The sequence below is a fragment of the Sabethes cyaneus genome, chromosome 3 (assembly GCF_943734655.1).
Source record: "Sabethes cyaneus chromosome 3, idSabCyanKW18_F2, whole genome shotgun sequence".
Lineage (NCBI taxonomy): Eukaryota > Metazoa > Arthropoda > Insecta > Diptera > Culicidae > Sabethes > Sabethes cyaneus.
The window spans coordinates 215,850,316-215,994,494 of record NC_071355.1 but is presented as its reverse complement, the minus strand read 5'-3'; the positions used below and the strand labels follow the sequence as shown (position 1 = coordinate 215,994,494).

Sequence of the window (144,179 nt, the reverse complement as noted above, 5' to 3'; positions counted from 1 at the left end):
TAAGTTAGAATTAAATAACAATACCAATATTACACTGTTCATCACTTTTAGCAAGAGCTTTTAATTATCTGACGCGTTAGTGGAGACTCTACCAAAAAGTATTGCTATGTTCTATAACAATAACAGAATAAATTTGTTTGATTCCAGACATTTTCGTGTCAAATGTATCAATGTTATGCCTTATTCTTTATGAACATTACGAATCTGCGTTTCTTATGAGAACAGTAAATTATCTCTTCATATCACACCTCTAAGCTCACGAAAATAGAGATTCAATTTTAATAATATTTTAAATGATCGAAAGTACATATTATATGTTTATGTCAAAAATGCATAAACCATAACCTGAACTAAAATTGCATGTGACTGGACTGATTGTAAAATCAGATTGAAAACAGCATATATGTGATGTCCTTGAACAATAGCTATTTACTATTGCAAATAGTTCAGCCAGAAGTTTTCAATGACTCAATGACTCAAGTCGACACCATAGCTGTATTCAACTTTCTCGGTAAACAAATGCACCAACAGGCTGTTGCATACGCGATGAGAAGCATAGGCTATAGACACAGAGATCCAGTGAGGCCGTTCACTCACCTCGGAATGCGCACAAAAACCATAAACACTGTTCATCCGGACTCGGGAGGCAATCACTCTCCCGCTACGGATTTGCCACTCAGTCGGAAAACTCAATTGAGAACAAAATTTTTGCGCCATCCTAGAGTAAAAGAGAAAAGGATGCTGTTGGGATGCTGATCATCCGTAATGATGGCGATGATGCTGCTGACGATGATGTCGCTGACGAGACGACATGCTGTGACTTTTCCGCAGAGCACTTGTTCCGCTTTCGTTGACCGATGCTGGCAGGTTCTCGCACAGCATTCCTTCGCAGCGGAGTATTGTCCTAGGCTCAGTCTGGCTCCAGACATCACCGTGGATGGTGGAGCTTTTTAACCGCGCTCGCAGTGAGACAAGTTGTACCCTGTGTTTAAAAGTCAGACTCTACTTGTGGGGGTGCGATTTGGCGCTCAGAAGTGTGTGCTGGTACGGAACTGTAAACAAAATTTCTGGGAAAGGATAGCCTTCTAGCGAGAAACCGGAAAGTGGCATGACGAATGTTTTTTGATGCCCGTTACCAGTTTTGTTTGTGTCGGCTTGTTCGGGGGATATTTTAAAGCTATTCCTTGAAGAGTGAAACGAACGTTGACGCCAAAGTTGGACAGTTATTGTTCGAGGCATTGACCAGTTGTGGAAAAACGAAGAGAAAATGCTCTTAGAGATTACGGCAATTAATCTATTCAACTGTTGTTTGGAAGCTGAATGAAACTCCAGTTAGTGTAGTTCATAATTTGAGCAATTTTCAACATTAAAAATTTATGACTCGAAAATTCACCAACGGTAATAAATTTAATTGTTTTAAGTGTCCCTCACATCGGAATAAATATCATTATCACAAGGGGTTTATACACTGGGCGGTACTACCTTCAACAACGAAATCCTTCGCACTTTCGCAGGCAGATAAGCGCAATTTTTCATACACTTGGGTGTTGAAAATTCGCTTCTCTATGCATATATTTTCATATAAATTGAGCTTGTAGTAATAAATATGCGCGTCTGGTGCCGGGATTACAGAGAGATAAAAATTGTCCTGGTATAATATGCAATATGCTTCGTATGGCAGCTCCATGCGAATATCAGCAAGATAACAATAATCATGGTACGATCATAATGCATGCTGAAGCGCTCGGAATGTACCATTTCGTGACATTACTGCCAAACCACATTCAGTAAAGGAGACAGCATTTGCCAAACGATAAAATTAAGTGTGAAAAAAATAAATTGAATCAAAACCATAACTTAAAGGATTTAAGCTTCTCCTTTGCCTTCTCGTGTTGAAAGTAAAAGCTTACGTTCTTAGTGTGAGTAAAGTGGCAGAAAGCGTGGGAGCATAATATCAAACTGAAAAGGCAGTGTATAATTGCTAAGTGAAACCGAATCCTTGAAACGAGATTTACGCTTGGTGACATTCGCGCACCGATTTGTAAAAGTAAAAGAGAACTCAGCCATTCACCAACGATAGTGCACAAGTCATAAACATACAACGAATAAAGGAACAAAACTCATAAAACGGTTCTTTCCATTTGAGTCGGCACACTTCTCGCAGTTACATTTGTTGATTTGTCTTCAGCAAACCGTAATCCGTGAGTGTGTTGCGGGTGTTTCGTTCTGGTCTATTCTAAGGATCGGGGGATTCCTTTCAATCGACACACGCTGCTTGTACCTACTTATGACATTGCCCACTCCGTCACGCGACCGTGACCCAGACCATCAACAAGGATTACGCGCGGTAATGCAGTGGACCGTATCTTGCGAGATTTTATGAGCACATTTTCGGATTTCTGAACAAAGGGCGCATAAGAGCGGCACTAAAACTCAGCGACAGCCCACCACAAAGAGTCCTGCCGGGCGGGGAGCAGCAGCGAAAAGCAACAACATTCGTGAATTCAGCACTGTGTTGTGTCATTCATCCACAATCGCGTCAAAGAGACTGCGGTACTTTGCTGCAACAAGGCGGGTCGTGGAGACGAGATCATGTAAGTGAATGTCGATGTTAATGGGGCGGGCTTTAGAGGTCCAAATGGAACCAGTGTATCACAAACACGTTTCGTTTGGGTTTAGTTCTATCAAATTGAAATAAAGGGATGCGATGGATTTCGAAGCAGGATTTTTATATCAACTTAATCTCTTTGTTTAAATTGTCATTAAAATGAGACATTTTTATTTTTGATTTTTTTATTAATATGGGAAGGTTTCCTCTTTCGCCAATAGCAGAGAAAAAATTATGCTTGGATAAATTCTTTTCGGTTTGTAAAGCGAAAAATTGATTTTTTCGAGGTTTTTCGAGCTACAAATTGATTTTTTCCAATTCTTCCATTACATCATTTGCATAGCCCAAGTAACAGTATGAGTTTTATTTTAGTCTTATGGTGGTCTTTCCGACTAAAATTTGTCATAAAAACCACAATAAAAGTGCAACAAAACTAAAATTGTTACTAGGGTAGTACAGCTTTGTAATACCTTTTTTTATTTTTCTATTACATTATTGACGTGCCTGAAACTTCGTTGTGAATCTACGAAAACGTAACGTAATTGTGCATAACTATTTATAACTAATTGTGCATAAAACGTAATTGTACATAACTATTTAGAAAAATGACAGATTTCAATTTGACGGTTCAATATTGGCTTTGGAATTGGTATTTAAGCTGTATTTGACGGAGAAATACAGAACACATAGCGAAACTTCCGCTTCTGGTTTTCCAAGGACTACTCGGTGTAGAAATTAACTTAGTGTGATAAAATGTGTAACTGTAAGAGTTCAGATTTTTTTAGTCTAGTAGTGCTCAAGTTTTTCCTTAGTTTACAGTATTTTTTAACTCTTTGCATTAAGCCCAAAAGAAGCATAGGTTTTGATTTTTATGCCAAAATACTTATCAGTAAGAACGCCAGGTAAGAATTAGTCCATTTTCTCTTTTTCGTTTTTCATGTCTAACGTTCTACTCAGATATTTTTTCAAGTCAGATATATTACTAAATTGACAAAAAGGATGAATTTCTCACAGAAAACTTTTGAGGTCAATCATTTTCATCTCCATCTCCATCTATCCTTTTTCTTCAAAAGTAAAAACGAGAATATTCAGGCAATTTAGACCATTAGGGTTGAAGCGTCTATAATAACAAAAAAATATTCAGGCAATAATTTTTCTCGAAAATTTTCTGAATTTTATTTAGGAAAGTTTATAATTTTCAAAGATAATAACTCTTGAACGCATGGTCAGAATGCTGTGATATCAATATCTAACTGTCAAGATGTTTGGAACACATTTTTCATATTGTCAATTCAAAATAAATTTGGTAAAGCTTGCTTCAGATGGTATTGGAACAAAAACAATTGCATGTATTTCGGTTATTTATTATTGAATCCAAGATCGTTTCTTACACAAATGTAGCATTTTCTTCATACTTTTAATAAAAATTACGGATAAAATTATTCATCACGGTTTCGAAGAAATTGTCGAACTTTTCCTATAATATGGTTCATTAGGCGGCACACACTTTCTTCGTCCATCGTTTTGGCTATCTTATTTCACCTGGTCTTCATCTGATTGATGTTTTTGACAACTGTTCCCTTTGCCTTGAGTCTTCTCTTCATGATTGCCTAGTATTTCTCAATAAGGCGGAACTGGGGTAATTGGGTGGGTTAAGGTCTTTCGGAACAAACTGGAGCCCTTTCTCTGCATACCATTCTTGAACGACTGGGCTGTAATGACAGCTTGCCAAATCTGGCCAAAAATAATGGGAGGGTGGTGGAATCGAATGAAAGGGCAAAATTCGTTTTAGGAGACACTCCTTTTGGTACAGTTCCGACGTCATTGTCTTATTTTGAGGCTTCTGAATCGTCGTCAATGTTACCTTATACAGTTTGATAACGCGCCATACGCAATTTCTGGGCAATTTCAGCTATTTAGCTAGCCTAGATGTAGACCACAATGTATTTTCCAAATAACATTCTATTTTGAAGGATAGGAAACTGAGAAAGACAAACACTGTCAGCAGTTCAGTAGTCATGTCCAGGGGCTGATAGATAAAAGAATCCTGCCATGGGGATAACTTTATGAGCTGAATGTGTTTTATATTCGCCCATCCAGGGTTGTTAATTTTTCCAAGCACTGCCCGTCGCATAGACAAATAATATGTCAAAATGGAAACAAAAACCTCGCAAAAAATGATATTGATTACTTAAACTTAAACTAAGTAAAAATATATTGAACAATTCTTGAACAGTCGGCGAAGTCGCAAAATAACGAAGATATACAGGATAGTGATGCACAGCAAACAGCATTTCCTCCGATCGGAACAAATATTAAAAATCGCTTCACGTGAACCTTAAAACTGAATTTATTACTTGAGAAGGCTTATGAATTCCTCCACTACTTCATATCGTTCCCCATCCAACTACACCTCGGCACCAACACCATTTGGACTTCCACGGTCCCTGCCAGCAACCACGTATTAATTCTTAATTCCAAACTAAAAGTTATGGTTGATTACGCCCTTGGCGAAGACCCGATTTGGTACACCCTCGTTTCTTAAATCAAGGTTTCTTCTAAGTTTATTATTTTTGACAAGATTTTAAACCACCAACCAGACTCTAAATCTGAACTAAATTCTGAACCAGATTTTTTCAGATTTTATTCCATATTTTGGAACATATTTGGACCAGATTTAGGGTCACATTTTTGATCAGATTTTGTTCCAAATTTTGTAACAAATTTTGAACCAGATTTGGACTAGATTTCTGAACCCGATATTAACCCACAGAACCAGATGAACCTGAACCAAATTCTGGATCTGGATGCTTATTAGGTCCACATTTTTTTTATCAGATTTCGGATCAGACTTGGATCAAATTTTGAACCAGGTTATAAACCAGATTTTGGACCACATTTTTTATTCAAATTTTGGGCCCGATTTTAGACTAGGAGCAGTTTTTTATCAGTTTTTAAGCTGCCAGATTTTGAACTAGATTCTGCACCTTGACCACATTTAGGACCTGGACTATCATCGTGGACCACATGTTCTATGAACCTTTGTTTCAGATTTTGGAATAGATTTGGGCTAGATTCTGGGACAAATTTTAAACCACATTTCTTCTCCTCTATTGGGTACTCTTACCACTGCGTCCATTATTTTGAACTATTGTGGTATGCCCCGTTTCATTATTTTACTGTACGCTTCAAGCTTACCTATCACTTATTGAGGAAGTGACAGGCTGGTAGCTGGAGCGAGACATGTGCCAATCAGGGATGACTAGGTTTATGAACCTAGTATCCTAAACGGCGACGCCGACCAGATCTCCCCTTTTTGAGATACTGCAGTCTGCGTACTATTTGTGCTCCACGATAGCAGAGTAAGTGTTCCGAGGTTAAATATCATCTTGTACGAAACTGAGATGAAGATGATATTTACTCGGATAATGTCCTGTCGCAAGACCGGTAAGCTTGCTGAGATCTCTCTTATTGAAACTTGGCAACTTTTGATTAACCTAGGGGTGGATACTCGACGTTATATATTCTTTTTATAGATTGTTTGAGCGAATGTACAGCCATTCTACTGGCCATAACTGTTCGGCCCTCCTTTTGTTTCAGCCCACCCTCCAGCACACAGTTAGAGATCAGGCAGAGTGAATCCCGACCCGTGAGTAGAGAGTTGGAGCCACATCTTCGTTTGTCGACTCACAACGTGTCGGCGTGTTGAGGATAGACGAGGATCAGGACTGAACCTCTGCTAGCGCATCGTTCGAGTCCTGCTCCTCCCATACTCTTCTCTCCGCCTCATTCGTTTCTTTGTTTTTCGGCAGAGAGAGCTTGCACGGTAAGAAATCGTCCACTGCATCAGTGACCGGCTTGATGCAGCAAGGGCAAATTGCTTTGGAGGGCGCCCTGGTACTCCACAGGTCCGTTGCGGCGAGAGAATTTATAGGACCCCCTCCACCATTCATCCCTCGGCACGGGTCGCGTCACACCTTGGATTAGAGGTTTATCCATTCAAATTTTTACATAATAGCCATGGAAAACAGCTATTACAACCATCTCCTTTAGGGGCTTTGGACCCTCTGCTTTGGTTCCTGGGAGTCAAGAGAACCGTCCTGCAGGCGGAGAGTTTACACTTCAGCCATCGCATGACTGCCCCCTTCTCTGTCCGCATACGACCCTAGTTTCCACCGGTGGTCCGATTTCCACTAAGGAACGTATCCCGGATGGTACCACGAGGAGGTCGAGATAGGAGTTGCTGAATAAGAGGCTGTGGAACCTCTCGGTGATTCTGGAGCGCAAACCACATTTACATCAGATCAAAATGAATTTATGATCAGATTTTGGAACAGATTTTGGATAAGATTTCAGACTCAAATTCTAAAATTGTAAGATTCTACAGATTCTGGATCTGCATCAGAATCTGGACCACATTTTTATAAAATCTGGACTAGATTTTAGATTATATTTTGGACAATATTTTTTTATCAGATTTTGGTGGCCCAGGAGAAAACCCGATTTGGTATCCCCTCGTATAATAATCAGAGTTCCTTTAAAGTTTATTATTTTTTTAAATTAGACTGTCATACATGATTTATACAACTCCGTACTCCAGTACTGCACTAAACTTGAGAGTACCTTACTGAGGTTCAGGTCGTTTTTGGCGCCCCCTGGAGTCGGCGCCCTTGGCGGGGGCCAGTCTAGCCAACTGCACGCTACGGCACTACCTACGTAAAGTCAATATTAGAATAATGCAGCATTGTATGTATTTAATCATGCACGAAAAAATAACTGAATCCGCACAAAACCAATTTCTATTAAATGGTGTCCACGGTAAAATGGCACACACACAAAATTAATTCGCAAATTTCAAGTTTTTATCCGATTGCTAAGTTTCAGGGCATCAAATGAAACAATTAAACTTAGTTTTAACGTCTTTATTTTATTAAATTTCGCTCCGAATCCGAATGCTCGTACTTTGGCCAAAACCCCCACCCTTGAGATTTTGCACAACCTCAAAATCGACATGTTTTGCATATTTACCTATACTTTCTTCATTTCTTCAACTGTTTGGACTATTTTAGGATGTTTCAGAAGATTTTGCTTCATAATAGTCCAGTATTTTTCAATTGGCCGGAGCACTGGTGTATCTGAGAGGTTATGATCTTTCGGCACGAAATCGACATTATTTGCCGTATGCCACACCAGCATGGCCTTTGCGTAATGCCATGAAGCCTAATCCTACCAGAAGATCGTACGCCAGTAGTGAGACTTCAGAAGAGGCAGAAGTCGCTTTTGGAGACATTCCTTCAAATCCATCGGTTCGTTCATGGTATCTGTAGTCACAAAATGCGTACTCCGCAGTCCACATGACCAAATTGCGTGCCAAATCAAGAGTTTCTTGCCAAACTTCGACATCTTCTATTTCCGGAGGTTCCTGAAACATCAAACTTATCCTTGGTAGTGAAATACTGGTTCCCCGGAATCTGGTTGTAGTCCGCTTTCACGTAGATCTTGTCGTCCAACGTCCATAACCCATTTTCGACGTACTTGTGCAGAATTTTTTCGCGAACGAGCTGTTCTTTCGACGCCATTTTTCAGATCTTTGCACACCTGATGAAGAGATTCACACAGTGTAAACAATGCACTTTGAATTTTCTCCATGCAAAATTTCGATTAATTTTACTCAACGGTTCAAAAGTTATTGCAATTTGAGAGTGTTGCAATTTTACCGTGGATACCCTTTAAAAGCCCTGCGTACATTAAGTTGAACACCATTTCCTCTTCTATCAAATGAAGCACGCTACAAAAATATGCAACGGTTTGATTTTGCAAAACGTATTTTTCTCAGTTAACTGCTTTTTTCATGTACGATAGAATTAGACACGAGTCGCATCTGTTTGTCTGTACTATTGTTGAGAAGCAAATCGAGAGTTATTAAAAAGCACGAAGAAAGACTTTACTTTAAGTTTTGTTACATTTTTACAAGCAGGTTTTCACCGGCAACCGGAGATATTCAGCAAACGTTGGTGTACAAAATCCCAATTTATGCAGAATTTGAAAAGGATTGCCTGTCATCACTGCGAGAAATATTGATAACGAAATGTGTTGATATGTTCTGGAGCGCCGCTAGCATGGTCAGCAATCGAAAAAATACTGGAACAAATGCATCAAAAATAGACAGACGTGCAGCAAATCAGTACTGTCAGTTAGAACCAAAGCAACTACCTACGGTGAATTCTAAGAGGGTTTCACTGAAGAGATGAAAGTCAAGTACCTGTGAAGCCAAACTTCTCCACAAGTACAGAAAGGTACAGAAGGATGGTAGAGCCAGTTTCTATTTTCGATACCGAGTCAATTGTTATATGCGACATGGTATCATCAATGGAAACGCCATATTCGCCTCGCCATGCTTAACTAGTTACAGCTCATGTACATGTGCAGGCTACAGGCCGCAGTCAGATATAACAAACCAGAATCACTCTTGTTAATACATTCACCAGCACAAATGGCAGCCTTTGTAATCAATGTATCAAAGGCATGCCCCATTTGTTCAACAATACATACAACTTATGAGGTTTTCCTCGGCTGGTACATTATAACGAACATTCAACAATCAACTTCTGTGGAAAATCAATGTCCTTTCATCTATTACTACCAGGAGAATTGGCTGTACATGCAATTATGAACGAATCAAAGCGATGCTTTTTATGACTTTTTGCCTTCCTTTCAATAAGTTCTTGTTGATGTTTCTCAATTGGCATTCCTCCTTTTTTTATACCCCTATAATAATAAAGCAGATGCATTTCGTACTTAAAAAGCAAAGTGTTGCGGTTGAAATACGACCTCATTGTTGGGTTAGCCGAACGTTTCGATAGCGCATTCTTTATTTATTTGCATTGATTTTATGTTCCATTTTTGGTAAAACATAATTCCAATAGATACGAATCCTTTCAGCAATCCGTGAATTTTAGTGGACGTATAAAAAGTGTTTTAAAAGTCAACAATACAGCAACATTTTATTTATCGGGAAGCTGATGAAATGATAAGTACCCTGTGTCCCAAAGCCAAATTAAAACTTTGCTATCAAATATATACAAAACGATATTCTAACGAAAGTTGAAATTTTACAATCATATTAAATCTTTATAAATGTCAAAAATAAGAACAAAATAGCTCAAACCAAATTTACCATTCATCAATCATCAGTCGATATTATTGATTGAACTAAATACAGAGATTTATTTTCTGCATTGACGTGCTTCTCATGCCAAGGGTTTCATGCCGCATGAGCCTGCTTCCCGACACTTGTGTTCCGAACCAAAAGTAAATGCTCGTAGTGCTAAATAAAGTGGATTATTCCCTGAATGGACCTACTTCTGATCGGCATGCAAATCATTCATTCCTGAAGCCGCATGGTTGGCATACGAATCGAATTGATTTGTATCACCGAAAAGGAAAGTGTAGTTTCCTACTTCTATTTGCCCCGACATCTGCTGTGAACAGTCGTACAATATATCAATGGCACGACTTTGACGAATGAATATTTTATCTGACAAGCAATTTAAAATGTTTTCAGCAGCCGATCCATGCCAGGAGGTTATCGATTTGGCAAATCATTAAAGTCACATTCACTGACAAGCGATTTTGGTAAACGGCAGGAAACTTGGGTTCCGATCTTGCAGCAGGGTGGCAATTTGATTGCTAATATTACGCATGAAGTTCGAGATTACTTTTGATTCACAGTAACTTTCTCTGCTTGTAAAGTTTGTTCAGAAAATAAAAGTTAAACTGAAACAAACTGGCCCTCGAGCAACATTATGTAGAACAGCTAGCTCGCTGCGCCAGCAGGAAACAACTTTGCCCTACGTGCATGCAGAGTAGCAACAATTTTTCCACGGTCCCAATTCCATTCATACACATTCCTGGTGAAACACCCTCCCGGTGATATCGCGCTGAGAGGAAGAACGAACCGGATTTCACCGCACTGGAGGAACGTGTGTACGAATTATGCAGTGGCAACAAGCTTGCCGCTAAGCCAAGCTTCCGCTCCCGAGATGTAGGTACAATTATGCGGCGGCTAGGAACAGCTAAAGTTACTAAACACGTGTTCGCTGTCACGCCGCGCCGGAGGGAATTCCCGTGCGCGCCTGAACTAAGCGCGAAAACCTAGCGACGACGCTCGCTCGCTCGCTCGCTGGTGGGTTTTAGAAAGGAATATATCAAGCAGAAACAGCTGTTTAACCCGTATCTACGGAGTGTAGCTTGCCGCTAACTATTATATCTGTCACTTTCATTCACTAGTACGAAAATTGCACGAGCTGAAATAGGGGAAAAATATGGAAAATGCTTCAATGGTTGCACCTCTTTTAGCGATGCAATACGTTCCATGCAGATGACTGAATTTCACCGCTTTTTTTCTCTTTTGTTTTACGTTGAACAACTAATGAATTACAGAAGAGTTACATTTTTGTGGATTCACAACCCCTGGCTCTGTACTGTATATTCCCTGAAAGGCTTTTCTATATCAATTTCTGCATGAACAGACTATTTTAAAATAATACTCATACATTTAATGTTTAATGGGATGCATTTAATAAAGACGTATTGATTATGAAAATAATAATTACTTATTACTTATACAAAATGCCAGGAACTCAACAATAATATGGAAAGTTATCGCTGAGTGTCTAAACGAAAACAAAAAACCATATATTAAGTTCGCATAGACATTATAAACTGCTTTGATGCTATGGGGGTTCTAAGATTTATACCAAAATGTGAAAGCCTAAATTACTGCCGCGAAGAATTGCCCAAGTCTTACACGTTTAACCAGCTGCAGACGACTGACTCGGCTCAGTAGACAGGTCTTTGAACGTGGTCGGAATCTAAATGATACTGATGATTACCGACACGATGACGTACCTACTCTTCTGAGTCTATTCTCATTTATCGCGACGATAGCACAATGTATCGTTATCGAAATGGTATATTGCGCGAGGCATGTTCCGATTTTGGAATAAGCGATATTCTACACCAAGAGCATTCAAACCCCATATCTCTCCTCTTCTCACAAGATAAAATATGATCAAAAACTACTTAATATGAAAACATAGAAAGAAAATATCTAACTTACTTACTTTACTTTACTTTAGTGGCAACGGTCCGTTACCGATCCTGCGCCGAACGAATTATAGTCCTCCAGTACCGTCGGTCCTGGGCTGCCGTTCTCCAATCCCCACGAACACCAGCTGAACGTGCATCGTCTTCGACAGCACACACCCACCGGGTGCGGGGTCTGCCTCGGAGTCTACGGCCTCTTCCTGGTTCTCTGCTGAAAATAGTTTTGGCTACTCTTTCGTCAGGCATTCTGGTCACGTGCTCAGCCCACCGCAGCCTACCACATTGCACTACCTTTACTATATCAGCATATTTGTAAACTTGGTACAGCTCAGGCTTGGCATACACTTTTCGCTTTAATTTTGCTCTTTTGATTACTGCTCCTCAACCAAGTAGAATTTCAGAAAGTGATGCATGGGGCATTTGTAGAGCTAGTAATTATCTATACTAATGCTGAAGAAAGTGAAGTTTTATCTTTTGTATTTACGGCGCTGTAGTCCAGCAATGCGATTAGTAGCAAAAAGAGCGCTCTTTTTACTACCAAGAGGGTAGCAGCCTCATAGCGCCATAAATACAAAACGCACAGTAATGCGGACTTCAGCAATATTGTAGATAATAACAAATTCTACAAACGCCCCATACATCACTTTTTCAAATTTTGCTTGGCTGAGATGCAGTAATCAAAAGAGCAAAATCGAAGCGAAAAGTGTATGCCAAGCCTGCTTGTGATTCATACGTCTGCGTCATGCTCCATTTTCCATTTTGCCACCAAGTATGAATCGCAGATTTTTACGCTCAAGAGCCCCAAGCACTCGTCGATCAGCTTCCTTTAGAATCCATGATTCATGCCTGTAAAAGGCCACCGGGAGGATTAGTGTTGTATAGAGCACCAGTTTTGTGCGAATTTGCAAACTACGGGACTTAGCTACGTGATCCGTAGAAAGCCCGATTCGCGGCTGCAATTCGTCGTTTCGCTTCGCGGCTTACATCGTCGTCACATGTCACGAGTGTAACCAGGTATATAAATTCCTCCACTACTTCATATCGTTCTCCATCTAACTCCACCTCGACACCAATACCACTTGGTCTCCCACTTTCCCTGCCAGCAATTACGTACTTCGTTTTGGCGGTGTTAATGGTAAACCCCAATTTCGCCAATTCCCTTTTAAAAGGCCTGAAGGCCACTACTCTATGGTTGATTCCGATGATATCGACGTCATCCGCAAAGCCAAATAGCATGTGAGATGTCGTGCCCAAGTAGCACATTTTAGGTCCATTCAGTTGAAGCAACCGGATTACGACTGAAATTAGCCATAATTCGGTTACTACAACTACATTGTAACAACCGTGCTAGTAGGGTGATGATTCCACGTTTGGTCTTCGTATTGCACCTTCCAAGGCGATGTCGAATAGCAGGTTATAGAGTGATTAGAGGCTAAGGTCTCACCCGCTATTCTAACGCATGATTTAGACCCATCCAGTGTCGCACGAATCAGCGTAACTAGTTTCGTCGGAAAACCATGTTCTAGCATTATCTGCCACAGCTCATTTCGTTTGACTGAATCGTACGCCGCCTTGAAATGTCTAACTTACACGCTTCAAAGCTATTTTTATTGACGAATTTGAATTTATTGTATTTATTTGGAGAAAAAAGCCGGCTTTGTCATACATTTAACTGGTATCTCCCAAGCGAACGAATACCTGAAGATAGCTCTTCCTAACGGAATTGGAAGTGAATTTATGGCGGAGGTAATCGCTACGCAAGTAGCATACTATAGGTCCATTTAGATTAAGCAACCGAATTACGACTGAAATTGGTCATATTCCGGTTACCACGACAACTCTATAACAACTGTGCTAGTAGGGTAAGATGGTACAACAGTTGGGGCTTCTACGTTTGGCATTAGGGGACTTAGTTTGGCGAGATCCCAACAACCTTCCTTGTTATACAAAAAGTTATCATCTTCTGAGACTGGACACGCTCTAACGGCATCGCAAACTACAACAGGTATTACTCGTGGACACAGTGCTGAATGGCTAAATTGATTCGCCGACGCTTTGGTCCATGATGAACTTCCGTGCATCGCAACGTGACCCAAGTAACAATTTCAGGCTGATCAAACGCTTTTAAGCTGATGATATTAATGCTTTGTCTGGGCGAAGGTTTCTTAATACAAATGTTAACCTTTGTTCAGCTCTTAAACATCTGAATCTGGTGAATTTATCAAGCTTTGGGCTTCTTAGTGGTTGCTTTTGAAGTTGCAATGAAGCTTCTCCGCGCTTCTGATTATCCGGTTTTGTAAAATACTGTCAATTCCAGTTTTGTGGAACAGTATTGTAATGCTTTTCTAGACACTAACATTTCTTCGACCTTAATGCAGATTTAATAAATCTATTTGAAATGAATCAGCCATTTCATCCGCCAAAAATCCAAATCAATCAACAGTTTAAACTTATGTAACTACTTGTGCATATAATCTGGTACTTGATTCATACTGAATAAAGTCATATTTTCGAAAATGATCTTACAAAAACATTTAATTTTCTTTAATGTCGTATTTCAAGTAATTTTATTCCTCTTTGGTCTTACCGATCCATATCTTTTCATTTAACTATGTGCGTACCGAACCATATACATCATCCAACAATGATCATACCGAATCATTTAATTCATCGATGGTCGTACTGAAACATGTATCATCAACAATGATTGAACTGAATCATTTAGCTCATCTATAGTCATACCAAACCATGTGCATTATTCAACAATGTTCATACGGAATAGGTTGGAGGATTGGCTGTTCAGTCTTTAAATGCAGTGGACGATATGTTTTATTTTACGCCAACGTTTCGATCTTTGGTTTAAATCTTCTTCAGGGCTTCTAGAATGCGTCTTTTATTAGTTAATGGTGACCTATCTTGTAATTTGTGTGTGACTTACAAAGTTTAAACTATCTTTGTCTAGTAACTTTTAGCCTATAATGTTGTCTGTATTTGGGTTTGGATATATAATGGTCTGGTAAATATTGTATAGTCATTCATATTAATGTAACTGATATTATTCGTAAGGAAGCATTTAATTCATCTATGGTCGTACCGAACCATACACGTGATGGTCGATGAATTAAATGATTGTACTAACATTTAATTCATCGATGGTCTTACGAAACCATATGCTTCATTAACAATGATCGTTCCGAATTATTTAACTCATCTATGGTCGTATCAAACCATATGCATCATTCAACATAACAATGATCGTACGGAATCATTTAATTCATCTATGGTCGTACCGAACCATAAATGTGATGGTCGATGAGTTAAATGATCGTACCGAATCATTTATTTCATCGACGAGCGTACCGAACCATAAATGTGATGGTCGATGAGTTAAATGATCGTACCGAATCATTTAGCTCAGCTATGGTCGTACCGAACCATATGCATCATTCAACAATGGTCGTACAGAATCATTTAGTTCATCGATAGTCGTAGCGAACCATATACTTCGCCAATAATGATCGTACCAAACCATTTCAGTTTATGACCATACAGGAATATTTTAGTTACCAAAGCTCGTACCGTATCATATCTTTTTATTTAGCTACGGTAGCATCGAACCGTTCGATTTTATTTTCGGAGTATGGACCAAGCTGTCTTGAAGCAGCAGCCACAACCACAAGCTTGGTGAATGTTATCGTCGTCCATGCCTGGAAAGCAATGCTATTACACGGATAATATATGGGAACATTTTAACTTGAAAGCTTCCGTTGATTTTTACTATGTAGCGGTTATAAAATAATCTTTTCAAGAAAGCCATACAATAGGACATCACACGAACCATTGCTCTTCAAGAGATGGCGCTTTTCTAGTGGTAGTAAAATCGAAATTTCTCACTTAACTATGTTTACCTACCTGAAAAACAATCACTAATCACATTTCATTTGTGGTACAGTTACTCTGTCAAAACAACTTCTAATTTGGTAAAAAATAAACTTTTCCTATACCTCTCCATAGCACCTTATTACCATTCTTCCGTGAAGCCGGTAAAGTGATTTTGAGCTCCCGTACGAGAGCCGGGAGCTGAATATGTTCGCGACATTTCAATTCGAAGAAATTAAATTTCGCAACATGAACGCGATAAATAATAACAATGTTTACCAACTATTTATCGATTCAGGGGTCAAACGTTATATTGCGATTAGCGTTAAACACAAAAGTAACTCAGATGTATGTAAGAGTAATGTTGTTGCGCTGAGTAAATTTATTTTCGCGCAAAATTTTGACGTTTGCAATATGTACAATATGCGTTACCAGGTAACAACATCTGTTGTATTTAACAGGGAAACATTGATGGTTTCAAGCATACTCTCACGCGTGGCGCATGATGAAACACATATAATTGTTGGCGTCATATGCACAATTAGCTAGTTCAGAAAAATTGCATTGACATGCTTTCACGCAACCGTAAAAGATGTAAGAAAGGAGACCTAAAGAAAATCTCCCATTGACAGTTAGGACCTATTCAAAAACCAGGCCAGTCAGTTGTTGACTTGATCGAGAAACTCGAAAATGCACAAAAACTGAAAAGACACGATCCAACATGAATTACGCACACGTAACATGGTCCCAAGATACCGGCTTTCTTGGGTGATTCTTTCGCGAAAAACAACCTGAAAAAAAGAATCTGCATAATTCTTGTTCGGTAGCCAGCGGAAAACAAAGTGGACTGTAAAAAATAACCGGCGGCAGAGGGAGGGGAGCTCTCGTTAGAGGCACCTTCACGCTGTTTTTGGCGGGTGATGTTTTATATTCACGCACGGGAACTATTTCTAGCATAACTTTTCAAAAGGACCTATCTAACACTGAGAGACTCTCTTTGGCATCCCTCTCTTTCGATTATTATGGCGACATCAACGAATTTTAACGAAAATTTTCTTAACGTCTAGCTAAATAGTGACGCTAGCAACCGATTCATGCAAAGCTGATGTTTTAAAGTGCATCTGTAACGTCGTGGTAGGCGAAAGAGAAAAGGCACACAGAGAATCTCTCATTGTTACTTAGGACCTTTTGAAAAGTTACGCGAGATTTCTTCTTATGACTAATAGGGGTGTAAGAACACACTGCACAATTAATCCGTTTTATATCATATGTATTCCTTATGTTTGACACTTAACATATTGGACTATCTACAATTATTTACATTACAGGTTTGAAATTCACACGACGGTTAACGGCTATCAAGCCGACTGACTTCAACCCGGTGCTGCACGGGCTATTCATAGATTCTCCCGAACAAAATCACATTGTCGGGAGGAAGAAAGCTATTCACAGGTTTGTTGCACTACCGTGAAAGCGTGCAATAGGCATCGATTAACCTACTGTCCCAATCGTGACAGTAAGTCCTTCGTGAGGGCGGGCGTCGTCCCAAAATAGGGACTATTCTGTCACGATCGTAATTGTGAAAGCCCAAATTACTGCCCCGAAGAACCGCCCAAGACTTACTCGTTTAATCAGCTAAACACGACGGTCTCGGCTCAGTAGTCACAGTGGAGAGGAATTCTCGATGCAGCAAGAACCACCCCGGTTCTATGCTGTTAGAAAAAGAAAAAGTCTTGCTTAAATCTAGCTTACAACGGGCACAAACACTTTCATTTCCTTGAGAATGAAGGAAATGTTGTTCAAATACAACTAAAAAAGAAATGGTCTTAAATGAATGCTTTGAGGTATATTCAGAAGTGACTTAAATTAAGTTCGAGTTGTTTGTTGACAATTTTATAAATATGATTCAAGCCATTTCAAGAGCTCAATACAAATTTTCTATTCTTTTTTAAAGAGTATGGTACGATAGCGATGTAATCAAATACCTTGCCATGGTCTATTCAGCGAGTAATATATAACTTCGAGGATTTTTTACTGGTCGTGCATCCCATAAAAAAGCTATTTGTAATTCCGTTTGGAGCCACTGAGCTTCCATTCTAGTTATATGTCAGTAATTTTCAAAATTATCATACTAGTGAATACCGAAGGGTCCCAGCATTTTTTGTAATTTTGTGCGCGGAATCATCCAGTGAAGTGCCGTTGCTAGTAGTTCTTTGCCAGTATCGAATAAAAACCAGGTCGTAATTGCATGAAATCAAAAAGCTGATGAATTTTTGTCATCAACAATTCCAGAGTGGATTGATGCCACCCTTAAAAAATCTTCCCAGTGAAATACTTCTTTTGCCGCTACGAGCTACGATGAAAGTAATACTACAATTTACCACACTCATTACTCAAAATACTACGTTGAGTATTACAATGAACGTTTCAATAATCCCTGCTATTTGTTCGGATGTATGTTCGGTCTGTACTCAGCAGGATCCAGAAATATCTCCGCCAGAGGCGTGGAAAATTAAATCCACTTTTCAACCGAACCGTGTTATTCTTTCGTCGAGCTTAATTACAGCTTTTCACAAACAGCAATTTGTATCGTTATATCTGGCACGTTTTTGCACTGATATGCTCTTACGTCAGTTTCACAAAATAGCGACAGTCTATAGGCTGCAAGAAAAACACCTTATTATGTCATCTTCACATTTTCTCATCTACCCCCTTCAGAGAAGAGTACACAGTTATATTTTCATTTCCTGATGTCATGCTTATGATCTTTCCGCAAATAAATTCTGTTGCATAACCCAAGGTTTCATGTATTATTCATTCATGACGTTCGAGTCGTTATCATACGTGCAGCTGTCAATATTGATTGTACATGTCGAATGAATCGATTGTAATCGAAATATTACCTCACAGTAGCAAGAAATGTTTCTCATTTTTTACTCAACTTCCTGCCCTGAGAATGAAGCTTTTTGTTTGCAACGGGCCCGATTGTTCACATTCTTTCGGGTGGAATAATTGAGTTAATGTCGGCGAAAAGCCTTTTCACCTCGCGAGGCGCACTCCTCCGGCAAGAAGATGTTTGGGAAAATTTTGTCACGACATATGCCGCACGGCATGGTTGAGGGCCAACGGAAGAACAGACAAAAAAATGAAGAATAATATGATTATAGCGCCATGCCCCAGCCAGGGGAATTTTCAACGTGAAATCACTGGGAAATTGATTTTGCTTTTCCTGCATGAGAATTTCGTTACGTTCGTTCGCCATATCCCAAGATAATCTTGTTTGCATTTTTCCGCCGGATTGATTTTCATTATACGAATAACGAGGTAACTTCTGGGAAAATTGGAAAATATATTGCAAATCACAAGCCGTAAGCAGCCAGCTCCGGCTGTTCGGCGAAGGCAACGGAATTACTGCGTAGGGTTTGGATTTGGATCGCGAAAGTAGGTACGGCGATGCTTCGAAGAATAATATCAATATTTGTGGATTAAGCTTTTCTGATTATTTGTCTAATATAATTTTGAGTTTGTCGCTGCTCGAACTTCGCGGAACAATGACTGTTTATTTCCTAAACCATTTCTACTTAACTTATTGATTTGATGTAACTGAACGACCCGGTTTTCTCGGCAGTACGGTATGGACACCTAATCTTGACGTAGGAATCGCGCCAATGCGATAAGAATTGCTCATCAGATTTTGGATTGACTATTCACTATAAAAATTGTTCAATTGCTGAAATGTACCCGGAAAAGTTCTGTTTTTAGTTGTTTCCCAGTGAAAGTTATTTGTACGCTGTCGAGTGAATTTAAGTAAGAGGCTCATTCTAGTCGTTCCGTAGTTCAATTGGCAATATTCAGCTTAAAGAGATCGATTTCGTAGATCTAGCAATAGCAAAAGTTTTACCTTGGCTTTGACTGAGTAAGTATAAGTGAAATTTACGTAATCATACCAAACCGAAAAAAAAATTCTGAAGCACAATTTCGTAATCTTCAATCCCTTCGAATTTGTTAGCCTATAATCTTGTATACGAGCTGCCAATATTAATTTGTAAGTCTTCTTCCAACTACACGAAAACTTTTTTTTTCGTTTGAACACCAAGCATGAAAACGCAACCCACGGCCTGTCGAACAGCCATCGAAGTATGATATTCATCTAAAAGCATTAAACTTGACGCCATGCACTGCAATCCAATTTTCCCCGTAATATGATCAAAACCTGATTTGCTTCTCCCAAAAATGTCAACTTTCCATCAATCCAGCGGCGCGCAGCGGCGACGGTGCTCATGAAAATTAGTTCAAACTTGTCCATCAAAAAATATCCTAGCTGTCCAATCATACACCCACGTGAGTGAGCGTTGCCGCCATTGCCAATCGAGCCAACCAAACCAGGAGCTCTTTGGCACGTTAACCGGAACTAACCATCCATTCAACCGAACTGCCGACCCCACTGGGCAGGACCACGCAAAAAAAAACCGACACGATGATGGAAAATGGTCACACGACGCAAAGCAGCAGCCGCAGCACAAGCGGCAGCAGAAAAAAGGAGCAGTCAGAACCGAACCGAAAAATGGTCACTGTCAATCATCACAACAGACGAACAATGCGCACTGGCACACGTACAAGTTGATGTTCGAACTGTACCAAACCAGCCACAGTCCAGTTAGGGGCTCTCTCGAGAACGAAACTTTTTTCCTATCCTTCTAAATTGTGAAATCACAAACCGGAAGGAAGGATATCTCACTTGCCAGTATGGCTGGATTGTGCAAACGACCGAGTATGTGTATGTTCGGGGAAAACGTGCGTGTATGTTCGCATTCAGATGAAAATATTTCCCGCCTGTGCGAATATGCCAAGACTGGCGGCTTACGTAATGTGGATTTGGGAGCTTGCCGTTCAGCCCCTTCTACATTCACCAATTTCCCGTGGGCTATGGTGAGTGATGTGCGTCTGCTGGCAGTAGTGTGGATGATGGTTATTAGCAGGCTTCCTGCTCTTTCTTTATTGTCGGCTTCGAACCATCAGGATAAGATTTATGAGAGAAAGCAGAAATTGATTATTGGGGGGGATTTCATTTCGTTAACAATCGCTAACTCATATTTGCGGCATTTTCCTTCCACTTTGGGAGCCCCATGCTCGGTTCAGGTTAAACGGAACGGGCTGAGCCTGCTGAGTTGTGGTTACTCTACCGTTTGGCTGCCATGAACGACGACGACGGTAGCTGAATGAGCAAAAAACATAGATCAAACGACGTAAATGTTTTGATAGTAGGCAGGACTTTAATCTAGCGCGCCCGGGGTTGTGTTTCTTCGGAGAAGAAACGGCGCTTTTTATTCGGTTTATTCTATCAACTTGTTTGCTTTTACTTTCTATTGACTGTCGCGAAGTAAATGTTTGTAATAACATAATTGTCAAACACCATTATCGGAATAATAAAGCAGCTCCCTTGTGTTGGCCTAAAGCTAATATTTTTGTTATCGAGTGAGTGGAAGTATTTTTATTTATTATTCTCATTGAACATTATTTTGATAACTTCAGTTAGTCTTGCCAAAGTTCAGCATTATGAATTTGTTTTGCTTCTGATTTTGTCTCGAAAACGAAACTTGGATTTCTGGGGAATACAAAGAAAAAGACAATGTGTAAACAATTGGCAGATCGCTGAATGTTAGCTTCGCATAGTTAATAAAATGTACGAAGATAAATCAAAATGGGTATTTAAACGGAACATGTCAATTGCTAAGGTCCAAGACATTTGTTTGAAAATGGATGACAACCGCACAGAAATTGTTTGTTGTATCATTCCCAATAATTTGGCAAGCTCCTCTTCCTTGCGTTTGAATTCATAAAGTTCCCGATCAGAAGGAACTAACAAAATTATAACAGGCTATGTTACAAATTAACTGTTTTGAACAACGGTTGTTATAATTAGTTATAATTAGTTATAGAGAAATGCACAGTTTGTATTTTAGGTGCCCAAATAATTCTCACGTTCCAGTGGAGAAGGGGTCTCGAACCAACATATAAACATTTGTTGCTTTTGAAAACCTCCATATAGGGTAAGAACCCCACAATTCGCCCCCACCCCAGAATTCGCCCTCCCATTGGTATTCCCGTGATTTAACTCAATATATAGTTGAAATATAAGTTGTTAGTTTAATTTATATTCATTTTAACTCAGTTTTCAGTTTTTTGAATAGAATTCGTTGTGTTGTTTTATGTATTTTAATGATTTAATGTGGTTTGAAAAATAGGTAATGTATTTAAGACGCGATTTTTCCATTTTCAAGAACGAGCACGAAAAATAAAATTGAGGAAAAGTAATGGAAAATCGTATCTGTTTGCACTTTTTTCGCATCAATTTGGTTATATCTGTTTCAAATTTCATAATTGTGCTTTTATTTTGATATTTTATCGCAATTCTGCTGAAAATAGAACATAAATGCACTGGGCGAAAACTGGGTATTGTAAATCATATGAGTTCCAAAATTCGCCCGGGTCGAATCTGTATATACTTAGCCCTCATCTATAAAATATATGCAAATATGCCACACATAAGCAAATGCAAGTCACAATCGATTAGTTTGTTCGCTGATTTATGTTTATCAAAATGGTGAGTAAAAGTATAGAATAAATAATATTTTGATGCAGAAAGCACATCATATCTTCATTTGAATTCATCTAACAAAAGAATTACCTGCTAAACATGGGCTAATGGGGTTTCTACCAAACGAACTGTTGAATTAGCAATAATCGACATCGAAATTGATAATAAGATTAAAACCGCACGAATTAATAAGACGCGCATAATATTCTCAAAAATCACATTTTCTTGTCATGAGAATAAATCTGACTATTGGAAAATCACACGAAAAATCCGTCTACTATTTTAAAGCATCTAAGCGCAATAAAATTGTTGTCATGAATAAAACTTTGAAAAGTATTTAATGTGCAATGCAGACAACAAAGAAATAATCGTGTTGATAAAATAGAATATTTCGATAATATCATGAAAATTCTAATAGCTTAGCATTACAAACCCGGTCTAACCAAAAATGCTAGTTAAGAATTCCAAGTTATGTCAAAAAATATCCTAGTTGAGTAGGTAAGATGGGTATGCTTACCAGTTACCAGGAATATTTAATACTGTAAACCGACATACCCATTTACAGACAGTGATTTACTAAACAATTTTTTTTCTTCATCTTTTTATTGACTATATTAAGCAGTTAAGCTTAGTTATTTCTTGGGGAAGAGGTTAGGTTGTGGACTCGAGTCTCACCTTCGATTAGTCAATATATATAGCCGAATATCAAGATTTTCCAGTTCAACTAATTTTTTATTGTTCACAGTAAACATTTACTCTTTCCCAAAAAATTACTAAACAATGATATAAGTAATCATTAAGTTTATTTAAACTATTAAAATAAACATTGTACCATTCTGTAGGCACTGAATTGTATTTATTCGCCCACATATCAATAGTGAAAATGAATTCAACAAAGGACCAGAAAAAGCACTATTCATTTTAAATATCTTTGACGAGTGTCAAAAGCCTTATTTTACTGCAATGAAAATAAACATTTAGTAAAAACCCACCTTCTCTGTGTTTTTTAGTTTTACTGAATCAGGTATCAGGAGGTGATGATGATCAGTTTATTTCAATTTAGATTAACATTTAACGAATTCCTGATACAAATTGATTGCCATATTAAGGACTGGATAGACATAATCTTAAAGTTCAATAATAGTAACAGCAATTCTAACAAAATAATTGAGGTTATTTGGGAAATTTGCAACAAATAACAAGTGGGCGAAATCTGGGTCACATGGGGGACGAATTTTGGATCGCTATGGGCGAAATGTGGTACTAGAGGTTCCTGCACAAAATTGGCTTTTTTGCTATCAAATTTCAATTTTCGCGATTCCTAATAGCCAAAATAGATAGAATATTAATATATAGTCCTACTTGTCTGAGTTCAGGGCTGATTTTATAATAATATGGCGATTTATTCATTTTACAGCATAAAAACCTGATAAAAGGGGCGAATTCTGGGGTCGTTACCCTACCAAATTTGGTTCCATTTGGTCGAATATTTCTCGAGCTATGCAGAAATTTGTGTTTTATTTGTGAGAGCCCCCTTCCCAGAGAAGGTAGGGATCTCGAACAAACATAGAACAAAATTCTGCCTCCAAAAACGCCACTTGCCAAATTTGGTTCCATTTGCTTGATTAGTTCTTGAATTTTGCAAAAAATTGTGTTTCATTTGTGTGGGAGCACCGCCCACTTAGCTTCGAGGTACGATGCTGGTCTAACAAGCCAGTCGTCGTATGTTCGAATTTTGTCTAGGCGGTACTTACTTGATAGAGTAAGTAGGATCGTTACACTGGCCCCGTAATTTTCCCGTAATGTACTCTAAACAGCCGCACCGTGGGATGAAACCCAAATCAAGGTGGACAAAAGTAATTACGCTAAAACCATTAGTCTTAAGTATATAGTATGTTCGGAGTAAATTTGTTATTTTAACTTCCGCATTTTTTGGTGTATATGACATTCGGGTGACCATCATAGTAAACGAGTGCAAAATATAAACTTTTAAACTTTTTTATGTCTTAAGTTAGCCGAATAAAATGTTCAGCAAAGTTAAAGAACATTAAGTTTTAACTAGCTTTGCTAAAGAAATTAAAGTTCTGTCTCTATGGTTGATTGGCTGGAGCTATTCAGAGTTTTTTGGTCGGGGTGGACCTAAACAATTCGTTTTTTCTTTATATCTTCTTTCGTGTTTATTTCTCACAAATCATGCCTTCTGAGCACTTGCACACGTATGGAAAACGCACATTTTATTTGAAGGAATCAAGTTGCTATCTCCTTCGATTCCGAAGCTACAGGCATTTTTTCTAAAAAAAAATATGTTTTTTTCAAATGTCAATAACGTAAAAACTGCTCAAAAGCAGCAAATCAAATTTTGTATAAATGTTAAGTAATATATTGGCCTCCGAAATTAATTGAGATCACATCGATCCAGGTCGGCCCTTGAGGTAAAAATTATCGGTTTACTTACCAAAATCACACTTTTTACGTATAAAGAATGGATTAAAAAACGAAAATAAGTCTATATACGTGATTATACGCGATATACGTGATTATGAATAATTAAAAGCGTTACGACTATATAAGTATTTATATACGATAAAATCCGATTAAGCGCGACTCGTTTCGTAATGATATACAATTTTGTACTTAAAATCCTATGTATATCAATTATTATCATTATATACGATAGAACATCAACTTGGGCCCACTTTATCAAGCTTTAGTTACGATTTCGCAACCTGTTATACCTCTCAACAATAATTTTCGTACATTGATATACGAGTTGGTGTTAGCTGGGCATGTTGTACAGGTTGGGCCACCACTGAAAATCCAAGAAATACGTATTGAATTTCTATATAGAGACATGTAAAGAATGAATTCCATGATAAATGACCCATATAACTACAAATCCCTTATTGTTAGTTACATTTTTGCGAAATTTTGGCAATCCTTGTAAAATCAGTATTACTTCAATCAACAAAATCATCAACAACAAAAATTAAGATTTTTATCGTATTAATCTTACTTTATTTCATCACATTTCACGTGACTGATATTCCCTAGCGAATATTACGTTTCTGAGTAAAAAATGAAGGTGGCCCAAACATGATTAGACAAGTTGCCCGATCAATAAGCGATGTTGCAGTATTTCACCTTACCCTACATACACAAATACTTTACCTTACTGAAGGGGATTTTTCTATAATCTCCGTGTGGAGCACAGCACACTTAATACATTTTCATTATTTATCTCGATAATTGCGTTTTATGAATCATTTCTTGAAGAAAAGTTCACTACGCCTGGTAAACTTTTTTTGTAAGATTTAATCATTGAATTCAGTACGCGTGTTTTGAATACACGATTGAAACTCACAATATTGTGAAAAGCTAGCTGTTACAGTAACAAGATTTACAATGTTTGTAAATAGATATCCGAGTTACTAACTGAAAAAATCATGATGGCCCGACTATAACAGTGGCCCACGCTATGACCGAAGGCACTTATTATTTGAATTTCATGCATCTCAGATTTCTCTTCACGGGATGTTAGTATTGGTCAAAACGATTAATTTAAAAAAGGTCTTAAAATATTCTATCTTGGGTTTTTTGAAAAATTCGATTTTTAGGTTTAAGACCCCTATCGTGCGCCTTCTAAATTTTTCTCAGATTTTCGAAAAAACTCATTTTTCACTGCATGTTACTGCAAGGGGGATTGATCAATCCGTACAAAACTTAGGGAAATTTAATATGGGGTTAGAATGAGCAATTAGATATACTAAATTTGGTTGAAATCGGAGGTGGTCGATTACAACGAGTAAGATCACTTGAGAGGGAATCACTTGAGAGGGATTCATAAACTTAAAAATCGAACTTTTCAAAAAACCCAAGGTAGAATATTTTAAAATCTTTTTTAAATTAATCGTTTTGACCAACACTAACAGCCTATGAAGAGAAATCTGAGGTGCATGAAAGTGAAATAATAAGTGCCTTCGGACATAGTATGTGGCCCAACGCTAACGACCTTACCCTGTAGATAATCATATCTCAGGAACCAATGCAGAAATCTCGTTGATTTTATCTCGTTCTGCCTGCGCAACATGAACGAAGGATTGCAAATTGATGCGGTGCATACACTAGTTACACACTTAAAAAAACAAGTTAAAAAACAATTGAACTGTCTGTTAAATGACTAATTAGAGTCATTAATAAGTTGATGTGACTAAATGTATCAGAAGTGTGCTACTTCGCCACGGACCTGAAAGCAGCGTGCGATCGTATGAATCACGGTGGCCTTCTTGCAAGAATTGAGAAGCTGGGAGTTTCCGCACCGCTCTACAAGTGGCTACATTTGCACTCATTACACGGTACACTGAGTATGCAAATCGGGAGCGAGTTTTACAGGGTGTTCAATAAGTTCGAATACACTTTAAAAATGCTTTGAAAAAATGAAAATAAAAGATATTCTTTTCTGAGTCAATTTTTATTAAACTAGTGGTTATTAGGAACCTTTACTTTACTACTTAATATTCGCTCTGCTTGGCCAGCATGTACGACCATACATAAAAGTCCAGGGGATTAAGATCCGGGGAGCTGGGATGCCACAAAGTCTTATCGAGAAAATCTGTCAAATTCTCCCGACACCACGCTTGGACGATATTCGCCGTGTGGGCCGGTGCGCCGAGCTTTTGAAAGACGTAATGATCTTTTCCGTAGAGGTCACGAAGTGCCGGGCCCACAACCTTCACCCGAACCTGGGTCGTATAGTACGCGGCGTTGATTTTACGTTTTTCTCAATAAACACCAGTGGAAGCTTCCCACGCTTGGATACGGCCCCCCAAACCATCACCAACGCGGCGCTCTTGAACCGCAGGAGCTTTATGTGGGACGAAGTGATGCTAGCCAACGTCGGCGCCCACAGCCGATCATTTTGGTCATTTTGCGGCTATTGCAAGATGAAGAGTTTCTCATCACAAGACACGAACTCCTGACCAGCGTGCCGCCAAAGTATCAGTTTTGCTCTGTCCAGCCGCTTCTTCGTTGTAGCCTCCGTTACCCCGTGAACCTTGCGTTTCTTGTCCGGCTTGCATCCCGGGTTCTTCGCCATGATGGTGTGGGCAGTCCCGATCGACACATCCAGGTCAACGTCAAGGTCGACGAACCCGCTCCCTCGCCAGCTTGATGGTTGCTGGCGTCCTCGCCGAACGCGGCCACCCGGATCTAGCACGCTCCTTGGCCGAGCCCGTCTCCCGGAACCGACGGATGGTGTTATAAATGAAATTCCACTTCACCCCGTGGGATTTCAACCGCCGAAATATGTCGCCGGGTCGCTCACCTAAACAAATAACAAATGACATCAAGTCGAAACCTTGCGCGTCAGTAAAGCTAAAGCTGACACCAATACCAATACACAGAATGCACATGATGCGCACTTACACAGCGATAAAAAGTTGTATTCGAACTTATTGAACACCCTGAACTCGCTCTGCAACATTTTGGCGTACCACAGGGGAGCAACCTTGGACCACGGCTCTTTGCCTCTTTTGTAAATCTGATCGCGGATCAACCTACCGACGCTGCAAAGTAGACGAATACTCCTTCAACGTATGATAATCTTCGACGTGTTAGCAGATCGCATTGACTGTCAAACTATTGTTGAGAAACTACGATTCAATGCACCGTCACGAGTAATGCGCCAATCTGAGTTCTTTCGACGATCGACTAACCGCACGGCTTACGGAAATAACAACCCACTGGAAGTTTGTTGTAGTCGTTTCAACGAAGTTTATTATTTGTTCGATTTTGGCATGCCAAGAAATATGTTTAGATTAACGATTAGCGGTTATTACCATTAAGTAATATGTCTGTGCGATGCTTTTAGTACAGTGGGATTTCGAATTTGGCATGGTTCGATTTTGGCGTGTCTTGTTTTTGGCAACAAAAGTATCCGTATATGGCAACACAAAATACTTTACTTTTAAAAATATGCTGCAATATCAGTCAGTTTCCGCATCCATGATTTAAATGACCAAAAAATGATGCCTTCAGTGTGTTCATTAAAAAAAGTTTGCGGGTTCGAACAATATTTTTATTGCCGTAGGACTACGTTTTACCGCAGGTTGCCAAAAACATATTTGCACCGAACGGATAGCTCCTGGCGGATTTTTTAAACATAAAATGGTTGCAATCGTTGCTTAATAATATGTCATTTTCTAACGCATTTACACACAATTTTTTCATATCAAAAAAGGGTCTCGATTTTGGCACGGTTTCGATTTTCGAAATCTGAATCTAAATTCTAAATCCTACTGTATATCGAAGATGAATGAATAAATTAAAATTAAATTAAATGAGCCGTGGATCTAATTAAAAGGTTTTAAAAAATTGCCCAACAAAAACAAAACGTCGAGCTGCAGACTTTGTCTCAAATTATGCCACGGAAAATTATTATTTACTTTTCCGTTACGGCTGAGAATGGTAAAAAAGGCTTAAGTATTACTTAAACACTAGCTCTGTTCACAGATATAGATTTGTTATTGCGAAAGTATATTTTGCTTAGAAATCCTTAAATGTCTTCCATAAACATAGCTTTCTCAGCTTTCATACACTGAAGAAAAACTTTTCGATTACCGAAATTGCAGCCAAGGTTGATCTTCGAGTGCTGCGTAATCTAACCCCAAATAACAATTTGGGTTTTATTATACTCTTATGATGGCATTTTGGACCAAAATTGGTCTTGAAAACCGCCATAAGAGTACAATAAAACTTACATTGTTGCTTGGGACACTAGATGGCATTGCTGAATTTACCAAAGTATTGCTAGTACAAAAGCCGCTTTCACAAACAACTTTGGTAGTTATATAGCCGACCGCAACCCATATAATGATGAAAAACTTTTGCAATGCTTGCGTAAAAAAATAGCGTTTAGCATTATGTAAATATTTTGAGACATTTAAGCAAATACTAGCTTCGATTGTCACAAATTACTTTTTTCATTACACTAACTTAGTAAAATGACTAAAATTAGTAGTTTTAATTTTTGTCCCGCAGTCCCATACGTTCAATGCACTGTGCATGGTTGAAAGATAAAATAAAGATAGAGAAGTAAAAGCGAAAATTCAAAACAAGATCTTAAAATAAAAAACAGATCGGAAAATCTAAAAGGTTAAAAAGATCACAGAATCAGATCTCAAACGATCAAAAATCTAAACGAAAAAATTTGAATTTAATTCGAAAAAATTAAGTAAAAAAATGCAAGACAAAATCGCAAGTTTTGAAAAAGAACGAATGTTTTAAAACGGATAGAAAAATTTAACAAAGATTGAGAGATTTTTAAAAAACCGAAAGATCCACAAAAGATCGAAAGGTATAAAGCTCTAAAGATCCACAATCCGTAAAATCGTAAAATCGTAAAATCGTCCGTTCTCCTGCTACCTGCTGCTGGTTGTCTGTTATTTTATGGTGACGATGTACAAATCTTTAAGGTAATTAAAACGGACTTCGACTGCATTGAACTGCAACGTCCAATGGGTTAATTTGAAGATCGGTGCTCTCACCGTAAAAATTTATTTATAGGGGAATGTCGTCGTGGTCGGGTCATCTTTTGGTCCACAAATCTCATTTCAAAAGAAACTTTGGAAACTGAACAAAGGTCTTATTAATAGTTCGTATTTAGACCTTTGTATTTAGACCTTTGTTAAATTTCCAAAGTTTTTTTTTTAAATGAGATTTGTGGACCAAAAGGTGGCCCAACCATGACGGCATTCCCCTATATATTAATTACCATAAGTCTTCAGCCAAGACAGTACAGGCATATCTTATCTTAAGGGGAAGGGGCAGAGGGACGTGGGTATGAATACATGTTCCACCATAACTCCGGAACGTATGGACGTTATCAAACGGCGTTTTTCAAACACATGTCTTTTGACATAAAAGAATTAGCGCAGTGCAGTTTACAAAAGAGGAAGACGGTTTTATACAAGGGGGGAGAAAGGTACAAATGGGTAACGGGGTACGCACTTGGAACGATAGCAGTAGGGGGGCAATTAACAAGGGGGAGGTTTAAAAACGTAAAAAATACTTTGTATCGATTTATATGGATTACAGAGAACAAGATTAGATTTAGATAGATTGTGTTCTTCAGCCACAGCCACAAAGGTTGTGTTTCTTGCATTATGAGAATTTTCATTGCAATAACAGATATATAAGTGACTGGGAGACAAAGGGGCCCGAGTAAGATCGGGTAATAAGCTAGTGAAATATAATTTCTGCTATCATTTTGAAATAGTGATTTTTCAATTCACGTGTTTCCTACGACGATTTTTGAATTATTACGAATCCTCAAGATCCTTCATTGCGAGTCTTCTTCCGAAATTGTTTTGTAATATCCGTCATCTTTATTGGCAAATTTATTTTCGTAAATTATAATACCTAGATACTATAATAGACATTTCATTTATTTTATGATTAATCACTCACACACAGTACTGCCGCTAAATAAATATAAAGGTACGAAGAGCTCATGAAGCGCTAAATATATGAAATCAAATACGCAATTAAAGATCAAAGAGCTCACCTATAGTATGGAGGAATAGTTTTTACCATTCCATTGACTGCCCCACAAATAAAGAAATGAATAAATTACAGAGCGATTAGAGTTGCTTGTCAGTAAAACAATCATTCATAGAATTGAAACAAAAGTTTTAAAATCAATACGTTTTTGTTTTACGAATAGCTCATTTTTCTTAATGTTCAAAAAGGACAAACGTTACTTGTTAGGCATTTCACCAAAAAAACTACATTACTTTCGAAGATTATCCGAAGTATTCGCCAACAGGCTGTATCAAGAAAAGTAAAAATGTGCTCTCGATAATTTTCAACCAACCGAGTCGGAACGTAAAGCGAATTGTCCTCTTGCAAAAATGCTTGAACATGGATGCCAAGAAGGTGTTTGCTCACAAGGCTGTCTCTGTGCCAATAAAATCATTATTACCCGAAGTCGTGCATCGTTGTGTTGGATACGTAGGTAGGAATATTTGGTTGAATTAAGTTGAGTTACCGAAATGTGTTGCATTTTCGCTACTTTCATAAAGTGTTTGTGTTTTTTTTTGTAATTAAAAATACACTCAAGTACTTTTTTTACACGGTTTGGTTTTTTAAGTATTAAGGACAGGGTAGCTTAGGTACCATTCATTTACTTCTCAATACATTTGAGAGTGGCTCGACATACCTCACGTAGATTGTAAATAGTTTCTTATAGTTTCACCGTTCTCGAGTAGGGGAGAGACGTCTACAGTGAGACACTTTTTTTCCAAAAATTTTAAAAATTTTTTGGTGATAGTTACCAACGAGGTCTTCAATCCATTTGAAAGGTATATCCTTCTAGTTGTCTGAAAACAAGTTTCAGCCCTTTTGGTTAAAAGATAAAATAGTTACAAACGCAAATGTGAAGGTGTCTTTTTGGCTCACTGTTCCCCAGTAGGTGGGAAGAGTGAGACAACGAGTATTGAATACTGAGACACATATTAGAATTAAACTTAAACCATATTTTTTGTTTACAAAGAATAGTTTAGAGGTCGTACTGCTTATTTTGTGCATAAAGGATACATTATTGTTGTGCATTATTGAAAATTCCGATTTTTCTCACAACTACATTTATATACATATAAAGGTCAAATCCTGGTTATCTGACCTTCAACTTATACGTTAGAACTCATTTACAATCAATATATATAGATTGAGTTACAATTCAACACAAAATTTTTTTTTTGAAAATTACCCACATCTGTTTGTCTCACTGTTCCCTATAGGAATGTTTTATGAGAAATAGTGAAATAGTGGTGTTAGCAAACAATTCGATTGTCTTATATTTTTTATTTTTATCTCTCATTCCTATGAGATGCCATGTAGTAAATTTAATTTGGATTAGTTATGCGATTTGCCGTTAAAAATCACCTGAAAATGATCGCAATAAAATTTACTTTGACCCCCCCAAAAACGACTTTTGTTGAAAAATATACTAAAAAATTAACAAATTTTTCTCAAACTGTATTATGTGATATAGATTCACAAACTTTACTTTGCAGGAAAATATCATGGATCTTGTATGTTTTATGGCGAAGCTATTCCCGATGTCTCACTGTTCCTGTTGTCTCACTGTTGACTACTCTCCCCTAATCGAAAAAAACTAACCGAGTAAAAAAAGACTTGAGTGTAGTTTAAAACATGATTATTGAAAATTAAAACTGTAAAAATTTTAAACAAGCTTTTTTGATTATACACTCCAATCTTCACCTGAGAAAGGCAATTAATCTTTGAATGATATTTAGTTATTTGCTTCGAAACGTCTGTTCTTTGATGCAGTGACTTCAGTGTAAGCCAACATAAAAATATTTTAGTCATAACTTCGTTGTATTAATCATCCTAGCTTCAAGGAAGAATATTGTTTTCTCTTTATCCAAACAAGAAAATTGTTAGCTCTTAAGTATTTTCAGCATTCCTGTTTAGTTTAGGTGATTGACCTGTCTCTACGGAAGCTAAAAGCAACGCTTGAAAATCCATCTTTTGCTTCTGAAAAATTTGAAATTCCTCCTACAAGGCAACTAACGGCGCGGCGCCATAGCCCACCCTCGTCGGTGTCGGTGGGTTCCACCTGCACACTGTTTTATTTACATCATCATCCCCAATATCGCCTGAGGCTGCCGGTTTCATTTCACATTCATTTGTCTGCCTGTCTAGCTCATCTTAACTTGGAACTCATACAATGCCGCCACATACCTACCTATACTAACAGGGCTGTATTGTGCTCTGAACGGAACATCGAACGAACGAACGAACGAACGTCGATGATGGGACAGGAATGTCGATGTTGTAACCCATTCCAGGCTGTAAGCATTGCATGTAAGAAGTGTTTATGTTATCCTTCGCTGAAGGTTGGAAATTTTACAAGGGAAAATATTTAAATTTAAGGCGGCCTTACTGTATCGGCCTGCGGGGATGGCATTTTTCCTGTTCGATGTTGGCAAGGATGGATATATCGATTCGAAGGAACGCGATGACTATGAATGTCGGTTTTATGACATTTTGAGAGTTGCATGTGTTTTGTAATGTGCGGTAATGCAGAAAAAGTATTTAATTAATGCAATAAAAATTTTGATGGTGACTTGGGGTTTTATGCAGTTTGTAGCAGGTCGGGTGGAGAAAACAACAGTAAATTATGCGTCTTGTCTCATAAATGGTTTATAAATATATTTGATCGTAATATTTGTAAATGTTCGTTTTTACTAACGAAAAATAAACATAAAAGATCAACAAATATTTTACTAGTAGGAGGAAGAAACAGAAGAGTTTCAGAAGTAAAATTTTCAAACTGGAAAACGCAACTGCCTCTACTGAGGGTATAATTCCAATTTTCAACAGTATCATATCCTATTGCCAGAGGAAAGCAAAGACTAGTGTAACCAAATAATCCTAATTATCAGAAGATTATGATAGAATTATCAACGGAAACAGTTTAAAATAGGAAAAACCTTAAAAGCCTATTTTCTGCTTTCATCTAAAATCTAATCCTGAAATCAATTCTGCATTCCGGAACTATACGGCTTAAATGTTGAAGCCGAGGAGAGCCACAGATGGAAAATAAGCCTTTAATAGTGATGTTGTTATAATCCACGAACAAGAAAGAAAGTAGGCAAATATAGCTAACATTCCACCGAACCAGCTTTAGCTGATGCTTATCTTCGTTACAGCACAATCAACATTCTAATTCTTTCCACACACACCGAAAAAAAAACACTCGCCCCCGAGGAAAAGGTCAATCAGTACTTATGTTTGAGCAGCATTCATTGTGGAAATAGAAAGGATACCCAAAGGCCATAAGCTCGTTTTAGGAAATTAGCAATAGCGCCTCCAGCCATCAACCCGACGACCCACCGCATCATCGGTCCAAACCGATAACATTCTTCCTTTGGATCTACCTGTGCTGTGCCGTAATACCGAAGGCAGCAGCAAAGCCAATTTCCCAGCAGCCAACATCCCGTGCTGACCGCGTCCTTATTAGCCATGCGAACGGTATAACATTCACGTGGGCAGTAGAACAATAAGCTTTCAGACACAATCGACTATGAATGCTTGTTCGATACCGGAACGGGGGAAAACTTTCTCCCCGGGGCTTTGGTGTTGTTCGAACTCCACTTTTATAGTTCTTTTGTTGGGTAGGTTTGCATGTGGAAATCCTTTAAAATTTTTAAAATTATATTGTTTCAGAAAATTGTACACGTCCTAAACATTGTTGCACCTAGTGACCTACCACTAGATTCGAAGGCTGCGTGCGTATTGGAACAAATTCGAACTGGAGCGGCAATGTACGATACGATAATGTGTTTACGTTGAGCGCTGCCTACGTGCATCGCTTAACGATGGCAATGCTAGACATCTACTGAAGCTGGGTGCTTTAAGCTCCTTAGTACTTTTTTTCTCCTGTAGTTTCAATCGGGAATTGCAGTCTGCTTAACCGGACTCACAGAGCGCTGTGTACGTAGTGCGGCTTATAGTTAGAGTAATCCGGTAGAAATTGTGCCATGTACAGGGTGAATGACTTTTTTTGGCTCCTAGTCGATGCAACGATAAGTTTACAACACTCCAGTGCTTGTAATTTTGAACGACGTGGCACGATCTGATCAAGAACACCCTGTGTGGTACCGGCTATGCTTGCCCGGAAGCACTAACTGCAATCGGCTATTGTTCCAGTGGATATAAGAATAGCCTGTGCTTAGCCTGCCATCCTCAGTATGCAGATCTGCAGATCTGGTGGACGATGTTTCGGTACACTGAAGGATAATTGATAATTTAGAAGCATCATTATGCGGTGGTTCTGATGAAACTGAGGCAGCAGGGTTTCCAATAATGATAGATCTGGTATATTGCAGTCTTTCATTTTGTAACTCGAATTATCTGGATGAATAAGCCTTTGATGAGACTTGCCCATATTGTTGATTTTCCTGTCTGTTGCTTGTTGCTGAGCTCAGTAGTGGGAAAAACACGTCATTTGAGATTGGGTTTCTCTCAACGGAGAATTTCAATATTCTATATTTGCCATGAGAAGTTGGCACAGAAAAATTAAAAGAAGGTTCCCCATGGGTGCCCTTTTGGTTTGTTTATAAAATTATGCATTATCAAATTAAGACAGCACATTTATCGTGAATGAAGATTTATATTATTCTTTAGTTTGCTATCTTCAAAAATGTGCATGCAAATATGTATAAGCTGGATATCGCAATATTACTGAAAAGTTGCAACCGATAGGATGCATCCATCCTCTACGTTGAAAGTTGAAATCATAAACTGTCCACTTAGCAAAAAACAAAAGCCCAACCGAATGTGGCTGCGGCCACAGCCGCATATGACGATCTCCGTAAATTAACAGAGCACCAAACTTTTCCACACGTTCGAGCGGTGGTGGAGAACCACCGGAATTATACGATATTGCTTTCCCGAGCGCCTAAAAAGGGGTCATAAATACTACTTCTAGCTGACAGAAACATAGTTCTCGTCGGGAAAATGCATTAACACACCGCCCGTCCGAAAGAAGGACAGAGTGAAGTGTTGCGTCACATTGGAAGCGGCCGGCTCAGCTCAGCACAGGTCCATTTTCGGCGGCAGCCAGAGACAGATAGCTCTCATCTTTTTCGATTGTCTATCTCTCCATCTAAACCACGCGGCCGGAGCAGACGGAGCCTGTCGTCAGCTTTTTCCTTTGAAGCTCTATTTATCATCTAATGTTACGACCTATCATACTGCACATTATGTGACGCTAAAAGTACAAATATGTTTCTGCGCGAACGCAGACTCTAGATAGCAGCAACCGAGAGGATTTTCCTCCGACCAGATTATTGCATTCCGCTGCCCGACCTGCTAACTAATATCGTGGTGTGCACATATGAATGTTGTCAAATATTTGCTGCCGAATGGTGCTGCTCTCTATGGAGTCGTCAATACATATGACGATGATGATGACGGTACGATGATGAGCCATAAATATATGTTTACTGGAAAAACTTGTACTACATATCTACAATCTACAATCTACACCCTGAGGAGGTGGCTTTTGTGTGACTGCTACTACAGATTGACGAAATAAAAAACAACACAGCTTGAAAGCATCTTGGTTGGTTACTGGTGACATTGTAAAATGGAATGTTATTTTTTTATATTCAATACATTGTTTTGTGCTTTTGTTGGTATCAAGAAATGCGATAAAGTGGAAATGTCGAATACTGTAAAACAAATTGCTAGATTTATAAACAACAAACTCTCTCGAAATGAAGAATCTTAATATTATAACCGCCTTATTCTATCTGCAACGAAAACCAGACCCCTGACAGTACGCCATATTTCCGTGGAAAGAATCACTGCTCGCTCCCTATACTCTTTGTACAAAGCAGGCAAGCAAAATCAGTATTTAAGACAGTTGTAATAGGCCATTGTTTCTATTGGCCTCTTGGGTTCCTTGCATAGGAATCGAGAGCGTCGTCTTTGAGGATTTCTGCAGAAGATTCAAACAGAATGCTTGTGGTACCAGGATTCATGCCCAATCCAAAAGTTCCAATAGAATCTAACAGTTGGGATTCCCTGGATACCTATAACTCGGTGAAGCAATCGTTTTTACTAAGAAATAGAATTTCTTTGATCTGTGGTTCATTGGACGGTGATCAACGTGCAAGTCCAAGTCCAAGTCGAAGTCCAAGTCCAAGTTCAAGTCCAAGTCCAAGTCCAAGTCCAAGTCCAAGTCCAAGTCCAAGTCCAAGTCCAAGTCCAAGTCCAAGTCCAAGTCCAAGTCCAAGTCCAAGTCCAAGTCCAAGTCCAAGTCCAAGTCCAAGTCCAAGTCCAAGTCCAAGTCCAAGTCCAAGTCCAAGTCCAAGTCCAAGTCCAAGTCCAAGTCCAAGTCCAAGTCCAAGTCCAAGTCCAAGTTCAAGTTCAAGTCCAAGTCCAAGTCCAAGTCCAAGTCCAAGTCCAAGTCCAAGTCCAAGTCCAAGTCCAAGTCCAAGTCCAAGTCCAAGTCCAAGTCCAAGTCCAAGTCCAAGTCCAAGTCCAAGTCCAAGTCCAAGTCCAAGTCCAAGTCCAAGTCCAAGTCCAAGTCCAAGTCCAAGTCCAAGTCCAAGTCCAAGTCCAAGTCCAAGTCCAAGTCCAAGTCCAAGTCCAAGTCCAAGTCCAAGTCCAAGTCCAAGTCCAAGTCCAAGTCCAAGTCCAAGTTCAAGTTCAAGTCCAAGTCCAAGTCCAAGTCCAAGTCCAAGTCCAAGTCCAAGTCCAAGTCCAAGTCCAAGTCCAAGTCCAAGTCCAAGTCCAAGTCCAAGTCCAAGTCCAAGTCCAAGTCCAAGTCCAAGTCCAAGTCCAAGTCCAAGTCCAAGTCCAAGTCCAAGTCCAAGTCCAAGTCCAAGTCCAAGTCCAAGTCCAAGTCCAAGTCCAAGTCCAAGTCCAAGTCCAAGTCCAAGTCCAAGTCCAAGTCCAAGTCCAAGTCCAAGTCCAAGTCCAAGTCCAAGTCCAAGTCCAAGTCCAAGTCCAAGTCCAAGTCCAAGTCCAAGTCCAAGTCCAAGTCCAAGTCCAAGTCCAAGTCCAAGTCCAAGTCCAAGGCCAAGTCCAAGTCCAAGTCCAAGTCCAAGTCCAAGGCCAAGTCCAAGTCCAAGGCCAAGTCCAAGTCCAAGGCCAAGTCCAAATCCAAGTCCAAGTCCAAGTCCAAGTCCAAGTCCAAGTCCAAGTCCAAGTCCAAGTCCAAGTCCAAGTCCAAGTCCAAGTCCAAGGCCAAGTCCAAGTCCAAGTCCAAGTCCAAGTCCAAGTCCAAGTCCAAGTCCAAGTCCAAGTCCAAGTCCAAGTCCAAGTCCAAGTCCAAGTCCAAGTCCAAGTCCAAGTCCAAGTCCAAGTCCAAGTCCAAGTCCAAGTCCAAGTCCAAGTCCAAGTCCAAGTCCAAGTCCAAGTCCAAGTCCAAGTCCAAGTCCAAGTCCAAGTCCAAGTCCAAGTCCAAGTCCAAGTTCAAGTCCAAGTCCAAGTCCAAGTCCAAGTCCAAGTCCAAGTCCAAGTCCAAGTCCAAGTCCAAGTCCAAGTCCAAGTCCAAGTCCAAGTCCAAGTCCAAGTCCAAGTCCAAGTCCAAGTCCAAGTCCAAGTCCAAGTCCAAGTCCAAGTCCAAGTCCAAGTCCAAGTCCAAGTCCAAGTCCAAGTCCAAGTCCAAGTCCAAGTCCAAGTCCAAGTCCAAGTCCAAGTCCAAGTCCAAGTCCAAGTCCAAGTCCAAGTCCAAGTCCAAGTCCAAGTCCAAGTCCAAGTCCAAGTCCAAGTCCAAGTCCAAGTTCAAGTCCAAGTCCAAGTCCAAATCCAAGTCCAAGTCCAAGTCCAAGTCCAAGTCCAAGTCCAAGTCCAAGTCCAAGTCCAAGTCCAAGTCCAAGTCCAAGTCCAAGTCCAAGTCCAAGTCCAAGTCCAAGTCCAAGTCCAAGTCCAAGTCCAAGTCCAAGTCCAAGTCCAAGTCCAAGTCCAAGTCCAAGTCCAAGTCCAAGTCCAAGGCCAAGTCCAAGTCCAAGTCCAAGTCCAAGGCCAAGTCCAAATCCAAGTCCAAGTCCAAGTCCAAGTCCAAGTCCAAATCCAAGTCCAAGTCCAAGTCCAAGTCCAAGTCCAAGTCCAAGTCCAAGTCCAAGTCCAAGTCCAAGTCCAAGTCCAAGGCCAAGTCCAAGTCCAAGTCCAAGTCCAAGTCCAAGGCCAAGTCCAAATCCAAGTCCAAGTCCAAGTCCAAGTCCAAGTCCAAGTCCAAGTCCAAATCCAAATCCAAGTCCAAGTCCAAGTCCAAGTCCAAGTCCAAGTGCAAGTCCAAGTTCTAGTCCTAGTCCTAGTCCAAGTCCTAGTCTAAGTCCAAGTCGAAGTTTAAGTCCAAGTCCAAGTCCAAGTCCAAGTCCAAGTCCTAGTCCTAGTACAAGTCCTAGTCCAAGTCCAAGTCCAAGTCCAAGTTCAAGTTGAAGTCCAAGTTCAAGTTGAAGTTCAAGTCCAAGCCCAAGCCCAAGTCCAAGTCCAAGTCCATATTTAAGTCCGAGTTCAAGTCCAAGTCCAAGTCCAAGTCCATATTTAAGTCCGAGTTCAAGTCCAAGTCCAAGTCCAAATTCTAGTCCATGTTTAAATCCGAGTCCAAGTCCAATGCATGCATGCTCCCAAGGTAACGAAGCGAATCGTTTCAATCTGTATAGTTGCCTGTCCGATATTCTCTGTGGGAGCAAATAGTCTCTAATCTCCAGTGTGTGAAAAAAATTGGTTCTGCTTGCAGTTGTGCGCTTCCTGTAGAACTTATTATAAAAGAAAACAGTATTTGGCATTATTCGAGGAGAGGCAGATTTCTCTTTATGATTAAGATGAGTTAAAACATTTCTGTTCCCAGCGCACGCAACAGCTTCAAAATACCACGACAAGTTATTGTTGATATATAATAAACAATAAAGATCGTGTATTACTTCCTTGTGGCTAGTGGTTTCTAAAGGAAAATTCCGTGGTCAATATAACTCGCTGTAAAACTCCGCTTAACTTCACCAAAGTTGATTTAAGCCAGTTTTGGAGCGGAACGGCGCTACTTCAGTTGAAACTAGAGCTTAGTTGCTTCCTTATTGAGTGACAATTTGCAATTAAAAGTGAAATTGTCGTTATTTGTATACTACTAAGGAGGCTTGCAAATTATAGGTGAAATGCGTATCTCTCACAGGTTAAATTAATAACTACTATATTTTAACCAGAAAAAAGTTTCGTCCTGTCATTTCTTTATGAAAGTGATCTACTGAGATAAACCCGAGATTACGCCGAAGACAGAGAAAATCCTAAATTATATTCGAGTAAGTACACAGAGAAATGCTTTCACAGTACTGCTCCATATTGGGCTTACTTTCCTTGAGTACGGAAAACTTGCAGCATGACAATGAACTGAGCGGACATTTTCGGAAATAATTAAATAAAGCAGCTATGTAATCGGAGCCTGCCTTATAAGACAACTAACAAGATTGTCGCAGTGTAGCGTTAGAATCTGGTAGTTAGTGCCCTTCTGGCATACAAAAACAGTAGCACTGGGATCGCAGCATCACCGAAGCATCACCATACTTTCATAACAGGGCCGGCAAGTATGCGATGCCGGTAGCATTGAAGTTATTTCAATTTGTGAAGCACTTCCGCAACGTCATCTGCTTCAATAGTAAAAAGGGTCAACCCAGTGCCAACCCGTACCGTAGGCACCTCCGGCAGTTACGGAGTCAGGCGAAGCGCATTCCTTCTAGAATATACTAATGAAATACTCAACAAACAAAGCACATTCACTGCCATTTTACCTACCCAAGTGTAAAGTATTTAACTTGTTTTGGCTGCTGCTTTTGTGCTTAGTATCTGAAAATCTCCAAAAGCTCTTTAAATTAGATCGGAGATTGCGTGCAGTGTTGCGAATGTAATTCGGACGTTCATGGTTTTATATCAAAGGTGAGCCAATTTAAAGCAATTTCGATTTCGTTGCATTTCGATTCATGTGATAGGCATGATGAAAGCAGACATTTTTCCGGCGATTGGGATAATTTAGTGCATAATTCCATTATGTTGGGGCTTGTTGTAGTGAATTTTGCTGTTGCATTTTCACGGTTCAGCTAGCACCGTATTCATTAGCGTTCTGTGTATAATTAGTCAAAAAAGTGCAATCAACATTGATTGCATCATAATTGGATTCGCCGTCGAAAGTCGAACGCAATTAGGTGTAATTCATCGAAAAACAAAGTTTTAATAGGTTTTGCAAAATTAAACTATCAAGCGAGAGGGCACCAGCGGGGGGTCAATAATGCTGACTTTCGCTAAATGTAGTTACTGGCATACTGGATATAAACAAAAGGTTTTACGCTTTCCACCTTTCAGCTGAATGTTTTGGCCTGAAAAACGTAGTAAGGGTACCATGGCGAAACTATTATTACTTATCACAAAAATACTGCCCAATTAGGTTGAAAACTCCGGACTTTCGAGTGCAGATGGATTTAAAATCAAGGTTGAAAATGGAATAGAAATTACCAGAATTTCAAGTTTTTGTTTGAAATTGGACTTGCATTAGGAATTTAATTAAACTTGGAATTTTATTTGAAATTAAAGTTGAAATTTCAAAATAAAGTTGAAGTTTGAAAATGTTCTTGCAGTTGAATTTTAAATTGGAATTGGACTAGACTTGCAATTGCATTTGTAATTAGACTTGAAAAGGAATTCGAATTGTACTTGAAATCAGAGTTTTAATTGGACTTTAAATTGAACCTAAAATTGTAATTAAATTAGGCTTGAAATTGGGCTTAAAATCGGGTATGCAATTGAACTAGACATTGGACATTAAATTAGACATGAATTTGGACTTATTTGAACTTGAAGTTCTACTTCAAACTGGACATGCACATGAAATAAAAAAAAGGTTTTACTTGAAATTAAAACTGTAATCTTTTCCAGTCCCGTTTTTTCACTTTTTGTTCCGTTTTTGCTCATTTTCTGTACTGCTTTTTTGCTTTTGTACTCGTTTTCGTTCCGTTTTTCGGTAAAACTCGTTTTCCTTTTTTTCTGTCTCGTATTTCCTGTTTCATTGATTCGATTTTCTTCGTTTCTTGGCTCATTTTATTATTTTATTCGTCTTGTTCTTCGGCTTGTTTTTCATCCGTTTTTTGCTACTTTCCTGCCCTTTATCGGTTTTGCTTTTTCTTTTTTTTTTTGTTTCCAGTATTCGTCTTTTTCTAACTTCTCGATTTTCGTTTTCATCTGATCAGTTTTTCCTCGTTTTGATGTCCCGTTTTACCGTCGTTTCTGACAAGTTTATTTTGGTTTTGGGTTTCTTTGTCCCTTTCCATTTTGGTTTTTATCTCCCGTTTTCGTCTTCTTCTCTTTCGTTTCGTGCAGATTGGTTATAAAGTTGATATTTACTTACGCTGATTATCATCTCGTCTGTTCTTAGTTTCCTTTTTTTGATACCCCGTTTTACCGTTTTTTCTGTTTTGCTTTTGGCTCCCATTTTCCTTTCCTCTTCGATTTTCGATTTTTATCTTCCGTTCCGTTTTTTATCTTACGTCTAGACAATGATAAGTCTTTTCCGTTTTTCCTGTTTTTTGTTCTTCTTCTTCTTTGGTTCTTCTTTTTCTGTCTCATTTCCCCGTTGTTTGTTCGTTCTTTCTCTTTTTGTTTTCCGTTTCCCTCGCTTTTTCCCGTTCCACTCGTTTCCTCTGTCGGGTCCCGTTTTTTAGTTATTCTTCTTTCACCTTTTGGTTTCTCGAGTATTCTGTTCTACCTTCCTAGATTCTAGATTCTAGATTTCTAGATTCCTTTTCATCTGCCAGCTATTTCTTCTTTCTCTGTCGCTTATTTTGCTGTCCCGTTTTGTTTTTCGCCCATTTCTTAAGTCCTGTTCCGTTTTTCGTTTTTTTCGGTTTTTCTTTTTTGTGGCCCGTTTTTCCTCTTTTCCGGTTTTGTTTTTTGTCATTTTTTGTTTTCGCTATTTAATACCTGTTCTATCCCGTTTATCGTTTTCAACTGTTCCATTCTTCCACTGAACATGTCCTGCTTTTCCTCCATTCTGTTTTCCTTTTCCATTTTATTCTCTTTTATCATCTTTTTTCATTGTTTTCTCACAATTTTCCTCTTTTCTGTCCCGTTTTGACTCTTTTTCTGCTCTCGTTTCACAATTATCCTGCTCCCGCTCCTTCTCCCTTTCTTCGATCTCATTGTTTCTTCTCTTTTTGTCTCGTTTTTTTAGTTTATTCTCATTTTATCTCTCGTTTTGTTTGCTTTCTTTCTTTGTTTTTTCATTTTTCATTTCTTCACCGTTTTTCATTTTTTTGTATAAAGTCGCCTCGTTTTCATTCTTTTACACTCACGTTTTCTTTTTTTCCACTTTTTTTCTCTTTTTGTGTCCCATTGGACATATCTCTGAATGAAAGGCAACATTCGGTCACGTCTGTCGTTCTGCCTTTTTTTCATGCCTGTCTTTCGGTTTTCATGCCATTTTTTCTCTTTTTCTCTCTCTTTCTTTTCTCTTTCACTATATGTTTTTTTCACTATACTGGTTTTCGCCACGTTTTTCTTCGTACTATTTTTCATTTTTTCTCCTTCTCCTTCCTTTTTCTATTTTTACTCTCCTTTCTGGATCCTTCCAACAGGAGACAGATCTACCTGTAGATCCGTCGGTAATCTGTCTATTCACAGACTGAGAAAATTTACTAACATATTCTTAAGGAACTGTATGCTCTACGTCTCCTTTCCTCGTTTTTTGTTCGTTTTTTATCCTCGTTTGATCCAAGTTTGGTTGTTTTTTGTGTCCAGTTTTATCGTCTTTTTAATTTTGTTTTTGGATCCCTTATTATTTTTCCTCTTTGGTTTTTCTTTTTTACCTCTCGTTTTCGTCTTTTTCTCTATTTTTTCTGTTTTCCTGTTTTTCTTTTCTGTCCCATTTCCCCATTTTTGGCTCTTTCTTCCTTGTTTTGTATTCTGTTTGCTGTATTTCTCCCGTTTTTCTCGTTTACTCTTCGGGTTACTTTTCTCTGATTTTCTTGTTTTTTGTCCACAATTTCTCCTTTCTCTCTCGCGTTTTTTTCTGTCCAATTTTTCGCTCTTATTCTGAACTCTGAGTCGGTCCTGTTTCCCGTCTTATTCCCGATTTTTCCGCTTTCGACCTATTTTCAGGCATAATTTTCCTCTCTTCCTGTCTCGTTTTATGTCCTTTCAGTCCCGTTTCAACTTTGTCCCGGTCCCGGTTTTCGCCTTTTGATTACTTTTAAATTCCGTTTTTGGTTCTCAACTCTACTTTACATCCTCTTCTTTATGTCCTGCTTTTCTTCATTTTCTGTCACGTATCGTCTTTCCTACCCTTCATTTTCTGTTCATATTTTCATGTCAGGTTTGATTTTTCTGTTGCGTTTTTGCTCTTTTTCTGTCTCGTTTGTTCTGGTTTTGACACGTTTTCCGACTTTTCCTGGGAGATTTTCACCATCAATTAACTTAAAATTGGACTTGAAATGAGATTTGGGACGATTCAAATATGACGTCCGCCAATTTTCTGCTTTTTTAGACCCCCCCTCCCCCCTCTGTCCGATTGTGTCACAAAACTCAACCTCCCCCCCCCCCCATTTGGACGTCACACAAACTCAAAATAAAAATGAAAAGCGTGTTGAAAGTAAAAAGTGGTTTATAAAAATAGCTTAACCTTTTAAGAGTTAATGTAAGATTAAAAAAAATATAGAAAATAACCATTAATAAAAAATAATAGCTGCGAACAAGGGCTCTAACACGATTCAATTGCAAATTGTTACAAATCAATGAAGAAATGAAGCTTTGGTTTCAATTGAAGTAGCACGGCTCCGCTTCAAAACAAGCTTCAATCTGCGTCGGCGAAGCAGGTTTCACTACATCGTGACGATAGCTTTTAGAGTTCATTGTACTTTTCTATCCAATATTTAGTAAAATGCTAGAAACTTTGATTGCAAATGAACTGAAATTGATGTGTATATTGATCCTTCAATGTAACGCGTAGTCTATCTAGTTAACATTGACAAATTGTGCCTGACTTTCATGTGCCGTCAGCTGGAACAATAAGTTCGAAAATCGAAATAAATCAATGAGTGATGAATGACTGAGAAACATATTTTTGCTGCCTTTTGATGAAAATGCAATTGTTTTCGACGGATGTCACATTTGCCTAGACCCCCTCCCCCCCCTTTGTCACAATCTGTCACAAAATTGACACCCCCCTCCCCCCATAAGCAATGGACGTCATTATTGAATGATCCCTTTGCCCTCGGACTTGAAATTATACTTGACGTTGCATTCAAAATCAAAGTTGAAATTAGACTTGAAAATGGACATGAAATTAGAATTTAAATTGGATATAAATACAGTTATGTTCCGATTTTGTCAGCTCCCGATTTTGTCTACCCCCGATTTTATAAGCGATTTTGTCAGCCTGTAAATTTTGTTTAACTTTTGTGCTTATAAACATGATTCATAAAAAACTTTCAGCCTGCTTGAGACTATTCTGATTCTGTGGGAAGAGTTTTTGAATAAAATGAGGCCTTCTTGCGAGTAATTCGGGGTCAAAATTAAGGTATTTTTATAGTAAAAGTTCTATAGTTCCCAAACAAGCAAAGATAGAGGTATACTATGTTCAGCAATGTTGTGTATTTTTACTTTTTGTACAACTTTGCAGAACAGAAAAAAATCATACAATAACTACAAAAATGGGTAAAATAGAAAAACTGATTTTAACGATTTTTCATTTATGAGAAATAGGATTCTATCTGACGTGATAGAAGGTTACTGTCTTCAGCGAAATTTCTTGTAATAATATGCTGTAAAACTTTGCAGAACACATCAATGTGTTATATTGAAACTGAAGAAAAATAAATTTTTTATTGCACTTTTAGGGAGAATAATCAAAATTTGAATTCCGCTGGACGATAGAACTTTTAATTTTAACAAACTCTTCCAAAGGTTCCATAAACCTAAAACCAAGTTTTTCCGCTTAAAGCTAATTCGCACCAAAAATGGTTCTGGACCAGTATGCTGTGCCCGGTTCATTGAGGTTTCGGTTGACCAATTGAGGGTTAAAATTTAATTTTTAGTAGAAGTCTTCGATATTGCAAGATCTTAACTCTTGAATTTGAAAAAAAATCGCGATTTTGTCAGTTTCCCTATTTTGTCAGCCCAAAATTAAACATGGGGCTGACAAAATCGGAACATTACTGTATATTGTATTACCTTTGGTCCCGGGTTTCGTGCGAAAATATTCTCTTTGAAATAGAAATGTGGACTATAATCGAAAAATAAATATTTTTGTAAGCCAACACCATATATTATTAAACAAAATTAACGGTCGTGTTTATCATCATTAGAAATAAATTGTATTTAAATTTTACTGATATTTGATATTATGTTTGGAAATTGGACTTGAAATTAGGCTGCAAGTTGGACTTGAACTCGGTGTTGAAATTGAGCATGAAATTAAAATTGAATTTGATTTTGAAAATGAAGTTGAAACTAAACTTGAAATTTAATTTATAACTGGACTTGAAACTGAAACTAGTGGCCAATTAAATAATAAACTGCGAACTTCTGCGTCACAGAAATTATTTCGTTTTGCATTAAATTTAACAGAGGAGGTAGGGCACGTGCCCTGGTATGGCCAAGCCTGGACACACCAGTGAATGTAGTGCTCGCAGACCAAACAAGTGAGCGCTAAAAGTTTAATTTCAGTTGTGGACATGTCTACAATTCGGATTTTGATTTACCTATCTTATTAAACGTTCTAATTTTAAACTGTAATCAAATCTTCTGGCTCTAAAAGAGCAAATAATGTGGAATAATGTGAGTAAATTATGAACAACAGTAATGTTAAATTTTATAGTTCATAGTGAATTAATAGAAACAAATTGGTTGTGTTTTTACTGATACGGTTCATTTAGCTCATTTATCCTTATTTAGTTGAACAAAGGTTGCCGGCGATTTAGCACTTGTAATTCAATTATTATAGATATAACTTAACCCTCTAATAGTAATTCAATGGACAAACCAGCTAACCTCAAAAGTCCGAGGCTACATTAGCGCGCAACATAAATTCGGAGCAAGCGAAATATTTTACCGGACTGGATTTTCTGCACTTACAACCATAAACCAAACATCCGCTTATATTTCGTACATACAGTCCGATTCCTAATCTCTCTGCATGAAAATTTATAACCCAATTATTGTTTTATTGGCCAGTCCAGTTCCCAACCTGTGCTCAGTGAAATATTTATTACTCAGCTTTTCCCGGAAAATATCACATCTATGACCATTATTTATCACAATCGATTTGTTTCCTAATGGCAAGTATGAGTTATCGATTGAATATTTCCTTTTTTGATCGACCTTAACTATAAAGGATTTGGCACACTGCATTTACATACACATTTTGCTAAGGTAGGCAGGAGTTAAAGTGCCAACCGATTGGGCTTTGTCGGTAACCGTAACACAAGCAATCCCATTTCGGCTGGTTCGGTTGGCTGGTTGGCAGCTCGGCATATCCTGTCGGATGAGCTACGAAACGAAAGTAGGTTAATTAATCAAATTGTTATCATGGGTCTGCCACCACAGCATGACGCACAATGGGATAGAGCGGAAGCATCGTGCAATTCACTATATTTGCTGCATCGTTTGAATTCAACCTAAGCTGAGAGATTTTTCCCAAAAGCTGAGCCAGCCTGTCCCACTGTGATGAGGTGACGATGAACTCTGTTCTGAACCATGTCTGTCTGGCTGCTGTATTGCCGGAGGCTTTAAGGTGATCACACATTCAAAATCTTGTTTTTCTTTTTCACGTACAGCCAGCCATTCAGATGCTGTCCCGATTTCACATTTTTGTTGCACGGAACAACCACACTAGGTGTGGGTATATTCAGTATTTATTTATGAAAGCGGCAAATTTGCACCGTAGACGCTTCCGTTCATTCAACTAATAATGTATTCTTTGCTAAACACATACATGGTCTGCTGATGTTGGCAAATTGATTTATGAATTATTCAGATATATATTTTCTCATTAAATGCATCAATCTAAACAGCTCTGTTTGTGTATACAAATGCACTAATTAAACCAAACAACCGGTTTGCATCACCAAATAAACTTTTGGTATAACAGTTTTTTCGTAATGGCGTGTAAAATTGCAACGTTTGGTAATATCCATCAACAGCATCTGGTACCGTTTTGTATCGTTATATGTAACAATATTACAGAACCGATTTTCCCTTCACCCCTCTTTACGCTGGCTGGCACAGAAAACACACCACACGAGACGAACCTTATCGAGCATCGTAGCTCGCAAGCAAGGTTGAAAGTTGACACGTAAAAATGGTCTCCTTCCTTCGCCTATGCCGGGTGGCGGTGCACACATCTAGTACATATTTGTCTGCGGGTTATCTGGATTGCTGGTGCATGCCGAGTCGGGCGCAAGCAGATTAAATTGAATGAAAAACGATTTAAAATGCATTTATAACCTTCCCCACCAATGCACCGCATCAACGAACCCGCAACGGAGTTCGGTCCGCTGCAGCCCGGGATTCGAGAGGACATCATTCCAGTTTCCAGCGTCTGGCATTCGGGAGAGCACATCGGAGAAACCTAGCATATCGTTCCAAATTGCGAATGCAACGGCAGCTGCCACCATGTACGAGTCCCCGCGTGCTCCTCAAGCCGGCAGGGATGAATATAAACAGCCACCGACCGTCAAGCCTCGTTCTTCGACTACACAGCACCGCGTGTCGGTGGGAACCTAGTCGGGTCCCATACCGGAACGCAGCTGCAGAGCCGGACGCACTGGCGGGCGAAGGCTCAACGGGAAATCCGACCAAAGCTGATGGCGGAATTTTCCCCCGTTCGTCTGTTGCACTCGGGATTATTTTATTATGATTTATTGAATTATGAGAGAGATTTTGCATATTGAAAATAAATTTACCGGCCTCGAATAGGCACCGTAAAATGCTGTAGGTTTGTCATTTGGCGGACTGGCTGGCTGGCAATCACCAGCAAATTGATTTTACAGTGAGATTGACGTGTTTGGAGCACTTGAACGATGAATCGATGAAGGGGCGGATCGTTTAAATCGAAATCGGATGCTGGTGAGACAAACATTGGAGCGTAATGTAATCAGTACAGAATTCGTACCGATGGAGAACGGTTGCCATCAATGCAATGGCTTGCATGCGACTCCTCAATGGGCTTAAACATGCATGCCGGAGAGATTAAATGTCGTTCAGACAACATACCATTTAATCTCCAATTAAAAGGTGAATAATTCACCTTTGTAAAGACCGATTTTTTAACCATTCCTACGCTATTTCATTTGACTATTGTATTATTAACATTGAGCTATGATACCTATAGCTGACTGGCAAAATGACTAGCGAAATTCAAAATGGTCTGATTATGCTCAAGATTTGTTCGCTACTTGCTCGTTGATGCCAATTCATAGAGATAGTCGATAAATTGAAGTCGGTATTCCACACCACAGCCAATGGTTCCATCTTCCACCGGCAATTTAATTGTGTCCAGCTTAAAAAAAGAGAAGAGTTGCAATTGCTTGGCATGTTCTCGCAAGGTGAACAAAGCCGCATTGGTTCCAGGTTTTTGGGAACTGACAAAAAACAGTTCAAATGCTTTATTTACGTTTACAGTCTAAAGTCGGATTAGGATGCCGAAGACCGAATGGAGATTATCCTCGAGCTGAACGAGAACGGCAATTGGATGCTACAGCCAGTCGTGGAAAAGTGTAACACCCAATCAACTTAAAACACGACACAGAGCATCAGTCAATAGTATCGAATTCGTCCAATCAACGCGAGCAACAGAAAACGCCCTTTTGTTGGTCATATGAGGACATGCACAATAACAAGGACTGTTGATTACCTACGTGACAAAAAATGCAACAATGTGGGTACCGAGACTGTTACTGTGCCTGCTTTCAATCATGTTCTTAACATATCGTCATACACTGCAACGAAGGAAAAGACGGCTATCGACGACACTGCTAGTCACCAGAACATCAGTTTGGTTCGCAAGTAGGACGTCAAACTCTAGATCAACAACATGCCCCCGTCACCCACAGTTGAACTCAGTCCGGTATTTCCAAATTTATTCAACGTTTCGGGTGTAGTTATATATGTACCTACATACATCGATTTTTTCTGTTTTCCATCTATTGAGTAGTTCATTTGTCTGCTACCTTACAGCGAGTAGTTTTTTGCCTGATAGGTATATTATATCTAATATACTTTCTGTAGATTCTACTCTTTCTTGCAAGAGTAAAACTTTACACTTTTTATTAACAAAAATAATTCATGTCAAGTTCTATACAATTTTCATACGCTTGAAAGTTGAAGCGAACCATCAACTCTGCTCAAAACCGCATAAAAATGAGAATCCAGCATAATTTTCACGTACCACACATAGATACAATCCGCTTAGAAACACACGTGAAAATTACCAAGTCAGATGAATAATATGCTTCGGTGTTATACGTAGACGTACAGATCTGCATCCGCCACGCAAATTTCCACATGTAGGCGGGACACCCAAAAGTAATCTTTAAATTTTTGTGTGTGTAGATTCTTAAAAATAAATCTTCCAGGTGATAATTAGGAATATCGAAAATTAAGGTTAGAGCCATCAGTTTAAGATAATTAATTTAACACCTTTCGCAACAGCTGCATCGAAGTGCAACCAAAGCACCTGAAAGTGTTTTGCATATTCACACTCACAAATCCTGATGCATCCCACCAGTGACAGGGTGCAGTGTGCAGTGGCAGTGGGACGACGCTAAAAGGTTTGGTGTCTTTCATTCAACCGTGTCGTTTAGGGCAATGGCAATGGCATGTGTCTGTATCATGGTTCGAAGTGCACTGAACCAGAGCCGAAAGCATAGTGCTTTTGGGTGAAACTTGGGCAAGGAATCTCCTATAGTACGTAGGATGTGCTTACCGTTTTACCAAATCGAGTTACGCTGTGATGGACTTTGAAATCGGCGAAATGGACGCCCAATTTGAGCCCGAAACTGCATTTGAGACTGTTAATGTTTTCGGAGCAGTCACGATACTGAATATAGAGACTTCTGAAATCAAATAGACATCAAATAAACGAATCCTCCATTGACACGCTGTTTAGTGAGAAGATAGTTTTATAATACTTCTTTGATTTTCTGGAACATATGGAACAATTTCGAGGTTCCTCTTTCCCCCATATTTGCTTCAAAAAATTGCGGTTACACCTTGCTTTGGATCAAAGATCATAAATGTTGTATTCGGCGACAGTAAATGGTGGCAAAGGTTGCGTAAGCAAATTACTAAATAAGATGACCATGCGTCTCCTCGAATGATATGAAGTCAATAACCATGCGTCAGCTTCTTTGCCTTGTGCCACTTAACTGTCGGTTGATTCAGTACTTCAAAAGCAACCATTTGATTTATCAAATATCATCAATTTTTTCCCCAAAAATAATCAGAAGAGTTGTGCTCCAGACGGGGTCGCACGGTTGGCGTAGAACTACATCAGACGAAAAAATCCATCTTTGAAGTTTGGAATACCTATTTTTAAGAAAATTTTTTCACGACTGACACCTGCATCTGCCAAATAAACGTAAATGGATGAAACATATAAACAAATGACAGAAAACTTATATTTGTCGCACTGAAGTCATGTGACAATTTAATGATACAAAACATTTTGAGATCACTTGATTATGAGACTTTTCCGATTCCAGGTTAAATGAAAATTTGAGGTTCCAATATACTACCTTGAGGCACTCTACTGGGAATACAGAAGGTGCGCGAGAGAGATTTATGTATGTAATTTGATGAATACATCACGGTCGTACGTATGAAGATATCCAATTTGGGAATCCGATCTGGTTACCTACTGCATTTGAGATTTTCAACTAGGAATTTTTTTAATTATCGTAGGGTAGGCCGCTGCAACATAAGAGATTGCGATTATTTTTATAAACCTTCACTTCCACATGGTCGAGTATGAAAATTTAAATACCCGAGCCCGACCCGTGTTACTATAGATAGTTTTTGTGGTCTTATTATTGACTAATGTTTTATGGCAGAGTCTCGAATTTTTCGATTAGTTTTTGAGTTACGCAAAAATTTCTGTTTTATTTGTATGAGAGTCCTTATCTGCCTACCACTGGGGTGAGAGGTCTCCAACCATCATAAAATAAATTCAAGACTCCAAAATCCCTCACATACTTACTTACTTGCTTACTTAATTACGTCTAACGTCTTACGACAAGGCCTGCGCAGGATAATTTGTCCATCTGTTTCGGCTCGTGGCAACTGATCTCCAGTTCCGCGGGGACGCAGTGCTCGCCAGATCTCGCTAGATCTCGCTCCACCAGGTCTTGCCACCTCGCTCGTTGTGCCCCTCTTCGTCTTATTCCTACCGGATTCGATGCGAAAACCATTTTTGCAGGATAGTTGTCCGGCATTCTAGCAACATGTCCTGCCCAACGTATCCATCCAGCTTTAACCACTTTCTGGATACTTGGTTCGCCGTACCGTACTAGCACAGTTGTTACAAACTAGTCGTGACAACCTGTTTATGACTATTTACAGTCATAAATAAGTTTCTGCAACCATAAGTGCGGAAAGTGTGCTGCTTGGGTAGAGACGCGCGAACTCGTGGTTCATTCTTTACCTCCATATACCGTTCTCTTGCACTCCGCCAAAGATGGTTCTTAGCACCCGCCGTTCAAAAACTCCAAGTGCTCGTAGGTCCTCTTCTAGCAGTGTCCATGTTTCATGCCCGTACAGGACAACCGGTCTAATTAGCGTTTTGTACAGTGTGCAGTTTGTACGGGGGCTCAGATTGTTCGACCGCAAGTGTTGGTGGAGTCCGTAGTAGGCCCGACTTCCGCTGATAATACGCCTTTTAATCTCACGGCCGGTATTGTTGTCCTCTGTTGCCAGTGAGCCAAGGTATACGAACTCGTCGACTACCTCGAACTCATCCCCGTCGATTACCACGGTACTGTTCAAGCGGGCCCTGTCGCGCTCGGTCCCGCCCGCCAGCATATATATTGTCTTAGACGTATTTATCTTCAATCCAATCTTCACTGCTTCGCGTTTCAGTCTGGTGTACTGATCTTCCAACGCCTCAAATGTTCTGCCGACAGCATCCACGTGGTCAGCAAAGCAGATAAATTAACTGGATTTATTGAAAATCGTACCCCGCATTTCGATCGCCGCTCGTCTTATAATACCTTTAAGCGCAATGTTGAATAGCAGGCAGGAAAGACCATCTCCTCGTCGAAGTCCCCTGCGAGATTCGAATGGATCCGACAATCCACCCGAGATTCTCACACAGCACTGGATCCCATCCATCGTAGCCATGATAAGTCTAGTAAGCTTATCCGAAAGCTTCGAAACAGCTTCTTCATCACGAAGAATAACCTACTATCAGGGCTGGTTTTCGTAAAATATTCAGACAGCAGTGGTAATGACCTAAAAAATCTACACAAAAGAGTTCGGCTATAACGCTGCTTCTGAATTTTTCTGAAGCTTCCGACACCGTTCCTCATCGAAAAATTTGCACGAACCAGATAACTCAGTTTAACTTTACCGTTTCTATTTTATTAAAGTGGGGCAGCGTTTGATGGGAAGAATGGTAGACTGGATGAAAATGTGTAACTTCTATCTGAGGCCAAAAATATATTGCGTAGGTCAATTGGTAAGTGGAACTCTAACCCACACTCTCTCGGTTGGCGCCCGAGTGTTTTGATATTTAAACTATCACCACATGACACCCTGTATTAGATAGTCTCACCGAAAGCCGGTTTCGTCCAAAATGTTCCATAGCTCTTAAAATCGCTGAATAGGTGATGCGTGGGGACTCAGAATTCGCGGCACTTCTGGAGGATCTGCCGCAGGGTGAAGATTTGGTCCGTTGTAGACCGACCCTCCATGAAGCCGGCCTGGTAACTTCCCACAAATCTATTGACTATTGGTGATAGTCGATGGAAGATGACTTGGGACAGCACTTTGCAGGCGGCATTCAGGATAGTGATCGCTCGGTAGTTCTCACAATCCAGCTTATCGCCTTTTTTGTAGATAGGACAGATAACCCCGTCTTTCCACTACTCCCGTCAGTCGTTCCATATCCCAAATCTTGACAATCAGTTGATGCAAGCAGCCGGTCAACTTGTCCGGGCCCATTTTATTAAGTTCCGCTCCAATGCCATCCTTTCCCGCTGATTTGTTGTTCTTCAGCCGCTGGATAGCTTCTTTAACTTCCCTTATTGATGGGAGTGGCACATCTTCGTTGCTTGCTACACCAATGTGGTCTCTTCCTCCGCTATCATGGTCTTCCGCATGTACGCCATTCAGGTGTTCATCGTAGTGCTGCCTCCACCTTTCGATCACCGTACGGACGTCAGTCAAGATACCTCCACCTTTATCTCGGCACATTTCGGCCCGCGGCACAAAGCCTTTGCGAGATTCGTTGAGTCTCTGATAGAACTTCCGTGTGTTGTGAAAGCGGTACAGCTGCTCCAGTTCTTCGCACTCCTTCTCCTCTTGGTGGCGTTTCTTCTCCTTGAAGAGTCGGGTTTGCTGTCTCCGCTTCAGTTTGTATCGCTCCATATTCGGACGGGTGGCTCTACGCAACATTTGTACCCGCGCTGCGTTCTTCTCAGCCAATATCTGCTAGCATTCTTCGTCAAACCATTCGTTACGTCGATTCGGTGCTTGATTAGTTTTCGAGATATGAAGAAATTTGTATCTCACTTGTATGAGAGCCCCCTCTCCTAAACAGGGGACGGGTCCTAATTCATCATAGAAAAAATTCTGGCCTCCGAAAATCCCCACATACCAAATTTGGTTCCATTTGCTTGTTTAGTTCTCAAGATAAGAGGAAATTTGTATCTCATTTGTATGGGACCCCCCCCCCTCTCTTAGAAGGGGGAGGGTGATGACACAGGGTCAAATTAGTCGTAATGCCTCGTGCATTTTGTAGTTCCGAATGCTTTCCGGTTTAAATCTTGTGGTAATTCCCAGAAAATGGTTTTTATTGCCGCTTATTTAGCATTTTGTAATGCGCAGGATTGGCCAAAGCAATTTGCGACCCGCGACATCATGGGGCGATTTCGTTTGGCCCGCACCATACCTATGCTTAGGCACCACTGATCTAGATTCACTATAACGGAGATAACGGGAATGTATGACTAAAATTCTTAAATTGTCTTCACTGCAATCTGGCATAATTGGGTTGCATATTCGCTTACTCCGCGCTGGGGGTTCAACTAGGGTACTGACATCTGTACACGAATATTGTTAGATTACTACTTACTTAGGTGGCTTGCCATCCTAATTGTTAGATTAAGGCCTACAGCAACTCCTGCCTCGGATAGAAGAGTGTTCGTGAGGTGTTCGCACCAACTGTAGTTTAGATGCACAAGTATTAGTTTCAGCTTTGCGTATGAAATGGGGAAGGCAAATGAGGAAGCGTCCAGCATTGCTCCAGCCATCCCAAGCCCCTACCTAGCGCCTCCACGTGGCCTTACCCGGTAATGCTCTATTGAGTAGCCAAGCTAGGAGGTGCGATAATGAGTGTTTTCCGGCTGCCTGATCTCAAAACTGCGAGTTTGGATGACGGCTGAGCCACACGACCTCGTTAGTAGGTAAGCTTAACATAAGGTATTTCGATTATTTGTTTCGTTTTAGCTCATAGAGCAAGCACCTCCTACTGTACAGTGAAAACTCGGGCCGAAGAAAGTTTGAATAATGCTCATGGATACCACAAGAAAAAAATAAATTAATAATGGAAGCACTCATGTAAACTCAAATGATGCAACTCTATTCCATTCGAAGAACTGCTGGTGAGACTGTTCTATTTTTGTCCATATATCTTCATATAATGTATATTTATACAACACATATTTTATTACATTGCCATATACCATCATTATCGTGAAGGGGAAGGAGCATCAGGGTATCGAATGAATCGAAGACCGGATGAGGGATGTGGTAACCAGCCCAAGTCATATAAGGTCGGAGAAGATTTTGACGCGCCCTTCTAGCACACAAATCATCACGCAAGATAAGTCTATGTCTATGAAGTCTATGTTGTAAGGACCCAGCAAACCACAAATCGTATAATAATGTGTGAAAATCATCTTAAATATCGCTAAACAAACTCAAAATCGTACATAAAGCTTAATAAAGCGCACCCTAGTTTATATTTATTCGTACAAAATGATAGTAACTGATTCACAAACGATTTTCGTCACAGAATTGTATAGCATTATGGAACTAATCATGTTGAGTCGGATTTCATCGTATATGAATGTGAATTGTTCTCATATAATTTGTAGTACGTATATCGCCTCCAAAACAGTACGCATATGCTGATTTCGTGCATCGAATGCGATTTTTCTAGATATATATCGGTACATATATCAAATTTGTTACTTTGATATACGTACGAAAATGTTTGCTGGGGAGTGTCTTATATTTCCGTGGACCACTCAACCCTTTTTGGTTCTTCACGAACAGCATTGACATGAAAATTGCTAGGTAGATAAATAGGATTCTGCAGTAATTCTACTTACATACAATGGGAAAACCCTGGAGGCGATGGTGGCTACCCCCATACATACACATACATACATACATGTAATAGTTTCAGCTTTATGTAAGGCATTTGGGGAGCGAGCTGCGATTTGGGATACGAAAACACAAGGTCCTGTCAGGAGCCAGGTTTTGGTTATAGACCAAATAAGGAGTAAGCTACCCAGCTAGCACCAACTCGTATATCAATTTACAAAAACTATTGTAAATATCTCCCAACAAACTCAAAATCGTAACTGAAGCTGGATAAAGTGGGATCAAGTTGATTTTCTGTCGTATATAATGATAATGACTGACATACATACATACCATTTCAGCACAAAATCGTAGAGTAGTACAGAGCGACTCACGCTTAATCGGATATTATCGTACATAAATACTTATATAGTCGTAACGCTCAAAGTTATTCGTAATCACGTATATCGCCTCCAAAATAGTACGGATATGCCAATTTTGCGCATGAAATACGATTTATTTAGCACGTATATCTGTACGTAATGCTGATTTTTACCTTTTTTATACATATGAAAATACTATCTGGGATCAAGACTATGGGTTACGTTCATGTTAACTGTAGTATGTGTGCATTGTTGTAAAAGGTAATGAAGCTTTTGTGCGTACTTGAAGATGGCCTCAACTAGGGTTTTGCTCATCCAATTATTACTCCAAACTATAAAAACTTATGTAAATAATTAAATTCAATAGATTTACACACCAATTTACGCACCAATTTCAAAACTCTAAACGGCTCTCGTCGATATTTCGGTAGTGTGCTACAAATTATATAACCAATCAAATCACGTGTTGAGATTCATTACGCAAAACACAAACATCAGACAAATGTTCGCCAGCTTTCTAAAATTTGCTAGAAAATAATTGTCTAGCAAGGACTCCTAGCGAACATGCCTTCTGCAGTTGTGTAAAAAATAAAAAGTGAAATGTGTCGTTAGACAGTTAATAGCAATATTCGACAGAATATTCAGGTGTGAAACAAAGCTAAAAATTTTACGAGTTCAGAGTGTTGATCACTGTATCAGAATAAAAATCCTTTTACTATTTCTATTTTACTGTTGGCTCGCTTGATAAACCAAAACTATTAGTTCCGGCCATTGGGATTGATAGCTTTCGTTTAATAGTTTCCGATATTCCACAATCGCTCCCGGTTACAAACCGATGCATTGCTCAGTAACGATCCCAGTTTGCCGACCAGTATTAATAGCTCCCGCGAGATCCCTGAATTTTACATCCACTCACCCGGTTGCATCCCACCGAGGGCTATGAATAATCAATGAATCTATTAGAAAGCACAATAAATCATGTTATTTTTCGTCGTCTTTTCCCATTCAATTGCAGAGAGCACTGTCATCGCTACTGGATACCACCGCTGGTGTCATCCCATGGTTGCATCGTTGGTTCCCACGGACGACAGTCGTCGGTGCATCAAAATAAAAAACAAGTGAACCAGAAACCAAAACAACCATTCTTTCCCACGACCGGGGAGGACAAACAGTCAGCAGTACAGCAAAAGCAAGCAAGTTGCGCTCCTGCCCACAGTGCAATGAAGGGTACTAATTTCGAAGAGTGGCACTCCCCGCGGGGAACTTGGAATTCGAGCAGAAAAACACCATAAACCGCTCATCTCGCAGCGACCACATCGGTTGTCCACAGGACTCACAGGAGCGACCTTTCCGGATGCTGAAGCACCGACGTGCGGTTATACAAGATGACTTGGTGCGCTATCAGTATAGAGAGAACATGCCAACAACAGAATCAAAGTTTGTTAGTTCTACGGCTTCTACGGGTGGGTTCCCTCGGGAGCTAGAAACCGAAACGAGCGAAACGAACGTCGGGTCGAAAAATATGGTTTCGCGCGGGAAAACGATGGCATAACATAATAGTCAAAAAGTGGTTCGACAAATAACCTTTCGCTTCTAGTCACGAACCGAGCCCTGCGATGAGGTGATACATGCGCGACAAGATGACAAGATGGAATGATTTTGGGAATGTGGAATGAACTTTGTGAAATAAATGTGTGTCACTTAGGGGCGTCCAGAAGGCACGTAGAAAGAAAATTAGTTTCGTTTCAGAACATCTCCGCCTTCGAGCTGCACCCCCAATGAATCTTGTTGCCAGTTTAAGTTCACCAGTCGAGCAGTGAATAAAAAATATACTACAGTCACGTACCGGGTGCTGTTCTCCGTACCCTAATCGAAACATCCAAAACATGAAAACTTAACAGTTCCTTAAATGTTTTTCTTTAGTTTGAATAAATTTCTTTGAATTGAATCTGTGTAGCAAGCAAGTGCAACGAAAATTAGGGATGAAAATTTTGAAGACAGCAGCTAACTGTTTACTCAACCGTAATTAATTTACCGTGCTTTGGGGAAACCCCTTCCCGGCAGAACAGAAAATAGACTGCAAAGAAAAGAGAATAAAAACGGCAGGAACTGGTGACACCGGGTACTTTCACGACAACGACGACGCCGACGACGAAAAAAGCGACACGTTTGTATCCGTTAGGTTCGTTTGGCGGCGAACGACAGAAAGTGCATTCGTTTGTCCTCGGTGCCCGTCATAGTGAAATTCAATTATTTACAAGTATGACTAGATAAAGGTAGAACAAGTAAACAGGACAATTGAAACGAAAATAAGAATAAATTTAGTCTGTTAGAGTCATTTTTGTTCTTACCATAATTTGATTTCGGCAGTGAAAATTCAATTTGAATCCGCAAGAGAGGTGTTTTCAGAAGGGCAAGAAGAGACATAGGAATGATTTGTGAGTTATAGCGCGAAGTGTATAATAGTGATGCAAATTGCTTAGAGTGGACGCGACGGGCCGCACCAAATCCGAAAAATGTCCGACATCAGCCGTAACGCCCAAGCTTACCTGAAGCACAACGGAAAAATCGAATCAGGCTCGATCGCGTCAAGTACGCTGAAGCGCAACAATAGCTATCATCAGCGATTAAAAAAATCGTATAGCGAGTGCGAATACGCGACCAGTAACAACAATGGCCAGCAATCAGCATCGGCCAGGGCAGGCACGGAGCCAGCGAAATGGAAATCCCTAACACCGGAGCCCCCGCAGTCAGGCGCGAAACTGGCAGCCACTGTGAAACCAGGCGCCTCCATTGCCACCTCGGCTGATGAGTTTAAACGTTTTCACATGCTCCGTAACAGTTACGGTGGTAAATCCAATCTAAATGTAAATAGCCTCAACGAGTCCTCAATAAAAGCGCAGGTTTTGCTTCATCAGCAAAAGCTCAAAGAGTACAGCCGACATGCTGCGGAGCAAAACAACGATAGCCACTCGACCTGTTCCTCCTCGCAATCGGACTACCAGCTTCCGCAGCATTCGCACAAGCACCACCATCGATACCATCATCACCAACATCCTCACCAGCATCTCCCGGCTCAACAACAGCATGCGCCAGTGTCAGCTACGGTGGCCGCTACGGCTACGCTTACCCGGCCCGGAAATAATGGCAGCTTCTCGATCTTGAAAAACAAGGATGCAAACGCCGGCAGTGCGAGTGTGAAGAACTCGCTCAAGCGTACCAGCGGCGGATTAAGCACCCTATCATTGTGCAGCTGTGATGCTGATACGGAGGTAAGTGCGGAACCAACCCGGTGCGTTGGAGGGGCATGAATGACGGGAAAAAAATCTCATTTCCCTTTTTTCGCATCTTTGCGGCTCAGTGCTTTGCAGTTGCGTGGCCGGGGTTTGCAGGCTTTCGGGATTTAGTGTTAGAACAAACCGGACAATATTGACTCTTGGGTTAGAATTTTTATTCGACTAACCATTAACCTCACCGACCCCAGGCAACACTTTGTAGCGATAAACAAATTCCTCTCGTAAAAAGTATCGTAACGTAATACGCCAATAAAGAACGGAGCACAAAAGATGTCTGAAGGACGACGCGATGCTGTAGATAATCCTATTTATGCTATAATTATCGGATAAATCTTTCCAATTAACCTATGTAATGGGTACCGCCGGCTAGCAGAGTAGCTCTCGATTGCAGCTTATCCAGTCCGTTGTCCTGAGTGTGGATCGAATCGAAGCGAAACTGCGGAATGAAAAATGAGACGCCCGCTTTAGTGTGCTAATCGACAGTTAATGCCTGTTTTGAGGGCATAAAGCACAGCAGCGCTCTCGAAGGTATTAATATCAACCCGCTCGGGGAGGGCTGATGGTTGACAGGTTTTGATTTCGTTTAATTTAATTTAATTTCAACATTTTACATTCGTAAGCCTCTGCTTTTGCTGGCAATAAATGTTAATCCGACGAGAAAAATAAGCTACTGATTCTTACTTTTTTTGCTATAAAATTTGAAATTTAGAGTACAAAATTACTAGAGTACTAGAGTACTGAATTTAGAGTACTAAGAATACTAGAGTACTACTATCTTTCATAAATAAATGTTTTTACATAGGGTTTATCTCTAATTCCCGTCGTAGTAAGTAAATTTTCATTACCTTCCGATCAGTGCACTTTGAATTCACTAAAAAGCGATTATTAAAGCATTTTATTTAAATTACCGTCCATCCATCCATCCATCCATCCATCCATCCATCCATCCATCCATCCATCCATCCATCCATCCATCCATCCATCCATCCATCCATCCATCCATCCATCCATCCATCCATCCATCCATCCATCCATCCATCCATCCATCCATCCATCCATCCATCCATCCATCCATCCATCCATCCATCCATCCATCCATCCATCCATCCATCCATCCATCCATCCATCCATCCATCCATCCATCCATCCATCCATCCATCCATCCATCCATCCATCCATCCATCCATCCATCCATCCATCCATCCATCCATCCATCCATCCATCCATCCATCCATCCATCCATCCATCCATCCATCCATCCATCCATCCATCCATCCATCCATCCATCCATCCATCCATCCATCCATCCATCCATCCATCCATCCATCCATCCATCCATCCATCCATCCATCCATCCATCCATCCATCCATCCATCCATCCATCCATCCATCCATCCATCCATCCATCCATCCATCCATCCATCCATCCATCCATCCATCCATCCATCCATCCATCCATCCATCCATCCATCCATCCATCCATCCATCCATCCATCCATCCATCCATCCATCCATCCATCCATCCATCCATCCATCCATCCATCCATCCATCCATCCATCCATCCATCCATCCATCCATCCATCCATCCATCCATCCATCCATCCATCCATCCATCCATCCATCCATCCATCCATCCATCCATCCATCCATCCATCCATCCATCCATCCATCCATCCATCCATCCATCCATCCATCCATCCATCCATCCATCCATCCATCCATCCATCCATCCATCCATCCATCCATCCATCCATCCATCCATCCATCCATCCATCCATCCATCCATCCATCCATCCATCCATCCATCCATCCATCCATCCATCCATCCATCCATCCATCCATCCATCCATCCATCCATCCATCCATCCATCCATCCATCCATCCATCCATCCATCCATCCATCCATCCATCCATCCATCCATCCATCCATCCATCCATCCATCCATCCATCCATCCATCCATCCATCCATCCATCCATCCATCCATCCATCCATCCATCCATCCATCCATCCATCCATCCATCCATCCATCCATCCATCCATCCATCCATCCATCCATCCATCCATCCATCCATCCATCCATCCATCCATCCATCCATCCATCCATCCATCCATCCATCCATCCATCCATCCATCCATCCATCCATCCATCCATCCATCCATCCATCCATCCATCCATCCATCCATCCATCCATCCATCCATCCATCCATCCATCCATCCATCCATCCATCCATCCATCCATCCATCCATCCATCCATCCATCCATCCATCCATCCATCCATCCATCCATCCATCCATCCATCCATCCATCCATCCATCCATCCATCCATCCATCCATCCATCCATCCATCCATCCATCCATCCATCCATCCATCCATCCATCCATCCATCCATCCATCCATCCATCCATCCATCCATCCATCCATCCATCCATCCATCCATCCATCCATCCATCCATCCATCCATCCATCCATCCATCCATCCATCCATCCATCCATCCATCCATCCATCCATCCATCCATCCATCCATCCATCCATCCATCCATCCATCCATCCATCCATCCATCCATCCATCCATCCATCCATCCATCCATCCATCCATCCATCCATCCATCCATCCATCCATCCATCCATCCATCCATCCATCCATCCATCCATCCATCCATCCATCCATCCATCCATCCATCCATCCATCCATCCATCCATCCATCCATCCATCCATCCATCCATCCATCCATCCATCCATCCATCCATCCATCCATCCATCCATCCATCCATCCATCCATCCATCCATCCATCCATCCATCCATCCATCCATCCATCCATCCATCCATCCATCCATCCATCCATCCATCCATCCATCCATCCATCCATCCATCCATCCATCCATCCATCCATCCATCCATCCATCCATCCATCCATCCATCCATCCATCCATCCATCCATCCATCCATCCATCCATCCATCCATCCATCCATCCATCCATCCATCCATCCATCCATCCATCCATCCATCCATCCATCCATCCATCCATCCATCCATCCATCCATCCATCCATCCATCCATCCATCCATCCATCCATCCATCCATCCATCCATCCATCCATCCATCCATCCATCCATCCATCCATCCATCCATCCATCCATCCATCCATCCATCCATCCATCCATCCATCCATCCATCCATCCATCCATCCATCCATCCATCCATCCATCCATCCATCCATCCATCCATCCATCCATCCATCCATCCATCCATCCATCCATCCATCCATCCATCCATCCATCCATCCATCCATCCATCCATCCATCCATCCATCCATCCATCCATCCATCCATCCATCCATCCATCCATCCATCCATCCATCCATCCATCCATCCATCCATCCATCCATCCATCCATCCATCCATCCATCCATCCATCCATCCATCCATCCATCCATCCATCCATCCATCCATCCATCCATCCATCCATCCATCCATCCATCCATCCATCCATCCATCCATCCATCCATCCATCCATCCATCCATCCATCCATCCATCCATCCATCCATCCATCCATCCATCCATCCATCCATCCATCCATCCATCCATCCATCCATCCATCCATCCATCCATCCATCCATCCATCCATCCATCCATCCATCCATCCATCCATCCATCCATCCATCCATCCATCCATCCATCCATCCATCCATCCATCCATCCATCCATCCATCCATCCATCCATCCATCCATCCATCCATCCATCCATCCATCCATCCATCCATCCATCCATCCATCCATCCATCCATCCATCCATCCATCCATCCATCCATCCATCCATCCATCCATCCATCCATCCATCCATCCATCCATCCATCCATCCATCCATCCATCCATCCATCCATCCATCCATCCATCCATCCATCCATCCATCCATCCATCCATCCATCCATCCATCCATCCATCCATCCATCCATCCATCCATCCATCCATCCATCCATCCATCCATCCATCCATCCATCCATCCATCCATCCATCCATCCATCCATCCATCCATCCATCCATCCATCCATCCATCCTTCACATTTGCCGGATACCTCAGGCAGAATGGATGTTAGAGAATCTGCCGTTAGCTCATGAGAGGTCCATTCAACTAACTTTCAAAACGTAGGTAATAGGTGAATCTGCTTACCTACGAACGGCCGATACACAAATTGGCGGCCTTCGACGTGTTCAAATGTTGGCCGGTGCTTTTGACGACGGTTCGCCGGCAACATTCGCGGCCTAAATCAACTACGAAAAGTCACAACAAATGATCTTTTATGATTATGCCAATGTTTTTATGGCAAGCTACATTATGTTAAACAGCCGTACACTAACTGACTTTATGCTAAACGATAATTGGCTCATGAGTGTACTCAAAGGAAAGCAAGGGTTTGGCCTAACGCCCATTATGCCCATTACCGTACATTATGCCTAACGTCCATTATGTCTAATGTCCGTACGCCTACCGTCGCGCACCCCTTGTTGGGGGGTTTAGGGAAAATGAGCAGTCATTAACTTTTCATTAGAAAGCCCGATTTCGGAAGCAGTTTTTTGGCCCAAAACAAGGTTCTGTGTTTAGAAATATATTCACTGTATTCTTCTTCCCAATCTGAACACATAGAATATATTAAAACCTGCTTTTAAAATTTACAGAATCAATGACGACTCATTTCTCCTTAAGGGGACATGAACGACTAAAACTTTTGAAAATTGCACAATTTTTTTATTTCAGATTTTGTTTCTGCAATCTTTTTCGCTTATTTTGATACTATTTTCATAATGATCCGACCACGGGAAGTGGCCGAAAAACGATCATACACATAAGCGTTCCAGTGCGGCGTGGAACAACCTTCACGGATTGAAATTACACAACGTATTGGAACAAATTTTTTTTTGTTTTGTTGGTAATAGCGAAGACTTTTATACCTTTTGAGCTTTGCAAATGAAACACAGCCAGATAAAAAAGAAAAAGAAGACAAAATTTGATTTCATACCTTTTGAGCTTTGCAAATGAAACACAGCCAGATAAAAAAGAAAAAGAAGACAAAATTTGATTTCAGTCATCTTTTCTCTTCTTTTTCGTTTTTCTCAAGCTGTATTTCGTTTAAGTACAGAGCTCAGAAATTATAAATGTCTTGGTCAAGCTACTACAAACAAAACAAACCAAAGTTTGTTCCAATACGTTGTGTAGTTTCTGAGAAAAAGGCACATAAAGTTTGAAAATCGTGGTATTTCAGGAGCGGCGTTGTATTCCGCCGAATTTGTTCCACGCCGCACTGGAACGCTTATGTGTATGATCGTTTTTCGGCCACTTCCCGTGGTCGGATCATCATGAAATTAGTATCAAAACAAGCGGAAAAGACTGTAGAATCAAAATCAGAAATAAAAAAAATGAATTTTTCAAACATTTTAATCGTATATGTCCCCTTAAGGTTAAATTATGGTCAGTTTTGCTCACTGTCACTGTCACTGAGATAATGTCATTACGACTTTTAGAAACAAAACGAGAAGAAGAATAGGAAATTGAAAGACTGTCGTTCTTTTATGTTAAGTTCCTAGCTCTCTTTGGACGCGTAATGACGCATAGAGTGTTATTACAGCTAAAGCTTGAGTCATTTAGTAACTGGCACATTGTTCATTTTACTGTGGCGCCCTGCAGTCGAATCTGGCATTTTTAGACAGCAGTAATTCTGAAATGCTTCCTCATCCAGTACTGAAAAGTTTGTCATGATTAATTTTGTTTCAAATAAGTTATACTTGATGGAAGCCGCGAACCAAAAATCAATTTTGGACACCCACTTCGAAAATTCAAACAGCGTTTTTCAACATTTCCGTGAGCGATATACCATCGATCGGCACCATCATATCAAGCATCGCAGTGAAATTAAGGATCAAAAGCTGCATTTAAAGGTGTTAGGTCTGTTTGATTATGATAATGCCAGGAAACTCAATGCCAGCCAAAGCATCGTCATATTTCTGATTTGCTTCTATGCTGCACAAATTTATCAGAAGCTCAAAGAAAATTAGGAACAAATATCAGGCACCAATAAATTTGTATTACTTTCAAACATGTCTGAACAATAGTAATTTAATTGGTAATAAAAGCAGTCTTTACAACCGTTCTATCAACATATTACTTTAGACACAAGTCGACAAGTTGTAAGCCACCGAAACTAAATAAAGCAGACCCGCAATCATATTAAAACGTTAGTAAATGCACACCGACATCCTCGTACCAAACAACACCTCAACCTGAGAGTCCCAAAATGACATTGATTTGGGGTAATTCATCTTTCCAGCCGTCCAGCCCATAATAGGCGTACTGGGTCATCCCCGGTACGCCCACACACCGGCACAACTTTACCCTTCGATCCATTCAACCATTCGAGTTCGTAACTCCAAGGGGAAAAATCCATCTCACCAGACATAACTTGAGCATACTGGCAATGCACGGTGACCACGACTAACACACCGCCGCGCCGTCGGAAAGCGTTTTTCCTTGCCCCGCATCTTCACCGCTGTTGGGCAATGGACTGTGAAAGACCGAAATTTGTACAATGAAACACCATTAAATATTTACGCAACCACTTCGGCTTCGGCCGTTAGCTTGCTATTTCCAGTCCAAAGACTCGGCCCGCTCGCTAGCTGCTTGTGTTGTTAGATACCTACTCGTTCAGTCGCTCGCTACACAGTATGCACAATCTCACGCCGTTTTTCTCGTTATTGTGTTTCTCAAATATTTGCAGATAATACCGAATCCATTAAGGCCATTATATCAGTACAGCTTGGATCGGAAGAATCCCCGCCAACACACCTATACGTGCGAACAAAACGCTCAGATCCTGCTGCGGCTCGAGAAGGATCGGCAGCGAAAGTACGGTTCCTCCGGAAAGCTGGTAAGTTGAATGCCACCGTTTTATGCATTTATTCTCCCCGCCATCGACCGGCAGTAGTGTCTGGTAGTCTGGTGGAAGCACAGCATAATACGGGTAATAGAGAGGGAGTCGGGGTGTGAATTATCGCAGCCGGTGATGGTGAACGAGTGGCCACTTCATCCGATACGTTCAAAAGGTTGAGGGAAAAAAAGTCAACTTTTAACGCCACAAGGACTTATGTGCCAGCAGTTTCCACTATATGTTAAGAGGAGCTTATTGAAATGCTGACAAATTTTCCGTCATTAAACTTTTTAAATGGCGATAAATTTTGAAATGACCTCCGTTTCCTTCCAGTACATGTAGTGCTTTTACAATATATGGAAGAGTTTATAAACACAGCGGTGATGAATAAATGAATATTTCATTATAAACATCCTCCGTATATAATTTTACCACCCGTTTTAATCTTCTTTAAACAAAAAAAAAGAGTTTTGTAAGGAATCCTGACGAGATGATTTTTTTTTGTTATTTTTCTTGAATCCATTGTAGATAAAATAGTTTCAAGAAACTTTGTTGAAGGTCGAAAATTTTTATCTCTTACATGAAAGAAGCTGTAGAACTAAATTGTTAGGTACCCCTTAAAAATATTTTTTAAGGCAGATATGTTCAATTACGTTTCGTACGCCTCTCTAGTGCTCTGAAAAATTGCCAATTTAATAAAATTATCTATTTTCGCAGTAGGCAATGCACTTTTTTTATTTAAAAGTAAGGCCATTACTAACTTACTTACTTATTCAGCCGAGAGCCGGGGTGGCTCTTGCCGTATCAAGAATTCCTCTCCATTGTACTCGGTCCTGGGCTACTCGTCGCCAATTCGTTGCGCGTCTCGACACACGCAAGTCGGCTTCAACCTGGCCGAGCCATCTAGCACGTTGAGCCCCTCTATTCCTGGTGCCGGTGGGGTTCTTGAAGAGAACGGATTCCACTACACAGTCGTCCGGCATCCTTGCGACGTGGCCGGCCCACCGTAGTCTCCCAACTTTCGCCAGGTGTACGATGAGAATCTCTCCAAGCAGTGCCTATAGCTCGTGATTCATACGCCTTCGCCACTCTCCGCTTTCCGTCTGCATTCCGCAAGTGCACGTATGTCTTCCGTAAGTAAAGTTACTGTCTCAAGTCCGTAGAGGACTACCGGTCTGATTAGCGTTTTGTACATCGTCAGCTTTGTGCGGCGGCGTATGCTCCTTGATCGAAACGTCTTGCGAAGGGAAAAGTAGGCTCGATTTCCAGCTTGAATGCGTCGTTGGATCTCCTTACTCGTATTATTGTCGGCGGTGACCAGAGATCCCAAATATACGAACTCATCAACCACTTCCAGTTCATCGCCGTCAATAGTCACTGTCCGTGGGACGCAAACGTTACTTTTCCGGGAGCCTCTTCCTACCATATATTTGGTTTTCAACGCATTAATTTGTAACCCTATCCTCCTAGCCTCCGTTTTTAGTCTGGCGTAGATTGCCTCCGCCGTCCCACGGTTTCTAGTAATAATGTCGAGGTCGTCTGCAAAGGCTAGAAGTTGGCTACTCTTGCTGAAGATCGTTCCCCTCGTTTCGATGCCCGCTCGCCGGATCACACCTTCAACAGCGATATTGAAAAACAAACAGGACAGTCCATCCCCTTGCCGTAACCCTCTGCGCGATTCAAAAGGGCTTGTGAGTGTCCCCGAAATGCGCACGTAGCACATCACTCGTTCCAGAGTAGCTTTGATCAGCCGCGTCAGTTTTTCAGGAAAACCGTACTCGTGCATTATCTGCCATAGCTGTTCGCGTTTAACGGTATCGTATGCTGCTCTGAAATCCACGAAAATATGATGCGTGGGCACGTTGTACTCTCGACATTTCTGAAGGATTTGTCGGAGAGTAAAAATTTGATCCGTAGTAGCACGGACCCCCATAAAGCCCGCCTGATACTGCTCTACGAATTCACTTGCTATTGGGGATAGACGACGCAACAAAATCTGGGATTGCACCTTGTAGGCGGCGTTGACCAGCGTGATGCCGCGGTAGTTACAGCAGTCTAGCCGGTCGCCCTTTTTGCAGATGGGACAGACTACCCGAGCAGGGTTTTAGAGCAAATTGAAAACAAAATTTGATATCTTGATGTAACGGATTTTGAATACTCGGTGTGATTTCATTTTGGTCGACTTAGCGGTTAAAATATCAAAATTGATTGCAAAAATTCCACGTCGAGAAATTAAATTGAATACTGCTTTTGCTATCAAAAATATCAAACGGAATACTAATCTTGCTGTTACACAATATTAATAGGAAAGCAGAATTAGTTATCATTTTACTATCATATCATCATCATTTTGCTATCATCATATAATTTGAACCAACCATTTTACTAGAAAAAAATTTAAGTGAGAATAGATTAATTTAAATATTGAAGGTTTATTTACATCATATATAGAATCTACCAACTCATATTCTTTCAATAAAAATGAAAGCAAAATGATAGCAAAGTCTGACATCATAAGTGCCATTTTGAGTTGGTAACAAAACATGTTTTCTATTTGATATCAACAGCAGAATATATAATAATTTTGATATACTTTTGTTGTCAATCCTTGCTCGGGTACGCCTTCCATCCACTCCTCCGGTAGTTTCTCTTCTTCCCAAATCCTCGAAATCAGCCAGTGAAGTGCCGTTGCTAGCGGTTCTTGGCCATTTTTTTTTAGTTCTGCCGGGAGTCGGTCCTTTCCGGCGGCTCTATTATTCTTCAGCAGAACGATTTCTCGTCGGATCTCTTCGAGATCGGGAACCGATACGCTGTTGTCGTTTGTAGGTACTTTGAGGTTAACTTCCATTGCGTCTCCTGCTGCTATATCGCCGTTGAGGAGTTCATCGAAGAACTGCTTCCACCTGTCGACCACCTCGCGCTCGTTTGTGATTAGATCCCCTCCCTCGTCCCTACACATGTCAGGATTTGGTGTGTGGGCCTTGCGAGTTTGATTCACCTTCTCGTAAAACTTGCGGGTATCATTAGTCCGGAATAGTTGTTCAGGCTCCTCACGATCTCTGTCCTCCTTCTGGCACTTTTTTCTCCTCAGGATCGTGGTCAACTCATTCCTCGCTCGTCGATACTTGGCCAAGTTCTCTCTCGTGGATATGCTCAGACAGTTTTCCCAAGCTCTTTTTTTCCTCACTATTCGGCAGTTCGCGGGTTGTCTAGTTGCCGAATGTTTAGCCGAGGAGGGCGACTTTGTCGCGAGGTATAAACAGTCGATAGTTTTGAGCGCACATGTACTGCTACTAGGTAGTGGCCCGAGTCAATATCCGCACTCCGTAGGGAGCGTACGTTGGTGATGTTCGAGAAAAACCGTCCCTCGATGAGAATATGGTCGATTTGGTTCGAGGTTCGTTGGTCAGGTGATCTCCAGGTGGCCTTGTGGATATCTTTGTGAGGAAAGAAGGTGCTTTTGATCACCAAGCCTCGGGAAGCCGCAAAGTTGATGCATCGCTGGCCGTTATCGTTCGTGTCGGTGTGCAGGCTGTGGGGCCCGATCACCGGTCTATACATTGCTTCCCTGCCAATTTGGGCGTTTATATCTCCGATGACGATCTTGATGTCCCGTGGTGAGCAGCTGTCGTACGTTGCCTCCAGCTGCGCATAGAATCCTTCCTTCTCGTCGTCGGGTCTACCTTCTGGTGGTCAATGCACGTTTATGATGGTGTAGTTGAAGAAACGGCCTTTTATCCTCAACACGCACATCCTCTTGTTGATCGCTTTCCAATCCATTACGCGATCCTGCATTTTGCCCAACACAACGAAGCCCGTTCCCAACTCGTTGGTCGCTCCACCATTCTGGAAAAATCGGGCTCTGCCGCCACGGATCCTCCACACCTTCTCGCCCTTGCGACAGATCTCCTGCAGTGCCACGATGCCAAACTTTCCGGGTTCTAACTGATCGAGCAGCACCCTGTCGCCACCAACGAAATTTAGCGATCTGCAGTTCCAAGTACCAAGTCTCCATTCAATGTCCTTATTTCGTCGCCTTGGTCCATGCCGAATATTCCGAGAAGATATTTCGTGACTCTTGTTGTAAGTTTTTTTTTGGTTTAGATAGGTAGCCGTACTAGGGCTTACGCTACCGAATCTCGTGATGGGGCTGCCATCTTGCAGTGTCGAGACACACTGTGCCTCCTCCCCTGTTGGTATACGACCTTAGTTTCCACCTGGGTTGGTTATCCGATCTCCGCTAAGGTTGCTCGTATTCCAGCTGGTACCACGTGGAGATAGGGGAAGGAGTTGCTAGATAAGAGGCTAGGGACCACAATGGGGTCTGTTTTACGCGTTATCCAACCATTTACCAGCCGTATACAATGTTACTATTTTGATAAACGTTGCGTATGTAGGTTGAATGTATATACATACATACATGAATATACATGAAGAATCGTATTATTATATACCTGGATACGTCCTACTATCGCTACAAAGAGACTTACGTAGACCTACGTCACCTATGCGGTCTTGTGCAGGCTACGAGAGTGACTGTGAAGGAATGGACGCACGGTCGCCATCTCCGGATCGGTACACGTCTTGACAGATTTGCGGAACAGTGCGATGACACAGCGCCCTTCAGCGTAATACCTTACGGTAGTTCCTGGAAAGTTCTTGACCAGGAAGCCGACACTTACACACGCACACGCACACGCACACGCACACACACACACACAAACGCGCGCGCGCCTGCACGCATACGCACATACACACACACGTGCACACATACGCACATACACACATACACGCACACACGTACGCATATACACACTCACGCACGTACACGCACACACGCACGCATATACACACTCACGCACGTACACGCATATACACACTCACGCACGTACACGCATATACACACTCACGCACGTACACACACATACGCACACACACACACGCACACACACACACACACACACGCACACACACACACACACACACATACACACACACACACACACATACACACACACACACACACACACACACACACACACACACACACACACACACACACACACACACACACACACACACACACACACACACACACACACACACACACACACACACACACACACACACACACACACACACACACACACACACACACACACACACACACACACACACACACACACACACACACACACACACACACACACACACACACACACACACACACACACACACACACACACACACACACACACACACACACACACACACACACACACACACACACACACACACACACACACACACACACACACACACACACACACACACACACACACACACACACACACACACACACACACACACACACACACACACACACACACACACACACACACACACACACACACACACACACACACACACACACACACACACACACACACACACACACACACACACACACACACACACACACACACACACACACACACACACACACACACACACACACACACACACACACACACACACACACACACACACACACACACACACACACACACACACACACACACACACACACACACACACACACACACACACACACACACACACACACACACACACACACACACACACACACACACACACACACACACACACACACACACACACACACACACACACACACACACACACACACACACACACACACACACACACACACACACACACACACACACACACACACACACACACACACACACACACACACACACACACACACACACACACACACACACACACACACACACACACACACACACACACACACACACACACACACACACACACACACAGTTGATAAACAAGTGTCAAAAAGAACTATTAATGTGCAGAGGACGTTAGCTAATTGATGATTTTAACTGTCATAATTTTGCCTCACTGTTCGTTTGTTAGTTGGAAGGCAATTATATTTCAAATCAACCCGTCACAATAAGTGGTGCTATAATATCAACTTGCTTGCGTCTATCGACCACAATAGATCTAACTAATCGAATATATAGATCTACCTAATGGTCGCAGTGGTTCAGGCTCCCATAAAAAATTATCAACTATTTGCAAGGAAATTGACGAATGTGAACCAGTAGTAAATAATAACCCAGATTATTAATTTATTTTTCCCGTTCAACCGTAAGTTGCGCGTGCAATGACAAATATTTTATGTTTTGAGCGAGATCCTTAAATCAGGTAATATTCGTTTCAAGCCTGCTTCAAGTTGACTAGTGCTACAAGTCACATAAAAATTTTCAATATGATGATATCGTCGTCACAAGAAGTGTGATTGTGGCCTGATGAAACTCTTAATCCAACTACAAACTCGATGGATAAAACTGATATACAGAGCATAGGCATAGACATTTAGGCATATGAATTGGCCTCTTAGGTTGAATAATTTTAAGTAATAAGTTACATCGTATTTAAAGGAATTGTATAAAGTCTCTGGTCTATGCTGATAAATCAACTGTAATTGAGATTTGCATATTTAGAATGCAACATGGATCGTAAAATAAATTGGTAGAATAACCAATTTACGAACCCAAATGATTCAAAGTTGTTCTAAGCCAATACGTTTTATTATTATTTATTTTTATACCCTCCTAAAATCATTTTGTACAATCCTATAACATATATATTTGCATTTAACCACATCATCGTAGTTATGGTTTCAAGGCAATTTATTCTGTGAATGCATACTTTGCTTAGAATAGAAAGTAGAAAGTAGCTTGCTTACCACTTGAACGAATCTGAAAGCCGACAACGTTCTAGCTTAAATAACGTAACGTACGTAGCAGCTGAACGGCTTTTGGCACCCGGAGGCTTTTCAACTTCGATCATCCTGCTACGGAGCCCTCATTGAGCCCTTTGAAGAAACCAGTGCAAATAGAACACATTCGTCTGCTCTGGAGTCCACATTCACCACATATAGGCTTGTGGAATGATTCCATTTCCTAATGAACGGATCCCACAGCCATCCAAATGCCAACACCTCCTCCCCTCTAAACCCCCCCCGGCAGCACTAACTGCAGCAAACCCACAATATACGCAATCTTGCTAGGCAATTACGGTAATTGATTTTGCACTATAACATTGCGCTTTATCTTGCTCTCTTCATTCCACTGCCCGAACACCTACACCGAATCATCTACACCCAACTGTAGAACTTCACCTCATCTACCAATGACTTAACAACACTGCTGCCATCAAATGGATTGCAAAAATCGAGCACAACATTACCCGTACCGACGACGACGGTGGCGACACAGGCAAACAATCCCGGGCCAACGTCAACGATTGCGGCGGTCGGACTTCTAGCCGGAAGTGGCAACAACGAGAGCAATTCTTCGTACGACTATTCCGGGGTTTATCCATCGGAGAACAACTACCATATTGAGGTAAGTGCTAGAGAACCTACCCAACCACCCCCCCTTCCTATATGCCCTTGTTCGCTTTGTAAATACGAATGCATGTCTAGGTACAGTTTGGATGGAAATAATTTTTCGAGGAAAAGGGTTAATTACATTGCTCGGTTGCGGCGTTGTGTTTGCCTGTTTGATTTTCGGAATGTGTTCGATCCGGTTGCGCACGGTGAGAGTAACAAACCGGATAAAATGGTGAAAATTGAGTTTTCGAAACTATGTCTCCTAGTGAAATGACACTTTATTGTGCAGTTTGCACAAGCAAACATAGAAAATATTTGAACGAACACGTTTCAAATAAGAAAACATTTACTTTTTACTAGTATGTTTATCCGTAAATCAATTGAATACGGCTTGGGGGTGTTACGACAAGCTACAGAATAGCTCCTTGTTACACAACAGAAACGACAACGGAAAATAGAACAAACCTCGGTTGTTAATTAATAGAGACACATTTTATTGGCGCTTGTTCCGGTGTACGCACTGGGTAATTATAAAACCAAACAAACGACCGCTCACACTCGAATCTGATTTTTTTTCGATTATCATGCGGGAAACCCAAAAATTCATTTTACAGTTTTGCATGCAAACCATCACGGTCACTTCCGGTCCAAGGAAGGAAGCAGGCCCAGGTCAACCGAAAACATTATGGCAATTTCCGTCGGCCTCGGTTCGGTATATTTCGTTTACACTAAAAGGAGAATTATGTATATTTATCTGCATGTACCTTTTTTGGTCTGATCCCAATTGAATTTTTAATTTACTGCAGGGCATGGCCGTTGATTTCAAGGCATTCAGATGCTTTATTCGAGATTGCAGGGGAAGGTCGTTTTGGGGTAGAATTCTAAAACTGAAACTGTTAATTTGTTTAAACTGTTTCCTCTTTAAATATAATGAATGTCCTTGCTGGATGAGATATGTATATTATTTTGCTTAATAAGCCGCAACTAGTCAATTTAAAAACATTCCATAAAACTATTGGGACGTTCCAAAGCAAATGAATGAAATTAGTAATTTCCGAACGATTTCTTTACGTTATAAATTTATCTTTTAACATGATACTTTTTGCATTAAGAGCATAGCCGGCACTTTAAGTGATACGAAACTATCAGCCAATAACGCCATCACATATTTACGATTGCAGCAATCACCAGTCTGAATTCCGTTGTTTGCGTTGTTTGCTCTCCATGTGATGATGTGGTGCGTAACTCAAATAGCTAATTAGCGTGTTACTATCTGCTGCTCTTTCCAGAACGAACCATCATTCGTGGAGGACATGATACCGCCGCCGCCACCGCCGTTGAATCGGCGGCCATCCTACGGCTACAGTTGCATCCCACAACCGTTGGCTAATGAATCCGCCGGTGGACTGGGCGGACATCAGCAGCAGCAGCAGCAGCACCAGCCACCGTTAGGGAACCTAGCGAACGACCTGACCTCCACGGTTGCCGGCAACAATGGCATCATTAATAATTATCCTTCAAATCAGCCGGACTTGTTTAATTTCGCATCAACAACCAATGTCGGAAACAACGGCAGCCAGGTTGGATCGCAAAGCCAGCATCCGACAAACGCTTGCGGGAACGGAGGCCATAGCTCAGCGCTCAAATCGACGTTGAAAAATAAATCATCGACCCGCACACTAACCGCTAATGCTGATGCCGCAGCCACTGGCAACGATGCTGGCAAAGTCAGAGCAAAGCTGAAAAAGAGTGGCTCAAACTTTGACATAATGAATAATGAAGCATTCAGCGATCCAGTCGACACGGACGGTGACCTAGTAGGGGGTGGAAATGGCACGATTTCTGGGAAACAATTTCCACCGTACTACTTCGATGATAACTATCTAAATCACGGCCTACATCAGCACTACTACTACCAGAATCCGGACGGCAGCTTCCCTGTCAGTAGTATAAAGAATGACACCGAGGGTCAACTGTACCTGTTTCATCACGAGCCAGCGTCCTACATTCCAAACTATGACACACTGAACCTCCCGTCCAAGTACAATACCATCGGTCCGGGCGGAGGAAATCCAGGAGGTGGCCACCTGATTGGAGGCGACTATATCGAAAACAGCAGATATCATCACGCCAGCTCGTGCAACCTAAATCAGTTTAGCACGGCGAAGAGTAATCTCATTAGCAGCCATCAGCACCACTTCTCGAACTCGATCAGTAATTTTAACTTCAATCCGTCGCAGTATTTCGGAACGGGCCTAGAACCGCCACCGGGGGCCACCATCATTGGCGGTCCCGGCGGTTTAGGTCTGATGGGAGGCGACGGGTTCACCTCAACCATCAGTCTCAACGGGGGAACGCCAAACAAGCAGCACGCTTGGAAGCACCGGCAGTGTCCCAGCCGAGGGTCCAGCAGCACCGGCTCCGGATCGTCAAGTAAGTGGATTAATTTGTTGTAACGTTTTGCTGGGAAGATTGGGGACCTTCCAGGAAATATATGTGGGTGTGCGTGTGTCCCCGTCCGGAAAGGGGTTGACATGGGGTAGTTCTATGTCACTGCTATCAAAACGCCCAATCGATGTCAACGATGATTGCCAGTTTGTGGCAAGTGAGCCAAAAGAGTGATGCAAGGTGATTTATCACTGGTGAATTATAATTTATTGAATGTGCAGCATGTCATACGTGCTTGATGAACTTCATTTTAGAAATGACTAATTTCACCCATGGTAGGATGTAATTCTGGTCCGTCTTTCCTAGCGCACTCTTTATGTTTGTTTTTCTGAATCTAATTTTGAAATATTGTTGTAATTTAGACGTGACTCTCACTGACAAAACAACCAAAAATTGTTACGTGCCATATTTTCCCTAAAGTTGCTTAATTAACAGGTTGCTTAAAATTTCAAGCTGCTTAATTAACAAGATGCCATTTTTTCAAAATTCAAAACAAATGATCAAAATTGAGTTGAATACGTTAAAACTATATGAACTATGAATATGAAGTAAATCAATTGCAACTATGATTTTTTTTGTGAATCACCCGTCAACAATGGTTTCAATCGATAATATTGATGTATTTTGGAAACACTGCTAGAAATAGAAATAGTATACCAATATGGTTCGATGCTAGAACAGATCATATGGCTGCTATGAACAATGTTTCAGTCAAAATCCTATTACGAATTCAATCAACCATTGTCTATCACCTCGATTCTACATTCTGATCAGAGTCGTTTCGATTAGAATACTTATTCTGAATTCCGATTGACATGTCTTTTAGCCAGGCTTGATTTCGCTCATCTCAACCACAAAGCGACAGAACACATCTGCTTCTCTCAACCGTTTGTTGGCCTCCGAATGATAGATGAATACTGTATTCTCTTACAATCACTCATCTTGCACAGAAAAAGCACAACTACTAGCAGATCAAATCTACTCTTCACACATTGCACAGTGGTCCAGAAACGAAAACTAAGTGGAAATTTACTTTTTCGGCTAAGCGATTCATAATAGCTGCCTGCAATGTTCAGCAAATTTCTTCAGCTCTAAAAGATAATTAATGTGAAATCAACAACTTAGTTCCAGTTTGGCTTGTAAATACATAACACATAATAACTTTTTGTAGATAAGATATAGAAAGATAATTTCCTCAACAAAGTTGTAGCTAATGATTATATAAGTAACTTTGCCAAAGACATAGTAGGCGTATTTTTTATGATTTCTATATCATTTATAGCGTTTTATATAAAGACTTTCAAAAATAACTTTTTCGCTAATTACTTCAAATTTAATGGTTTTATTGCATCATAGTGGTTTACAAAGTTTTTTCTCTTATCGAAAAACATATTTTTGTAGAACATTGTTTGTTGAAAACTCATACGCATAACGAGTTCAAACGTTTTTCCTGTGTTTTTTTAGTCTTTTTCGGTATAGAATATCTCAAAGGGGCAAACGGAAAAAATCAAACTTGGCCGTTTCTAAAAGCTTGAAATTTTATTTCAAACATATGAGAAAATAAAAAACTGGTTTTTTCTCTAACTAGAGTAATTTCAGTTTACTTATTCCATGTTTGACTATTTTTTACTACGCAGCATTTTCTAATATCTTTTTGACGGTTAGACGGTTAGAGCCAAGTCAATAGTACAAAAGATCTTTGTCGTACAATGACATAATTTCTTCTGATTGTCATGTAAAATGGTCGGTGTCAAATCATACCGGACCAAAATTTAAAAAAATAAGTTAATGACTGCAAACGATCAAGAATTTTCTTAGCTACATATTACTCTTATCAGATTAGGGTATTGTCGTTATCGTCGGGCCACTGTTATGGTCAGGCCATTACGATTTTACAGTTTTAGTAACTCATGATATCTATGCTACAACCATTGTAAAACTTCTTACTGTGATAGCTAACTTTTCCCAATATTATGAGTTTCAATCGTGTATTTAAAACACTCGTACTGAATTCAGTGATTAAACCTTACAAAAAAAGTTTTCCAGGCGCAATGAACTTTTCTTCAAGAAATGATTCATGAAATGCAATTATCGAGATAAATTTTAAAAATGTATAAAGTGTGTTGTGGTGCACACGAAGACTATAGAAAAATCCCCTCCAGTAAGGTGTTTGGGAAGGCTAAGGTGAAATACTAGAAAAGTGCTATTTGTAAAGGTCGGGCCACTTGAGTAGTCATGGTTGGGCCACCATAATTTTAAGCGCAGAAGCGCAATAATCGCTAGAGAATGTCAGTCACGTAAAATGTGATGAAATAAAGCAAAAATAGTACGATAAAAACCTAGATTTTTATTGTTTTTTTCATTGAAATTGTACACTTCGGAAAAGGCGATTGTAGCAATGTTGATTATACAAGATCGCCAAAATTTCGCAAAAATGCAATTAAAAATAGGGTATATGAGCCTATAAGAGTCGTTGTTCCCGGAATTCATTCTTTTCATATCTCTATATAGAATTTCAATACGTATGTCTTAGATTTTCTGCAGTGGCCCAACCTGTACAACATGGCCCGACAATGACAACATTTTTTGTCTTCTCGTAAATGCCTATAACTTTTTTATTTTTCAAGCAATTAGCCCAAAACTTTCCGGAAATGTACCTTATTCTTAGACTTTTGCAACGACGTATTTAGATTTCCAAAATTCCTTTTGAAACGAAAGTTATGGGCGAACGCCAAAACGTGGTCCAACCACGACGACACTCCCCTACATAATTCTTGATTTTGAAATAATAATAGCTATAACCCATATAGAGTAGCAAACTTTGAACGCGTTCGGTCTGACTTAACATTAAACTGAAGTTACTCGAGTTAGGGAGAAAACCAGTTTTTTATTTTCACATACCGTTCTGATTTAAACTTCGAACACTTAAGCTATTCTGAAACTTCCTTCAAAGAAAAATGTTCTAAAACATCTTTATTCTACTCCCATAAATGGTTTAATAGCATGACAATTTAATTATTTTCGTGTTAAAATTTTAAAAATGAGGATAAAATGTTAATTTACATTAAAAAACACTAAAAAACTTCGGTTCGATTTTGATTCAAACTTCGAACACTTTCATGGTCGACATTCAAAGCTCGAATATTTCAGTCTCAGACATCGAACACTTGTATTACTTTGAAAAGTATTAATGTTTATAGTGTCATTCAACTTAAATAAGTGAAATTTCATCCTTTTTCTAAACACTGTCTTTTAAAATCCACCTAACAGTATGATTTAAAATTTTCACATAATAATTAGTTTCAATTCGTATTTCTGTAGTCAATTGCTAATATTTTCAAACTCTATGTACCAAACCACATCTGAAGCAAGTTAACTTTGTACAGTTTTACAATGCAGATAATTCATTTTCCCGAAGGAAAATCCGGAAAAACCCGGATATTATTCATGGGTGTTCGAAGTTTGAATCACACCTAAAAACGTGATTCAAACTTCGAACACTTTTATTTATCTAATAACTTTGAAATAATGCATGAAATATTGTATTTTAACTATGCTTTAGTACATATGTATCTTGCACTTAGCTAATAATGGCGAAGTGGAAAGGTAAATGTTCTAAAATTGGTAAAACAATGCAAACGAAAAAACAGCTACTTTGCACGAAACGCTAAGAGTATGCGAACAAAGTTAAAATCTGACTTCTCACTTTTTTCCAGCGCACATAAGAAGGGCTCCATATAAAGTAGCGGCCAAAATTGCCGAATGTAAAATTTCACATTTTAGCGCATGCTTAAACGCGGTTTTGTAGTAAATTGTCTATATTTTTATGATTCGCGAATAAAATTTTGATAGAAAAAAAATATCATGTAGAAATTAGCCGTCAAAGTAGCCCATTTCAAAAGTTTGAAAAATAAGTCATTTTAAAAAAGTCAAAAAATTAAATAGTTATCGCGGATGTAAATATTATTGTTATATATCATTTTAAAGCTGATATCTTAGCCTATTAAAAAATGAAATGAAAACAAATTTAAACTCAATGAGGTGCACCATAAGCTACTTATAATAAAAATAAAATTCTCATAAATTTTAACCAAAAAAACAACTCTTGTCGCCTCTTGTCGCCGCAGTTTCTTACAGTGCGTCTGAAAGCTCGAAGTATGTTGTATCAAAACATGAATTAAAATTTTGCTATAATTTGACGTTTTCCGAAAAAAAAATAATTTCAAAATTGTCATATTTTTAGCAAGTCTTTAAAATTTTAAGTACTCTTTCAACAAATTTGATTATCTTTGTTACTAAATTTATTTAGCACCTGAAGAGAGTTTCAATGAGAAAATGGGAGAATCCCCGCGAGAAAAAAATTTTTTTTTTGGCAAGCAAATATTTGTATCGGAAACATTTGTTCATTTTTCCCCAAAGCACCCTAAATATCAGTTCTTATAAGTTTAAATCATTTCTAGAATCAATTTGAAACTAAAAAATAATTTTGGCCAAAAATCGCAATTTTCCGACTATTGTGCAGCGCCTGCTGATTTCTTACAAGGAGTCCTACAGTTCAATGTCATAAATTAGCGATACTAACGAGCATTTTATTCTGAAGTGTTCGAAGTTTGAGACTGTTCTAAGTTTGAATCAGAACGGTACGTTTGAAACAAAATTTCAAGCTTTCAGAAACGGCCAAGTTTGATTTTTTCCGTTTGCCCCTTTTTGAGATATTCCATTCTGAAAAAGACTATAAAACACAGGAAAAACGTTTGAACACGTTATACGTAGGAGTTTTCAACAAACAATGTTCTATAAAGATATATCTTTTGATAAGAGAAACAACTTTGTGAAACACTATGATGCAATAAAACCATTAAATTTGAAGTAATTAGCGAAAAGGTGATTTTTGAGAGGTCTTTATATAAAATGCCCTGTGAGATATAAACTATAAAAAATACGCCTACTATGTCTTTGGCAAAGTTACTTACATAATCTTTAGCTATAACTTTGTTGAAGAAATTATTCTTCTATCTCTTTTCAATAAAAAGTTATTATGTGTTATGTGTTTACAAGCTAAACTAGAACTTAGTCGTTGATTTCACATTAATTATGTTTTAGAGTTGAACAACTTTGCTGAAAATTGTAGGGAGCTATTTCGAACCACAAAAAACTTTTCACTTAATTTTCGCTGCTGGACTACTGTGCAATGACGGCGGCGGATTCTTCTTCTTTGGCTAGAGAGTTAGTGCAGGCTCTCTTGTACAGCCTACAAGCTCTTTTAACAGCCCTCTCCAGTCCGGCGTATCGTTGACGGGCAACTGTCTTGGTCGCTCTGGTTCGTGCTCGTTCAATGACGGCTTTCACTTCACTCCGCTCGTCGATCTTCCTCCATGTTTCATCCGAAATCCAGTCCCTCTGCCCACTGTGATACTTTGGCGAGGGTTTCGTCACTGATCGTGACGGTCGTGTTCATGATGTCGGTCCATCGTGGTAACTCCGAGGCTCGGGATTCAAGTTGTTCGACAAATGCATTTTCATCTCAGGATTCTCCAATCTACGTATGTTGTAACGGCATGTTGTAACGGCATGCAAATTTCTCAATCCGTTCCTGAACTCGTGCGACGCGTTGGAGTACATTAGCGTCAGCCATGTGATGGATGAATGCAAAATCGGTGCTACGATTGTTGCATACATTAAGAAAGCTCTTTTTCGGCTGATGCAGATGGGGCAATTCGGTTTTTTGATTATGGGGAAAGATCGATTCATCAAAGACCATGTTGTTATTACCACAAAACTCTGTAAACAGCTCCGGGTTATCGCTCATCTCTCCTAGGCCATGGCGTCCCATGACACATTCAAGGTCCACGTTGTAACATTCGGTCTTCACGTTGAAGAAGCCCATTAGGGTTTGAGTGTCCGCCTTGGGGATTTTCTCAACCACACTGGCTGGCTGCAATAACTCCCTTTCTCTCAGCCGCATCTGTTGACGCAAAGCACTGGATTGCAGCAAAGTTTCCTTCTAACTCATGTTCGAAACCTGGCCGAGTTTATCCTTTCGTATATCGGTTCTCACTTCATCAGGGTGCGTGTGTCCCTGAGCATAGTTGGAATCCAACTCCTCTCGAGTTGGAGTATCGTGTAGCATTTTCATTTCGTATGCCAGAGTAAATCTCAAGCTCCAGGTTGCAAGTTGGGCCAGCTTATCTTGCTGAGCAATGGACAATACTTCCATGTTTGTTCCCGATTTGTATGCATGTTTTCACTGATGTTGACAATAATTCTAAACGAGTTCTGTTTTCATTTACTGGAACTTGGTAAGTTTTCGGAAGCAGTAGGTTGTTAACATAAGGTCCCTATCTCTCTAAAATGGCTGCCATCTTAAAGTGGCTGGGAGCCGCTGTTACCTCACTGCGCATGACATTCAAGGTTGCAAACCCCTGCCGGCACAACGTGGAGGTAGGAATAGAACTTAGTGAACAGAGATGGTAGATTTGCACATGGTCACTTTTTGCCAGCCCCGAGGGCAGATCCAGCCGAAAGACCACGTCCTCTTACTCGTGATTTTTGATGAAGGTGACTACTTCCGGCAGACACTTCTTAGAATATATCTCCCCGTCCACCGCATACCCTGAAAGAAAGAACAGTGGTTTGGACATTTCCTTCTCGCTAATTATCAACCACAAAGCACCTTCTACGGAAACTTGGTGTGGGAGATAAATTTGACGTCATCGCTTACCTTCGTGGTGGGGACGTAAAGCATCTGGCCCCCAGGCAATCGTTGCCGTCCAGCGTCAAGTAGATCTCGGCATCCATTATGATCACAAAGTCGAATTTTGCCGGAGAGATGTTTTTCTCCAGCCCTTTTAGTCTTTCTTTCTGGATGATTGCCTGCTGCTCAGGCACCGACCGGTCTCGACTGACGCTTCCGCATAAAAATGTTCAGCATTCTAGGCAGTTACTTCTTGACCATTTGGAGCACCCTGTTCAGCTTCTGCTGAACTTTAGGGTTGCGCAGCACTGTTGGGCAGCTATACCCAGGCTACCGTTCGATGGTCTTGCCTTTTTCCAGAAGGTACAGGTTGTTGTAAATGCCGGATCAAGTATATCCGACGTGCACGAAGTGCTTACGATGTCCACCTTCTTCGCTCCGGAGTGGAGCTGGCAGTACAAACAAAGTATCGAGCGTAGTTTCTTGACTGTTTTCGCCATGGCTGCTGCAAAAAAAACTGATGACGCCGTCAATTTTTTCTGTACACAATGTGATTACTACGACTGGCACGGCATAGGTGGATTCATCACCAGGTGGCAGAGGAATCGCATGAAAAGTCTCTAAAATCAGTCCATTTTTTAAATGCATACGTTAACATGCAATGGTTAGTAGCATTTCTTCCTCATTCAAAACAAACAAAAGCTTGTTAACGATTTTAATACGTATAAGAGAATCCTATTGCCCGCCAAAATTTTCGCTTACCGCGTGATAGTGTCTGCCTGAGAGAGAGATGAGAGAGAGGATCCAGCTGGGATTGTTTTTGTGCACCGACCCTGTCAGCGCGAAACTGGTACGAACTGACACTGTAAACTGAGCTAGCTTGATTGAATAAAACAGAGGAAGGATTCCTCACAAACACGAGCATGCTGACTTGATTTAAATGGTACCAATTAAATTTTCTGCATCAACAATAAGAAGAAGAAGAAACAGAAAACAATCAATCTGTCACTGACCTGGTTTCTCTTTCTCTCAGATTTCTGCCAACCTCCAACCGTACGATGGAGCCAAATCGCAAAAACACGCTCATATACGTAAAATATACGTAAATTTTTAAGGGCAGTGTCTAAGCATATTTTAAAATATGGCGCATCGTTTTACACTAGTCGGGTGACTGTGAATCCACCTTCTAGGGTGACAGAAACTTTAAAAAAAAAACTTTCATCTTAAGAAAAATTGTAGAACAGTTTCCTAACCCTGCAACAGAATCCACCTTCAGCAACTGCTTTTCCCAAAATCCTAAGTCTCAAAGCCCTTCCCCGTCTGATGTATTTCATATCAAATAATCTACAACGAAAATTATCATTTCCGTCTTTCTCTTGCGGTTCAGTGTATAAAATGCGCTATATTCTTTTGAAAAAAAAAAATCTTTGAAGATATTACCCTTGAAAATTGTACGCAATAACTAATGAGCGTGTTTTTGCGATTTGGCCCCACTCTGCACCACTCTGGTTTAAACTGTTTAGAGTCAACCACACCACCAACCAAGACAACCACACTCAGGCTTGGCATACACTTTTCGCTTCGATTTTGCTCTTTTGATTGCTGCATCTCAGCATACATCACTTTCTGAAATTCTACTTTGTTGAGGAGCAGTAATCAAAAGAGCAAAATCAAAGCGAAAAGTGTATGCCAAGCCTGACCACACTGTCCTATTTTAGTAGCTGTTCAGGAATTTTCCATTCTGTATCAAGATCGACATTAACCACCTCCCAAGAACTTCTACATTGAATGCCAAATCTTAGCATAAACTCTTCATTTTTTGCATATATAGCAGAGAATAAACAAGAATTGACATATTTCAGGAGCTCTTTTAAAAGTCACCGTTTTTGTCAGCTTTTCTTCTTTGCAAAAGGCCAGTCCAAAATGTACACCTCATCTCCTCCTCTTCGTATGTCTAATCTAGTCACAATTTGAAATATCAAATATTTATAAATATGACAGGACACAGGAGAGTAAGTTCGAGAGACATCTCATAGAAGAGTAAAAGATGGAAAATTTCACAAAGATATGACATGTGCCTTGATGGATATCATGCAAATCAGAAGAAATTGAACAGTTATTGTCGGGAGTGATAGAGAGGATGTTCTAGATGTAGAGTATCGTAAATAAAGTTCTGTATAGTTAAAAGTTATATTCTGGTACGGCTATTGAGCTGTACGGTTCGCCAGATTTTTTTATTATATTCCCGCAGATAAAATATTTTCCTATATTACCTATTACTATAAGCAATAGTTTTGATAAATAAAACTTTAGAGTTACTTAAACTGAGAGTTCCAGTTGTTCCATACTAATCATTGTTTTTAGTTATGCATCGTGAACGTTTACATTATGTTGACATAAATTGCAGCTGTAAATTTAAGAGTCTCAATAAAAAGAAACTGCAGACATGGTTTGTAGTTATTTCCAAGAAATCAAACGGAAACCGAGCAAAGAAAGGGCTCTTTCTCTTTCGAATTCCCACGGACTCAAGGGAAGAAGAACGGAAGTTATTTTACTGTAAAGAAAAGCTATTTAAAAAAAATCAAAAGGATCAAAAGCGCCTTGCTCGTTCGGAGGGGCACTTCAATCAAATCGTCAATCGTTCTCTACGACTCAATCTACTTGATTGTCTACAATAACAGCCTTTAACATTCGTTGCCTTTATGCTGCAGTGCAAAGGAAAGAAGCAGAAGTCCAGTGGAGAGTTGTAATGTAATACGGTTAACTGGAACGGTACATTTCAATGGTACAACGCAAAATTTGTGACTCAGCCTGAATCTTCGGTTCGAATAGCCTAAAGTAAACAGTTCTGCATAATTAGATTTGAACAGTTTTAACCATATATTACCAGAACTGAAATTATTGTTTCAATTATCAAAGTATTTTTACTACTTAAATTGATTTATTCTCAAATTGAAATCCATTGTATTTCCAGCTGGGCTGTTTGTTTGCGTTTTCGGTGACTAAACAGTTTCGAACAAGTTTTTCAGACATAAGTGAAGCAGAAGCTCTATCCAACAACAGTTTATTCAGCTCCGGTCCTGTATTGTCTTTGTATACATCGCTTTGGTAGCGAAGCATCCTAAATGCTGGCACAGCATCTTATGTCTCTATCGAGAGCATACATATATTCTGCGTGATATATGACCTAAAGTGGTGGTAGCCATCAAGCCGTCTTCGTTTCAGGAGAATTTGAAAGGAAGAATAATTAGTTTTCCCTTTTGCATTAAGATTGGCCTCAACGTTTTTCCACAAACGTCTGTTTTGAATAACAAATCTAAGTTCTAGTTTGTCTTCTCGTTTGATTTGTGTATAGCACTGATAAAATACACTGAATGATAGTGCTGTTTTGCACGAAAGTGGTTTCACAATAGTAAACTTTTCTCCGTTGAATACGCTGATGAAATTGCTGCTCTGTGGATTGCACTAGCGACGACACAAACTTTTACCGAGTTCAATTACTGTAAACGTGATATTTTCTGGTTGTTATGAGGGTAGTTTGAAGTAAACCGCTTTTCAGGAGCTTCATTTTGTTGGTGATTTTACTTCCTCGAGTGCAGCGGTACCTAGTTATCTACTTTTGAAATGTAAAAATATGAAACTTCCTATTTATTAGCATTGTCAGTTAAAAAAATGTTGGACTATAATTTCTCGTACCATCGTACATATCAAATGTTGACAATTTTAAGGATACAGTTACGTGCCTTTAGCCTGTAACTCTTTCCGGATCAATATTAGCTGGAAGATTAGCACTCTTGTGAACTTTATTATCAATAAAAAATAACGTCCAAAGAGCCAGCAAAATAAAGGAAATTATAAAACAATATTAGTCCATAAATAACGCTTCCCTTGAGGCGCCACTGAAAATCACAAATTACGATCCCCCACTCAGAAAACTGTATACCCTCAGCATCGCCACTTCCCGTGGCGAGGGTGGTTTTATGTGCGTCCACAAGACCGCTGCCTGCCCAGGACTCTCCATCTGTGGGAAAAGCGAAACAAGCTCTGCATAATGCATCGAACGGTTGAGTGCATTGAGCGGGTCGATTCGTCTTAAATTCTTCGAGTTTCGCCACCGTCTCTGCCAGGGCAGAGATTTCAGTAACCATAAAGTATTGGTTGTTATTTTTGCGGTTATCCACGGGAAAATTGTTTCGTACGGTTGACAACCGTCCGGGTGTGCTCCGATAGAAAAGCGACGTTCGGTCCTGCTCAAATAGCTTCGAGGATTGGATTCACCGCCACCAATAATGGCATTTTTACCACCATTGAGCGCGCCAAATAGGGACGAGTCAAGCTGAAAACAGATTTACCTTGGGATTTCAGTCGACCGAACTTCGTTACCCGATTGAGTGTGGGCGGGTGTGGGTGTACAGTACAACAGCGACGAGGTTAGTGAAGAGACAAACTTTTCGAAATCTATTTTCTTCTTCACCCAGCATGAACTTCGTCGTCCAGCTGCTGGCGGAAAAACTTGCTTCCACTTCCACTTGCATAAAACCAGAAACTGTGCCAGTGCAGAAACTGTGTCTGCAGTCTGATAAATAATTTATTTCGGATTACCATTTCACCTTTTTGCCATGCAAACTGTGAGATATCTGGCAAACATATCGAATGTAATATAATTCATAGCTGAGTGTTTTTTTTTCCTTTGACATTTTATTTTTTTTTGACCTGCTAGCCGGTTGTTCTCAACCTTCTGATGGAGAGTATGCGCATATGACGGAAATAAAACATAATGTTTGAATACATAATTTTTCCTTCAGGATGGATTAGAATATGTCGCACTGTATGATATTTCCTAACCAGAGGCATGTTCCTTACCCTTTACAACCTGTTATAGGTAACAGTACAACTCCATGTCAAAGTTTTTGAAGAATTATTACAATTTTCAACAGTGTTATAAAATTCTAGAGGCATTCAACACTAATTATTTGCGTACGGGTTTCTTCGTTTGGAACTGATCTGTGTGCAAATTTAAATGTTCAATAAAGTTATTCGGTATGCTGAAGTACCCATTTTCTTTGAAGGTTGTTTTTCACTAAGATGCATATTTAATGAGTTATAAAAAAATGTTAAAATAACACATTTTCAATTGATTTTTTCTGAGATTCCTTTAGAGATCTCCTGATCTGAAGTACTATATTTTTATATACATAAAGTAAAGTACATTACCCTGAGGGTTGTCCGGTTTGAGCAAACTTGCCCGAAATTGAAAAAAAAATTTTTGGATATTGCAATTTTTTTTTATTTTTTTTATAACTTATTAAATATGCGTCCTAGCGACAAACAATCTTCAGCGAAAATGTGTATTTTGGCATACTGAATAACTTTGTAGAACACTTGAAAGCAAGAAAAAAATCGTGTGCAAAGTTATTGACCATAATTGATTTTTAAGTGCTCCTTTTTAACACATCATTATATTTCGCAACCGAAAAGAGATAGATAGTTACTGCATTCGGCAAAGTTGCTTATTTTAGTATGTTTTGCAACTTTTTGGAGAAAAAAATTATTTTTTTTAATTTAAAAAACCCAAAGTTTGTATCACCATTATAGGTGAATCCACGGTCACTAATAGTACAGAAAGATGCGTTATATTTTATTATTAAACTGCTCCGAAGATATCACCCTTGAAAAATTACGTATTTTTTACCCAATTTTTTTCGCATTTTTTCGAATCCGGACCACCGTGAATGCTTTCTCGTTCTAATGAACACACTGAGCATGAGCATCTCTCTCGGACTCCCTTTATTTTTTTTTCATGCCTAGCGGCAAGTTTTTGCGTGTGTATATTTAGCTATCAGCCACGGCCTCGCTCTCACTCGTTTTTGCAACCCGCGCGCTTGATACCGAACACTCACGAGCGCTCTTACCCGTGTGAGAAGCGAGGGCCTAAGATGAAGCAGAAGAAGAAAATGAAGTATACAAAATCTGCTATTCACGGTCGCAGACTTTTGACAGCTCACGAACTATTGGTTTCGTGAGCGGGCTGCGCAGAACGATGCTATGAGGCTGTACGCTCGCGAATGTGTCGGTAGCAGAATGTATGCATAGAGTAACAAACGGTGCCCACTCACACGCGAGCAAGTACGAGAAGCATTGCATCCAATGCTTCCTCTACTGACGCAAGTATACGACAAGCAACCGCTGATGCTGTGTGCCGACATTCTACTACCTGCAAACACGTGAGCGCACAGCCTCGTAGCGTCTTTCTGCACAACCCGCTCACGAATCAACATATGTTCGTGGATTTCAGAGCAGCATCCCAAGCAACAATGTAAGTTTTATTGTACTCTTATGACGGTTTTTATGACCAATTTTGGTCTTAAATACCATCATAAGAGTGTAATAAAACCGAAACTGTTTCTTGGGATACGATATAGTTGAACGCGAACAGTTACGGCAGATAATGCCCGAGTACGGTTTCCGGACAAACTGACGCAACTGATGTGCTACATGTGCGTTTTGAAGGCACTCTCGAGTATGTTTTTTTTTAATATCGCTATTGAAGGTGTAATCTGACGAGCGGGCATCGAAATGAGAGCAAGGATCTTCAGCGTTTTGAGGGCACTCTCGAGTATGTTTTTTTTAATATCGCTATTGAAAGTGTAATCTGACGAGCGGGCATCGAAATGAGAGCAAGGATCTTCAGCAAAAGTAGCCAGCCCCTAGTCTTCGCAGACGACCTCGACATCATTACTAGAAACCTTGGGACGGCGAAGATCATCTACGCTAGACTAAAAACGGAGGCTAGGAGTATTGGGTTACATATCAATGCGTCAAAAACCAAATATATGGAAGAAAAATCAGTGGGGTTGTGCACAAGACACGACCGCATAGGTGACGTAGGACCACGTAAGTCTCTTTGTAGCGATAGTAGGATGTATCCATGTATATAATACGATTCTTCATGCATACAAGCTACATCCGTAACGGTCATGAAAGTAGAAACATTGTATACATTCAATCCTCAACCGATTTTGGAGTTATATCCATAAATTGATTGAATAGATTTTATTAAAACGAAACCAAATCAGTAACTAAACCAAACAGTAAATAAATTTGTATGATATGTTTCTACGTTGAATAGTGCTTTTCCTCTGGTAATCGGTAGACGGTACGCGCGAGTTTTCAAAAAGTTGGAAATTTTGCGCAACTTTTCTGCGGCTTACAAAAGGACACGGATAAAGCATTTACAACCTGCAGACGGATTGGAATTCGCAGAAAATGTCGCCCGTGACCAGAAAACTTATTACCGTCATTGGTTGGTCGTCCGCAATGGCGAAAAATTAAACTTTTCCCTCGTTGACTGTGTTAATTATGGTATTAACTGGGCAAGAAAATAATAAACTCTTCAATCGTTGTGTGGCCCTTAAAAGAACCGATTGTTTGATTATTATAACTCCTGCTTGCAATAAACTTGCACTAACGCATTTACGTAATTCTCTGTTCGGTAAATTGGAGTACCGATAACCGCTAACCAGGCACGGCTTGTTGCAACGGACCAACCGGAAAGCCTCAGCAGCTATGCGATCAACGAAACCTTTCGTGTGTGGTCCTGAATCACGATGAAATACCACTCCAAGTGGCCAGCTGTAAGTGACGTGGGATGCTTCTGGTCTTTTTGTTGTCGCGAGCAGCATATGTCCTCCCAATTCCAGAACTCCTGTCGCCAGATATTCCATCACGGCAGCGAAATGGTGCTTCAGCTCCAACACACGGTCCCACGGTCAGCTGCCGATGAACACGTGCACGAGTCGAACGTGACTCCCGTTTGCCCTGGCTAACGATGTTGGCACTAGCTCAGCTAGCGAAGCGTTTGAATAATGCTGTTCGTCGGCTTACCACGTGTTATGTACCAGAGCAAGCGACAACAAACGACCACACCCATTTTTCATGGTCCTTCATTCTATTGTAGGGTAGCCCGCGCTACCCCACGGATTTCTTCAATGATAAAAAGAAAAAGACCCTTGGGTTAAACTTAAGCTAGTCGACCAGACGGGTCGACCGGCAACTTACGACTCATTTATTAAACCATTTTTCCCCTATCGTGCAGCCCTAACTTCTACTTAACATACAGGAAATGTACGTGCAGTGGTCCGCTATTGACAAACAAAAACACTTGCGCTGCCTATATTGCGAAAAGAATAATAATAGACGCGACCGCGGGCGCTTTTGGTAACTTTAAGCAAAACTGACAAACTAGGTCAATGTTATAAGTGAACGACTACCGCGGTTAATATCTTCCGGGACTTAAGTCCGGGTAGGGGTGTTACATCTCCCCCCCTTACAGAGCTGCGAGACATCTCAGAAGGAGATTGCGAGCAGCAGCAGGCGCAGGCAAAATAGGGAGCCACCGCGACGACATATGTCTTTGCTATTGATAATTTTTGGCAATATTTACATTCGCTTAGTTATCTTTTTCTTCTTTATTTCTTTAACATTCTGTTCTTTTGTATCTTGCGGCATGTATATTCTTTACGTGAATCCGACATAATGAATTCGTAATGATTACATATTAATTAACTGGCTGTTTGTTACCTTCTTCTATATACTTTTCATTATCTATTCGCATTATCGAATCTTTTTCATTAGCCTTTTGTTACCTTCTTCTATATACTTTTCATTATATACGTATTATCGAACCCTTTTCACTAGGTTTCTGTTGATTATAACCTTTTTCATTAAGTTTTCATTGATTATTTCATTCTTCGAGCATCTGTAATAAATATTTTTCTGTATTAAAATGTTACATATAATGTATTCGTTCTTAAAATGTTACATATAATGTATTCGTTCTCACGAGCAAAAGTGCTGCCCTTATGGCCATGTAAGCACAAAAATGAGTAATTCCAATTAATTTTCTTTTCTTATAATTTTTCGTTATACACAAATTTGTCACACAATTTCGTTTTTTTTTTCGCACCAAACTCATCGTTCTCATCGTCCGGTCCAGGTCACCTCGTCTGTAGCTTCCATAAGTTTTCTCGAACATCTCTCAGACGATTTTGGGGGAATGGTGGGAGTTTTGAGCGTGTCGGACCAGCGCATATCCTTCCATGTCATCTAGGCGTCTCTAGTATCATCGTCTCGTAGTAACTCGGTTGTCGTCCATTCGTTTTCCCGCGGCTTATTGGCTGCGCGTCTATGCTTCCTCGTTCATGATTGTTATTCAGTACAGTACTTCATCACGGCCCCTGGGCCTACCGCACGATTGGCTAGCGGTCTTTGATCCGTCCAGTGGATGATTGGACCATGTTGTAGTTCTAAAACGAATCCGACTGGTCATATGTAGCGCGACCAGTGGGATCGCAATCCTCACTATCTCAAATTGGGATGATTTTGTAGTAATGCGCGGTCGTCTATATTGATTTTCGACGACGTTGCGTCCTCGTCTTAGTTTTCTGATTTGTGGCGCTGTCATTTATGATTGCTGCACCTTTGTTGGTCACTTCTTCAAACTCTTCACATTGACTATTCGGCGTCGTGCTCTTGGATTAATATACCTTCCGCTACTAGATTTTCCTTTTCAGAGATACTAATTCTCAGCATTAGTGCGGAATTCGGGAAATTTTCTGAACGAAAAACTTGTTTACCTTTTTCCAATTTTTGAGATGGTTGGTCTAATTGGATTATTGTTCACACACGGCTTGCTTTCATATAAAAAACTGTCTCTTGATCACTATTTTATTCAATACCGTTACTCGATTCGCGCTCCCGAGCGGTCGGGATCCCACCGCTGTCACCACGATGTAGGGTAGCCCGCGCTACCCCACGGATTTCTTCAATGATAAAAAGAAAAAGACCCTTGGGTTAAACTTAAGCTAGTCAACCAGACGGGTCGACCGGCAACTTACGACTCATTTATTAAACCATTTTTCCCCTATCGTGCAGCCCTAACTTCTACTTAACATACAGGAAATGTACGTGCAGTGGTCCGCTATTGACAAACAAAAACACTTGCGCTGCCTATATTGCGAAAAGAATAATAATAGACGCGACCGCGGGCGCTTTTGGTAACTTTAAGCAAAACTGACAAACTAGGTCAATGTTATAAGTGAACGACTACCGCGGTTAATATCTTCCGGGACTTAAGTCCGGGTAGGGGTGTTACACTATCATCTACGTGAAATAAAAAATAGAGCATTTCAATTTCAGTCTGAACAAAAGAGCAAAGTTGCCAAAGAAAAATTACGCTACGTATATTACTGTAGCATTGGTGATGGATAAATTTGTGTTGCTAAGATGCAAAAGATGTTACTAAAACTCTTTCATTTGATTAAATCCAATTTCATTTATTTTGACGCTTGACCGAACACATTTACTTGGAGCTAGTATATTTGTTGGCTGCAACCAGCGCAACCAGCGTCCAGCAGCAACAAGCGAACAGTAGCGCGAGAGGTGATCGGTTAAAATTATTTGATAAGAAGCGAACAATCAGATCAATCTAAGTTAAATAGAATTAAAATCAGTGAGTGAAAATTCCTCAAATCTTCATGAACATATGTTTCGTTCTTAAAAGAATGGTTTTTCGACGTGATATGCTGGAAATTTAAGCCTTCTTTTCCGTCTTCTTGGGCAGCAACAAAACAGTTTGGATGTTCGGAAAGACACTTCTCATAGCAGTGGTGACACGGGACAGCAATTTGTTCAACTCTTCGTTGTTGCGGATGGCCAGCTGAAAGTGACGATAATTCTGATCGTTTCGTTGTCGCGAGCAGCATATGTCCTCCCAATTCCAGAACTTCAGCAGCCAGATATTTCTTCAAGGCAGCGAAACGAGTGGTCCAGCTCCAACACCTCGCTTGGTGAATTTGCATGTCTTCGTTGCCTTATCCGTGGGAAGCAGCAACAGCTGAAGCTCAACAATTTTCGATCGGATTCTATAGGGCGTAAATTAAATACAATCATAAGGAAGCTTAACCTATAGGTTATATTGTATATATTTCTGTCATCCGTGCCAGGGAAGCACTAACGAGGGAAGGCAAAAATATGAAAATAATTCAAATTTTCAAAATCAATTCAAAAACAAAAATTTTTCAAATGCAATTTCAAAAACAAAATCAATAGTTTTCTATATTTTCAATCGATTTCCCGATCAATTGGTGTAAATATCTTGGAAATGTATGGAAAATTGACTGAATTCAAAGTCGAAGCGTGAAAACGCGTTTCTACTTTGATGACGTCATTTCCAACAACCAATTACGAAGCGAGAATTCTGGTAAAACATAGGTTCATTATTTTCAATTTTTCAATAGTTCAACATCAAGAATCCACACTTTTCTTTATTTGGTTCAATTCTTAGAAGATTTTCCAATCGATTGGTGTAAGAATATTGAAAATCGATTGGAAAACCGCTGAGCTATTGGCGCTCAAAACCTTTCATTTTTCGTGACGCTCGCATTTTTCGATTTTTTGGAATGACACCCTATCTCAAAACTTGCCGTAAGACGTAGTCCTACGTCAAAAGGCTCCAGAGCAAACACGAGCAAACAGAGCAAAACAAGTGTTTGATGAATCCGTATATTTGGGATCTCTGGTGACTGCCAACACCTGTAAAAAGATTCAACGACGCATTCAAGCCGGAAGCGGAGCCTACTTCAATATTGCGAATCGAGCGAGAAGTCAACCATGCCTACTCATAGGCGTAAAAGAAATAGCCGCCGGTGCTGTGGACAGAAATTTTGCTACCCACACACTCGCGCACGCACATCCTCACATCGTCTTCCTATATAGCGTATTCCCGAGGCAAAAAACTCGCGGGGAATCAACTGCCCGTGAAACTGGTGGCGCACTGGGATACAAATTTTACATTACTTTTTCTTCTTCACCATCTTCTCCCTCGATTCTACTCACGGGCGGGAGCGCGAGCCCTCGCGTGTAATGCTACAACGAACGACGAGCGACAACTGTAGCTGTTAGCTAAATACATACTCGCAAAAACTCGATGCAATGCATGAAGAAATCAGTGCGGGAGTTTTAATGGGATGCTTATGCCGGTGTGTTCATTAGAATGAGTACGCGTGTGTAAGAAAGTTAGCCCACACGAGTGTGAACTGCGCAAAACTGGCCTACTTTTCCCTCCGCAAGATGCTTCGATCACGGAGTATACGCCGCCGCAAAAAGATGACGATGTACAATAAGCTAATCAGACCGATAGTCCTCTACGGACTTGAGACAGTAAATTTGCTTACGGTAGACATAGTGTACTTGCCGTATTTGAACGAAGAGTGTTGCGGACTATTTTTGATGGAATACAAACGGTTAGCGGAGAGTTGTAGAGGCGTATAAACCACGAGTTGCAGGCACTACTTGGGGAGATTTCCATCGTACACCTGGCAAAAGTTGGAAAACTGCGGTGGACAGGCCACGTCACCAGGATGTCAGATTGAAAACTGCTTTTTGCTTTGAGATCTGCTTGGGAACCCAAGTAACAATTTAGGTTTTATTATACTCTTATGATGAATTTTAAGACCAAAGTTGGTCTTGAATAAAACCATAAGAGTACAATAAAACTCACATTGTTACTTGGGAAACTAAACCGCCTAGGAGCTTCTAACGATTTGTTTGCTAGCTTAAGTCCTAACAAATCGAAATCTTACAGTAAAATTAGGCTCCACTGAGTCGTATAATTTCTGATATCGTTCGGGAGTTCCACAGGGAAGTAACGTAGGGCCGTTGCTGTTCCTTAAATAAAGATATATTTTAACAACCTTTTTTGTGATTCCTTACAGTTGCAAGCTCATATATGCTGATGATTCAAAAGTATTTCTCGCTGTGCGTTCCGCTTAAGACTGTAAACAGCTGCAAGATCTTATTAAACTGTTGTGCTACTTGAATAATCTTACCATTAGTGACTAACTTCATTCAAATCCTTGAAGTCAAGACGAAGAGAGAAAGCGTGGACCTGCCGTACCAATCGCTTCCCGTATAGATAATGATTTATTTACAGTCGTTGGCAATATCTTTGCTAACAAAAGTTAAGTGGTACTCCGGACCCTCGGGGATGAACTAATGGCATTTAGCCAAGAAGCCAACCTGCAATTGGGCAAGAACATAGCGCCTTATTTCGCTCTCTGAAAATAGATTGAAGCAACCAAGTACCAAATGAATTAGAATAAATTATATAACACTTGAAAATAAAGTCGTGTGGTTGAATGGTTGCCTAAAACTACACTCAAAAGAATTGACACGTTAAACTTATGTGAAAATATACGTGATTCTTATTCATTGCACTTTTCGTGTAAAGCCCACATGAATTCTTAGCAGCTCGCATGTATACGGATCGGTTTACGGGCGATCTCAGTAAATTTCATCAACATCATCATTAACTAGGTACTGAAGTCCATCTCAATTGCTATACAGAAATTGACATGATTTTTTTGATTTATACACAGAACGAAAAAAATTAATCCCACATTCGACGTAAACTGAAATGCAAATAAATTATTGAGCATGTAACAAAAATAATGCATATTTCCCTATTAAATAAAATATAAACAGCCTAAAGTATTTTTAATTATATAGTTTGATACCAAGCCAAATGCAATAAATAAGCCTGCATACATGCAACACACTGCTACGATGTTTTATATTGTGAAATAACACGTAATTTCACATGATTTGCAATGTTCCATTTATGTGCTTTGACATGCAATCCCTTCTAAACGTAAATTTACAGAAATTTTTTCGATGTGTGTAGAAAGGACGTGCCGATTGTTTAGAGTGTGCAGTTGTAAGATCAGGAATTGAAAAACATTCGACCCTGCACCTCCTAGCTTGGCTATTGAATTATACAAATCGGAATATTTCTTGCTATGGCCACGTGGAGGCGCTAGGTAGGGCCTTAGATAGTTCGAAGTGAATCAGACTTAATAACAAAATTACAACCTCTTTTTGAAGTCAAACTTTTTTCTAATGCAGTCTTTTGTAGCCTGTCTCTTAACAGTGAACTGAGCAACCAACCTCGTATAATACGTACGAAACCACTTGTTTGCCAAAAGTATTCACTGATTTGTTGAATCAGCCATTCAGTAAATAAGCAAATGGAACAAACCTCCAATCCGTGCGATGGTCAAGCAATTTGTTCAACAAAATAATGTTGATTCAACAAACAATACCGACATTTTTTAGCTTAAACCGAGCAACTCCCACGAGGAAAATATGTTACTGGCAGCGGACTGCAACTAAACCCCGGAACCCCGTAACCCCGGACGCTTCCTGCAATACAGTCTCGTATGCCACTCTGTGTAATCCAATAATCCACTCTTGTTTATTTTCATCTCCGCTAAACATCGCTATCTACCTGCAAACAAACAGAATGGGATCTCCCGTCGCGCCAGTGGCTCGCTGTAACATCGATCCTGCTGATAGCCGGCGCCGCCGGAGTGGCCGTTCCATTTGCCTTAAAGGTCTCAGCCGGAGCTCCGATCGAAGAACGCATCCAGGTGGCCACCCAGCTGCTCGACACAGTGCCTTTAATCGACGGCCACAACGATCTGCCGTGGAATATTAGGAAGTTTTTACATAATCAACTGAATGAGTTTCGGTACGTGACCATCTTTCCCTTAAGTCATGTGAAAAAAAAAATTTTCTAGAGCAACAAATTTCCAATCAGATATCATTATCGTTTTTCAATGTGCTTCTTTTCTCCCAACTATTTCTTCTTGCTGCACAGATTCGATGACGACTTGAAGCTGGTGTCACCCTGGTCGAAGAGTGCCTGGAGTCACACAGATTTGCAAAGACTGAAACGAGGCCGGATAGCTGCACAGGTAAGCCAGTCCATTGAAACAGAGAACCACTTCGCTAACTTAACTTGTGAAAATCCAATAAATGTCCAACTTCACCCGACCAGTGCCTCGGGCTCGTGAGCTGATAAAAGTTTCCGTTCCACACAGCAAACTAAAACTGTTTGGAAGTTTTTCGGAAGAATTGATTCAATTTGCAGTGGGTGGGCAGGATGAGGTGCCGGTTTCGTACGACTGCAAAAAGTTAACGGAGTAGGTAGGTACTCGTTAGCAAACCCGTCTGAGATATGGCACGTTGTTCTAATGCTGCTTTATTAGAGTTGCAAGCCACGAAATAGAGATAATCGATGGAAATCAATCCAGATATTTCGTACACGTTTTGTGTCATTATCCTTTACCTTTCAGTTTCATTCTGAAGTCAGAAACAAAGTGAATTAACTAAAACAAATTTGCTTCAATGTAGTTTGTGAAATTGTTAAAAGTTCTAATATTAGATTAAGTATATAAGTTGAAAATGTTTACAATTACTATTTGTTTGGAAGTTCCGTGGGATACAACTCAGAATCGCATTCATGATGAGGAATATAAATAAGAAGAAAAGTTAATTACTCTCGACATACATATCACCCTTACAAACACACGCAAGCAGATTCGTCCGATCATTTTGCGGTCGACCACACATGGTCTCTTGTGCGGTGCCAACAACTTGGACTTGTGCAAGTTTGAGCTATGTAGTTCGAAAACTCAACTGGAAAATTGATCTCCATCACCAGTAGTGTCAGCCACAAGCCAAAAGCTATTTGGTAGATTTTCCTCCTTCAGCTGTGGTATTTTTGGTGCACTAGAATCAAATTTCAAAGTTTATTTCCTTATTGAATGATAGAAAGTTTTCGAAACGTTTTATGGACATCGTCCCACGCACCAGGCTCGAGCAGCTGGCTCTCGATATCCTGTTTGCGACGGAAGCTTCTGCTCTTCAGATAATGTACCTTCGGATGTTAAGCACAGGCAGACTATACTTTATACTTTATTGCACGTACAACAGGGCTGGTGAAACGATTTTGCTAGGGCAAAATGCTCGTAAACATGATACCTACTAATATTTTGTTAGAATTTTATAACGGAGCACCACAAAATTGGCGCCGTAATCCATTGTTGTCTTATCTTCTAGTCTACGAAGAGCCTTTCTTTTCTAGGAAAAAATACCATTTATGATGTGTTGTTCTTTTAGAAAATATAGCTCTTGAATCGCTCTAACTCGGAGTGACAACATCAGAACACTTGTGCTGTACTTTGCAAAATGGAATGAAGATTAAAAAGTTACAGGCTTTTCATGATTCTTTGAAGCACATAACTGAAAGTTGGTTGTTTTAATATTATAGAATATTGAACACAGGCTTTCCTCCTTCGTCCAGCCATTAGAGACAAACAAAAAACAGAATTTCTTATGTTAACACAGATCTGCACATATTTAAGTTATAATTAATAAATTGATAACCTGTAGTAGTGTCGAGGTTTTTGGCCATTATTTATAAATCAATCAAACTTTGCACCAGTTTGGTAAATCGTGAAAACAAAGATGTAATTGAGTTTTACACATCGCATAGAGTAAGAATTTATTTTTTCTTCGTTTTATCGACCATAGGTCACTTTACTTTTTTGTTTTCCAGGAACAATAAATGTTTAATGGGACGGCAATGTGGAATAACACGCTCAACTAAAGATTGAGAGCTGTGAGTTCGACTCTCACCTTCGACCAGTCGATATGTTTAGTCTAAGATTTAGATGATTTAAATCCCAAGCAGTACATATTTGGCACTTTTAGTTGCAGCAACTCATTTATGACCAAAAAAATAATAGGTTCAAATCGGTTGCCACAACCAGATTGTAACAACTGTGCAACTAGGCATTTTATTTAGATTTAGATTACGTTTAGATGATTTAACCAATCTATGCGGGATTCTTAGCATTTACAACTCATGCTCAGGGATGGTCAGATCACTTCGACTCTATTGTGATTCATTTGACAGTACCGTAGAGAGAGAGAGAGAGAGAGAGAGAGAGAGAGAGAGAGAGAGAGAGAAACACGAATAGGATTGCGAGAATAGCATCAGAGAGAAACGATGCAAGAGAGCTTAGATACAAGTAACATCTTTTGGAATTTATAACATCTCTCTGAATGCAATGGAAAAAGGCTACTCTACACGAGGTACAAAAGAAATACGAAAGAGATATACGGAGACAGGAGAGAGATGTAAGACAGTAGAAATACAAGAAAGATATAAAAGTAACAAGAGACGAGTGGCGATAGACGAGGGAGACAACGAATGAAAGAGACGACAGATGAGAGAGACAACCCAAATAACAATTCTAAAACCACTTGGGTTCACTTGAGTTTTATAAAGGTTTTATTATGGAATTAATCATTACCTCTGGTTTTATTTTAGTATTACGCAATACCAAGAGGATACGAGTCAAAACACACTTTAGCTAGTTATAAAACCATGATAAGACTGTTAATAAAGCGAATTTATTGAGGTTGTGGATAAAACTAGTTGGCTGTGCCACGTCTCTTGAAAAATTACCCTAAATTTGACGTAGTAATACAATAGGTCGTATGAATAAAAGAGCAAATGCTCCCATACGATTTAAACGGGAAAAGCAAGCTAAACGGCCTAATATGGCGCACCAATCAAAATTGATTTTATTACCGCTGATTGTTTGCTATTGAAACGGCTACAGCCTGACTAATCAGATTTTTGCTGCTATTATGAAGAATATTAAAGTACAACACCGAAATCATTTCTCTATGCGAGGCCATATTCCCTAGTATTTCATTTTTGTTTTAGCTCACAAACAAAAATTCATCAGAGCATAGTGTTTTGCAGATATAAAGTTATTATCATCTGGTTTTCCTGTCGCATTAAGCAAATAAAATGGTTTTGCTAGAAATTGAGATTGGTTAATTGAATATATTTATTTTGTTCAAACAACCAGTTTGCGAAAATTGCAAAATTTGCATGGCGAATTGATTTTTCCACCCATCATATCAATATGAACTATAAAATTTAATGCGCATATGCTGCAAACCAACGATGGTTGCTGAAAATTTACTAATTGTTTTTTGGGATATTTTATTACGGTCCACAAATTGATCAGAATGATCTGACAGTAAAACTTTAACTTTTCTGCTCACGGATGTATTTTCAAGTTAACAAAGCTATCGAACTGATTTAGCTTTTTTACCAGAGCAAGCTGTATGCTTTAAAACTATGTAGCGAAAAACTTCATTAAATTGTTGCGGTAGCTGTCAAGCAGCGAAAAGCACAATCGGTTTTTTGCTGCTTTTTGCTGAGTGGGATAAGACTGCTTGAGCTTATAACCTGATTCTTAAAGAGATTATAAAAACCTTCTGTGTGTGAGTCCCTTAGTCGGAAGGTAGTTTTAGAGTGGCCATCAGGAAGTTCTGGGGTCCTATCGTCACAGTCACCTCACCTAAATTTTTCAGGTGAGGGTGACTATAAGAATGGCGCGCGTGAGAGGTCATAGTTTTATTAGCGGTTTTATAAAATTGGTCATGAAAATCACTAGTGGAACATAATAAGAGTGAAAAGAGTGACGATAGACGACGGACAAGAAACACGAAACTTGAAAAAAGTGAGAGACGAGAAGTGCGAGATGCAAGTGCAACAGCTCTTCGTTCCTAGGAATGAACGCTGCAGACTCGAATTCTTTACAACACCTTACTAAGAATTTGCCGGACGACAACGATAGCAAAAGTTTCGGTTTTGTCGAACGACGCCTGACCGATAATTCTCACCTGGACTTCATTCTTTAGGAGAGAGAGAGAGAGAGAGAGAGTAAAGTTAAAGAGACATAAGTTCGCGAGACGTAATTACTCTCTCGTGAACCAACTCTTATATCAATGTTCGAACATTATCGTTAATATCTCCTAACAAATTCATTCGAAATCGTAACTAATGCTGGATAAAGTGGGAACAAGTTGATTTTCTATCGTGTATAATGATAATAACTGACATACATACGATTTACAGCACAAAATCGTATAGTAGTACGGAGCAACTCGCGCTTAATCGGGTTTTATCGTATATAAATACTTATATAGTTGTACCGCTCAAAATTATTCGTAATCACGTATATCGCCTCCAAAATAGTACGGATATGCCAATTTTGCACATCAAATACGATTTATTAGCATGTATATCTGCACGTAATGCTGATTTCTATATTTTTTATACATATCAAAATGCTAGCTGGGCCGCGAAGTTAATTCTACTTGCGCATAAACGATTAGCTTGTGCTTAGGATTTTTGTGAACCGCGGAACTTGAGGTTAATGTCAGCCCTTAAATTTGCGCAATGTAAGATAGGTATGGGATGGACAATGGCATTGCACGAATAACGTAAGAGACACGAGGCGAGATACCTGAGAGACGAGAGACTGGTGACGAAAGACGAGTGACGAGAGACGAGAAACAAAAGCTGAGAGCGGAAAACCAAGAGCCAAGACCCGTGAGCCAAGATCCAAGCTACCATGAAGCCCGTGAGTCAAATAACGCAAGACGTGAGAGAAACCTGGGATGAAAGACGCTAGAGTCGGGAGACGCGAGACGCGAGAAATGTTAGATTCGAGAAGCGAGAAACGCTAGCGTTGAAAGACGCAAAAAATGAGAAACGAGTGATGAGTGATCAAAGACGAGAGACGGATGACGAGAGATGGGATGTATAAGCGATGCGAGACGCGCCAGATACGTAATCTGAAAGACGAAAGATGTGAGACGTAAAAGACGAGAGATGCAAGAAACGAGAGACAAGAGACGATTGAAAAGAGAGAAACTACAGATAGAAATTAACAATTTGTCCAACTTTGGTTGAAATCGCTGATGGTCGAATTCAAATCTTGTGTACGTTTGAGATGGAATGACCCATATGTCATTTAAAATGAACTTCGCATGTGGCTCCGAAGCTCTAAAACCGGAAGCCGTCTACAGACCAGGCTTGGCATGCTCCTTTCACTTTGATTTTCCTCTTTTGATTACTGCACCTCAGCCAAGCAGAATTTAAAAAAGTTGTGTATGGGACATATCTACAGCAAATTATTCACAGCTAGCATTTTTGTATGTAAATAAAAGTTAAAAATCAGTATTACGTACACATATACACGCTAATGAATCGTATTTGATGTGCAAAATTAGCACACCCGTGGTATTTTGGAGGCGATATACGTGATGAGGAATAAACACACGCATTTCATCGATATAGGTAATTATATACGACAATATCCAATTAAGCCCGACCCGCTCCGTACTGCTATACGATTTTGTGCGGAATATCGTATGTATATATGCTATTATCATTGTATACGACTGAAAATCAACTTGGGCGGACTTGATTAAGCTTTAGTTACGATTCCGAATTAGTTAAGAGGTATTTACGATAATTTTCGGTCATTGATGTACGATTTGGTGCTAGCTGGGTTGTCTATAATATTGCTGAAGCAATAATATTTTATCGTTTGTATGGAGCTATGGGGCTGCAATACCGTTGGTAGCCAAAAGTTCGCTCTTTTTGCTACCAACGGGGTGGCAGCCTTACAACACCATAAATAGAAAAGTTAAAGCAATGCTTAGTTCAACAATATTGTAGATAATAACTAATTCTACAAATGCCCCATACAACACTTTTTTAAATTCTGCTTGGTTAATGTGCAGTAATCAAAAGAGCAAAATCTAAGAAAAAGAGCGTGCCAAGCCTGCTACAGATTTACCACTTACCCGTTAGAGGGTTAAGTAGAGGCGTCTAACCCAAATAACATTGCATTAAAAACTGGTTTTGTTCATAATTCTGGTTTATATATATTTCATAAAACCTTTACGTCATATGCCTAGTTTTATTATGGTTTTTTTTCCTTTAAGCCATGTCTTAAGAATCACTGAAGAATTCTTCAAGAAATCCCTATAAATCTTTATTAAATTGAATTCATTGAATTCACTTTAAAAAATGCACCTATAAATCCTCTAACATTATTTAATCGTAAAAAAATAAACTTTTGCAGATAATATTTTTCCTGGATTGCTGAGTATCGGTGTCCAAGAAAATTAGGAAACTTCCTTTGGTGTATTCGGGGAAAATAAGTGACTTAGAATTAGTTAATTTTTTTTTGTTGGTAGGACCATTAACTACGCCCGCGTACAAAATCTCATGAAATTCCAAGACCCTTCGGCCCATTTTGGATGAAAATTTCAAAAAATAATTAACCTCAACCTATGATTAATAAACAGATTTCCTATTCCAGCTACAAACATGACTTGATCATTGATTTCCTGATCAAGTTTCACTATTAAATCACATTATCGACTTCTAAAATCGCACTCCAATCGCTTTTTTATCGTTTCAGTTCTGGGCTGCGTACGTACCGTGCGAGGCTCAGCACAAGGACGCGGTGCAGATTACGCTGGAGCAAATTGATGTAATTAGAAGACTGACGGAACGCTACTCACCACATCTGACGGCATGCACTTCGGTTCGCGGTACGGTATTCTCAGCTTGCTTAATCGTCCCGAAAGGCTCTTGTCCAGTCCGAATTCATATGCATCTCGCGTTATTTCCCATCAGTAGTGGTGGGAAAGCATTAATCACCGTCACCCACCGTCGCGCGCTGGTCGTCCGGGGACCGACAAAAGTAAAACATGTGCGTGTAGAATTACACACTGCATGCTACTTTTTTGTGGATTTTACATGAGCTGGGCAGTACGATATTTAGTAATTCGAGTGGAATAGATTCTTTTCTAAAATACGTTGTTTTCATTCCAAAGTAGACGAATAACTATATCTCACGAAGGTCAGAGTATGCGCATCACCCTCGTTAGTGACGTTTATGGATGTTACGTGACTAGAGCTACTAATTTCATTGCTCACTGTCTAATTATCCACTATTGCCTGGTACGGAACTGGGGAGCAGACCGGATGCATATGAATTCCAGCAGAACCGTCACCGCAGGGACTCCCACGGTGACTGCTGCTGTAGTGACCCTTCCACACTATACACCATTTCAGCTATCGAGACAGGACATGTTCACGCAACATTAGCTTTCATAGTAACATCATCCGCTTAAAGAGCATACTCTTTTCCTCGGGCTCTAATTATGTCTTCTTCCGTACTTTACATGATGCTTTCTACCGTTTGGATGCAACCGGACATCCACGTCGCCCCGAACAGACATTGTAGAAGCGCACAAAAACCATCAAATGTGTTCACTAATTGGAGTCGAAGGAGGCCACTCGCTCGGCGGATCGCTGGGCGTCCTGCGGATTTACTATGCACTGGGCGTTCGCTATATGACGCTAACGTCCACTTGTCACACACCGTGGGCGGACTCCAGCAACGCGGATGCCCCCAAGTACGACATCAAGCACGGCGGTCTAACGACGTACGGCAAGGTAGGTCCCAAGAATTATGTTATCACCACTAGTCGATGTATGTGCATGTGGGCGATAGGGAAAAAAATCTTCTATGGAAACAATTTTTAGGGAATTCACGATGCGACAGACCAGTAGTCATGCCAAAACAAATTCGAACTCAGCTCTTCATCCCCATGCCGAAAAAATGAAACTTAAAAATACTTTAAACCTTAATATCTGGGTATCAGCTCTGTGGGACTCATAAAAACTAGCGCCATTTTAAGGAAGCAATTTGAACAGTCATACAAGCACTCATTTGGACTATAATGTGAAATTGTAAAAATAAAACCGCATCTTATACAAAACAAGTCGTTAAGAAGGATCTATGCCAATATTCGTTATTCGTGATATTCGGGAACTTTTTGAATCATTTACTCAATTTTATATGCATCTATGTATACTTAATTTTGAATGTATAGCACAACAGTTGACGTCAGCGTTAGGTCCGCTGTGGAAATACGTACCAAGTCAAATCATTTTCATTTATCATTTTTTATTGCGTTTAACCTGTAACGGGGTTCACTCTTTTTGTAGATGTTTTAGCCTTGATTACAACGCGAAAAAAATAAAACTATCATCTGCCTCTATTTTGGGTGTGCCAAACTGTATCAGAAAATAAACAAAGTAATAGAGCGACAAAAATTGGAAGTTCCATTTAACGGCTTTTGCCAGCTCTGCACCCGGCCGTGCGTGGCTCGTGATGGCATAACTCTCCGGCCTGTAATAAATAATGGAAACCCAGCTGCAGCTCAGTGCACATAAAACCGCGCGTACGCCACGCAAAACCACCAATAAGGATACCTAGTTTCGAAACGACACCTTTCACAAGCAATGTTTCCGAATGCCACAAAAACGTGCTTCTAATCTAAATTCATAGGTACCTACTACAAATCATATCACTGCGATGGATGGCATATACCTACCAGCAACACTGTGTACGGTGCAAAATCCTCACAGTCGGTGAGGAGCGAGTTCTGCTGCAGTGCAATGCAAATCCCGTAGTATAACTATACATCTTTCAATGTCCCCAGGGACGTACATAGAGCACAGGACCATTTACTGATACGGATATAAAATATTGACTGAAGAGTTAAACCACAACTCGTACCAAAAAATGAATGTTTTTGGCTCGTTTTTTTGTTAGCTTTTCTTATTGCGCTGAACACCGTAACACCGTTTGATCATATTACTCTGATAGAGGTTACGCTGGAGATGATAGCGGTAACGACACAGCAGGTACAGAACACCAGCACGTAAAACGTGGGAATGGATTCAACCTATATTGGCACTACAGCTAAGGACACTCATTCACTCACCGACAAGTGCGCTTCACGTGAGTGAATGAAGCGCCAATATTTTGGCGATACATTTGAATCGCGAATCGGCAGGCCTGAGTTTGATATTTATTTGATTTAGGCCTGTCTGATCGTTTATAACCGACGTGGATAAAAAAAATTGTAGCTTTGCAAACCCCCGTTCCACTTTTAGATTATGGTGAGCTTTTTGTGATTCTCTGCCTTTCTCTATGCAATAATGTCTATGTCTATGCGAACATTTGTTCAGAAAAGGAATATGGGGCTACTATAGAGACAGACAGTTCATCCTTCATCTACATACACCATTATTCTTAGCACACTCTGTTCGAAAACTTCAAATATTCGCCGCTCTCTTCGAACAAAGTCCACGTCTCATAACCGTAGAGGACTTTTACAGGTGTTGTTGTCTTTAGTTACCAGTAAGCCGAGGTACATCAACTACCTCAAACTCGTTTAAGCCAGGTTCCAGAGTATCGGCCAAGCGAGGCTCGTCGCGGTTGCGCACCTCTATTCCTGGTGCCAGTGGAGCTCTTGAAGAAAACAAGTTTTCTTTCGCAATTCGGCATCCTTGCGATGCGTCCGACTCACCGTAAACTCCCAACTTTTTTCAGCTTGTGGTACATACGCCTCCGCGGCTCACCGCTTTCCGTTTGTGCTCCATCAAAAATAGTCCGAAAAACCTTTCTTTCGAATACGGTGCGAATATCTTTCATCAATGGTTCGTCCGTCCGTAGCAAGTCCGTAGAAGACTACCAGTCTGATTAACGTTTGATACTTCGTCGGTTTTGTGCAGCGTATGCTCCTTGATCGAAACCTTTGACGGAGAAAAACTTAAGCAAAAATTTCGGCTTGAAGGCATCGTTAAATCTCCTTATTCATATTATTTTCGGAGATGACCAGGTTTCCAAATATATGAGCCACTTCCAGTTCATCGTCATCAATAGTCACTGTGCGAACATGGTATTGTCTGGAGTCTCTTCTTGCCATATGTTTGGTTTTTGACGCATTCCCAAGCAACAATGTGAGTTTTATTGTACTCTTATGGCAGTTTTCATGACCAATTTTGGTCTTAAATGCCATCATAAGAGTGTAATAAAACCCAAATAGGTACCTGGGTTAATTCGTAGTCCAATCCTCCTAGTTCGTCCTTCGTTTTTAATCTGATTCTCTACGCCGTCGTAGAGGTTCAAGTAATGATGTCAAGGGTGTTTGTAAAGGCTAGGAGTTGACTTTTTGCCTGCTAGCCGGATCACACCTTCAATAACTATGTTGAATAACATACAGGACAGTCCATCCCCTTGTCGCAACCCTCTGTGAGATTCAAAACAACTTGAAAGTGCCCCCGAAATACGCACGCAGCATATCACTCGCTCCTGGGTAGCGTGTAGCGTCAGTTTGTTTGGTAAACGGTTCTCATAAATTATCTGTCATACGTGGTCGCACTCGACTGTATCATATGCTGCCCTGAAATCTACGAAAATCTGATGCGTGGACGGACACGTTGTACTTCCGACATTTCTGAAAGTTTTGTCGGAGTATGAAAATTTGATCAGCGCAGACCCCATCGAGCCCACCTGGTATAGTGTTAAGAAATTCATAGCAGCAAAAAACTCATTGAGATCTCATGGCACACGGGATTCCAACCATGATTACAAGCACGTTCATCACGTAATGCCGCGATAATTGTGCTTGTGGCCCCATACCATTTTTGTAAAGTTCTGCCGGAAGTCGAACCTTTTCGACAGCTTTATTAGTCTTTAGCTGTCCGATTTCTCGCCGAATCTCTACGAGATTGGGACCCGGGACACTATAAACGTTTGTGGGCACTACCAGCAGAATTTCCGTTACGTTCATCGAAGAACTGCTTTCACTTATAGACCAGCTCGTGGAAGTTTGTGATAACGTTTCTTTTCTCGTATCTACACATATCAGACGTCGATGCGTATCCTTTATGAAATTGGTCCATCTTCCCATAGAACTTGCGTTTGTTATTAGCCCGAAATAATGACAAAATTTGACAAGATATACAGCTACTTTACTGCTAATCATCATCTGCTAATGCTGACAATGCTTATTTGCAGCTGTTTATCGACAAGAAGAATTTTAATAGAATTTAGGATGCCAAGTTAATGCGAATAGACTGTCAAAAAGCTAATGCAGTATAAAACCCCAGATACGCTAATAAGTAGTTGATTTACTGCTTATGTTGAAGCTTATTGGTTACCTGGGTAGCTCTTCTCTGTCATCCTTCTGGCCCTTTTTCATGCTCAGGATCGTGGTCAACTCACTCCGCGCTCGTCGTTACTTGGCCAAATTCTACCTCGTTGCAATGCTTTCCCATCAAATCAGTCATTTCGTGCACTCGAGGTTTTTTAACCTGGCACTGCGTTTGCGGCCTTGCCTAGAGACCTAGCTAGAGTATTCTACCATATCCGTCTTCGAAGGTTTAAACATATAGCTCCACAGAGGAAGGCTTCATCCCGCAGCTATCCGTAGTTCTCAGCAGCGAACGGTGTATAGTTTGTCGATAGTTTGAAGTCGATAGTTTGAAGTGTACATGACTGCTAATGATCTGAGTTGATATCCGCACCTCGGAAGAAGCATATGTTGGTGATGTTTGAGAAAAACCGACCATTGATGAGAATATGGTCGATTTGGTTCAATGCTCGACGGTCAGGTGCTCTGCAGGCTGCCTTGTGGATATGTTTGCGGAGAAAGAAAGTGCTGATAATCCGAGTTCCATCGCTTCCTTACTCTTCTGACCGCTTGATCTTGTTGCACCATGGTGAACGGTTGTCGTACGTCGTCTTCAGCTGCGTGTAGCATGCATTCTTCTCGTCGTCGGGGCTTCCTTCGTGTGGACAGAAACGGCTTGCCTTTTTACCTTTTTACCTAAAGCTCTATCTCTCTATCTCTCTCTCTCTCTCTATCTCTCTCGCTCTTTCTCTCTCTCTCTCGCTAACGCGAGGCTAAGGACTACTGTAATATCTACTTTATTACTACAGGCGACTGATAAAAGTAATATTGGATCTAATGATGCGTTTTGTGTGGATATCGGGGTCAATCTTGAGCCCCTTCAGGACGCGGTGAGGATTAAGTCAAAGTCACGGGTTACCATGCATGCTATTTAACGTCGCTTTCGAAGAGTGGCATAGAAACAAGATGCACTATTTCCAGTAACAGCAGACAACTTCTATGATTCGCACCAATACTCGAAAAAATTGACAGCCCTGCAGGAAGGTGAATATAAAACGCATCCAGCGCATACAGTTTTACCTCTGGTAGTATAGCAGTCCCCCGAATAAGGCGGTGGGTGGTGGTGTACGCCCACGGCGAAGCATCACCCATCGCCTTATTCGAGGGATTCCTGTATTCTTTTATCTGTCAGTCCACGAACATGACTATTAAATTGCTGACAGTGTTTGTCTTTCTCAGTTTTCTACCCTTCAAAACAATTCATCCATAAATTGCAGTGCCGAATTATTGCTCGACTAACCTGTCAGTCAATTTTTTGCTCGAGACTGATATTCTAGATCTTAAAGTTTAGCTGCTGCAGAAAATTTCGTGACTCGGCGTAGTTCAAAATTTCACGGCAACGCTCAGTTCCTACTTATACGACAGAGTGCTATGTGTGCAACCTGGCTCCTGTTTCTCTTCCCAGTTTACCATCGTCTCGAATGTTCCTCATGGCAGCAACATGAGACCTCATCTGTTTGTGTTGTTTTTCACCGATATTGCTCCGCTGCTTGCAAGCTTGGATGTAAGCTGAGGATGTATACTGATGGCCTGAAATGATATTCGGTGGTTTGTTCTACAGATGATTGTATCCGACTTCAGAAGCTCGCGAATTTATTTGTTGATTGGTGCAGGAAAAACTAGCCCGTTATCAGCCTTCCAAAGTGTCAAGCAATGACTTTCCTCCGCATCGCCAGTCCAACCGTTTTGAACTGTGAAATAAATGAGCATGTTTTCACTAGAGTTGATCAAGTTAACAGCCTAGGGGTAACAGCCTTGATGCCAAGCTCATCTTCAATTTACATCGCACCAAGACAATATTGAAAGCTTCTCGGCAGCTTGATTTCATCGCCAAGGTTGGTCGTGATTTCAATGATCCTCACACTCACGCCACGAAGGCGCTATATTGTTCCTAAGTATGTCCATTGATTGAAGATGCTTGCTTGATTAGGTGCTCTTATCAGTTGGCATGGAATCTGCGTGTAGAACGAGTACAAACACATTTTGCGAGGCTTACGTTGAAAGCCTTACCTTGGCATGATCCAGAAAATGCCAAGGTGAAAGGTGCTTTACTGAGGCAACAAATATTTTTTAAGCTTCAGGTCTTTCAAAAACTAATATTTTTTGAAATGTGATAGACTTTGTACAGTTTCTGGATAAAATTTAAAGCTTTAAGCTTTTTCGTAATTACTGGCTTAACAAGAAAATTTTCGAATATCCAGGTTAGTCTTATATAATTGGAGCTTACATACTTACATCTAGCTCCCCCATCTACTAACAACAATTCCTTTTCCGAAATACTTGTGCAGATGCAGAGGATTCCCTGGTCCTTACTAGCAACAAGTATTGGACTAACATTCTTTCCCATCCCACCAGGACCCGCATTCGGACGTAGCCGGCATCGGTATTAATCAGCATGTAGGGACTTGATAAAGTTGCACAATAAGGAATAACGTGCTGTCCCAAGTATGCTTTTTTCAGCCATCATTTTGCAATTTTCATCGGTCCTGGTCAATAACGGTGTAGCAGCACTCGAGCGGTATCCTATGCTTATGCTTTTGCTTAAAATTTAAAGCTTTATTTATCGGTGTGCCCCTAACAAAAGTTTTCATACCCACTGTTTGCTGGATTCTTTAATCTAATTTGTTTTCCCCAAAACTCTTCTTTCGTAAATGCACGTTTTATTCAAGTTACCTTTTATTCGCTGGCAAATGTGTCAGAATGAAACAGAGTGTTACCAGCTCTAGTACAGGAATGTGAAAAAACACGATTCCATCATCAGTATTATGCGGTTCGTCGTAACTAACCGGTATCCAGTTTTTGTTATGGTCAGATCAACGAGCACTGGTGCAAGCATTGACGTGTGGCTACCGCACCCGAGCATGTTTTCATCAGTTTGACTACATTTAGGTATCAGGAAAAAAAAGTTGAGGCTCAATCTAGGGTCGATGTCACGTCAGTGTCGTACTATACTATGAATGAATAATGCAAACAGACGTTGTGTTTACTGAACTACAAAAGTTGACTGCTGGTGTTCTGTCGATGGTGAACTGAGAGTATGGGTAGAAAACGTGTGAAGTTAATTGGATTGGAGATTTCTATGTTAGAATGCTTGTGTTTTCCAGTTGTACCACGATATTGTATTGTAGGTATTATTCTCATCGTGAAAACAGTCACATCTGCATGTTTTCGTAATCATTCAATTTGCTTAGAACTGCCCGAACTATTCCGAAAAAAAAAATATTTACAGGGTAAGCAAAGTTCGGAATCATTTTCCTGAACGACTCAACTGAAAAATTCCTCATCCTTGTTGTCACTATCCATTGCTTGTTAAAAATATGCGTTTGCATGATCCGTGCCTCGAGCGCTTCAGCGAAACCCCAAACATCTATTTGCTGAAAAGCAAAGTATCCACTGCAAAACGCTTTTGAAGCACTTTTTGTTTACCGTGTGTGGCTCAACTCATCTCTATTGATAAATAACGCACGCGAACTTCCCAAGCAATGCGTGCGAAACTCGCTCTACTATTACCTCGGAGGAAACCTTCCATCCAACCATTTCCTGGTTAGTAACGCTCGTGAAACGGACAGTAACTTTTCATTTGCTAGGAAAATATTTCATCCCGAGCTAGATTCATTGCTTCTCGCATTTTTTCCATAAACTCACTGGTTTCAAAGCTGCTATTTGCCGGGAAAAACTGAATATGAATTCCGCTCTCCAAATCCCATACCGCTATTTACGTGTGTACTTGTTTACTTCCTTTCCGTTTCAGACCATCATCCGGGAGATGAATCGCCTCGGCATGATAGTGGATCTATCGAAATCGTCCGTCGCCACAATGAAGGACGTCCTAGCGACCTCGCAAGCGCCAGTGATATTCTCGCACTCGTCAGCCTATGCCCTGTGCAACTCGAGCCGAAACGTGCAGGACTCGGTGCTGGAGTTGGTAACGAAGAACCGCGGCCTGGTGATGGTCAACTTTTACAATAAATTTCTCAGCTGCAGCGAAAACGCCTCGGTCCAGGACGCTGTCGGTGAGTTTTCATTTAGTGATTCTCTGCTATAGCTAGTCTAGTTGTTGGTGTTTGATGATGCTGGCCTGATGATGGTCACCGACAGGAAGTCGTGATACTTTCATTCAGTCAGCCCCAGCGCCAGCAGTGCCAGCGCAGCAGCGGTTTGCATGACCAACAGAGTGATATCACGTAGTCCCAGTGGTGCACTCACAGTCAGGCTGCGCAGCAGTTCTTGCTAAAAACTAAAACGAGCGATGTCATCGCTTTTCAATGGTTTTATGTTATTTTTGCGCAAACCGCAGTCGTTGTTCACATATCACAATTTGTAAATTTGCATTCCATTGCTTCGGTGGTATCTTGGTTACCACTAAAAAGCTTGCCGCTATTCTAATTAGTGATGCTTTGTATGCTTTCGATCGGGCCAACGCAGCAGTTGCGATTGAAAACTGCATTGAATGTAGTAAAACGGATGACACGGTTTATTGTCAAATTAACTAGGTCGCAATTACTGTGTACAATTCATTAAATCAATTTAGAACTCAGATTTAAATTTATTCTCTACGACTTAATGCCATGGTAACTGCAACTAGCTATTAGGTTCAAATCTCAAATTAAAAAAGGTTATGACCCAAAAATGATATTTAACATTTGCAGCCGATCCTCCGGATTACTGTCACGCTTAGTAGGCAATAAGCAGAAAGAAAGACACAGCCTATATAATAACTCACGGGTAGCTTATGCTCTGTGTGAGATACAGCATCAGCCAGAAGGGACCAAGCTTGTTTTCTTTTCTTCCTTTTATCGAGTCGAGCTGATTACGGCCTTGGTAATTTTATGAGAGGGTTCGCTGGTTAGCCAGCTTGATCCATAGCGGCGGGTGCTTTAATATAATCTTAGCATCGAGGAAAAAATGCGGAAAAAGGTGTTATTTTGATGCTGATGATAGGAGAAGACTGTTCCTATTTAGTTGCACTTCAAGATTGACTTAAAACGCAAAAAAGAGCTTTTACACACTTAAAAAAGCGCCGAGTTCGGTGAAATTTTACCGTGATTTGGACAGCCGAGCGTTCGATAAAGTTTGATATCAAACTAACGTTTGGTATCATAAAAAAATTTACCGAACGCTCGGCTGTCCAAATCTCGGCAAAATTTTACCGACTTCGGTGCTTTTTTTAAGTGTGTACACATACAATAATAGGATAGCAATGAGTAAATTTAACAGAAGGTTTAAGGGGAGGTAAAAGAAGCAGGTAACCAAATTAGTAATGTTATTTGAAACACTTTGGCTGATCATGTACTACCAACTGCAAAAAAATGAATAAAATCAAAAATGTCTGCTCCAATCTGACTGTAACAGTAACTTCCACCAGCAGTAAATAAGCTTTAAGTACCATTCAGTATGGTTCAATTATCGATTTCCTCCGGATCTGTCGAAAATTAAACAATTGAGTCATGATGGTTGGCCAAGTAACGCTGTTTATAATAAAGTTTTATTTTACAGTTGTCTGCCGTGTTAACCAGGTTACAACTGAAGCAACGAAACTTATAGAGGCTATCGAAAAGCGATTAAAAATCATTTTGTTAAATCATGAAACGGTTCAAGAGTTAAACATTATATAAAAGTTGCGAGGATACTTAATGATAACTTTATGGATTTTTTTATTATTATCGTGTGATGGTTGTGGGCGGAATAAATGTTTGTCGAGTATGTAAATTGGCTACATGTTAAATGCAGTGATGATGGTAATTTTCATCTGATGCAATTCTTTTTGTGACAATCATGCTCATACACATGCGATTTTATTCGATTACATTGTTGTATTTGTATTGATTTGGTGCATTTATTCCGTCAATATCGAAAGAATGAACGATTTTTTTGCCTTAAATAACATCATTCCATGCGTGCTCCAGGTTATCGACCACCGTACAACTGCCAACCTCTCATGTACTGCCACCGGGATATACGACTGTAAGCATTTCGGAAGCCCCTTGATTCCCTTGGTATAGTGAAGTTATTACCGCCAGCGCCCTGCAGTCATCCCAGTCCTCTGAAAGAGCATAAAGAGGGTGTCTATCTCTGAATCCGTTATAACAGGCAAGCAATAATGGCAACGTAGAAATACCCCGGCAATACAGATCATCATTCAAGTAAAGCCATTTGTACTCGATTTATTACCAAACATGAGAGGTGGATTCCTCGTTGGTACGCCATTGGCCTGACAAGCCAGTTTTCGTGTGTTCGAATCTCAGCTAAGAGATGCTGTTAGAGTCAATATTGCGAGGCTAGTGCTACGATCCCCTTGACAACCTCTTCCAACCGAGATTCGAACAACACATTCAACTGGCTTGTTAAACCAGCGTCGTACCTCGAAGCCAACGAGGCAACGAGGTCTCTGGAAGCCTTTTTCTTAAGCATTATTCCTTAACTTTAAATAAAAAAATTAAGTTATCTGTTTATTGACTAACCCTTTAAATGTCATTTCTTGTATAACAAAAAGTACTGCGAAAACTTTCGCGAAGACATTAATGCAAAAAACTCAACAGTTTCTCGACAAATGTCGATATCCGCCTCTTTTTGAATTCATCCCACTGTGGCAGTGCACTTATTGGAATCAGAAATCAGAAAAATTTTCCAAAGTAGGCATCTAGGCTGCTCCGTCCATGCAAAGGTCATTATACATTGTTCTTCAGATACTCAAGCAGTTTGATGATGTCTTTTTCGGGAGTGAGGAAGTGTCTCGTGCAAAGAATGATAAACTGAATGAACTAGAAAATTTTGATACACAGGCCGCAGAATATATTGGGTCGTTCAATGGCAGGTTGGGTTCGCACCCACGCTCTTTCGGTTGGTACCCGAATGTTTTACTCAATAAGCTATCGCCGCACCCTTATGTTAGGCAGTCTAATATCCCATTTTGTTTTATTCTCCCTGTTCTATCACTTCACGCGCCGCACTCTCGCATTACCTTTGATTATGGTAATTTGATCTCAACCGAACGCGAGCGACTATTCGTCGAAGTGCTATTTAGAGCAATTTTACGACAAGTTTACAACTTCATCAACTCAAATAAACTACTTCTGGACCTCGCTGGTGTCAATCAATTTGTGCACACAGATCATATTACGCTTCTCATCCCGTTTTTACCGATTGATGTCCATCATGCACCGTTTATTTTACTCCACTATACTGGATCCTGATTCGCTATCCGTTTGTTGTCCATCACAAACGTCTTCCATGGGCACCAGAGCTGCCATAAATACAGATATTTGTGCATGCATAAATTCGGGACCCTACCTTTTTCTCCGGAGTATTTAATTTTCTCGATCTAATCTTTTAAATAACATAAATAGTTTATGGACTACTTTAAATTTCAGGAACATTAGTAGAGCCAGAAATCACAGCAACTGAAATAATTGATGGGTCCCAAATTTATGTATGCACAAATATCTGTATTTGTGGCAGCTCTGGTGGGCACAGTCACAGTCTCAAGATCGTAGAGTTATGTTGCTTGATTGAAACGTCTTGCGGAGGAAAAAGTAGACTCTATTTCCAGCTTGAATGCGTCGTTGAATCTCCTTACTCGTATTATTGTCTGTAGTGACCAGAGATCCCAAATATACGAACTCATCAACCACTTCCACTTCATCGCCGTCAATAGTCACTGTCCATGGAAGGCAAACGTTGCTTTCTCTGGAGCCTCTTCCCACCATATATTTGGTTTTCGACGCATTGATTTGTAACCCAAACCTTCTGGCCTCCGTTTGTAGTCTGGCGTAGATTGCCTCCGCCATCCCAAGGTTTCTAGTAATGATCTTGAGGTCTTCTGCGAAAAGGAGTGGAGTGGGCTACTCTTACTGAAGATCGTTCCTCTCGATCGGTGCCAGTCCGCCGGATCACACCTTCAATAGCGATGATGAATAATATACAAGATTAACTCTATGCGCGATCTGAAAGGACTCCTGAGTGGCTCCAAAACACGCACGTAGCATACCACTCACTCGAGTTATCTGGCATAACTGTTGTCGAACTGTTGGAATTATCCGGTGAAGTGTCCTCGCTAGTGGTTCCTTACAATTTTTGTAGAGTTCTGCCGGCAGTCGGTTCTTTCCGGCGGTTCGGCTGCAGTCTACAGATGTTCGCTTTCTCGCCGGATCTCTTCAAGATCGGGAGCCGGGACACTGTTATCGTTTGTAGGCACTCCTAGGCTAACTTCGGTACCCATGGAAGAACTACTTCCACCTGTCGCCCAAATCGCGTGAGTACATCCATGATTTCCATGGCATTTTATAGTTATAATCCCCTACTCAAAGAAGTTTCGGAAATGCTTTTTCTTTTCCAAATCAGACTTTAAACAAGCATCGATCTGAATCGATCTATCAAGAATTGTTAAAAATAATAGTAGATCTCGAGAGCCTAGTCAGGCGATTAACAGAGCAGTGCGCGCTTCTGGGGCTACTGATCGCCATAGCTTCCCTTCCCGGCGTTTTACCCTCACCAATCTGATGTGTCTTGTGTCGTACATAACAATAAGCAGGGCAAAAGGGACTCAAAAATAGCATCATACATATCGTAATTACCAAATTTCATACACTGAGTCTTAGTGATAAGCTTTTGCAATGATTTTGCCCATATTTTACCGATCAATAGTTAGCGCTTCCCGTCGGAGGCTGTCGGTCGGTCGGTCCGATAGCTCTCTAGCCTCATCAGATGTACCTCAAAGAAGTCGCCTAGGCTCGCTGGTTTTCTTGCTTAACTTCAACGGCATTGATTTCACCGTTATGTGAAAATGCGTAAAAATGCGCATTATTTCGAAGATGTTTTCTTTGAAGAAGCTGATTAGTAGAGTATACTGCGTGTTTTTACACTATTAGGGTGACTGTGAATGCTCCTATTAAAGTGATACAAACTTTTGTTTTCTAAATACAACCAAAAATACTGTATCCTCAGAAAAGTTGTGAAACACACTAAAATAAGCAATTTTACTGAATAAAGTAACTATCTATCTCTTACTGGTTGCGACATATAATGATTTGTTTGAAAAGAGCATTCAAAAATCCATACTGCTCAATGACTTTGAACACGATTTTTTCCCCGCTTTCAATATGTTCTACAAAGTTATTCAGTTTGTTAAAATACACATTTTTTCTGAAGTTTGTTGTTAGTAGGTAAAGTCAGTGAGTTATGAAATATTTAAAACAAAATCACACTATTAAAAAACATTTGAATTTCTGGAAACTTCCGGCAAGCCAAACAAACTTTTAGAGGAAAGTATTATATTGTGTCAAAAAAAATAAAAAATCTTCCATTAACAGCACTCCGAAGGAACCTCGAAAAAAGTCAATTAAAAAGAGTGTTACTCTTTGATAGATTATTTCATAGCTCGCTTATAGCTATATTTTAGTATTAAACTTCTCCGAAGACCCCACTCTAGAAAAATTACGCGGTTTGGTCCCCCTGTGCGGTTCTATGGCAGGACGATTTGGCAAATTTTGCAGCTGTTGTCATAGCACACATCTAAAAGAAAAGATGGCCAAACTAGTTCAGGAAGCCAAGTTAATGCAAACTCCGGTATCATTCGTAAGCATTTCAAAGACAATCAGTCGCTATCGTGGCTGCCATAATTTGTCATTAAACGGATGTATTATTTCGAACTGCAAGGAAAAGCATATTTCTGGCAAGGAAACGGATATTTCTAATCTGTCAATTTAAAGTAGCACACCAAGCGCCACCAAGCGGGTTGGGCCAGGCATTGTTCAAAAACTTCTGAACGAATTACAACATTTTAAAAAATAGATTTCCTATGTTCGTTTCGCTTTTCGTTTTTCGTTTTTCGTTACTGAGTTATGTCCCAAAAGAATCAACTTTGCTTAACAATTCCCCGTAGGTTCATGTCTCATAAACTACAACTTTGTTTTATAAAATGGAAGCTGATATTTTCAGCAATGCCGAAAAAAATATTATCTGGAGAAAGTTTTCCACAAAACTTTATACGGTTATGTAAAACAACTACTACCTTAATTGGCTTGACAGTTTTTTCTAGACGAACTTTAGAAGTTAAAGAATGTCAATGTGAATATGAGCACATAATACATTCGCAACATGTTTTTAAACGGTTGTAACTATGCTAACCTCATCAAATCGAGAAAACTCGTATAAAGCGCATACACTCGCAGTTCACAATGGCACAACACACGTAATAAATCGGGTCATTATGTATGCATCGAAACAAATGAAGTGCATTCGCAGAGGCGAACCAGCAACTGACATAAAACCTCTGAGATAAAGAGTCTAATCATGGTTTTAAAGTCCGTTCGGAAACACCGTGTTAGTGGAAAAACTGTGTAACTACTGAAGCATGGAGTGAAGCTTCAATGTTAAAAATGTTTGTGAGACTGGGCGGTTGTTAAGTATTTTACGCTAAATAAGCTTTCAGAAGGCAAAAACATAGAATTATGCAAATTACAAGAGTGCTGAACACGGCAATGGTAGCTTCCCAGTAGAGCTTCCTCTTGGACTCACAGTGTATTATGGCATCAATGCAGTAGAACTTAGGAGGGAGATAATGTTAAGGTTTTTGTACGAATTAGTAACATCATTTTATTATTAACACACGTACATGATGAATAATTTCAACAAATAAAACCATAGCGCAAAAAAATACTAACTAAATCGGCACCAACTTTTCAAAATAGCCTATCTGCAAAATGTAAACAAAACGAGTGAGGGTTTCTTTCCTTATGCGCGCATCCAGCACAGAATAACCCTCACTCGATTTGTTTACATTTTGCAGATTCGCCCTTTTGAAAAGTTGGTGCCGAAATAATAAATTCTTCTTTAAGCTAATTTTTGCTGTAAAACATCTCCAACTTTAATGTAAATGTTAATTTCGATTGTTCAACAAAACGACAGATGTAATGAGAAATCACTAACTTTTTTACCTTTATAGTGAAAGTGTTTTAGAAAACTTGAATTAAGTACATGAAGAGTTCAGCAAAATTGTTAATACTAAATTAAATTAAATTAGTGTAGTTTCCCTGATTCATTCATGGTACAGGTATTTGTATTGAATGCCAGGGGAGATGAACCGGTCTTAATTACGTCTTCCATTTTACAATTCACAAATGGTCAACAGATCCAGCAGAGAAGAAATCAGAATCAGATTTTTTTTTCACTATGGAAATGGATAAGTTCTGATAGATGTCTACCTGGAAGATTCTATTGATTTCGACTACTCCAAAGGTTCGAATGAAGGGGGATGAAGGAACATTAAGAGCAGACAGGCTGTTAAAATCAACTTCCGCTCACCTGACATGAAAAAAAAGAGTTTGACCTAATTCTAGGAGACGAAAAAAAATCCTTTTCACCTACATTTGCTATGAGATGACGGCTGCTTGTTCAGAAAGTCATCTTTTTTTTTTGTACCGGCAGTGACCAGACAGTCTAACAAAGAAGTTACGGTTCGATCAATAATGACGCCTTTTAACCGGTAAATTGAAATGCAAATGTAAAAACGATGATTTTTAAATTGATCACAGTATAAGAAGTTAGTGAAGAACAGATGTAACTTAATCTCATCACGTTCATTTGGCAAACTAACATTACCGGCGGGCACAATCTTATTACAAGGAAATTTTCACCAACTCTACGCACTGTCAGCCAACAGCGTGATAATCTAGATTGTATCTTGCACATTTTTCGTGCATTTACGCGTGCAAATCCTGTCTCTCTTGATCTAGATTTGTATCTGTTGACCTGCTGAGTGAAGGGGCATACGGTGTTTTAGTCTGTCTGTCCTCGGGCTTACATCGTTGCTGTACCACTTGTACTGCCACTAGTTAGGGAGGTTCAAGTCGGTGTGGGTTTTATCATTCTTAATTTTTTCTCTCTATGTATTGAGTACTCATCGATGGATTTAATTTAGTTAGTTCTTCACCTTTCTTATGAAAAACTGAGGTTGCAGCATCAAATGTGCTGCTACCTGTCACAAGAAAAAAAAATATGCTTGAACTATTGTTTAAAGTTGAACTCCGCCAATTACTTCTCGGAGAATGAATCACCCCAATCAGTTCTTTTGTTCTAGTAAGTGCCGTCCTACACATGCTTCCCCATATCGTTCGCCAGTTCTAACATCACACAGATTTAAGGTAGCCTCACGGTCATACGTAGACGTTTTATATTTATATACCTTCAGAAGAACACACAGCACTCGCGGCGCTTGTTACTCGCCTGGATTGGATGCTAGTGAACCGATGAGCCACGTATGGCAGTCATCTGGCTCTGCACCTTCCTCTGCCCGTTGCGGAAATTCTGCAGAACAGGTTTGCCTGTGAGCCTAAGCTTTATGCTGTCCCGTCCTGTCCTTTCTTTATTGCGAAGGTTGACAACGGCGAACGACGACGACGACGGTTACTGAATGGCATTGTTTTTGCTACATGACCCTCCTCATCAGAACGGAAGTTAACCTTCCGGGGTGGTATTACTATGAATTGCTTCCTGCGAGCATCTGTTATTACTGGATCCTTCAAGTGAAAACAACATCCAGAAAATCCACATCTGCAAATGAAACCACACTGCTGCTGGCTGCCAAGCCAGTGTTTTTAGCAAACATTCATATTTTTCTCGTTATTTTCCTTTCCAGGTCACCATTTGTTTTTGCCCATTGCCGGTCAATTGGTCCGACCTAGTAGATGTGTCATCTATATTACCATTCTTTCAACTTCCGCCGGAGGAAAGCTTCTGTTGCTTACTGGTAACTCCAGTGTGGTTTGACAAGTTTTTCCTGCAAGCCCTAGGTGGCTCATCACTCAATGGCTGTCCTTTAGTTGTAACCAATGCGTAGGTATAGGATATATTTTTTTGCTTCGCGGTTTTACTTGTCTGCGGTTGAGCATGTTCTTCCTGGGCATTTATGCAGGGGTATTAGATGAAGAAGCTTGTTGTCTAGCCGGCTCGGTTTTTTCGATGTGTATAGAGCACAATTTATGGGTTCTTCTTCTCTCAGGAACAGCATTAAACTGGTAACCAGGAAGTTTCCAGTTGGATGACTTTTCCCTTCGCTTAATATGGTAGTGGTTTTGCACTGTGAGCAGTACAGTTCTTAGTACAATTAAATCTAGAAATAGTTTACGCCGAGGATAACTTGTATGAGGAATTCAATTATTGTAATCAATGGAAATAATAGTATAGTGTACATCCAGAACTATTTTTTACTGCTAAATCTGTATAGTGAATGTATAGCAAATCAAGCAAAATGCAGGTAAAAATTCTATGGACGTAAAAAGTTGAGAGCTTATACGGACCCTCCACACAATACAGATACATTTTAAAAATTTTGAACACAAGCAATCATATACATCAGCGGTTCCCAAATGGGGGTTCGCCAAAACTTTAGTTCACTGCAGAATAGTATAGGGAAATCCGTCAGGGGGTACGCGAACCAAAAAAAGGTTGGGAACCGCTGATATACATGATTCACACCGCACCGTGCCTATAAATAACACTAGACGGTTTGCTGATTGGATAATAGATCCTTAAAACGACCAATCCCATTGTCCAACATGTCATTTGGCGTCAGATTCGGTTTGGTGGATACGCCGTTGGTATCCACGACTCAAGCACGTACATATATACCATACTCTCGCGTGAAGAACAGTGATCTCATTTGCCTGCTTCAGGCTGTCGATAGCGACTCGCAGTTTGTTCAGGCGGACATTTGAAATTTCTTTTACAGATAGATACGGGTTTACCAAATCTTTTGATAAAAGATGTCCCAAATCAAATTGCATCACGGTAAAAACGTTGTAGAAAATTACCCATTGGGTATTTTCTCTTCATAATTTGAGTAGAAATAGTTTAGAGTGTATTGTTTACACTGATATTTTTATCACTGTTAGTTTTTCGAAAATTGGAAAAAATGGCGTCACCGGAAAAGCAACGTCGCCATTTGATTTTGTGCAAGCACCGGAAAAAAAACTCTACTCTCTCATCGGGACATCGAAAAACAACTCGGAATCGTATACTCAACGATGAATCGTGTGACTAAACGTTACTACGAAACTCTGGGCATAGAACGAAAGGACGCTAAACGCGGTTAGAAAAGATATTCTCTTAGTGATGAGGAACACAAGCGTCGTGAAAGTGTTTAACCGGAATCCCAATACTTCGGTCGTGGATGTGACCAAAACGATGAATCTGTCCAAGTCTTTCGTACAGAGAGGCAAGGACCGGGAGAGACTACATACGTACAAAGTGCAGAAGGCTCTAAATCGTGACGAACGGCAAAATACGGTGGGAAAGTCACAGGCCCGGAAACTGTACACTCAAATGCTGATGAAGCCTCATTGTCTCATCATGGATGATAACTGTTTTTCATCACTGGTGTGCTGGGCCAAGTTTAATGTTCCGGAGGAAATAAAGAAGCAGAAACTTTGCCAAGAAATACATAATTTGGCTAACTATCTGCTCATGTGGCAAACTGAGTGCGCAACCAGGACTGTAAACGGGCAGCTCTACGTTAAGCAGTGCCTATAGAACCGTCTGCTTCCTCTGTTGGAGCAACACGAGGGTCCTATGATCTTCTGACCGGTTCTAGCTTTATATCACTATTCAAAGGATGTCCTGGAGCGGTACGAAGCCAATGGGGTCACTTTCCTACCCAAGTACATGGATTCCCCCAACGCACCGGAACTAAAATCCATCGAAAAATACTGGGCTATTTTGAAGCAAGCACTACGGAAGCATCCCAACGAGGTCAAATCTGAAGAAGACTGAAAAAAAGTGGATTTCGTATAGAAGAAGCTGCAGTCAGATGTTGTACAGAACCTCATGAGTGGAGTTAAGCGTAAAATGCGAGCCTACGGTTTTGGTATTGAAGTTGAATGATATAGATATGCCAAATGCTCACTAATGGGTTATATTTTATTGCCTGAAAGTTTGAAAAGGATCGGTTAACTAGGTAATTTTCTACAGTGTTTTTCCGTGAAGAAATTTGATGTGGGACACCCTTCATTAGATCAGCTAATATAAAGATGGGCCAGTAGTTTAGTAAGTAAAACATTTAGGTACCAACGGAAAGAGCGTGTGTGTGAGCCTAAGCTGCCATTGCATGACCTTTTATATACTTTTGGCCTATATACCGAAATTTTCCAGTTCATCCAATTTACCATTTTTCGAACCAGACACTTCCTCATTCCCCAAAAAAGAAAAAAAAATATTCAAGTTTGTCCAAATGAAAAGCGTTTCCTACGTAGACTAGGCCTAGACTAGGCAGAATTCAAGTAAACTTCAACTGACTGCTGCTACTGTCTTGCTATTGACTACTTTCCCCTAGTTCGTAATAAATCATTGACTCACTCGGGCTTGCGTTCTTGGAGCATTTGTACAATTTAAAGTTTCGTTAAAGTTAAAGTTCTGTTTTTATATGACAGACTTCGCAGCTAGCTGTTAGAATACAGGACAATTGCAGGACCAGTTGCTACGATCCTATTGATTCCAACAGTCTCTCCCAGCCGAAATTCGAACATACGACGACTGGCTTATTAGACCAGCATCATACATCGAGGCCAACTGGGTGGCAAATACAGTCCTTTATTAGTCTACAATTTAAGCGTTCGCGTATTTCCTGGCCAGAAAGTCCCAGTAGCATGTGGGATCGAACACGTAGTTTACAGGCGATTTTTGCCAAATGGAGAACATTTTACCGGTCCAAAATAATCTCAATTCTCAGCGTTATACTGCTTTCTCTATCTCGCTATCTCATACACACACTCGTACTCATTCTCTCTTTCTTGCTCTTTTTCTTTCTTTCTCTCTTTTATAGTCTCTCTCATTCTTTCTTGCTCTTTCTTTCTTACTCTTTCTTTCTTATTCTCTGTTTCTTAATCTCTGTATCTATCTTTCTTACTCTATCTCTATCTTTCTTTCTCATTCTCTCTCTTACAGACTCTATCTTACTCTCTATCGCTCTCTGTCTCACTCTCTCTCTTTATTACTCTCACTCTCTGGCCTAATCTCCCAAGCTGCAATGTGAGTTTTATTGTACTCTTATGGAGGTCTTCATGACCAATTTTGGTCTTAAGGGGGCATAGTACTTTTTCAACTTAAAAAAATCGAAATATTTTTTATTGATTATTTCGAAAGATTAACATTTTGACCATATGTGTTTCAATTCTTTTCGATGGATTTCAAAAATTGACAAAGTTACAGCTATTTGTACCGCGCATGTCTGGAGCGATTACACAGCGAATAAAAACTTCAACGTCGTTTTTTCGCGAAACCAGGTTTTCAAAGTCGGTACCATAAATATCTCAAGAACGGCTCAAGCAATTCTCATGATTCTTTTTTTGTTTCAAAGCCAACAAAATTATCTAGTGTTTGACCCATCTTTTTTTCGATATTACAATTTTTGTATTTTTTAGAAATGTTTAAAGTCAATTTTTTCGACTAAAAACATTACTTTCATGCTTGAATGTTCGCCATTTTGTTATGTGTTCGAATTTAGAAAAAAGGATGGGTCAATCACGAGATAATTTAATATACTTTCATGTCGTTTTGGAATTTTTCAATTCGGATAAGCCCCCCAGCGCCAATCCATGGTACCGCACATCATGTTTTTTTCGAATGATCATGTTCAAGGAGCAGTAGGGGAGAGGGGAAGAGGTTCACAAGCGCAAACAAAATTGTAAATATTAGTATAAAGTGCAAGAATGCAAAAACCCCGAATCGATTCGCTTTCCGCGTTATCGAGAAAAAAATATTTGAAATAAGGCAAAAAGTATGGTGTTAAAAGTACTATGCCCCCTAAAATTCCATCATAAGAGTGTAATAAAACCCAAATTGTTACTCTTGGGCTCTCTCTTTCTTGCTCTCTCTCTCTCTCTCTCTCTCTCTCTCTCTCTCTCTCTCTCTCTCTCTCTCTCTCTCTCTCTCTCTCTCTCTCTCGCGCTCTCTCTCTCTCTCTCTCTCTCTTGCTTAATAAATCTCTTTTTCTTACTCTTTCTCGCTTTTACTTTCTTACTCCCTCTCTTTCTCGCTTTCTAGCTACCAATGAGCGTTAATTTTGTTTCATATTTATTTGTCTGCAGAACGCATGCTCCCGAAGTCATTGGGCAAATCGTTACAGTCCATATAATAGCCTGTTTGGCATTCTCTTTAGCGTACGGAGCGTAGTGTGAAGACAGTGAAGTGATCAGCTCTGCTTGTGGTTGTGCTTTTGTTGTAAGAGAAAATAGTATTTAGCATCAATCGGGAACAGAGGGATCGCTATGACAAACAGATGGGCAAAACTAAACCAACTAACGGGCTAACTAACGGCTCTTATGCTCCACAACAAACGAGCTCAGAGAGAAATGAGAGTATGTATGTGTTAGCTCTCTCTCCCCTCTTTTTGTTTTGTTTATGCTTGCCTAGTTTTGCTAAAAATGGCGTCGAAACAAGAAGCATTTCGGGAGCGCGTTGTACTACACTTCTACGAACTGCAACAGAAAACTCGGTAAAAAGTGTACGGTACAACATTTAAAAAGCAAATATGTTGCGGTTTCGACAGTTTACCATATCCTAAGATGCCCAACAACTATTCACAGGCAAGGTAGTGGAAGACCAGTCAAAATTATGGAAGCAGAAGGACATCGTTTTCTTTCTCGTTTCTTCAACAACAAGCCCTCTGGTTTGGCTATTAATTAAGATGCACCAGACGAATGTTTAAAAAAAATTTGATCCCGTTTCTACAAAAACATCATGCAGATGGACAATACGTGTTTTGGCCGGATAGAGCATCATCGCATTATGCCAAAAAATACAATCGTTCCTGAATACCCATTCGATCCCATTTTTACCATTTTATTTTTTTCAACAATGGATAATGTATCTTTAATTTCGGTAAATCAGATCTTGTTCATGTATCTTTTTCTTTTTTTGACAACCAAAATTTTGGTTGCCACCCCTTAAACTCATGTAATATTGTCTTCTAATACCTAATACGAGAACTTAAAAAAGTAGGTGTCAAATCATACGACAAATTTACTGGTCCACAATTAGAGAAAATAGTGTAATCCGAAAGGGCGGAGTTTTCAACCCAATCGCTTGGTTACTTGGTTACTAAAGATATTTACTAGACCATGCTTTGAAATACAGCTTATCCCATATTCTGTTTACGTCCGGTGATGTATAATACGTTATTTCCTACTAGAATACAGTAATATCTTCTTTATTTTTTATTTCAAAAAAGAACTTCATGGTGTTGGTATAAATTAGCATTTTCGGTTTCTTTAGAATGAAGAAAATATCGTTGCAATACAAAATAAAAGGTAAAGGTTTCAAATGACAGCCTTGAGGGGCACAAGAAGTGGCTTGAATCGGATTCGAACTCTTTCCATTGAATTTGGCCATTAGTGAAATATGATTTATACCGTTTCAAGAGTCCTGACTCTATGCTAACTTTTTTCAATTCAATGAATGCCTGGCATTGGTATGTCAATGTGATCAAATGCGGCGCTAAAGTCCGTATAAAGAGCTTCTTTGTTGTTTTCATTATTCATTGCATTTATTGCAATTGCAAATAAATTTGATGTGACCGAGGGTCCCTTAAAAACCGTATTGTACTGCTTTAATTTACCTGCCTAGTTAGCTTCGAGGCCCGACGCTAATCTAATAAACTAGTCGTCATATGTTTGAATCTCGTGTGGACAGCGCTGCTAGATAGAGTTAGTAGGATCGTTGCACTAGCCCCAAGCACCAATTATCCTGTACTTAAGTCTTAGAAAGACGTTTGATGTAATTAAGGGGTTATATACAGTTAGAATTTTTGAAAAATCGATTTTCTGGCTTTATCATGCTCGTAATGTACATACAAATAATGTATAATGCACGCACACATTTCATGCCGATCCGTCAAATATTAACAAAGTTATAGGCATATTTGTAACGACGTGTCAGAGCGATTAAAGAAGAAGCGCAAAACGTTGATCGCGCGTTGCTCAAAACTGTGTTTTCAAAGTCGGCGAGCAAGATTTCTCGAAAACGGCTGAAACGAATCACTTCAAATTTTGACACAATTGTTCCTATAATATATTCTAGAGATTAATCGAAGATTTTTCCTCACCGATTAATATTTCTTATTTCATGGACAATTGAAGAGCAAAATTTATTTCAAAAATCGATTTTATATGTTTTATATGTTTAAGATGCCGCCATTTCGCCAAACATGATTATTTTGCTAATTCCTTCGAACAATCTATAGATAATATATTTTATCATCGATTTTTTTTTGGTTTTTTAATTTCCGATGATTCAGTCCATAGATATCGTGCTCACCGCAAGATGTCTTATTTTAAAAGGGTTCCAGTAGAATAAATATAGCAACTATTTCAATAACTTTTTTCAAAAACAAAATACGTTAAAATACAGTCAAAAGCTGCAGTAAAATGTATACAAAATTTCACTTCAATCAGTTAAAGGGGTTTCTATAAAAAAAATTCTAGAAAAATCGATTTTTTTAATCCTCCCAACTGTATATAACCCCTTAGAGAAGTTTTTTCGATAGGACTTTACTTCGAGTTCAGTTTCTGAAAATTTCAAAACAATTAATAGGCATAACTTGTTTTTTTTTTGTTGATTTAAAACTACTCAACTTGTAAAAACAAGCAGTGACTGTGGTTTGCAAATGGATGAAAAAATCTGCCTTTTTGTTCATTTTCCATTTGACATTAAAACTTGAAATAATCCTGGTTGTAACATTGAAAGATAAAAATTATATAAAAGAGCTATGATTCTTGGTGCACCACAGAGAACACGAGCAGAAAAGGGGAAAACTGCCGCATCATATTTTCTTATAATCGAAAATTTGAAAAATCCGAAATATATGAATCCTTGACAGATATTGCTTCATATTAAATTTAAAGAAAGAAACACGATTTCATATCCAATCACTATCGCAACGCAATCGCTAGTAAGATGGCAGTTACTGTACAATCTTTCCGGGAAAATAGAACCTATAATGGCGCAGCTGGCGAAACGACCATTTCGATTTACGGGATGATATGTGCGATATCGCTGAGCTGCAATCATTAGCTTTGATTCTGTAGTGAAACACTATTTGTAACGATTTACCGATTTGATTGGTTTTATTTTCTTTCTCGTTCTCTGCTTCTCTCGCCATTTCCAACAGCGCACATAAATCATATCAGACAGATTGCCGGGATCGATCACGTGGGACTCGGTGCCGGATACGATGGCATTAATTTGTAAGTAATTCAATTCATTTTTAATACCATATTTATTTTTTCAACCGATTTACGCTCCGCTAGCTCGGAAAACGGTGCCCTCCGCAAAGGATACGGATGTGAAATTTCCCTTTTTCCTCGCTTAGATAGACATCCCATCTAATCCGGGAAATGACCGGCATTGGTGTGAAGCAAAGCGATTGGGTTTTGCCCGATGCGTGGCCGTATGTGAGACGCTTGATACGCCAGTCGAGTCGGTCGACTGGATGGACGGATGATATCTTTCGCATAAATATTTATTTGATACCCATTATTGGGGCGTACAATCGCTGCTCCACCCGAATGCAAGTTGAGCAATCGTTTTGCACAATGAGACGAGCTTACAGAACGGAATGGTTCCGGATATTGTCCGCAAATGTTCCCAAGCGTTGCTGAATTCTTTTTACGATAAATTTTGGGACCAGTCGTTAGGGAAATGACACTCTTTCCTGCTTTCATGTAGCACCCAATTGTAGTTTTAATGAATGTTATGTTGTATTACAATGTACTATATGTACGTTTTTCTTTTTTATTATATCACTAATAAATATCAACCCTTTGTACATTACTGGAAAAATATTTTAGTAGACGGCTAAAATAAAAGTTTTCGCGTAAAGTTACTGATAGCAAAAACAAATAACCAAATATTGGCAGTTTGTACTGGTTACCACGAGAGGCCGCAATTTATATTCCCCGCAATATTACAAGCGCGGGCAGATAGCCATATTTTGCAACTTGTTCAGTTTATAGGTCAACAAATTTTGCTCAACCTTGCTTTTTTCCACTTTTTCACTCACTTCCATTTTGTACCTTCCCTGCTTCACAGCACACCGCATGGCCTGGAGGACGTGAGCAGTTATCCGAGGCTTTTTGCCGAACTGCTCGGCGATGGGTGGACGGCGGATGAGTTGGAAAAACTGGCCGGTCGAAATCTGCTCCGAGTTCTAGAGGAAGTGGAAAAAGTTCGCGAAAATCAGCGGCTGTCCGGTGTTCGGCCGTACGAGGACATTCCGGTAGCGCTGCGGGCCGACGAGCACTTTAATTGTACTACCAGCAGTTAATGAACTGCAGCAGTTGCCGTAGTCGCCGCCCCTGCAGCAAACGTTCCTCAAGCGTAACTGTGACTGAACTGAATTACCGACACAAGCGGAAGACGAGCCCAGGAACGTAGCGGTGACCACCACCGTAAAGGTTACCCAGCTACGTTTCAAGCTCAACTCTAGTAGGTACATTTTTAGGATTTTAGGAAAAAAATATTTTTCGAAGAAGTAAACCTCTCCATGAGAAATGCCTTTTTAAGTATATTTAAAATTAAATGAAAGTAGTTTAGTCGGTTCGTTTTTGCATTAGTTTGAACATAATCTCCTCGTGAAAAGAGAGTCATTCAAAAGTAAGTAGTCTATTCCACAAATAATTAAAACAGAAGAGAAATCTAGCGTAAGCGTAATCTGTGAAAATGAGGAAGAAATGGCAGGAAAAAATTCAACCAACAGCACAAAGTAAAGCACAGCCAGTCTCGGACAGTGACCACTATATTTATTTTGCTCCGTTTCACGCCCAGTCGGTGTGCTAGGGTAGGCCTCGGAAAAGAAGACGTCGGAGCGGGCGGAAAATAATATAATTAAAACACCCACATTAGTGATTAATGACGAAACTCGTGGTTGAGCCCCGTCGTAGAATCTAGCTGGATCGTTGGTCACGGTTTAACGGTGTATTTCGTTCATTTCGTTTTTTATACATTCTGGCTTCTACAAAAAATTCGCTTTGCATGATCGCTTCCAGGGCAATTAGCATTGAGTAAATGAATGGAACGCACAATGGGGGGAAAATATTTTCTGGGTATATTATCTCCTAATATTATGTTTCCTAATTTGATTAAATTAGTTCTAGAGAATTAATGGTGATTATGGAAAATATGATTTCATAACCTTCCGCCTATCGAATTAAAAAAGAGTATTCTGTGAACAAACTAACGATACATTAATTTTTAGAACTTAATATCCAACTCCTGCTGAAGACAGTGTTGAATTCGTAGGAGTCTGCGTAATTTTAATCAAATTAGCTGATGGATAGCAACGTCAAAACGAAACACGAATCCCAAGTTCAGTTGAAATTTCAATTAGTTATGAACTGTTTCGATTTTCTCCATCACTTGTTACCAGTCAAAATTAGCTTGACATTTGAGGATTACTTTTGTAACATACTAAGTTAGAGTTCGTCATGAAGAGCCTTACTTTTTCAACCCAGTGTTCTTTAGTTACATGATTAGCGTTCCTCACTCTGGTGACAAGCTTAACAAGCCTGGCTGGGCGAGCTTGTAATAACAAACGACACCAAACCATAGCAGCAGCAGCTCCCGGCTTCATCCCCGTAGAAAATAATCCCAAGCCCAGCGATTATATTCCTCTCCGTGTTGACCGACCTCGGAGCTCAGCTATCTCGAATTTACAGTTACCGACAGAATTACGTTTAATTAAAAGGAAAAATGACTCGCATATTTTTTGCGTTCTGACAATGCTGGCTGACTGCCTGCTGGAAGGTGCTCCCGATGCACACACACACGCTCAACCCCGAAAGAAAAATTGTTGGAGCCGGAGCTGGAGCTACAAAGACGAAAGCTCGTGAATCAGGAAAATTAAAAAACATCAAGCGGAAAAGCATTAAAATGCTTGACTGTTGGTGGTTTTATGCTTGCACATGTAGGTGGTGCTGCTGTACGATCCCTTGCTGTCGGGTGTGGCCCCTGGTGTTGATCCCCGCGCGTGGTCGTTTTGAAGCGAAAGTCGTTCCGTGCATTTTTCGGAAGGAGCGGGCCGTTAGAATGGTTCGCGGCAAGGCATTTAGGCAGCTCTTTGAACGTGGGTTCAGCAGCGGTAGAATGAAATTATGATTAGTATTTTAATAATGAATCATGGTAAAATTTAATTAAAATATTCCAATTACTGGCGAGCAGTTGAAGCTGAAGCGACCAGCATGCATTCCATGAATCAGTACAAATCATGCTAACGTACAACATGTAGATATTATATTTCGGATTGCAGTTCTTGATTCTTGTGCTCACATTTCCTGGAGAATGTGCAAACATCCACGAGAACTTTTATTAAAACCACCATTTAGTCATCACAGTATGAGGGTTCATGAATATCTTTCACACTAGTGGAACTTCACTGCCAGTAAAGTGGCTAACATGCAAAGTCATTGAAAGTTTTCTTGCTCACGAACAACGGAGCAACGCCTTTGATGCTAAGTATGTATGAATATCATAAAAGTTCCTACACAGTCGGTGCTATCTCGAAAAAATTATTTCTTAATTAAAACAAAATGAATTTGCTGAGTCAAGGGAAGTCAAAAAATTGGACTGGTACGTGTTAAAATAGAGAACTATAAATAGAAATTAGGTTGAAGACAGAGAAAAATGTACTGTATGAATTGTTGTGTTCCAGTTGGCCTCGAAGTATACAACACTAGCCTACCAAACCAGTCGCCATATGTTCGAATTTCAACTGGGAGAGACTGTGAAAGTCAATCGGATTGTAGCACTAGCGTCTTAATAGGCCTGTACTCTAGCAGCTGACTGCGAAGTCTGTCAAATAAAAACAGAAAATCAATTTGAATCAATTCGGATTTTTTTTTTGCAAATTTTTGCTAAGTTTTTGGTTTTTTGCTAAGTTTTCTGTTACAGACAATGAACACAGAAAACGGCTGGAAAGTTTCGAAGATGTGACATGGCTAACATTTTTGGACGAAGATGATTTTCAAACACTAAAAAACTAGTCAAATTAATCAAATTGATTATTTCTCGCTTAACATGTGAAAAGTAAGCCCAAATTAAGCAAAGAGAGCTGCGAGAGAGTTCTTTTTGCGGAACTAGCACGGGAAACAAATTTTTACTCCATTTATTCCCCTTAATTTATTTATTCATTCATTCGTTAAGCATAAGCAGACTACATACAATAGTAATGATATTACAATGTTTGCTTATTTACTATGCATTATTCCTATGACTAAGTCACATTTTAATTTTAATTCTGGTTGTAGTGAGGTTAATTCTTTCATATTTTTGGTTATAAAAACACATCATGCTGTTGACTGATCCATTTTTAGCGTAATTTGTTCTGTTCAGCAAATTTGTGTTATTTACCAGAACGAACTGTCCGAATGGGAATCGTCTAAAATTCACAAGGCAGTCATTTGGGTCCGCTGGTCTTCTTGCTCTATTTCAATGATGTGCATAAATTGCTTCATTACCCACGACTAGCGTTTGCAGACTCCTACTACGGATTTCCGGATAAACTAACGCGATTGGTCAAGGCGACGATGGATCGAGTAATGTATGTTGTTCGAGTACCCGGGGCAGTCTCGAGTCCCTTTGAATCTCGAAGGAGGAAGAGGTTCTAGAGAAGTGAATGCTGGCCTCCCTTCCCGGATTCATTTAGACGGTGATGAAATCGACGTGGTAGAAGAGTTCGTGTATCTGGGCTCACTGGTTACCGCAGACAACGACACCAACAGAGAAATACAAAGACGCATTATGGCAGGAAATCGTGCCTACTTTGGACTCCGTAGGACGATCGAACAAAGTTCGCCACCGCACGAAGGTAACAATCTACAAGACGCTGATTAGACCGGCAGTCTTTTACGGTCATGAGGCATGCACTATGGTCGTGGAGGACCAACGCGCCCTTAGTGTTTTCAAACGGCAGGCGCACCATCTACGGCGGAGTGCAGATGGAAGACGTAACGTGAAGGAGGCGAACGAACCATGAATTGCATCAGCTGTTTAGGGAACCACCCATAGCTCACCGACTGGATAATCCGACTGGAACGAGACGGCAGGGCGCCCAGCGAGCAAGATGGATCGATGAAGTGGAAGACGACCTGCGGATTCTACGCAGACTACGTGGCTGGCGAATTGCGGCCATGGACCGAGTGGAATGGAGACGACTTCTTCGTACAGCAGAGGAAACTACGGCCTGGAGCTTAAGTAAGTAAGTAAGCGTTTGCAGACAACCTAGAGTTATTTTCAAAAATCAACACTTCAACAGTATCAGGACGCCCTTTCCATCCAGAAACAATTGGACAGGGTGCGCGACATTAGGCATACGGACTTAGGCATAATGGACGAAGCGATAGGTATAATGGACTCATTTACTTACTTTTGTGTCCGTGTCCGCCGGCAGAGTAAAGCGATGAAATCAGAGATCTCCACTAGCATAATGGACGATAGGCATAATTTACAAAACTTCGCTGTCCTTTCAATACGCACTTGAGTCCATCACCACTGCGTCACAACGAAAAACATTGACATAAACATAAAGGGTCATTTGACCGAAAAACATTTGGCTTGACGTTCTTTCGGTATAATGCCGTAAAAAATATTTTATGACTTTCCATAGACGATTCATACCAAGCCGGGCGCAGGGCAAGGTTTACCTGCGACCCGCCGTCGGAAGTACCGTGAATTCGGGTGAAATTGATTACTTTTTCGAGTATTTTTTAAATATCTTTGAATAGAAACATATTTAGGAAGATGATTCAATTTTAAAATAAGTACTGTAGTGCTGGCTACACGACAGTATCATCTATATCTTATATAAATAGTTTTATTTTAGATAAAACTTAATGTAATCGTGAAATTGGAAATTTACAAATAACGGGTGAAATTGATCACGTAGAAATCAAGACGATATTGCTATTAAACCATACGCTCTGACAGCAATAACCAAACGTGCAGTATAAAATCTGGCGTAATCGAGATATTGCCTGTATGTAGGCAACAATGTCGCGTACAGCAACTAGCACAAAAATCAAACAGTCAGCTCTACATTAGCATGGTTGATGCATCTGCTAAATAAATATGAACGATAAAAAAGATATTAAGCCAATTTTAGCATCGTTATCATTTGTTTTTGTTTAAACATTGCTGTATATATGTGTAAATGTACGATTTTCGTATACAATCTTCATCAATCTAGTGAAACAAATAATTTAATTCTCCTCATATACGGGAGCTTGACTGTCTCTTTGAATGTGTAGTTGCATTTCGCTATGTAAGCACAAACCGATCTCTTGCACTCTCATGCAACTGCCATATGGAGCGTTTGTAAAATTTGTGCGAAGTATTGTCTGTCTTTTGCACCCTTTTATAAATCTCCATTCTGCTTCACAGAAAGAATAAACTTTCGCAGGTGGCAGCTCCATTTCGCACCCATAGCGATCTAGAAATCTATGTTGCCTCAGTTCATGATGTTATCAATCGTTTTATTTCGTAAAAGGTCAAATCAAACAATTTCTGTCGCATAATTTTATTCATGGAAATTATCAAAGCACAGCCAGATAATTAGAGAATCGAATTAGTTCTATCAAAATTTCCTTCTGCAACGAAATTTGTGTTAACAGCAAGGAGTTTTATCGGGCATGTTGAAAATTGCGATTCGATCAAAATAGTAAATTTTAAAAAATCAAGCCATTTACAAGATCAATCTTGCTGAAAGCCAAGTGACTTTGATCTGTAACTCAATCTTTATATGGATGGGTGCATATTCAGTTTTATGAATCAGTATAAACGTAGAATAAAGAGTTTTTTACTCGTTGGTCCAAGGTGATCAATTTCACCCGACTGATCAATTTCGCCCGAATCGACGGTACTGGCCACTGCAGGGGCAGCCCCCCTCGCCCACAGGAATCACATCTGTTTAGGTGTATTCGCTTTCCTAGGTCTACCGACTCTTGTTAAATTCCCCTAGCCCTCGCATCGATTCACCGGGTTGGTACTGAATGGCCGAATAACAACTAGCCAAATGGTCAAATTTGAACAACTGTCACAGAAAACCAAAATTCCGTTTGGCATAATCCCGAATGGTCGAACCCTTATTTGGGCGAATTTCACTGAAAGCTATTTTCTCGTATAATATTGATAAAAATAATGTTTTTAAAGTCCATGTTAAGCTGACTAAGCTATCATCGAAATAATTTAAAAGCCAGCAAACACTTTTATTTACGTGCATGCATTTTCCTAACTAGTAGGGGTTATCCCTTTGTTGGTTCCGCACAAGCGGTAGCGAGTAAAGACACCATATACCCAACATTTGGGTAAGTCGAAGGCCGCAATTGTATCAGTTGTACTGACTGGTATAAGGTCGGTGGTTGTGGCGGGCGACTTTAACGCATGGGCGGTAGAGTGGGGAAGTCGTCGCATGAACCATAGGGGTCGAATTCTGCTTGAGGCTCTGGCAAAGCTCAACGTAGATCTGGCCAACGTCGGCACCACAAGTACCTTCAGTAGAAACGGTGCGGAGTCTATCATCGACGTGACTTTCGACAGTCCTGGTCTGATAGGAGACTGGAAGGTAGACAATGGCTACACTCACAGTAACCATCAGGTGGTCCGCTAAGGTGTCGGTCAGATAACGAGGCGGCAGGCGGCGAGTAGAGCCGACACTCCAACCACTCGTGGATGGAAGACATCATACTTCGATCCCGAAGTATTTGTGGAAGCGATCCGAAGAGAGTGCGGTGATCGCTGTATTCCGATCCGAACGCTGATCATTTGGTTGAGGTATTGTCGCGAGCGTGTAACGCTACCATGCCTAGGAAAAGCCGACCTAGGTATGGGAGGTCACAGGCTTACTGGTGGACAGCTTAAATTGCGGAACTCCGCGGAGCGTGCTTTCGTGCGAGGAGAACTATGCAAAGAGCTCGTTCGGACGAAGGTAGGGCTGAAGGTCGAGTAGCACTTGTTGCTGCACGCGCAGCGCTTAAGAGTGAGATAAAAGTCAGTAAACGAGCCTGCTTTGAAAGGTTATGTGCTAGTGCCAATGCGAACGCGTGCGGTGATGCCTACAGGGTCGTAATGGCAAAGACCAAGGGCGTGATGGCGCCCGCAAAGCAATCGCCAGAGATGCTGGAGCGAATCATCAAGGGCCTCTTTCCGCGCCACGAGCCAAGGCCCTGGCCTCAAGCCGCAGAGTCGTCCCACGGCCGACGTTCCAGTATCTCAGACCATAGCGTAAGTTGGTCGGCCTCTCAGCCAAGTGTGCGACGGCGGTTTAGAGGTTATGAAAACATTCTAAGGAGTGGGCCACTTGGTCAGAGAGCAGTTTTATAGCGGTCTTCAGAAAGTTCTGGTGGAGCTCATAATTTTATTAGCGGTTTTATGAAATTGGTCATGAAAACCACTATACGAACGTAATAAAATTCGGAACTGTTACTTGGGTCGTGGTCTTCTTCAGAAAATGTTGTATATACTTTTAGGAAGAAATTTGCAAAAAAATACCGTCTTAATTAGTATTATTTTCAATAAGCCCGTCAAGTTTCATTTGGGATAAAAAATTACTACTTTTCAATTTAGTATTTCCATAGTTAAAGAAATTTTTTAGGGTTGATTTGACTTCATTTTCGTTGTTTGTTTTCTATTTATTTAAATCTCAAAAACCTCCCTCTTAGAAGTGCACTACGGGAGCTCTTCCCCTAAGTTAACCTCTGATACGGGATTACTACCTATACCAACCGGCAACAGCCGTTCACAATCCTCTATTTGCCGCAGAGTAGGTGTTCCGGTGGGCAAAGAAACGGACGAAACTTTCACCCCAGTAGAGCTGACTTAATTTTGTCACCATCCGGTGTCATTCTTTCGCAACCTTTGACGTGTTTCCCATTCCCTTCCAGGCAATGAAACTCGAGCAGGGCGCGGTGGTGCTGCTGAAACAAAGTCGGTGTCAAACTAATTCTGTTGATACGTACTATACTAGCTCATGCTCTCCACCAGTAGCTGTACCAACATAGTTGGTAAAATAGGCATTGCTCTAAATGAATAAGATTATTTGCGCTGATCAACGGGCGGTGAAGTCGGAAGTTTGATGATTAATTCACGGGATCATGACAGATGATTCTACTACCTTCGGCTCATTCTCGTGGATTATGCTGCTTGCCGTGTTGCAGTGCGTGGTGGGAGAACAGTAATGATGAGTTGGACAGGTTTCCGGCTCATGGAATCTGGACGAAGTAAGGGCGCGCTTCGTATCGCTCTCTGTGCTTGTTTTCAGTAACTTTTGTGTCCGGAATTAATTTGACTAAAAGTTTCGCTCGTTTCCGCTAGCTGCAGAAGTACCCAGAAGTTTGCCTTTGTTATTAGATGAACTGTCACATGTCATAAAGCATCGCAGAGCTTTATGATGGCATGAAGTTGTAAATTTCAATTTATACATGCTTAGAAGCATAAAATTTAGAGTGAAGAAAGAAATGTTTATTTTATAGAACTTGTGGTTCTGGTAAATTTCTCGAGTCACAAAATCACTTGCCAATCGATCTGCTCTGGTTCGTACTGGTTCACACCGCACTTCCGGAATTGGATTGAGTATTTCAACTTTCCTGTTCGGTGCTCTTTTGCTCATCGTATCCTATGGATTATTCATCTGAAAACCTCCCATTTAAAGTTTAGCGCAACCGCATGTGAAGTTGAGTTGTAACACGTGTTAGTTTTAGATTGAATTTGTGCGGTTGATCGGTTTGGCAGAGCCCTACCAAGAGGAAAGGGAATTCCACTTGGGTGGTTGCTGCGGTATCCCTTGGAGAGGTCATCCGCTGCGGGAAATCGGTCGGTCTTTTTTTATGACAGCACGTTCTATTTTGCTGCCATTCCGGAAGACGAACGACAGTTCGAATGTGCCAAGCATTGAGAAGAGATTTTTAAAAGCGTTGAAAGTGGTTTTAAACTTTTAAGTAGAATTTAAATCGTTCACTGTCAATCAGCTGAAAGGTTTTCTGAAATATTATAAATCTACATCTTACAAGAGTCAGTTTCGTTTCACTGCAGATATTGGTGACTGCACTTGTTCGCTGCTGGCAATGGTAAAATTTTTATTTATTTGTTTATTTTGAATCAAACTTCCCAGTCTTAGATCCAACATTTTGGGGGAGGTTGTTAAATTGAGTATGAAAATCTTAGAGCAATAAAACACCCGCCACTTTTGGCAAGGATACATCCCGTTTTTTCTATTTGGTTATTTTCTTCTCGTATCGCCAAGGGTGGTTTCACACGGCATGCTCCAGTTGTTCAATTCGATCAATGAAACAGTACCCTGCAATACTGGGTAACAGAATCCCAACACGAGGGAGGTGATGTTATAATTTTGCACGAAGGAGAAAAAAGAAATGAAAAAAATTCGAGGCCAGCAAAGAATGACTCCCAGATCAAGGGAATCAATTGGAAAATTCCGGGAGATAATTAAGGAAACAGGGTAAATTTTCCATGTTTACGTGATGACATATACCATCATAATTGGTTCAACGAGAACAGTCGAGCGAGTGCCAAAGAGTGGTAGAGATAAAAACAAGAATTTTGATATTGTTAACCTTCGAGCTACGAGTGTCGTTAATTGATTCGTTAATAACTTTACTGTCGGTAAAAAATGGTTCTTTTTTTGCAAATTACGGAGTATTATCGCACGTTTATATCTCGTTTTCTACGTCTCATTTTAAAAATGAACTTTTTTCGATAGATTAAAAACATAATTGGCATAAATAGTGCGGACATTTATAGTAAAACTGAACCGAATTTATATGTAAATACGATTTATGTAAATATTTATTGTTATAGTTACGCGCGAGTTATTCCTTACACCCGTATCCGACCGAACGCTGAATTTGATATATCTAGTCTGTCATAAAATTTTGCATAAGTATTGGTGAGCTATTCAAAATTCAGTATTGGTGTTTGTTCGACTATGCGGCATGAATATTAATACTTACTTACGTAGATGCATCCTGGGACCACATTGGCCGGCAGAGCGAGCTACCATCAATGTCTCCCTCCCGAATATTGGCAGAGCTGCCAGTCTTATTGTTACAGGGGTCTTCGATTTGACGAAAGCTGCTCAAAGAAAAACTCTGTTTTGATTTTCTCAGATGAACAATGCGTCTTCCATTTGCGGATGACTTTATTATGATGACATTAGTGATGATATCAGGCATTTAATTAATCTTTTATAAGGGTAGTTTTTTATAATCGACGAACAGAACGGCAGAAGAAAGTAATGCAACAAAGGTTTTGATAGCATCTCAGCGCAATACTTATTAAGTTTGTATAAGGTTCCTCTTCACAAACTTAACAAGCGTTAATTCAATTACCCTCCTTATCTAATTTTCTGCTTTTTCCTTCACGCCTTTTCTACCATGAGATACTAACAACACGTTAATTTCATTATTTTCTTCTACCGTTCCCTTCGTCGATAGCAAAAAACTGTCGTTACAAAAACTCTGATGTAGGGTACGGGAGGGTATTTCCAGCAGGCTACTAAATTCGGCATACATTACCTATTTGTGCTGCGCATTCCCAAATAAAAACTTTGCCGTTATATAACAATACTAAAACGAATGTAGCACTCATAGGCTTTAATGTGTTATAACTATTTTCATAAAAATGTAAGTAATTTGCTGAATTTTATTCAATAAACATCAAAACCAGTGGTTTTCCACTAACATGTAATCTGGCTGAAAAAAAAACCCGCAGCACGCGCTCACGCGTATCCGCTCTTGATGACGGTTTGGAAAACACACAATTATGATCACGTTTACTTATTCTAGAAGCTAAACAGCTGTGAATATGGTATCAATTCTACTTCTTTTTATCACGGAAGAACATAAAAATTCCCCTCTGATATAAAAATATAAATCAATTTTCATTCACTAGCAATTTGCAGCATTTTGCTTTTAATTTCAGCATATGGTGCTCTATTCACACTACTACCAATATGTGATGCAGTTGCGCCTCTTCTATCGTGTTAACATAGCTAGTATTTCAGCGACAACCACTTGCTTCTGATGCTAGTGTATATCGTGGACCCCCGTTCGTTTGACCGTTTTTAATCTGAACACATTTTAATTTGAACCCCACTGGTTTGCACGACGTGCAAATTAAAAATGGTTCAAATGACATTCTCAATATTATTTGCTTATGCAACAATGCACATAAACACAATTTGTTGATACTGACCTAGCGTTTTTAATCTGTTTCACATTCCGTTTTCCCAACGATTATGATAGAAATCCGGTCGGAGAATGAAATATTCGCTGCTTGCAACTGCGAACTAAATCAAACCACCAAAACAATAACAAACAGCAGGGCGGCCAGTTTATACAAGTTTCAGCATACTTAGAGTTGCCAGGTATTCAAATTAAAAATTAACCCCGTTAGTTTGCATGAGGAATCGTTCAAACGAACGGGGGTCCACTGTATGAACGATTCTATGATACACTAGCGCCAGCAGCAAGCTGTTGTCACTGCAAAACTAGTTATCTTCAATGAGCCGGTATCTAGGCAGTACCGACACGTTATCCATCGGTCTCTCTTTTGATCTGTTTTTGAAAAACATCTAATCCCTGTGCAGGCTTTTTTGGGCTTTCGGATTTAAAAAACACAGACACCACTATAGAAAATAGGCCCAATTTAGCGGCAGCGCCTTCATCATTTCTCGCGACTATAACACAAATTCAGTAGCGTTTCATCAAGACCAAAATACACGCCGATATTCAGTAAATATTATTCTATCAACTGATATAAAAATCTTGTCTCGAATAAATATAGTTTCAACGTAATTCCTGAATATTGTTTAGGCTACCGCTTAACCCAAGTAACCAGTAAGCACTAAACACTAGTCCTTTGACAACAATGTATAAGCATATAGAACAATGATTAAAAGCTTATTTGTTTTTATATACTTCTGTAGAACTCACATAATGCTAAAAAGGCGAAATAGCGGGTTATTAAAATGCCACGCCACAAGCATTCAATAAACATTAATAGTCTTTGCTTCAGGCTTAATCGAAACGTCATTTTGTCTACATTATCGACGTATCGAAAAAGTATCGACGGCATATCGTTTGCTTGTTATGGAAAATAAAAATAGATTCTGTCGGGATTTAAAAAAACTAAAAAAGCAAGCGATTTTTTTTGCTGCATCTCATCTCAAGAGGAGCAGGATAAACAGAACCATTTTTTGAAATGCTGAATAACGTTATCACCTAGACAGGGCTCGAACCGGGAGTTAGTCATGCAACCTCATTCGTTTCCTTGCACCTTTGCTATCTAAACCATAGCGGACGTGATTGAGTGAGCTGAAATTAGTCGTATTTAAATCTTGGTGATATTCCCTCTCATATCATAGCTACTTGTCCTGCATTACCAATAGGGTAGAAAAAGACGACATACGTTAGATGGAAGAGAGCACGAATAGTGGCCGTAGAATAGCAACATAAGAAGTCAAGCACAAGCCGGCCATCAACACTTACGGCTCGTTTTAATGACAATTGACTAAATGCATTATATTGTTACGTTATATGCGCATATATTGCTTTCTTTAATGCTGATTTACGTTAATGCTTCTATGCATCAACAATGTTAATATATGTTTTATAAGCATTAAAATTGCTAATATACAAAAGTTTGGCACCAGGGATGCAGAATTATTCCCAATAGGTATACGGTTTTGGATTAATGCTTATGGTTACTTGAGAATGGACTGAAAATACCCCTCCAGTGCCCTAAGTTTGACTTTCAAATTATTGATTTAAGGTGAAATTAGCAATCATCGATTCTGCCAATTTCAAAAGCAGTATTTTTGTTTGAAACAAAAATTTGGGCGCGTTTGGGCCCAAAAACTGCTTCCGAAATTGGGGTCTCCGACGAAAAGTTAATGACTGCTAATTTCCCGTTAAGACTCGATAAATCGGCAGCGGATTTTCTGGATTACGGTGTGGTACTGTATCAGCAGCTGTAGTACTGTTCTGTAGTCACAAATAGTAAAAAAACGAAATTAAAAGAAATAGGTTTTAATATTGCGGAGTTTCCACCTATTTAGAGTCTCACGCGAAAATTATTAGCGTGGTTATTTTCTGCGTTTACCACGCATGTTTGCAATTTGGTAATTTGAACTATCAGTTTTTTGTTATTGCCTCCCTACTGCACCCCTCCTTGCTTGACAAGCATATTTTCAATGTTTTTAGTAAGTACAGGATAATTACTATTAAAAAAAGAATTTGCGTAGGACTCGTTAAATTGCTGCCAGGTGCAATAATGAAAGCAACATTTTGTTAGTTCGTTCCATCGATTCCTCAGTGTAAATTCCAAAGCTTGTTTTATGAGCCGCCTTCAATTGTACTTCTTCTTACTTCCGCCAGCAGAGACCCAGGGCGACTCTTGTTGTATAAATCCTCTCTACTATACTCGGTACTGGGCTACTCGTCGCTAATTTGTTGAGCGCCTCGACACTCGCAAGCACGTTTCTAATTGATCGAGGCCGGTAGGGTTCTTGAAGAGAACGGATTTCCCTGCCCAGTCGTCCGGCATCCTTGCAACGTGGCTGACCACACCGTGGTCTCCCAACTTTCGCCAAGTATACGATGGGAATCTCTCCTAGTAGTGCCTGCAACTCGTGATTCATACGCATACGCCACTCTTCGCTATCCGTTTGTACTCCACCAAAAATAGTCCACCACACCTTTCGTTCAAATACGGTAAGTGCACGTATGTCTTCCGTAACCACAGTTACTGTCTCAAGTCCAAAGAGGACTACCGGTATGATTAACGTTTTCGAACCAT

General features: G+C 40.2%; 1 protein-coding gene across 1 annotated transcript; it reads left to right on the top strand.

The window, feature by feature from the left end:
* The first annotated feature begins 59,190 nt into the window (after window positions 1–59,190).
* LOC128742857 (uncharacterized) lies at window positions 59,191–130,644 on the top strand. Its single transcript, XM_053839341.1, has 11 exons — window positions 59,191–59,946; window positions 66,748–66,897; window positions 74,127–74,360; window positions 75,637–76,780; window positions 97,848–98,076; window positions 98,206–98,302; window positions 104,696–104,828; window positions 105,518–105,738; window positions 113,083–113,344; window positions 129,490–129,565; window positions 130,410–130,644. Exons 1-11 carry the CDS (start codon window positions 59,191–59,193, stop codon window positions 130,642–130,644), a joined length of 3,537 nt encoding a protein of 1,178 aa, XP_053695316.1.
* Window positions 130,645–144,179: the final 13,535 nt, after the last annotated feature.

Excerpts from the sequence above, each read along its gene's own strand:
- LOC128742857 (XM_053839341.1), top strand. The coding sequence starts at position 59,191 with ATGTCCGACATCAGCCGTAACGCCCAAGCTTACCTGAAGCACAACGGA. Across the intron at positions 74,361-75,636 it reads AGAACAACTACCATATTGAG|AACGAACCATCATTCGTGGA; the intron begins GTAAGTGCTAGA and ends TGCTCTTTCCAG. Across the intron at positions 98,077-98,205 it reads AATCAACTGAATGAGTTTCG|ATTCGATGACGACTTGAAGC; the intron begins GTACGTGACCAT and ends CTTGCTGCACAG.